The sequence below is a fragment of the Neoarius graeffei genome, chromosome 8 (assembly GCF_027579695.1).
Source record: "Neoarius graeffei isolate fNeoGra1 chromosome 8, fNeoGra1.pri, whole genome shotgun sequence".
Lineage (NCBI taxonomy): Eukaryota > Metazoa > Chordata > Actinopteri > Siluriformes > Ariidae > Neoarius > Neoarius graeffei.
In genome coordinates, this window is record NC_083576.1 from 11113015 (window position 1) to 11257193 (window position 144179).

Consider the following 144179-nt stretch of genomic DNA (forward strand, 5'->3'; position numbering starts at 1 on the left):
AAGGTTTTAACAGTCATCCAAATGACTGAACGTAAACATTGCTACAGTAACATACTAGCTACTATGTTGTTGACATTAGCTAGCTTGACCTTCAAAATGGCGGACACCGGGGTGTCACGTGACCCTGTGACGTCAGGTGAAATACCTCAATAGTTCAAAAACTTGACGTGACAGAGAAAAATTGAGATCAGTTTTGGATTCCGCACCCAAAAATTAGTTAAAAACAGCTGTCAGACCTAACTCAACAAAAATTGTGTTCCCCAGTGTTATCATTCAACACTGTGTAGTTATTTTCCTGTCCGAAAGGGGGCAGCAGAGAGCATCTCTCTCTTCAGCGCTCCATGATAGCATTACAGAGGACTAAGAAGAAGAAGACATATTTTGGTTCAAGGGCTGAAATAACTGTTTAAACTGCCCAGCTAAACCTTATATATTTATTTCACACTACAAGAGACGTTTTTATATCGAAAACGAGGATTTATATCAGTCAGTAATCTGTTAAGTTTCTCCATGTTTCCTTCCAGCAGGTGTTCACTTCAAGGTAATGTCACTTCGACTTTCCTGCTGGCTGTGGATTGTTGTATCCCAAATGCCGCTTTATTCCTTATTTAAGTGCACTGCACAAGGGGATGAAGCAACGCTGAGTAGGCACTATGTACCTAGTGCACTATGGACTACTGAGGCGGTTTGGGATGCAGCCGCTGTAAATAGACGCTGAGGAGAAATTTGCGTTGTGTAATGTTTTCATGAGTGTTCTATTATTCTCCTGACGTTTTTATTCACAATATATGTATAAATATGAAATTACAATAAAAATGAAACTTTTTTTTTAAATATGGCTGTAATATCCCTTACCTAGCAGGAGTCTTTAGCTTAGCTTAGGTTAGCTTAGCAGGATGCTAGCTAAAAGTGGGACAAAGGTCAGATAAATATAATTTCTCTCTCAGGAATCATGTGAAGGAACAAAAGTTGTTTTAAACTTTGTGTTATGCAGAATATCATATTATAAAGCCTTAACGCATGCATATTTATCAGCGTTTTGTTTTTAGATTGATATTTTGGACAAAAGTAGAGTTTATCCCGCACTCCTTTTTTTTTCTATTGCAGAACAAGTTAAACAATAAAGTTTTTTGCAGAAATGCAAACTAAAGGTCATTTCGTTTTTATTGCATGACTGGGGATTTCTACTTCTATTTATTATTATTTAGAACCAAAAAACCTTGATTTTTACCACTGTCTGTGAATTTAGAGTGTGCAGTGTTTGGACACCAATATGACATTATCTTTATATTTTTTTAAATTAAATTTTCAAGATATTCTTTTTTTTTTTTAAACAGATCGCCACGTCTGGGAAAACGATTAAAATTTTTTAGTGACTCATCTTGTACTTGTGTTCTGTTCATCCAATAAAAACTCACTCAAAAACTGAGACCGTGTATGCCCCGCCCACAGGGGGTGTGTTTTACTCTGACGTGGCAGCATGTATGGTCAAAGGCTTTTGGCTGTGCACGTTCCCTTTTCCAATCGTCACTCGTACCTGCCAACCTGTACGCATCTTGCGTAGCCGCTACGAATTTTTACCTCATTGTACGACTGTACGTTTTCACATTAAAAAGTACGCATATCGTCCGAACTCGCATTTCAGCCAAGTTCTCGCTGAAGTTGATACCGCTGATCTGTGAGAAAACTCAAAGCCAGAATGGAACGCTTTGCCCAATCCCCCCGCCCCTCTTCAGCCCCTCCCCTTCTTCCTTCGCGTCTCTGACTTGAGTGCAGCGGTGCAGCCAGGTGGCTAGAGCGAGTCGGGGATTGAAACGTCGGTTAGAGACGTCGTTTTTATATTTGTAACAGAAACGGTTGTGTTTCACGTGTACTCGAGCTTCCTAGCCGTTATTTTGTGCATTTACAACACCAGCAGTACAGGCTAGTTCTTCATTTAACTTCGAAGCTGTCACTCGAGGTCGCATATTCGATGCGGTAACCAACGAAACCTGATTACAATTCCTCTCGCGCTCTCATTGAATCACTATGATAAGTACCACTTTATTGATGCGCTCAACAAAACGTAGCGTGTTGTATATCTTAAGGACAGTCGGTAACTTCTGTCAATGGTAGCCTAGAATGTTTGCAGATGATGTGAAGTCGAAAATTGGTCATCCGTCTTATGAAAAAACCTGCGTGGTACTGCAGTATCAAATGCTTTTTTATACAGTATTACTGCAGTAAATGCAATATTTCGAATGCAAATGCAATAGTTTGCACATGAAAAAGGCATACTACAAAATACTGCAGTGTACTGTATAATGCAATATACTTCCAACATGTTAAAAAATGCAAAAGTCTAAACCTATTGCATGGGAAATTTGTGCATACCATGTTTTGTGTTGAAAGTGCCTTTTTTACATACTGTATTAATTTAAAGGTCCCATGACATGAAAATTTCACTTTCTGAGGTTTTTTAACGTTAAAATGAGTTCCTCTGACCTTCTTAAGTCACCCCAGTGGCTAGAAATTTCATAATGTGTAAACCAAACTATGCCCAACATTTGAGAATGGCGCGTCAAAACGGTGCGTTGATAAACTCTTCCCTTGCCTACGTCAGCAAGGGAGATGATCCCCACGCCCCCCCCTCTGGATTCCCACCCACTGTATGGATTGCCCACCCAGCTCAAAAGTTGCCACCAAACATGGAAGTTGCGCTGTACATGGATGTGACAACACAGAAAGGAGTCTGTTTTTACTGCCGACGGGAGAGCCCCTGAAGACGCAGTGGCTTAATTTTATTTACTCCAATAATACGCCGTCGAGTCTACCTAAGACGGTGTATGTTTGTCGGAAGCATTTTCCTGATGAATGTTTCCACAACTTGGGACAGTACAGGGCAGGTTTTGCACATCAACTGTCACTGAAGCCTGGGTCCGTACCAAGCATCCCTGCCACATCAACCACAAACAGCGAACAAGTAAGTGTATAACTGTTAAGTCGTTTTGCCGTGTTTTAAAATCGGTGCCACGTTAGCCTTGCAATGGCTACATTAGCTGTGCAGCTAACCGCTTCCTGCAGTTAGCCAGGTACTCTGCGCTACAAAACCAAAAAGCATGCAGCATGCTCTGTTATAATAGCCAATCAAAACAGTTTTTACAAAGACACCCACATTCTTTTTTTTTTTAAGTCACTCGTTCATTTTATTTGTTTGTTTGTTCAGTAAAAACCCAAACATTTGTTGAATTTATTTTATTTCCTCGCGTCGCACCTTAATGACGTCAGCGTGCGGTATTTTTCCCTTCGCGGTTTGTTCCTTCTCTCTCGCCATAGTAAGACACCCACATCCGCTTGTTCTGACCCACTGGAGGTAGCGTCACAGTGCTGTTAGCCAATCAGAGGTAACACGTTTACATGTCATGAATATTAATGATAAGACCCGCCCCCACCCTCTACCCTTCCCCGTCTCCTGCTTCTCATTAGCAAAACGACGCACCGGGAAAAGCGCTGAAATGGGGCTTTCTCCCAGGAGGCTATATCTACGTGCCGAGGGTTCATTTCGAGAAAGGCTGCGGATATAACATCCGGAAACCTCCACGAGCCCGTTTAAAGCATCAACAAACCACCATGCCATGGGACCTTTAATGTGCTATTTATTTAGAAAGAGTGGCTCTGGTTTCATTTCATTTCATTTGCACATGTATTTTTAATGTTTGTTGTGCTTTTCAAAACGGAAGGAAGTTCCCAAGAGCCATCAATAACAGTTTCCCAAAGTCTATCAATAGGAATGTTTTACAAAACTGGACTATGTTCCCAAGGTCAATCAATAAAACTGGATTGAAAGTGTGTTTTTGGTCTGCTGGTTGTGGTCTGTGGGGGCGCATGCGCGCCGGGTTGGGGTGAGGTTGACGCGGGGGGGTACTCATGAAATTGTAAAATTGTACTCATAAAATTTTTTCAAGGTTGGCAGGTATGGTCACTTGGTTGAGAAATAAATGGTTGGAATTGATTCATTTTGAAGACGGAGGAATAGAGGCTTTACATCATCACGTGATGTTTTTTGGATGTGTAAATCGTTCTGAACGAAACAAATAGGGCTGGGAATCGATCCAGATGTCCTGGATCGATTCGATTCATAAGGTCACGATCCGATATCGATCTACTTGGATATTGCTGGATTGTCACTTTAAAGTAAAAACTGTCCCTATTGACAGGAACAGCCCCATATGTGTTTGTGCATGTAATTTAACACCGAATGCCTTCTCCGGTGCAGTTTGATTCTCCGCAGGTTTAGCTGAAACTGTGTCGGCGTGGTGGCTGGATAAGTGGTTGCGGAGATTGGTTGTATTGCCACTATATTTTACCTCTATGTGGCACAGTTTGCACACTGCTTTTGTTCTGTCGACTTCGTCTCTGTCCTTGTAACGTTTGAATCCAAAGTAATGCCGTACATCAGCTTTCAGGCCAGGCAGTGATTTTAGCTGCGCAGCTTCAGCCATCTCGCGTTCTTAAGTTTCGGTTTCGTTTGCCGGCACCCGCTTTTTATAGCAGTCCTTGCGCAGTCGAGAAAATAGTGCCTATAGCCACCTGGAAGAGATCAATCCACACATTTTTGAATCGATCTCGTATTTTTTGAACGTGAATCGATATCGGATCGTGGATCGATCTTTTGAACCCAGCCCTGGAAACAGACATCAGATTTTTTTTTTTTTTTTTAATTTGCCAAAAGTAATCACCGGAAAGAACAAACTCGAGAGATTTCTAAACATAGAAGGGAAAAAACATTCGACTCTGTTGAACAGAGAGGTCAAAAACCCTATCGTATGCTCCCTGCAGTTCCATGAAGCTAAGAATAAAAGAAATATATATTCAGAACTGCAGCAAGGTGCTCATTCTTATCCAGTGAATTGAACATGAGCGTTAGAGACAAAGTGCAGCGAAGTGCTCAAGCTCATGTTCACGTCTCTGTATAAGAATGAGCACCTCAATGCACTTTGTATGTTTGCGAGCCATTTTTTTTTCCTTTTCGAAATCTCTCTAGTTCGTTTTTCCCCTCGATGATTGATTAATTATTTTTGGTAACTTAAAAACCGATGTCTTTATTTTGTTCAGAACGATCTGCGCGTTCAAAAACACAGCAAAACCTTCCCGTACTGATCAATAACAACTAAAGGCCTCTGCATGCTCGTGCGACAAGGCTTTCGCAGATAGCTTTTCGCAGACAGTTGTAATTTATTGTTGAGCGGGGATAATAGGCGTGCGCGATGTTATTCACCGGCACAACGCAAGGGGGCGCGAAGTCGCTAGGAGTAGTTGGTGGGTGTGGTTAGTGGAGTGTTTATCCTCCGGTTACTTATAATGACTAGAACTGGAGTCGTATAGATGTCCGTACTTCCTCAATCAACCGCTCTTCATGCTGCTCCATCTTCGCTCGTGTTTTTAAAAATGCCGGTCGTGAAAACAAAACAAACCGGGAAAGTAGGGAAGCGGAAGTGCGTATACAGCGGATGTAGAGTGGACCAATCAGAGCCCTCTTGTCTGCGGCGCTGTCTGCGAGGCTTCTGCGGTGGTCACAATTTTTGGGAGGTGCGCGCAGAGCGTCTGCGAAGGTGGGGGGGCTACGCAGACACTGTCTGCGACACCGTCTGCGAGGACTGGGTTGTCAGCCTAAATTGGCCTTAAAGGCCTCTGCATGCTCTTGCGACAAGGCTTTCGCAGATAGCTTTTCGCAGACAGTTGTAATTTATCGTTGAGCGGGGAGTACTAGGCGTGCGCGATGTTATTCACTGGCACAACGCAAGGGGGCGCGAAGTCGCTAGGAGTAGTTGGTGGGTGTGGTTAGTGGAGTGTTTATCCTCCGGTTACTTATAATGACTAGAACTTTTTTTTATAACGACTAGAACTGGAGTCGTATAGATGTACGTACTTCCTCGATCAACCGCTCTTCGTGCTGCTCCATCTTCGCTCGTGTTTTTAAAAATGCCGGTCGTGAAAACAAACCAAACCGGGAAAGTCGTGAAGCGGAAGTGCGTGTACAGCGGATGTAGAGTGGACCAATCAGAGCCCTCTTGTCTGCGGCGCTGTCTGCGAGGCTTCTGCGGTGGTCACAATTTTTGGGAGGTGCGCGCAGAGCGTCTGCGAAGGTGGGGGGGGCTACGCAGACACTGTCTGCGAGGACTGGGTTGTCAGCATAAATTGGCCTTAACTCGGCTGAATGAAGCACTACAAGCGTGCTCCTTATCATGGCGGCGTAGTTACCGTTGCTATGGGGGTCACATGACAATGCAAAGCCTCTATTTGCGCAAATTGGAGGTGATGTGACCTTTCTCTGAGGAGTCTTTTTACAAATGTGGGGCTGTTTTAATGCTGTAATGTATCACTGTGACGATAAACGAGAGCGTACATGACTAGCTAAGCGCCATTTAAAAATAGAAAGCCAGGTTTTTTTTTTTGAGACAAGTAAATGTGTACTTTGTGCTTGGGACAGGATTTGCATTTTAGTGCTAGTATTTCTTGTTTTTTCCAGAGTTAACAGATCTGAATGTGATGAATGATATACTATTAATAAATAGCAGCATTCAGGATGTGTTGAATACCTGCGATTTATTTTCTTTTACTAATATCTGCATGTTTTTTTTTTTTTAACTTGTTTTTTGTTCTCCAGCCCGGAGGTGTATACGGGCACTGAAGGCCGTTCAGACGGAGCGAGTGGCTCCGCAGGTCTACACAAGGCAATTCGCTTCTGCTCCCGTGCCACGAATTACATCCCATTATACCATTTATCCTCGAGACAAGGACTCACGATGGGAAGGTCGGTAGTAACCAGTCAAAATGTCCTTCACTGATTTCAATGGTTGAACAATATTAACGACAACTATAAATGGATACAATTTGTCTTTTTTTTTTCTAATAATTAAAGGTAGTTGGAACATTGCTGTTGCGCAGGCTTGTAGTACTCGAGTCCGACTCGTGCCTTAATTTTAAAGGGATAGTTCGGGATTTTTGACATGAATCTGTATGGCATCCCCATCAATAGTGTCGTGCAAACACACTGACTTACCCCTGACAGCATCCTGTGAGTCTAGTTTTGGTCCAGACGAAAGTAGTCCGGCAAGTTTGTTGGGGTCACGAAAGTAAAACGTTTTTCGTCTCAAAACAGTATGTGTTCAAAAGAGTGATATATTTGCATCACAAAACCGTTGCCAAATAAAAAGTCAGACCTCGAAATCGCTTGGCACTATTTTCTCTCCCTTCTCATCACTGCGCGCTGCCGCCATGTGACAGCGAAACGCAGACCCACTAAGCTGGTGGGAGACCAAGGCTGCACTCGATCCACGGCTTACACACGTGATGGCACGGAGGATGTGTATAGTGGCAGCATCTGTCCCCCCAGAGAGGATCTTTTCAAAAGCAGGACAGATTATAACTGAGAGGAGAAATAGAATCAGAATTAACTAGTTAATTGCAGCAATTAAAGGAATAGGTAGGAAAAGGAAGGCGCAAAGACACTGCGCAGCGCCTGAAAATGGGTTTTCAGGCGCTGAGCACCCATTTTCAGGCGCTGCGCACCCGTTTTCAGGCACTGCGCGGTGTCTTTGCGCCTGCAGCGGTGCTTTGCCTGTGCTGTGGCTGAAAATAGTTCCAGATATAAATTGGTCTAGTAAATCCCTTCGTGTTAATTTGCATTGATATGTGTACTCAATGTGACTGTACAAGTCATGAGAAATAATTATAAAAAATCTTAATTCACTTTTGCAACGACAATGCTAGCTGGACACGCCTGATTACAGCGACTACGCTAAGCTAACCGGGGCGTTTGTAGATCAGGACAATGGCTGGGTCGGCTACAAAACGCTTTGGCTCACTCATCCAACTCTAGGGACTGCAGGGACTGACTCAATTTCATCTGGGGGTGGCGTATTCCTTTAAATCAAAAATAAAATCTCAGGAGCCGTTTGGGAGCCGAAAGAGCCGGCTCCTTATAGTAAGAAGAGCCAAAAGAGCCGGCTCCCGAAAAAGAGCCGAAATTCCCATCACTAAAACAATGAATGAAACAGCCGTGGCTGTCACCTGGCGGCAGCGCGCAGTGATACCGAGGGAGAGAAAATAGTGCCAAGCGTTTTCGAGGTCTGACTTTTTATTTGGCAACGGTTTTGTGATGCAAATATATCACTCTTTTGAACACGTACTGTTTTGAGACGAAAAACATTTTACTTTCGTGACCCCAACAAACTTGCCGGACTACTTTCGTCTGGACCAAAACTGGACAAGAACTGGACTCACAGGATGCTGTTGGGGGTAAGTCAGTGTGTTTGCACCACACTATTGATGGGATGCCATACAGATTCATGTCAAAAATCCCGAACTATCCCTTTAAGGACTCGTGACTTGACTTGGACTTAAGCATTGATGACTCGGACTCGTGCATTAACTGCATTCGGACCCGTAAATTGGAGACGAGGACTTGGATGTTTTTCTTTATTTTTTTGTAACACGCCATAATAATTTGGCATGAGATATTTATATTAGTGCTGTCAAGCGATTAAAATATTTAATCGCGATTAATGTCGCGACTGTCATAGTTAACTCGCGATTAATCGCAATTTAATCGCACATTTTTGTCACATGAAAAAACATTGTCATTCTCTTATCAGCATAAAAAAGTGAATGGGCTTGCTTTGTACCAATTTTTTTTTTTTTATTGCAGAGCATAATACGTCTCGTCACAGCCACTGACATCCATAACTTCCATATTAGATGAGAAAACCAAGGGATGAAAAATAAAGTGCATATCACTGAAAATAAAAAATGTTTTATTTTACTCTTCATTAGTTTCTTTTGAAGAGAAGTATTTGCCATAAAAGAAGAAAAAAACAGATAACAAAAATAAAAACATTCATCATACGTTCAAAAACGTTCATCATAGTGTGGCGCTGTATTCTCTAATTCTCACTGCTTATAACTCTACACCCCCCCGGTGGAGATGAGCTGGGAGACTGAAGACTGAAGGAACAGTATTGAAAAGTATTTTTCCAGTCTCACCTGTGAAAGGTAATCCCATGTGATCTCGTTTGGACGGTAAACCTGTTGGTACAGTTAAACGCAGCACATGAATGAGGCATCTTTATTCTCGGCTACTGTCTAGACGCTATACCAGAGACGGTTGAAGAATCTCCACTTTGCCCCATCCAATATGGCGGCGAGGATGTTTACATGTCTTTGCCTTTCTCCATCACTCACATGTACTCTTATTGAAGCAGCGCACGACAAGCCTCAACAGGAACTACGGGTGACTCGCAGGGCCAAATTAGAATTTGCGTTAACGGCACTATTTTTTAAATCGCGTTAAATTGAGATCGCGTTAACTCGTTATTATCGCATTAACTTTGACAGCACTAATTTATGTCTACATTAATTTTGTACTAATGTCGTGCGACAGTGTCAGACTCTCGGGCGCACCAAGCGGACTCTCTCGCGCACCATAAACGACTCGCACCTGCACAGCCTATGGGAAAACACACTTACTTTGCAAAGTATTGAGTTGCATTGCTGACACATTCCCGAGCCTTATTTCCTTGTCTGGTTTCCTGATCCCTGATTTCCTGTTTCTCGTCTTTTGGTTCTACCGAGTCTACGATAGCCTGTTTGTGCCTCGCTGGACCTGTTGCCTGTTTCACTGTTTTATGATTTTGCCTGCCGTTCTGGAGTGTTTGTCTTCACTTGGATGAACAAACACACCTTCTGCACTTGGATCCGTCTCCCAACCATCTCTGACAGAATACTTCACACTCCCTGACAAAGAGAAGCACATTCACTTGTTCATACGTCACGTTAATGGCGCTGAAACAGCGACCGTCAAATGGTGCGGTTGGAGTTCTCGGGCTCGACTCGAATTTTTCTTTCATGACTTGGGCTTGGGGACTCGAGACTGGACTCGGACTCGAGGTTTAGTGACTCGACTACAACACTGCTGTTGCGTAATCGGGACAAAATACTTCAGTATGTGCTGTTACAGGAAAATGAACAAGACAAACTATACGAGATTTTTGTACAAGAGCATTTCGTCATCGTGTATAATTCTTACTTAACCAGCAGAGATGGACGTATTTGGTAAGTGTGCATTATTTATAGTGAAATTAATAAGATATATATATAATTTTTTATTCCCTCTAGTTGTACAACCCCGATTCCAAAAAAGTTGGGACAAAGTACAAATTGTGAATAAAAACGGAATGCAATGATGTGGAAGTTTCAAAATTCCATATTTTATTCAAAATAGAGCATAGATGACATATCAAATGTTTAAACTGAGAAAATGTATCATTTAAAGAGAAAAATTAGGTGATTTTAAATTTCATGACAACAACACATCTCAAAAAAGTTGGGACAAGGCCATGTTTCCCACTGTGAGACATCCCCTTTTCTCTTTACAACAGTCTGTAAACGTCTGGGGACTGAGGAGACAAGTTGCTCAAGTTTAGGGATAGGAATGTTAACCCATTCTTGTCTAATGCAGGATTCTAGTTGCTCAACTGTCTTAGGTCTTTTTTTGTCGTATCTTCCGTTTTATGATGCGCCAAATGTTTTCTATGGGTGAAAGATCTGGACTGCAGGCTGGCCAGTTCAGTACCCGGACCCTTCTTCTACGCAGCCATGATGCTGTAATTGATGCAGTATGTGGTTTGGCATTGTCATGTTGGAAAATGCAAGGTCTTCCCTGAAAGAGATGTCGTCTGGATGGGAGCATATGTTGCTCTAGAACCTGGATATACCTTTCAGCATTGATGGTGTCTTTCCAGATGTGTAAGCTGCCCATGCCACACGCACTAATGCAACCCCATACCATCAGAGATGCAGGCTTCTGAACTGAGCGCTGATAACAACTTGGGTCGTCCTTCTCCTCTTTAGTCCGAATGACACGGCGTCCCTGATTTCCATAAAGAACTTCAAATTTTGATTCGTCTGGCCACAGAACAGTTTTCCACTTTGCCACAGTCCATTTTAAATGAGCCTTGGCCCAGAGAAGACGTCTGCGCTTCTGGATCACGTTTAGATACGGCTTCTTCTTTGAACTATAGAGTTTTAGCTGGCAACAGCGGATGGCACGGTGAATTGTGCTCACAGATAATGTTCTCTGGAAATATTCCTGAGCCCATTTTGTGATTTCCAATACAGAAGCATGCCTGTATGTGATGCAGTGCCGTCTAAGGGCCCGAAGATCACGGGCACCCAATATGGTTTTCCGGCCTTGACCCTTACGCACAGAGATTCTTCCAGATTCTCTGAATCTTTTGATGATATTATGCACTGTAGATGATGATATGTTCAAACTCTTTGCAATTTTACACTGTCGAACTCCTTTCTGATATTGCTCCACTATTTGTCGGCGCAGAATTAGGGGGATTGGTGATCCTCTTCCCATCTTTACTTCTGAGAGCCGCTGCCACTCCAAGATGCTCTTTTTATACCCAGTCATGTTAATGACCTATTGCCAATTGACCTAATGAGTTGCAATTTGGTCCTCCAGCTGTTCCTTTTTTGTACCTTTAACTTTTCCAGCCTCTTATTGCCCCTGTCCCAACTTTTTTGAGATGTGTTGCTGTCATGAAATTTCAAATGAGCCAACATTTGGCATGAAATTTCAAAATGTCTCACTTTTGACATTTGATATGTTGTCTATGTTCTATTGTGAATACAATATCAGTTTTTGAGATTTGTAAATTATTGCATTCCGTTTTTATTTACAATTTGTACTTTGTCCCAACTTTTTTGGAATCGGGGTTGTACGTTAAAGACTTATGAGTCAGAGAAATCCTTTGTTATTCATCGTCTTCATTCTCCAGAGCCAGTTGTCATTTCCAGCTTCTGATGAATGCGATCAGCTCTAATTTATCGCTTGTTAAATCATTCTTACTGCACCTTTTTAGATGAAATGTACTCGTAGGTTTAATTCGATAAGCCGCGCTGTGTTGCTCCTTACAGAGTCACTGAAGGTTTCAGGTTTCCCGTTCGCCGAAACACATTTTCGCCCCCTCTTTTTTTTAAACTTGATGTATAATTAAGTTTTGTAGAAACGGCCAGGTCTGATTCAGTGTCAGTCAGAGGTTCTTCTGTATTTGCACACCGTCAGTATTCCTCCTGCACACTCATTGCGTGTAGTCAGTTGCAGAATAATTGGCACTGATGAATTGCGTCGGTCTGAAAAGTAAACTCCAAAAGCAAATTGTGCTGACACTATCAAAAGAGAAGAAAATTAGAAAAGCGCTTCAGAACCCTTGATAAAAATGGGTTTTGAAAAACTATCTGGGGATTATTATCTCCCACAGCCAAAAGATGAGAGGTGTCTCATCTTCAGTTGAAGATTTTCAATCTAAGATTTTTATTTTTTTTTTTTGCTAGTAATTGCTAGCCCTGCTTTTAGTACTTTGTTCAGCCTCCTTTTGCGAAGATAACGGTGAGTCTTTGACGAGATTTGAGACCAGGGTTGACGGTTCTTTGCTTGTCAAGTCAACCGTTAATTCCGCTATCTGTACAGGGCATAGATGGGATTAAAATATCGTTTCTTGCACACCCTTGGTATAAACAAAGCAAGCATTTATTTAAAAAAAAAAGTGCGCACACGCATCCCAGTATTTCCCTCAAGTTAACTTTTTTTTGGGGGGGAGGGAAATGTCAGTTATGCCAAGTGGACACCTGATCATCACGTCCATATATGGTTCTTCCTCAAATTGTTGCCACAAAGTTGGACGCGTGTCACTGTAGAGGATATCTTTGTATGCTATAGCATTAGTTTCCCTTCACTGGAACTAATACCCCTTTTCCACCAAATCAGTTCCAGGGCTGGTTTGGGGCCAGTGCTGGTTCACAACTCGTTCAACTTGCGAGCCAGCTGAGAACCAGTTTGCTTTTCCATAGCTCGGGGTGCTAAGCGGAGCGACATCATTACGTCGCTGTATACGTCAGTTACGGCGCTACGTTTACATAAACATTGGCGCGAATATCAAAGCAAAAACAACATGGAAGAAGCAGCAGCGGCAACAACAATAATAATAATAATAATAATAATGGATGACTTCGCGTTTGTACAGCTGCTGCTTCTCGTCGCTTAAAAATGGCGATCTTTCACGGTCTTGTTATTGTTGTTGGTCTTAACAACTCCGCCGCCCCCCCCCCCCCGCGATGTAAGCGGTTCTTTCCTCTGGCCCAGCAAAGAGCTGGTGCTAGCCTGGAGTCGGTTTTTCTGGCCCCAGAGCCAGTTCTTTGTCAGTGGAAACAGAAAACCCGGTTCCAAACTAAGCACTGGCCCCGAACCAGCCCTGGAACTGCTTTGGTGGAAAAGGGGCATAAGAGGCCCAAACCTGTTCCAGCACAACAATGCTCCTGTGCACAAAGCGAGCTCCATGGCTTGCCAAGTTTAGAGTGGAAGAACTCAAGCGTCCTGCACAAATCCCTAACCTCAACCTCACTAAACAGCTGGAACTCTGACCGCACACCGGACCTCCTCACCTGACCTCACTAATGCTCTTGTGGCCGAATGAACAAATCCCCACAGCCACACTCCAAAATCTAGTGGAAATCCTTCCCAGAAGAGTGGAGGTTCTTATTATAATAACAAGGGGAGGAAAATCTGGAATGGGATGTTCACTAAGGACATGGTGTCATTTTAAAGCCTTATGAAAAGAGAAGGCGAAGTGTGTTATGGTCATTTTGACAGCGTGAGTACTCGATAGAACAAGATGCGATGAAAGTTTGGCTCACTTCTTCAATTTTGTCCAGAAGTATGTGTAAAAGTAATAGGAGGACAAAATAATAATCACTGCAGTTAAAATGTTGTTAAGGTTCTACGATATTTATCACTGCACTTGCGTCTGGTGTAGCTCTGTTCTATATTAAATAGCTGTTCCTTCATCCATTTGTGTTTATCATTTGGTCCTTTATCACTTTGGAGTACTTGAGTATCTGTGCTCGTCCCTACACCCAAACACAGACCGCCAAATTTACGTGCTCTAATTTATTATAAGCTGTAAGAAAAAAAGTATTACATGGCATTGACGTACAGCGCTCTCCACAATTATTGGCACTCCTCGTTAAGATGTTCTTAGGCTTCTAATAATTTTTTTTTTTTAATAATTATAATGCTCTCACGGAAGGCGGTCGCATTTCTCTGCCTCTCCCTTCCCTTATCTTCCTTGCTTCTGCTGTTTCGTCTGTCTGTGGTCCATACTTTTGAGAGACACTCTCCGCACTGCTCTCCAAACTAAAAATCATGGAATTGATAAACTGGTCTCTTCACGCAATTGACACAATCTTCTCGACGAGAAGCCTGGGTTCGGGGGAACCAGCCTGTCCTGCCGGAACGTTCGCACGCGTGGGAGAGGTGGCGGGTCGTGTGCCTGGTGGTTCTTTCTGTGGAGGACATTGAAGACATCTACCTATTCGGAACCATGATTACAGGACTTTTGCTGATTGGATTTGGCATTGCCCTGGTTTATCGAGGAAATCAGAAAACGGTGACAGCTGTCCAAAGCCCCATAAAGCTGCCTGACATGATGAAGTGGTGGGCAGAGCTGTTGGCACTCAGACTGTGGCTATTCAGAACTTGAACCGCAACATGGATAACATCATGGAGAAGCTTTCAGCTTTGCAAAGGAAAATGGATCGATTCGGAGACCAGAATGGACAAACAGAGTAGTTGTGTAAAGGAATGTGTCTACTCGCCCCAAGACCAAACAATCCCAATCTTATCTGCTTTCGGCTCCCTCAGACAGCACTGGCCTCGGTCAAGGCCGTTGCTGGGACAACAACTCCCCCTGAAGATCACTGCAGTGAGACTCTCTCGTATTCCTTCCCCCACTTCCCACGGTCGCGGCTTTTACCCCCAGTGTGACAAGTGGGTAAGCGCCGTCGTGGCTGCAGGACTGGACTGCTTGTTTGCGCTGGGTTACCTATTGACCCTTCCCACTCACGTGACCTTCGTAAACACGATCGCCATTTTGGACATGAAGTGGACTTCGGTTCGAATCGGTTTGAATGCGAGGAAGACGACAAACGAAAAACTTAAAAGAAAAAGGAGCGAGATGCAGAAAACACCTTCACTATCCAGCGACGTAGGGCACTTACAGGGCGAGCAGAGGGAGAGGTATTTGCAAAAATTGAGGTTAGCAGGCTTAGAGAACGACGTTTACCTGCTTCCACCAGGATTGTTCACTGACGTTCGGAAGTACACGAAGCCCTCGTCTTTACCTGACTTCGGCCCACATGATCTGTATACCTATGTCGTTAAAAACCCATCGCCATACACAGGTATTGATCTGAAAGCGTATAAGAGTTTGGATGCCTACAAATATTTTGTGTCAGGCTGGGTAACATGCCTACATCAGTGGATCGTCCCTGGAGCCGGTGGTCGCCATCTTATTACAGCTAAGGTTTGTTCACATTTTCATTTACTTTCGGTCCTCAGGATAAACAAAATGTTATTAAATGTCATTGAAATAACTTCTTAGTCTGTTGAGACATGGCCCGTTATAAATTTGCTGTTACCAGGCAATGACCAAGAACTGTATTATTAGGGTCGATGTCTGTGTTGTAGCAGTGTACTAGCAGCTAGCTGTTAGCACTAGCTAATGTCATCAACATAGTAGCTAGTATGTTACTGTAGCAATCTTACGTTCAGTCATTTGGATGACTGTTCTCGCTCATCTAGCTGCTACAATGACTGCTTAGACTGCAACAATAATACCTAACACGCATTTAAGTATCTGTCGTAAAGACGTGAAACTCATCGAGTGAGTTCATTGATAAGCTAACACGATCTAAAAGTAGACATACCATCACACTGCCCTGGTGCTGTGTACAGTTTACCTTCTATGGTTTGTGCACTCACTATTTGCCATTACTTTCTCCAACCGTTGTTACAGATTACAGGGAACGGCCTGGATTTAAGAGACAAATACATGTTCCTCTTGTTTTGAACACTTTATTTGTAGGACATTACCTCTGATCTGTCCTACAGTCTACCAACAGCAAAGGAACACAACGTTAGCTAATGTCGTTAGCTAATAGCTACTACAGAAGAACAAAGAGGTTACAATGGGTTATTTTAACCTATTTGGTTACACAGTCACCACCACAAAATGTTAACAGCAATGTAATGCCTTTTTTGGCTAATTTTATTCGTCTTCCCTCCAACAAAGTGGTCACTACACAAGCGTTGGTATGCCGAGGGCTGCCAGTCTTTCCTGTTAATGGCCGCTATCCATCTTCTCCGTCGGTCAGCATCTGTCGGGATCCGATAAAATGATAAATCTTGCCTTGTGTGTTGATGGTTACTACATCCAGGTGCACAACAATATAATGGCATGATGAAAGTCTTGCTGAAAGTAAAAACTTTCTTTGATGGCTATATTCCTTTCGATGCTTCGCCGTCGTACCTCGTTGTTGGCTGTGGTAGACTACTGGTAGTTCATGTCCAAAACGGCAGCCGCATTTGTCGTGACGTCACGTGGGATAGGTCAATACCTCTGCCCTTACCCACCCTCCCTCACCCTCTTCCCCCTCGAGTCCCGAGTTTTCATGTTGTAAAGCAGGGGTGCCAGGGTGAAATTGGTAAGTGGGCCAGATTTTTTTCAAGTGGGACCTTGGGGGCCGAATTACACTTTTGGCCTGAAAAGACCAGACACTAACTCAACAAAAGGACATTATTTTATATGATTTTTGAAGGCCTATATGCCCAAAAGGAATTGTAAAGCTATAGCCTCAAAATGAGGGGTACAATAACATGGCAGACAAAAGCAATTTACCCTCTGAAAATGTAACAGTCTAAGCATGCAAGTAGCCTACATTTATAAAAAAAAATGCTACAGAAATGGACTAAGACACAAATAACACAAGTGTAAACTGTAAATGACTTAGATCAGATTTATTGATCTTGCACATCAAAAACATGTCAATGCATAGGCCTAATTAGGCCAATTAAAACGATTGGCAAGTAGGCCTAAACGAGTCAAAAGAAAGAAGTGCCAGGGTAAATAATTCCACCAATAGGTCAAGTGACTAAATATCCAGTAGCATTAGTTTAAAAGAGCCAAATATGACTGAACATACCAATAAAAACAAACTACAGATGGCACATTAACTTTGCTGGTCAAGTCCCACATATATTTCCACACACCCATCCTGTTTATTCCCCCTCAAGCACACAGCACAAGGTTACATGGGGGAGAAATACCAGCTACATTTTACATGTGGAAGCCAGAAGTCTTTTACTTTTTACCAGCTTGTCGACATTGGGGGACAGACTCTGGGCAGTTGCTATTTTCATGACATCGTTGAGATGTCCATGGGTCAGACGACTACGCAGTTTCGATTTATTAATATTCATTACTGAAAATGCCTGTTCACATAAATATGTTGTCCCGAACATACAGAGTATTTTACCGGCAAAGGCCGTGATAACTGGGTACTCTGGTGGCAATGACTGATAGAAAGATTGGATTCCAACAGATGCGTATTTATCCTTGACGAATGCACCCTCCGAAAATGGCTTGGACACTTTTTTGCGATCTCCCACGCGATGATGTAGCTCGCCTTCACTGCCCCCAACATGAAATAAAATGTACAACAAAGATATTGAGACACCCCTCTTTGAAAACAGCCGCATTTAACATTAAAGGAGAACTGAAGATGATGTATGATATTAAAACGAACCTTCATGTGTCTCTCGAGACTTTGAGAAAGCTGCTTGCTGTTTTTGAAGGTTTGAGGCAAGCTCATTTAGCTTTCCAGTCCTGCGTTGCCCGGTGAATTGGCTGTATTTGTCGGCGTGGGTCTCGTAATGTCTTTTGACATTGTATTCCTTCGGTACAGCCACTTGTTGCGAACAAATCAGACAAACAGGTTTTCCCCCTACTTCCCAGAAAAAGTATTTCTCTCTCCATTTTTCCTGAAAGATGCGACCCTCAGAATCAACTTTTCTCTTTTTAGACAACATCTTGTGAACGAGCAACAACTAGCCGACTCTACATTAAATCCGGGTCATTGCACCTGCGCGTGCTGCAGCAAGCAGAGAGCAGCTAAAAACGAACCGATGGATTACACGAAAATGGAATCAAATTGAAACATTAAATTTAAAATCATTACGAAAAAAAACAAAACATTCGATTTGTATTAATTTATTATTTAAAAAAAAAAAAGTCTCATGAACCACCGGGCCGGATGTGATGACCAATCGGGCCGTATCCGGCCCACGGGCCGTTACCATGGCACCCCAGTTGTAAAGTGTACTGTGTTATTTTGTGCTTATGTGCTGAGGTGTTTTTTTATGTTCCCACACTGTCCTCCCCACAGGAGCATAGTGTGGGGGTTGCTTTTTTCTCCTCCCCTCCCCTCATGTTACTCTGTATTTTTCATCCCTGTCCTGTCTATTCCCCCTGTGTCAGTTGTATACATGTGTATATGTACGGACGGGTTGACGGCTAATTTCGCTGGTACTTGTGACTAAGTGACAATAAAGGGTTCATTAATTCATTCATAATATCGGACAACAATGCAAAAAAAAAAAAAAGAGAAAAATCCAACCTTTGATTCAAGTGCATTTATTCAGTGGGGGGAAAAAAAATCCCACATTAAGAAATAATTATTTTACATGAAATCATGTGTGCCACAATTATTGGCACCCCTGATGTTAATACTTTGTACAACTCCCTTTTGCCAGCACTTAATCTTCTCCTATAACATTTCACAAGATGGGAGAATACAGAGAGAGGGATCTTCGACCATTCCTCTTTGCACAATCTCTTTAAATCATCCAGAGTCCTGGGTCCTCTCCTATGCACACTCCTTCAGCTCACCCCACAGGTTTTCAATTGGGTTGGGGACTGGGATGGCCATGGGAGGAGCTGGATTTTGTGTCTGGTGAACCATTTTTGTGTTTAGGGTCATTATCTTGCCGAAAGACCCAGTGACGACCCATTTTCAGCTTTCGGGCAGAGGCCACCAGATTTTGATTTAAAACGTCCTGGTATTTCAAAGAGTTCATGATGCCATGCACTCTAACAAGGTTCGCGGGGCCTTTGGAAGAGAAACAGGCCCACAGCATCACCGATCCTCCCCCATACTTCACAGTGGGCATGAGGTGCTTTTCCGCATACTCATCTTTTGTGATGTATTAGAGTGTTTGTTGCCAAAAAGCTCTATCTTGGTCTCATCTGACCAAAGCACACGGTCCCAGTTGAAGTCCCAGTACCGCTTAGCGACCTCCAGACGTTTACGCTTGTAAGTGAGAAAAGGCTTTTTCCGTGCATGCCTCCCAAACAGCTTGTTGGCATGTAGATAGCGCCTGATGGTTGTTACAGAGACTTTGTGACCCCAAGATGCTACTCTTTGATGCAATTCTCTAACAGTGAGCTTTGGAGAACTTTTTACTTCTCTTCCCATCCTCCTCACTGTGCGTGGTGGCAAGATAAACTTGCATCCTCGTCCAGGCTTGTTCACCACTGTTCCAGTTGTTTTAAACTTCTTGATGATTCCTCTGACTGTAGATACGGGCCGGTGTAGGCGAGCGGCTATTTTCTTGTAGCCACTGCCTGACTTATGAAGGTCGACACACATCTGCCTTACTTGAATGGTGTGTTCTCTTGTCTTTCCCACATTGAAGAGTGGATAAGAGAAATAGGCCTCTGTGTCACATCATATTTATACCCCAGGGAAACAGGATGTGATGAATTACTAATTAAAGGTCCCTGGATACTCTGATCAACTTTAGAAACTACAGTAGAAATGCTTCGATTACATTTTTCTCGGAATTATGGGTGCCAATAATTGTGGAACAGGTGATTTTTATGAATATTTCTTAGTCAGGGATTTTATTTTATTTTTTTTCATTCACTTGAGTTAAGGGTTACATTTTTCTACAATTTTCAGTGCGAGATTATGCTTCTGCAATAAAAATTGAATTTATTTTAAGGCTTTTAACACATCTTAACCGGGGTGCCAATAATTGTGGAGGGCGCTGTAAACACTCGATTGGACTGTAAATCTGCTTTGACGATTATCATATATGGGCGTGTCCCGCTTTGTAACGTTGAAGTGACTTGTGGCTCCTCCTGCAGGTGTGGATATGGAGCGCTTTGCAGACGAGGCCGATGTTGTAATCGTGGGCGGCGGCCCTGCCGGTCTGTCAGCAGCCATCCGACTGAAGCAGCTGGCCAATGAGCACGAGAAGGAGCTGCGCGTGTGTGTGGTGGAGAAGGCGTCTCAGATCGGAGCTCACACACTCTCCGGGGCCTGTTTAGAACCCAGTGCTCTAAATGAGCTCTTTCCAGACTGGAAGGAGAGAGGGGTATACACAGACACACACACACACACACACAAATGAAATGTTTACCTGCAGCACACTAATAACCTTTATCATTCTGACACACCTGTCAGTAACCGGACATAAAGCCTACTGTGGACTTGATCACACTCACTAACGGCCTCATAATTGCAGTAACGAGTGTAGACTTCATTAAGTTGGACATTAGAGTTAACAATGATGGTCCAGAAGGTCTGCACCATTAACCGAGGGTTATTTTAAATCATCTTTTATAGACCCACATGCTAAGGCTGAGTGTTGAATCATAATGTAATCATTTCCATTTTTATCATCAGTAATATCAACAAAATTTATTGATGTAGTCAATATTTGTGAAGGTAGCTGATGTAAAGTCTTTTTTGGTGCGTTCTTGGTGCATATTTAAATCGTACTATATTCAGGGTTTTACAGTAATCAAAAAGAAATCCAGGAAAGATTTTTAGTGCCAGGGCTCGAAATTAACTTTTTTTCTTTGTGTCCCCCAGTGGTCCCGAATTCTGTGTTGTATTGTCCCGAATGGAAGCAATAGTGTCCCCATTTTTTTCCTCTCTGAAATAACCAGTGGTTAATATTATCATATGAAGTTACTATTATATTTGTAACTATGCGATTTTGAACCCTTTATATCATTTTCACAATAAGTCACAAGACACAAGTGACACATGTCCTATACATCATCTACTTCAAAATTACAGTTATTGCATTTTCAGTTTATTAAACTTTGGCGATCTCACTGTATGAATAGATACCCGTTTATTTAAAGGGGCCAACTAGCTCATTCAGAAAATGTTTCAACTCCCTACATCTGCAGTACACTTTAGTTGAAAATAAGACCCTTTTTATGTTAATTTCATCTACTTATACCTTGAATATCTGTTGGCACTTATAAGGCCAACTTAAAATTTTCACCATTACCGTTATCCATTTTTATGAACTTTCCGTTATCCATTACCGTTATCCATTTTTATGAACTTTCCGTTATCCATTTTTATGAACTTTCCGTTATCCATTTTATGAACTTTCGCTGCCGGGTGCAAATGTTAGCAACATCAACATAGTGCAGGTCCGAGCCTAGTTGTGCTGCTGACTGACTAAACTTTCTGAACTAGAAAGACACCAAGAAAACTCACTTATTCTGTTGAACGGTATCTTCCGTCAATATCATCCACATCATTCCTGTTGTATTTTATAACGTGTCTAACAGTGTTCATTCAGTTCATTCAGTTGCTAGCGTTGCCTGCAGACCAGGCGATGACACTTTGGATCCTGAAGGTCCCGGAGACGTTATGTCTGGGCTTTCAGTTTCTTCCCCGCGGTCGGTCCGCTTCAACCACTTAAGCATTTTGTTCTGGCAAGAGTCGGCGCAGCGTGTGCGGTAGCAATTCCATTCCAAGTCCATATAATGCGGACTCCGGCCGAAGATTCTAGAACAGAATGCGCTGCTCTGTAGCCTACGGATGCAGGTGCATCGAAAGTGTAGCTACTATGTATTTTTCGCTGTTAACATTTTAAAATTAAAATTGACAAATTAGGTGAATGTCTACGTATGTGTTACGGCTTTGTAAATAATATTAATGTAGAACTTTTTTTCTAGATCTATTTTTTTCCATTGTCCCGGGATTGTCCCAGATATGATGATTTTGTGTCCCAATGACATTTTTTATGGTCCCCGGGACGTCGGGACACCGTTAGTTTCGAGCGCTGTTTAGTGCCAATTAAAAATCCTAACTTTGAGTCTCTGAGCAGGAAAAACCCAAAGAAAACGCCCTCTCGGCACGGAATTCCTTCTCGGAAAGTCAGGAAGTATTTCTCAAGCCCCGAGTTCAGCATGCGACATCATATCGACATGGCTGCTCACAGGATTAACAGGAAAAAAAATCACGTTGTGCTGTGTGCTAGTACAGTGGTACCTCGGGTTACGAACTTAATGCGTTCTTTGACTCCGGTCACGAACCGAATGAATGTAAATCCAATTAATCCGTTCACCGGCCCCAGAAACATAGGTTTTTTTTTTTGTAACTTTTTTAAATAGGTTTATGTCTGGAAAAAATACAAAAAAAAACCTTTAATTATAGAAAAATACAGTAATTATTAAAATAAAACATGATTGTACAGTACACTTTACCTTTGTGGTTGATAGTTGCTGGCACACGTGGATGGAGGAGCACTAACGCTTTTCACTTTCTTGGGAGCCATAATGAGGGTTAATTTAATGCAAAAATGAAATCATAGCACAACGCAATGACAGTTTTCACAGCGTGCCACCTTGAGGACAGTTGATGCTGTCGCACACCTCACCTCACGTGGTGCGGAAGCCCGCCAGTTCGTGCATCGAAGCAAAATTTGTTCGGAAATGGCGTTCGTAGCCCGATTTGTTCGTGAACAGGGACGTTCGTGACCCGAGGTTTGACTGTGTTTGCTTTAGATCAATCAATAAAGAGATAAATATTAGCTTGTAATATTTATACAGAAACTCCTTGCTGTATTGAAGAGGGAAATAGACTTCACTCATTAGTTTTGCTGCATTTGACTTGCGGTCATAATTTGTAATTCCCAACCTCCAGTTAGGAAAAGTTTTCTCAGTTATGAGGCATCTACAGCTATTTTTTTTCTCCCATTTAATGTATCGAATTTATCGCAGTTGAAAATTCTGAGTTCGGTCAAAAACAGTAGGACATGCAGACACGAGAAAACCGTTTCAGCAGTTGCGCGACAGTAGCTCTTCTGTGAAATTGGACCGGATGGACTAGCCTTCGTGCCCCATGCAAATCAATGACCCTTCGACACCCGTGACTCTGTTGGCGGTTCACCGTTTGTCCTTCCTTGGACCACTTTTGGTCGGAACTAACCACTGCGTGCAGGGAACACCCCACAAGATGTGCCATTTTGGAGATGATGTTCAGACCCAGTCATCTCTCCATCATAATTTGACCTTTGTCAAAGTCGCTCAGATCCTTACACTCGCCCATTTTTCCTGCTTCCAACACCTCAGTTTCAATGTTCCTTTGCTGCCTAATATATCCCACCCCTTGACAGTAGAGCCCTGCACTCCCGCGGGAGTCCCGCGGGACCCGACGCAAAGCAGTGCGGCGCGGGACAAATTTTGAAAGCTCATTGCGGGCGCGGGCGGGAGGGGGAGTGCACAATGCGGGTGGGAGAGGTGATAAGCTGCAGTCGCGCTAACTAAAAACGTGTTTAAAATAAAATTTATAAATTATTAATTTATGTCTATCATATATAATTTGTGCTGGATATTTTATTTGGCATTAATAAAAACATATTAAGATGCCTAAATTTGCGGATGTGGTCTAATCTCGCGTACGTTTCCGATTCCTTTCCGCTCTTCCGTGTTTGAGATCTCCGATCATGGCAGAAGAGCAGAGCTCCTCTAATGAAGCTCACAGTGCTTCAGAAGTAAGTGCTGCTTTAAAAAGAGGGACATTTACCGTTAAAAAGTCAAGAGTATTAGTCCTAAGTATTAAAAAGTATTAACTAGTATTAAAAAGGACTGTGTATCGCACAGATTGTTCAATTTAAAGCTAGAAATAGACAGTGTATAATCTGAGGAGCTGGTTGTGGTTGCGCAGCATTTCATATGAGAGGAGAATGAAATCACGGTTGGAATCATAACGCCACAGACTCGGAAGTGGGAGTGCGAGAGCTGTCAATCAAAGCGAGAGCTGTCAATCAAAGCGAGAGCTGTCAATCATGAGCGCATGCAGCGCTCACTTGGAATGTGTCAGCAGAATGTCAGAGTCTAAACAATAAACTTACAATAAATGAAGGATCGGTCAGTGGAGAGCTCAGCTAAGCTCAGCATGTTTAATTCCCCAAGCCAATGACAAGAACTTTCGTGAGAAATAACGCGAACGTCTGCATCATGCGGGATTTGCGGGCGGGAGCGGGACAAAATATGGCGGGCGGGAGCGGGACTCATCTCATCTCATTATCTCTAGCCGCTTTATCCTTCTACAGGGTCGCAGGCAAGCTGGAGCCTATCCCAGCTGACTACGGGCGAAAGGCGGGGTACACCCTGGACAAGTCGCCAGGTCATCACAGGGCTGACACATAGACACAGACAACCATTCACACTCACATTCACACCTACGCTCAATTTAGAGTCACCAGTTAACCTAACCTGCATGTCTTTGGACTGTGGGGGAAACCGGAGCACCCGGAGGAAACCCACGCGGACACGGGGAGAACATGCAAACTCCACACAGAAAGGCCCCCGCCGGCCCCGGGGCTCGAACCCAGGACCTTCTTGCTGTGAGGCGACAGCGCTAACCACTACACCACCGTGCCGCCCGGGAGCGGGACTGAAAATCATAATTCTTTGCGGGAGCGGGACTGCACAATGTGGGAGCGGGCGGGAGCGGGACTGAAAATTCTGTCCCGCGCAGACCTCTACTTGACAGGTGCCATTGTCACAACATGGTGGGGTGGGGGATCGAGATTGCATTTGAGTATTTTTGAGAGTGTTAATATTCACTGAGGCGGCACGGTGGTGTAGTGGTTAGCGCTGTCGCCTCACAGCAAGAAGGTCCGGGTTTAAGCCCCGTGGCCGGCGAGGGCCTTTCTGTGTGGAGTTTGCATGTTCTCCCCGTGTCCGCGTGGGTTTCCTCCGGGTGCTCCGGTTTCCCCCACAGTCCAAAGACATGCAGGTTAGGTTAACTGGTGACTCTAAATTGACCGTAGGTGTGAATGTGAGTGTGAATGGTTGTCTGTGTCTATGTGTCGGCCCTGTGATGACCTGGCGACTTGTCCAGGGTGTGCCCCGCCTTTCGCCCGTAGTCAGCTGGGATAGGCTCCAGCTTGCCTGCGACCCTGTAGAACAGGATCAAGCGGCTAGAATATTCACTGATGCGTCCCCGTACCTTAATAAAGGTACAGTAATGTTTAACGACCCTTACTTAATACCAGTGTTGTAGTCGAGTCACTAAACCTCGAGTCCCCAGTGTTCAAGGCCAAGTCATTAAAAAAATTTCGAGTTGAGTCTGAGAACAAGACTCCAGCCGCACCATTTGACGGTCGCTGTTTCAGCACCGTTAACATTAGTTTGTTCCTGAACAGGTGAATGTGCTTCTCTTTATCAGGGAGTGTGAAGTATTCTGTCAGAGATGGTTGGGAGACGGATGTAAGTGCAGAAGGTGCGTTTATTAATACAAGTGAAGACGGTAAACAATCCAGAACAGCAGGCAAAATCGTAAAGCAGTGAAGCAATGGGTCGAGCGAGGCACAAACAGGCTATCAAAGACGAGAAATCAGGGACCAGGAAACCAAACAAGGAAATAAAGCTCGGTAATGCGTCCGCAACGCAACTCGATACTTCGCAAAGTAAGTGTGTTTTCACAGTTTTTATATAGGCGCGCTGATTGCACCTTAATCCTGTGCAGGTGCGAGTCGTTTACAGCACGCATGAGCGCAAGAGTGTGTCCACTTGGCGAGCGCACCCGAGAGTCTATCTGATGCACGAGTGTGACACTCTTGCACGAAATTAGTGCAAAAATTGATGTAGATATGAATATCGTCTGCCATTATTGGCATGTTAAAAAAAAAATTAAGAAAAAATCCAAGTCCTCGTCTCCAGTTTGCGAGTCTGAGTCATTAGTGCTGAAGTCCAAGTCGAGTCACGGGTCCTTAAAGCTCACAGGCAACGGTTTTAATTTTATGCACATTTGAAACTTTATATGTTAAAAAACCCTCTGTAATTTTCTTCTGGTCCCAAGAAGTATTGTTAATAAGTATAATTCAAATAAGTTAGCACGGATCGCGGCAAATTTCTGTTCGGCGATTTTTGTGACCACTCGGCGCAAGACGTCATTTAAGCCAAACAAACCGCTTGAGTTGAGTCCACGTCCGTTTACTTACGTTGCCGTTCGGCTTGAGTGCAGACGTGCGTTCAGGAATTTCCAAAAAAAAAAAATCATGCCTTATAGACCCTTTTCAGTCACGTGACCTTCGTAACAGCGACCGGCATTTTGGACATGTAGTGGACTAAGGCTCGAATCGGTTTGAATGCGAGGAAGGCGACAAACATAAAAGAAAAAGGAGCGAGATTCAGAAAACTGTATTTACTAGTTTACTGTAATTATGATCTGGCAGCTATTTACACCGGATCCAGTGTAAATAGCTGCCGGAGCCAACGTCCGAGCTAGCGAGCCAGCGCTGGCTCCGAGCCGCCGCGAGCCAGCGCTAGTGAGCTAGCTCGGACGTTCTAGTTTACTGTAATTATGATCTGGCAGCTATTTACACCGGATCCAGTGTAAATAGCTGCCGGAGCCAACGTCCGAGGTTCCCGAGCCAGCGCTAGCTCGGACGTTGGCTCCGGCAGCTATTTACACTGAATCCGGTGTAAATAGCTGCCAGATCATAATTACAGTAAACTAGAATGGAATGTTAGCAGCAATGTAATGCCTTTTCTGGCTAATTTTATTCGTCTTGCCTCCAACAAAGTGGTCACTACACAAGCGTTGGTATGCCGCTATCCATCTTCTCTGTCAGTCAGCATCTACCGGGATCCGATAAAACGATAACCCTTGCCTTGTTTGTTGATGGTTACTACATCCAGGTGCACAACAATATAGTGGCATGATGGAAGTCTTGCTGAAAGTAAAAACTTTCTTTGCTGCCGTTCCTCAATGTTGGCTGTGGTAAACTACTGGTAGTACATGTCCAAAATGGTGGCCGCGTTTGTCGTGACGTCACGTGAAAAGGGTCCATTGATGTATAGTGAACTGTAACGACGGGACCGGTTCAGGAAGAAGTTTTTACCTTTTTCCGAGAGAGGAGACGAGGCGGAGAGAGTGGATTGTGCGCGTGAAACAAAATCAAGCAGTCAAAGAAGAAACGGCACAGCAACGCTCAAGCAAAAAGGAGAAGATTGGAGGGAAACATTTTTACTTTTGCTTGCAATTGACAAGTCAAGAATCCTGAGGGATCCTGTACAATCATTGTGGAAATGAGACAAAGGGATATTTCCTCGCTTAGAGTCGGCTATAAATAGTATAATACCGCGGATGGCAGGCTAATGTGGCCCACCGGCGCGCTGTCCAGTAATCGTTCCCTATATCCACTAGGGAGGCGGTTTAATTATTCTTCAAAAGGGTCTTATTTAGTATTACGACGAAAGTAGGAATTTATCATAACTACCAGGATAAATTGTTTGGGCGCGAGTCTTGTTGAGGTCCGGGGTCGCCGCGATCAGAGTCGGCCGAGTCGCTGTCCGATTCCGAGGCCGCACGGTCAAACCAGTGAGCCACATTCACCGACTGCTTCGCAACGGCCATAGGGTCATACATATAGACCCCTTCGCATGTTTGTAAACAAACCGACCGTTGCCAGGATGCGCGCGCAGCCTGGACTCAGAACCAGACCGGCATTATGAGCTGTCAGATTATGCCAAACAATTGTCGTTACAAGATCGAGAATGCTACATAAATAAGTTAACTCTAACAAGTGGACATCGCCTACCGGATCCGCATTTAATTAAAGAGTGGATGGACGATGTTAGTAAGTTCCCTGGTATACAATGGCCAGATATATACTCGTACCTTATTGACCAGACTTCAGTGTACACCCACGAAAAACTTCGTGCCTACAAGTCTTTAGACGCATATGATTGTTATATGCGGGCATGTACAACTTGATTAACAATGGGACATTCATATTCATTTTGTTTTAATCAAATTATGCCAGTGATGTGATGGCAATGTGGCTTTAGCTACAACAGCAAATACCAACACTAACCAGCAATTTGCAGGAGGTAATGGCATGAAAGGAATGATAGCGTAAAGAGTGCAGCTAAGAGAAATCAGAGCTGCGTAAAAAGCGAGAGGCAGAGAGCAGAAATGAAACTGAACGGGGCGGGAGCTAGGTTAGAGCAGTCAACGCAAGTTGGCATTTAGAGTGAGGGCACACAATTTTACCTTTCCATCCTTGCTTTAAAATTGTGATTTTCGGCAGACACAAATAATGATGGCACAAAATCTGGACTGCTTGAGTCAAGCGAGACCTCTCCTACAAACAAAATTGCATGCAAAGCTAAGTTAACATGCTAACAATATTCATTACATTGTGTAACTATGACCCAGCTAATCAGACAAACGTTACCAAAGTATTTTGCTACATCAATAAACGAAGACTAGAAAGAATAAAAAAGATTTAATAAATAGCCTGATCTTACCTGTGATGAAGTGGGTGCTGCAAACCCGCGCATTTTTGATGGCGCTTTCATCCCAGTCTACACGTTTGATGGCTTGTAGCCATAGATGTCGGCGAATATTTTTTATTTTTTTTGGAATGGGTGAGATCCTGCTGGAATTCTGTACATTTTAACCCCATCACTGCTACGATTCTGACACCCGACAACACAACAACTAGGCATTTCTGAGTCTTTTTTGGGTCCAGGCTGCGTGCGCAATTTTCACTTGCGTATGAATGACGTTTACTGCGAAGGGGTCTATACGATTTCACCTCTCGATATTTAATTTGGAGAGTTCCGACTTCAAAATCGCTGTCGCTTTCAGACATTTTACACAACCTTTCACGACCAAAGTCCGTACACGTGTGCTCGGTTCGCAGGTAAACGCAGAGCTGCTCCCGGTCCGTTTGGCTTAAATGACGTCACGACGACGGGCCCCTGGCGGTGAAAGTGCGCATAAGTGAGATGTAATCAAACCTTTGGAAATTGGGAAAAACAGTATATTTTAACCGTTTTATTCAGTTTTATGGTGCAAATTAGCCACCAGGAAGATTGAATTCATTTTTTGGGTCGTTCTTCTAGACAATAAAGTCGATATTCTACGTTTCACCTTTAAAATTAGGGCGCGAGTCGGACTCGAGTACTATAAGCCTGCTTAATACAGTATTCAAGGCGTAGCTACTTAAATAGTGAACTAATGTGCCTATTATTTATGAACCAATGTTCTACCTCATGCTGTTGAAATCTTGGCGTGTCGATCAGCAGCTCTGACCGTTGTTCTTCAAGCAAATCGCGGAACTCTATTCACTCACTCGTTTTAATACATTATCGATTCTATAGTAACTACATGTGCATGGAGGTCACACTCACTCACGATCTGTTTTGAGTCAGTTGACACGTCAGACGTGTGTGTGTGTGTGTGTGTGTGTGTGTGTGTGTGAGAGAGAGACTAGCAGTCTTCAGCAGAACTCTCCATTCAGCACGGTCTTGAGTTGCCTCCTCTGTGATATTCCATAGCTTCAAGTCAGCACGGACAGATTCTTTCCAGCTTTTTCAAGGTCGGCCACGGTTGTTCGCTCCTTCAACTTCCATCTGTTGATCCAAGAATTACTGCGTTGGACGTGTCCAAACCAACGGAGACGATTGCATCTGAGGACCGTGTCAAGGCAGCGGAGGTCGTGCAACATAAAAAGCCAGTGTTTCTCAAAGTGGGTCGGGCGCCCCCCTAGTGGGGCGCGGAGGTACTGCGCGTGAAATCGGAAGGTTTTTTTTTTTTCTTTTTTGCATATTTAATACTTTTCTGTTTTGCCATTAAGTTAACACATTCACTCACAATGTATTCACTGATTGTCCTAAACATGTCTAAAGAACATTATACAGGAAACGAACCCATCTGCACTCGACTGCATTCTTTACACTGGCCACCTTTCCTTAGAGTTCACAATGAAGGACTGGCTCATTGCTATCAGGATCTCTTTAAATGTTGTGAAGACGTGGTTTGCGTTTCATTTGGGCTTTTTTTTAGGGGTGGGCTTGAAGTTGGCTTCTGCTGTGCCGATGATTGGGATGTTTGAAAAGTGATTCTGATGGCAAATCTCTCTTTATCTCGCTCGCTACTCTTACAGCAGTTACAACAAAATACATGCCGTGTCTCTCGCTCCCCGTGTTTTTCTCTCTCCGCCATGGTCGCTTGTGGATTTTAGCTGGCACACACACACACACACACACTCGCAATACTGTTTGGATGCTTGAAACATCATGATTCTGACTGTCATTCTCTCGCCCGCTCTTAATTTACAACAAAATTAAGCATGCCATATCGTCTCTCTCTCACTCCCCTACCAATGCTAATCGACGTCTATCAGCTGTCAATGTCAACGCGGTGCGAGGGGGGAAAATTCAAACACGACTTGTCGCTCTGCTTTGAAGTGTGTTCAGTTTCGACAGTCCAACAGGAAAGTTCTGGGTGCCGCCTTTGGCCACCTGACAGCCAGTAAAACTCAAGTGCAGAAAGCTGCATGTTTGTCGTCAACAAGCCATAATCTGCACAAGAGTGGTGCCTGTCAGGTAAAGACGCACGAGGGAGCAAAGAGAGGAAGAGGATCTCTGTGCTGACTAGCTCTGTGCTCCATTATGAAGAGTGCTCTTGGAAATAATAGGCCTACTATGAAATGTGAATACTGTGGAAAAACAAAAGCCTCAGCTTTTTCCAACGAATTATAAACAGCATTTTGAAATGAATAAGTTTTGTATGTGAAACAAAATTTGGGCTTAAAAAAACTTTTTTTTTAACACCATTTTGCTGGACAAGTGGGGCGCGGACAAATACCCTTCCTCTGAAGTGGGGAATGGCAGAAAAAGTTTGAGTACCGCTGTAATAAGCCTAAGGCTACATGACACCATGCTGTCATTGATTGATTGATTTTTGATTTTTTTCAGCGTGTTTTAATTCTGTGACGTAGCTAATAGTAATGTTTGTTCGTTCATTTACAACCCCGATTCCAAAAAAGTTGGGACAAAGTACAAATTGTAAATAAAAACGGAATGCAATAATTTGCAAATGTCAAAAACTGATATTGTATTCACAATAGAACATAGACAACATATCAAATGTCGAAAGTGAGACATTTTGAAATTTCATGACCAACACATCTCAAAAAAGTTGGGACAGGGGCAATAAGAGGCTGGAAAAGTTAAAGGTACAAAAAAGGAACAGCTGGAGGACCAAATTGCAACTCATTAGGTCAATTGGCAATAGGTCATTAACATGACTGGGTATAAAAAGAGCATCTTGGAGTGGCAGCGGCTCTCAGAAGTAAAGATGGGAAGAGGATCACCAATCCCCCTAATTCTGCGCCGACAAATAGTGGAGCAATATCAGAAAGGAGTTCGACAGTGTAAAATTGCAAAGAGTTTGAACATATCATCATCTACAGTGCATAATATCATCAAAAGATTCAGAGAATCTGGAAGAATCTCTGTGCGTAAGGGTCAAGGCCGGAAAACCATACTGGGTGCCCGTGATCTTCGGGCCCTTAGACGGCACTGCATCACATACAGGCATGCTTCTGTATTGGAAATCACAAAATGGGCTCAGGAATATTTCCAGAGAACATTATCTGTGAACACAATTCACCGTGCCATCCACCATTGCCAGCTAAAACTCTATAGTTCAAAGAAGAAGTCGTATCTAAACATGATCCAGAAGCGCAGACGTCTTCTCTGGGCCAAGGCTCATTTAAAATGCACTGTGGCAAAGTGGAAAACTGTTCTGTGGTCAGACGAATCAAAATTTGAAGTTCTTTATGGAAATCAGGGACGCTGTGTCTTTCAGACTAAAGAGGAGAAGAACGACCCAAGTTGTCATCAGCGCTCAGTTCAGAAGCCTGCATCTCTGATGGTATGGGGTTGCATTAGTGCGTGTGGCATGGGCAGCTTACACATCTGGAAAGACACCATCAATGCTGAAAGGTATATCCAGGTTCTAGAGCAACATATGCTCCCATCCAGACGACGTCTCTTTCAGGGAAGACCTTGCATTTTCCAACATGACAATGCCAAACCACATACTGCATCAATTACAGCATCATGGCTGCGTAGAAGAAGGGTCCGGGTACTGAACTGGCCAGCCTGCAGTCCAGATCTTTCACCCATAGAAAACATTTGGCACATCATAAAATGGAAGATACAACAAAAAAGACCTAAGACAGTTGAGCAACTAGAATCCTACATTAGACAAGAATGGGTTAACATTCCTATCCCTAAACTTGAGCAACTTGTCTCCTCAGTCCCCAGACGTTTACAGACTGTTGTAAAGAGAAAAGGGGATGTCTCACAGTGGGAAACATGGCCTTGTCCCAACTTTTTTGAGATGTGTTGTTGTCATGAAATTTAAAATCACCTAATTTTTCTCTTTAAATGATGCATTTTCTCAGTTTAAACATTTGATATGTCATCTATGTTCTATTCTGAATAAAATATGGAATTTTGAAGCTTCCACATCATTGCATTCCGTTTTTATTTACAATTTGTACTTTGTCCCAACTTTTTTGGAATCGGGGTTGTATGAATGTCATATTGGAATAGAAATAGAAATTCAAATAAGACTTGTGTGCTATGGGAGTGACAGGACTTCCTGCTGGGTGGAAAAGCCAGCCGAGTCACACAGTTCTTTCCTTGTCTTGGGAGTTAAAAACAGCCCTTTGTTCAGTTTTCTGACCGCTTACTTTCACCTGAAAGAAATAAGCAACATGTCTCGCATGCCTCCCCCCCCGTTCTTTGGGGAAGCGTCACACGATGTACGGAAGGTGTTATTCTGGCACTGTTGTTGACACCTTAATTAAAATGCTTTATAAACCCAGCGACCTGGTTTCTCGCCAGCGCACAACTCATTGTGTGTGTGTGTGTGATTGCTGTCTTTCAGGCACCACTCAACACACAGGTTACAGAAGACAGATTTGCTATTCTGACAGAAAAATACAGAATCCCTGTACCAATATTTCCAGGTAAATTTAATACGACTTCTATAACGGTTGCACAAGCATACACAATGAATGAACACGTGCACACACGCTTTTAAATCCCATTTTTCAGTCGGAGATATCTGAATTATAGTGTAAAGTGTATTGGTCCTGTTGAAATTGCTTTCCTGAGTTAATTGTCATCAGTTAATCTTGAGCTCAGGGTTTTATTTACCCCTCCCTTTTCATTCTTGTCCTCAGGTCTCCCGATGAATAATCACGGGAACTACATCGTGCGTCTGGGTCACTTTGTGCGCTGGTTGGGTGAGCAGGCTGAAGAACTCGGGGTCGAGCTGTATCCAGGCTACGCTGCAGCCGAGGTCAGGACATCATGACCCACATTCTCTCTCTCTCTCTCTCTCTCTCTCTCTCTCTCTCTCTCTCTCACACACGCATCCGAATGGGCTCTCGCTGACTCACAAAGGGACACATGTTCACTCTTTCATAGCTAAGAGCGTCTACATCTGTGATCTTTAGATAAATCATGTTGGAAGTTGAACATTTCTTTTATCCTTGAAGAACAGTGTGTTCTTCAATGCGTGATGCTTGTCTCACAGACGTGCTGTAACGTTAAATGTAACTGTAAACCGATTTAAAAAGTACGATGAGCTATTCGTTCATAAATTCCAAGCACTTAAGGTAGACTGCCTTTCAGATTTTTCAGGTGTAGGTCATAAAAAGAATTTCCCCGACACACAATTATTTTCGTTGAGTGGACCGAAAGCTACTGAATTTGAATCACAGACTTCCAATTTTATTAGTGTTTTTTTTTTTTTTTTAAGGGCCACATGGCCCTTAAAAAGGGCGCAATGGAGGACGCAAATGAAACATGAAAGACCGACTACAGTAACAGAAAGAAAGCGAGAAGAAAAGACGTTATGTTATATACGAAGGAAAGGAAACGCAGGACCAAACTAATAAGTATCGGCGCTCAGCGAGCACCTCGGTGTGATCAGCTGTTCGTTTAGCGACAGAATGATGGAACTGTCAGTGCACGCTCAAAGGTAAACCTGTAGATGGCAGTAATGCAACGCTGTGGATGCCAGCTGCCATAAAACCCAAAAGAAGGAGGAGGTAAACCTGCGCATACACACATGGACTTCCTCCGTCTGCTTGACTGCACAAAGAAGCGAGCGATTTCATGCACATGATTTGCTCAGGAATCCCCTCAAATTAAATAACTTCCCAGCCACAGAATGGCCTGATGTTTTGTGAGATATTACAGAAATAAACGTGACTAAATTTCACTGGTTTTATGAAACCTACGATACGGACCCCGGTTACGGGCCTCTGGCGACTCGCTCGTTCGCAACAAACATAGCATTTTTTGTCAACATTTTTTTAATAAGATTTTATTTATGAGATGATCAAAAATCTTATAAATTTTTGCCAGCATTTCTCAGGAGAATAGCATTAATTTTACAGCATGGATAGCGATTAGGGCTGTAACGATACACCCAACTCACGATTCAATTCGTATCGCGATTTTTGACCCACGATTCGATACGCCCACGATTTTTAAAAAAATGTTTTTTTAAAGTAGTAAATTTGACTTATTAACATTTACTTACTTACATTAACTATTTAATAACAAATAATTCAGACCACTGCAGAGAATGAGTAATATGTATGCAAAAATGAACAAATGTATATCCAAAGATTGTTTTATTTCTCAAAATAATACTGTTGAGCCGGAAGCTCTGTTTTTTCGGTTTTGAAAGTCATTTTTCCAAATCGTGTAAATCCGTTAAGATTTTTTTTGGGGGGGTGGCTCTCTCACTGTCTCACTCTCATAGTGCCAATGATTTTCTGTGATCGCGGAAAACAGATGGAAATTACGGAATTTTTATGGTGAAACATTGCTTGCGTGTCAAAATGTAACTGCCGCAGAAGGCTTCCGCCCAAGCAGACATGCCTTCAGTGTTGCCAGATATTGCTAACGTTTTCCACCCCAAAATATGTTCAAAACCAGCCAAAAAGCACCTAAACCTGCCCAATCTGGCAACACTGCATGCCTTTCCGGTCAAGTGATTGTGATTGGCTTGTGGCACACCTAGCCAGCCAATGAGCTGCTTGTTTACAGATTCGCTCCCCGCGTCGCAACCAGAATGGCGACCGCTTAAAAGAAATGAATGCTCTGCCAGTGGTGAGTGTGGACGTTGCGTGACTCGCAGAAGACTGTCGCAGGTCAGCGAAAAAACGACTTACTAATAGATATAAAAAATAAAAGTAATTTAAGTAAGTTTAAAATGTAATTTAAATAAAAAGTAAAGTATTCATAAATTGAAGTTTGGAAGCGCCTCTGTTTTTGGGCTGAGGAGAAGTTTGAAAGGGTGTACCGCGATTCTGCCTTCTTGTATCGCGATACGGATCGTGGCTCTGCGTATCGCGATTTCGATTTTGATACGCATATCGTTACAGCCCTAATAGCGATAACGACAGTGTTCACAGCGAAAGCGAGTTTTACTACCCTGAGGAAGAAGAAATAAAAGAAAACATTTCAGGAGAAAGCTAAAAACCTGTAACTGTTGCTAACGCCGAGCAAAAACATGGCTGAATCCTGAATGACTCAATTTTGTATAAATAGGGGACTACATAGGTGGCAAAATGTAGTTTTTTTTTTTTTCCCTGCCATGGAAGTGCACTTGTATACCGAGGAGGAAGCCATTTGCATTACAGCCGTGAATGAGGATTCAAAATGGCAGCTCGGCTCGGTTTTCCCTTTCAGGCGCTCTCGTTTTCTGTTAGAATTTGGTAAAGAAAAAATAAATATATTATTTACCAGCTTAAGGTGGGCGGCACGGTGGTGTAGTGGTTAGCGCTGTCGCCTCACAGCAAGAAGGTCTGGGTTTGAGCCCCGTGGCCGACGAGGCTCTTTCTGTGCGGAGTTTGCATGTTCTCCCCGTGTCCGCGTGGGTTTCCTCCGGGTGCTCCGGTTTCCCCCACAGTCCAAAGACATGCAGGTTAGGTTAACTGGTGACTCTAAATTGAGCGTAGGTGTGAATGTGAGTGTGAATGGTTGTCTGTGTCTATGTGTCAGCCCTGTGATGACCTGGCGACTTGTCCAGGGTGTACCCCGCCTTTCGCCCGTAGTCAGCTGGGATAGGCTCCAGCTTGCCTGCGACCCTGTAGAACAGGATAAAGCGGCTAGAGATAATGAGATGAGATGAGACCAGCTTAAGGTCAGTCCGTATGGTGAAATACCATGACCTCGGCCTTGAATACTGACCTCAGTCACGGTATTGCATGATACGGACCTCCCAGCTGGTAAATAACATGTATGCATTCTAGAAAATGCAACTGACTTGAAGAACAACTTTATTCACCACATGTAGACTTGTGAAATTTCTCTCTGCATTTAACCCATCTGAAGCAGTGCACACACATGAGCACACACACCCAGAGCAGTGGGCAGCCATGCTAACAGCGCCCGGGGAGCAGTTTGGGGTTAGGTTCCTCGCTCAAGAGCACCTCAGCCCAAGGCAGCTCCTTGTTAACCTAACCACATGTCTTTGGACTGTGGGGAAAAAACCGGAGGAACCCCACGCAGACACGTGGAGAACATGCATACTCCACACAGAAAGGCCCTCGCCGACCGCTGGGCTCGAACCCAGAACCTTCTTGCTGTCAGACGACAGTGCTAACCGCTACACCACCGTGCCGTGTTCTCTCGAAATGAAAACGATTTTAAGAGAACATCGTTGGTAAAAGTCAGTTCAAACTCAGGTCAGCTCATGGACACATCAGTACACGCCTGTTAAGTCTACACAAAAGAACTTTGATTTGAAAACAAAATGGAGTCGAGTCAGCAATCGGGTCACTTCAGTCTCTTCGTCTGACGGTGACTCGATAACAAAAGGTCTTTTTTTTCAGGATGGATGCGTCCTTGTGTAAACAAGCTAATTTCTTCGCTCGAAAGTACCCCCCCACCCCACCTCCTTTTTTTTTTTTTTCCTCCTCCATTTTCTTTGACAATTTTCAGCTTGTTCAATTAGGTCTGTGTCTGATAAATCGTCTGGATAAGAAGATTCACTTTCACCGTGCTCAGTTGTGTCGCTCATTTGTTTTTCAGAGCAAAATGAAAATGGCAGAAGCGAGGAAATGGGAACGGGGCTGCATACGGCTTTTTCCGGACTGGGTTCAAAATCCATATCTGCTCAGTCGTGTGACCTCCCCCCCCCCCAACGATTTTATTATGAGTGTGTGCATGGGTCATATGATAAATGGGTCAGTCCATGAAATGGGGTTACCAAAATGTGACACAGAGGGAGTCACTTAAAAGAATTTACAACTGAAAACCACTTTTATTTCCATGAAGCATTGACCATATAAGAAAATATAACATAGTTGTTAAGATAACTCCTGCTCTACAATGTATGATAAAATCCATAAATATTTACCCGGTTGGGCGGCACGGTGGTGTAGTGGTTAGCGCTGTCGCCTCACAGCAAGAAGGTCCTGGGTTCGAGCCCCGTGGCCGGCGAGGGCCTTTCTGTGTGGAGTTTGCATGTTCTCCCAGTGTCCGCGTGGGTTTCCTCCGGGTGCTCCGGTTTCCCCCACAGTCCAAAGACATGCAGGTTAGGTTAACTGGTGACTCTAAATTGAGCGTAGGTGTGAATGTGAGTGTGAATGGTTGTCTGTGTCTATGTGTCAGCCCTGTGATGACCTGGCGACTTGTCCAGGGTGTACCCCGCCTTTCGCCCGTAGTCAGCTGGGATAGGCTCCAGCTTGCCTGCGACCCTGTAGAAGGATAAAGCGGCTAGAGATAATGAGATGAGATGAGATTTACCCGGTTGCTAATGTAACAAGGACACGAACAAGCTTTTAAAAATAAAGGAAAAATATTGATAAAATCAATTTTTTGCTTTTATTTACTTAATACACTGAATAAGAATTCATTAGAAATATTAGTTCAACATCATAAACACTGAAAATATGAAATACCAGTATTTCACAAACTTCATAAAATCTCTAAGATATGAACAATAACAGTCATTAACAGGAAACAGTTTCATCCTATATGGGGTAAATGAGATTATTGAATTCATTACTTTACTTAGTCACACTTATATCTGCACTTCTCGAGAGCACGTGTTGTGGTGCGTGAGATCCCGCGAGAAGTTATCTCGCGTCAGTTCAGCTGACCTAGATTGAGTAAATAGGTCTCGCAGGTTGTGAACGAACCAGGAAGTGAGTGGACGCTAAGTTAGGACGTGAGAAACATCGATAATTTCTTTTATTGCCGTTTGTTTAAATTTTTCTACCTACATCGTTTTATAGTATATTCTTCTTTATACACTGACAGTCAATGAAAATGTCCAGGTGACATTTATGAAAATAATTTTATTCATAAGCTATGAAATCATGTACTAGAAGCTTACAGATCAATATACTGACATTTAACTCGAGATGAATAAGCAAAAAATCACAATTGTTGTGAGCTTTGATAATGTACAGTCCGAACAAAATGGATACCCTGTAATTGGAAAGTTGCAGCTTCAGTACCGAGTATTGTCCCCACCAACAGCAATACAAGCCGTCAGTCTGCGACGCATACTGCGTATCAAACGGCGAATCCTGTCTTGTGGAATGGCCTGCCACTCCTCTTGAAGAGCCTGGATCAGTTGACCTCTGTTCATGGGACGAGGAACACGGTTCTGGATCTGAACACCAAGGTGATCCCATAAATGCTCAATAGGATTGAGATCAGGTGAATACGGAGGCCATGGCAGGGTTTGGACATTCAATCGACGCCCAACTTCTGAAAAACTTAGGCCGGCTTGCACCATGCCGAGGGCCCGCCATCTGTCATCTGGATTTAACCGTGGCATAGACCCCGAAGCCGTTTGTTTTCAGGATAATGGCTGGCTGATGAAATTATTGGCTGGCTAGCTGACTCAGCCAAAACCTTAATGGCTGCTGCAGCCACCAAAATGTTTATGGCTACAAATGGCTGATACTGGACGTCACTGTGTGGCATATATCCGGGCGAACGGATCAAACAAATAGGGGGAATAAATAGCAAATTACCACAGGTCCCCTGGTCTCTTACTTCATTGTACAACCCCGATTCCAAAAAAGTTGGGACAAAGTACAAATTGTAAATAAAAACGGAATGCAATAATTTACAAATCTCAAAAACTGATATTGTATTCACAACAGAACATGGACAACATATCAAATGTCGAAAGTGAGACATTTTGAAATTTCATGCCAAATATTGGCTCATTTGAAATTTCATGACAGCAACACATCTCAAAAAAGTTGGGACAGGGGCAATAAGAGGCTGGAAAAGTTAAAGGTACAAAAAAGGAACAGCTGGAGGACCAAATTGCAACTCATTAGGTCAATTGGCAATAGGTCATTAACATGACTGGGTATAAAAAGAGCATCTTGGAGTGGCAGCGGCTCTCAGAAGTAAAGATGGGAAGAGGATCACCAATCCCCCTAATTCTGCGCTGATAAATAGTGGAGCAATATCAGAAAGGAGTTCGACAGTGTAAAATTGCAAAGAGTTTGAACATATCATCATCTACAGTGCATAATATCATCAAACGATTCAGAGAATCTGGAAGAATCTCTGTGCGTAAGGGTCAAGGCCGGAAAACCATACTGGGTGCCCGTGATCTTCGGGCCCTTAGACGGTACTGCATCACATACAGGCATGCTTCTGTATTGGAAATCACAAAATGGGCTCAGGAATATTTCCAGAGAACATTATCTGTGAACACAATTCACCGTGCCATCCGCCGTTGCCAGCTAAAACTCTATAGTTCAAAGAAGAAGCCGTATCTAAACATGATAAACAAGCGCAGACGTCTTCTCTGGGCCAAGGCTCATTTAAAATGGACTGTGGCAAAGTGGAAAACTGTTCTGTGGTCAGACGAATCAAAATTTGAAGTTCTTTATGGAAATCAGGGACGCTGTGTCTTTCAGACTAAAGAGGAGAAGAACGACCCAAGTTGTCATCAGCGCTCAGTTCAGAAGCCTGCATCTCTGATGGTATGGGGTTGCATTAGTGCGTGTGGCATGGGCAGCTTACACATCTGGAAAGACACCATCAATGCTGAAAGGTATATCCAGGTTCTAGAGCAACATATGCTCCCATCCAGACGACGTCTCTTTCAGGGAAGACCTTGCATTTTCCAACATGACAATGCCAAACCACATACTGCATCAATTACAGCATCATGGCTGCGTAGAAGGAGGGTCCGGGTACTGAACTGGCCAGCCTGCAGTCCAGATCTTTCACCCATAGAAAACATTTGGCGCATCATAAAACGGAAGATACGACAAAAAAGACCTAAGACAGTTGAGCAACTAGAATCTTACATTAGACAAGAATGGGTTAACATTCCTCTCCCTAAACTTGAGCAACTTGTCTCCTCAGTCCCCAGACGTTTACAGACTGTTGTAAAGAGAAAAGGGGATGTCTCACAGTGGTAAACATGGCCTTGTCCCAACTTTTTTGAGATGTGTTGTTGTCATGAAATTTAAAATCACCTAATTTTTCTCTTTAAATGATACATTTTCTCAGTTTAAACATTTGATATGTCATCTATGTTCTATTCTGAATAAAATATGGAATTTTGAAACTTCCACATCATTGCATTCCGTTTTTATTTACAATTTGTACTTTGTCCCAACTTTTTTGGAATCGGGGTTGTAAATATAAATCTAGCAAGATTGTAGTTCAATGCTAATAATAAGCTAATCTGGATTGTTCAAGGAAGGCATCTAGCTATCTACTCTCACTAGCAATGACCAGTGAAGGACTGGCAGCTATCTTACTATGATGAAAGTAGAGTGGTGGAGTACTTTTTTTTTTTTATCAATCTTGAAGTATGTGAAACAAACAAAAAATACCTTTACACTTTCCCTCAGCAGCGGCAAAGAATGCAGCCATCTCGTCGATATCGGAGTCGATTGATGCTCTGGGTGGGTTCCCGGGTTCCCCAGTGTATCGTGGTAACGGTGTGAGGGGCGGGAAGCCAGACAGGTAGTCACAACGGCAAGCTTGTGGTGGCTCTCTGTGCTGTGATATCAGTTCTAAATCTCTACAGTGTATGCCTATACGTCTCTATTGTGTTACTACTAGTGTGTACAGTTGATCATGTTTGTGTCACTTTTCTTGTAGCTCATGATGTGGATAAACCCATTATTTGATGTACACAATTCTTAGTGGCTCAGCCAAATTTTATTAGATAGCGGCTCAAATTGGCTTACAAAATTATTGGCTGGCGGCGGCTCAAATTCTAAATGGCGGTTTTAGCGGCGCCTGGCGGCGGCTTCGGGGTCTACCGTGGCATCTTGGACATAAGGAATACAAAAGTCGGCTTTTTCATGGCCTTAATAAAGGCTATCCAACCCATCCTTTCAACCGTGTACAAATTTTTGTTTTTCTCCAAAACAGCACTTTGAGCCGATTCCTAAAGACCACTCCCTGAAGACACTTGAAAAATGTTTGGATTGAGGAGAACTCATTAATGACTTCTGTGCACGCTATTCAATAGAAACATCTCAAAACAAACATTTCCCCAACTCCGTATTGCGTAATATGTTGAATTATTGACCTGGACTTTTTCATTGACTGCCAGTGTATTAAAAACATCAATCATGATTTCAACTCGTTTTATCATTTTTTTATAAGCCTGGTTTCTAACGTAACACGGTAGGACACCACAATGTTACGTTCACAACCTATTTTTAGTGGATGAATTCGAAGCTAAATAGTTTATAGAACTTTCTTAACTTTATTATGTGAGTGTAAAACTAAATTGCAAGTACCATGAAACTAATTTTATTGAAATTCTCAAAGTAATGAAGGTTTATTTAAGCTCAAAGTCAGCAAATATTCCATGTCACAAAAAAACGTGTCATCCGTGTCCAGTCACAGGGGAAGAAAATGTTTCACATTTCTTTATTTCAAAAGAAAACTTCATTTTTTTATTTATTTTATTTCTTCAAACAATATTTATGGATAATCTGCTAAATATTTCTTTAAATCATGGAAATTAAAGATGAAATGATTATGTAAACCCGGACCAATGAAAACAGGGTCTCCGCGGATCCTTAAAAAGTCTTAAAAAGTCTTATTTTTAATATGTGTTTTTAAGGTCTTAAAAAGCATTATATTTCGCTATGTTTTGAGCTATGGTATTAAATTTCACATGGGCGGTATTAAATTTCATCCGGGTAGCCTACGGTAAATGAAAAAAAAAAAACATATGTCTGGATTTTTTTTTCCGCGCTAACGTTATTTATTCAACCAGTGTCGTTTGTTATCAAGATGCTGAACAAGTAGCACAAGAGCCGTTGTGTGTCTAGCACTAGTTCTAATAGCGCAGGAACCACGCCACAGGGGGCAGTGTGTTCTTTTATCCATGTAGTAGAACCATTGAGAGTAGAGCAGACGAGGAAGAAGTGGTTGAACTTGAACGGAGATGGGGAAGTGTAAGTTTAGTAACAAGTGGCTTGAGGAGCCAAAATACAAAAGTTGGCTAACAACAGCAACTTCAGAATATGAAGCGAGATGTAAGGTATGTCGGAAAGACATCAAGTTAACAACAATGGGCTGTAAAGCCCTTGACGCTCACTCGAAAGGGGAAAAGCATATGCGCTATGCTGCTAGTCGGGCAACAACAGTCCCCATGCCAATGTTCGCCTCTACGGTCACAAAAAGTGCAACGCCAGCTTTAGCGTCTCCGGGTCCCAGCACAAGTGCTTTCGCGGCATTCGCCCCAACCGCTACGCTGAAGGCAGAAATACTGTGGGTTCTGCAGACGATTACCCGACACCACTCATACACTTCAAATGAAGGTGTGGGCGCAGTCTTCCAGGCAATGTTCCCCGATTCCGAGTATGCCAAATCGTTTACTTGTGGGAAAGACAAGACATCATATCTAGCGCTATTTGGTCTGGCTCCATTTATCAAACGTGAACTTCTGGCTACTGTCAATCAAGGCAGCTTCATTGTCATGTTTGATGAGTCTATGAATCGAACCACCAAGCGCAAGCAGCTCGACATTCACGTGAGGTATTGGGTGACGGATGAGACTGGTTCTCGAGTGCAGTCCCGGTATCTGGGATCACAGTATATGGGCCACTCAACTGCTGAGGACTTGCTGGAAAACTTCAAGGTAGGCTTCCACCAACCTAACAAATTAAGATAAGGAGGTGGAACAAAAATGGCAACTCTAATAACAAAATCCAACACACTCAGACGTCGAGCCAAAGAAAAAAGGGAGGAGTTGGTTGGCCTGAAGGCTGACATTAAGGAGAAATCCGATGCACTGAGGCAGTTCGATCAGTAGTCAAACTTCCTTGTTTCCTCACTGTTTATGTTCATGGCGGTACCCTACTATTAAAATATCGAGAAGGCAGTTAATGTTCTGTTTTGTTAACTGAAGATCAATTTGTTTCCTCACTGTTTGTTTACAGCAGTACCCTACTATTAAAATATCGAGAAGACAGCTAATGTTCTGTTTTGTAAACTGAAGATGCACTTATTTATTAAAAAAAATGCTTTGAACTTAACCTAGAGTGTGCTTTTTTTTTTTACTGTACGTATTTGTTCCGCGGTAGTGGTCTTATTTTTTATACTCAGTGGTCTTAAAATGGTCTTAAAAAGTATTATTTTTGCTGGTCAGAAATGTGCAGAGACCCTGTGAAAAGTAACATCATTTCATGGACTGACCCAAATATACTTCTCTGACTGTTGTATGCATAAAAATATTTGGGGCCCAGGACCCCAATTGAGGTATTTCACCTGACGTCACAGGGTCACGTGACGCCCCGGTGTCCACCATTTTGGACGGCAAGCTACATACTAACGCTGCAGACAGAGAGGGAGAAGCAGCTTGAAAAAAAAAGTGTTACAGACACCTAGAATCGATTAATTTGTCAGTAAGCGGTCTATAAATAACTATGGTCTTTGCTTGTTGTGCTGTGGGCTGCCACAACAGACAGGGACAGCGTGCAGGACGCTCCTTTTACCGGTTTCCTACTGACCCAGACAAGAGGGCCAAATGGATTGCAGCTATGAAGAGACAGGATTGGGAGCCAACTTGCGCTTGTCTCAGAGTGCGGATCTTTTTTTTAAATTTTTTTTTATTGAAAGTATCAAGGGGGCGGCACGGTGGTGTAGTGGTTAGCGCTGTCGCCTCACAGCAAGAAGGTCCTGGGTTTGAGCCCCGGGGCCGGCGAGGGCCTTTCTGTGTGGAGTTTGCATGTTCTCCCCGTGTCCGCGTGGGTTTCCTCCGGGTGCTCCGGTTTCCCCCACAGTCCAAAGACATGCAGGTTAGGTTAACTGGTGACTCTAAATTGACCGTGAATGTGAGTGTGAATGGTTGTCTGTGTCTATGTGCAGCCCTGTGATGACCTGGCGACTTGTCCAGGGTGTACCCCGCCTTTCGCCCGTAGTCAGCTGGGATAGGCTCCAGCTTGCCTGCGACCCTGTAGAACAGGATAAAGCGGCTAGAGATGATGAGATGAGATGAGAAAGTATCAAGTCATTACAAAACAAGTAGATAAAGTGACATCAGACATAAAACACAATAACAGAGGCTAGAAAGAAACGGGACAGAAATAAACAGGGAAATTGCGTAAAAAGAAAGAGAAAGAAAGAGGGGAAAAAAAGAAAATAAAAAGAGCGCGGATCTCCAAACACATGAGAAGCCTATCTTACGCACATATCACGCGGACTCCACACACGCATCGCGTCTGAAGTCATAACTCATCAGGGGAAATCGTGTCCGCATTGGCATGTTAAAAAAAACAACCTCGCGTCAACAATGATACCACTCGCAAGAAAAAAAACAGTCAGGCTACTCAACAACCAACCTGGCAGCAGCAGTCGTTGTCAAGTAAACACAACACTTCAGATATGCAAATGCTTCCCGTTACACACGATTGCTATGTCAATAAACATCATTTTGCCAATATTTTAGAGACCCCCCAACATTTCCCAAATCATGTTTTCAAGGGATCTCATGTCTGTTTCAGGGGATCTCGGATCCCCCGAGTAACAAGAAAGTGTTGTGAACATAGCCTACCTTGTACCGTTTCAAACTGCTGGGGTCATCCTTCATCAAATTGTTGACTTCTGTCGACAACCTTGGCTCCATACCAAGGCTGGGTACAGCGTTTGTGATAAAAGACAGATCCAATTTAACACGAATCACAGCTTACTTTCTTGTTAAAACGCGCAAAGGTCTCCACCATCTCATACCACCTTGCACTGAAGGACTTAAGCGTGCCGTCCAAAATGGCGGCATCACGTGACTTGGTCACGTGAGTGAAATACCTCAATTTGGCCAGTCACGGGTGTCTCTGGACCCAGAACAAAAACTCCTCGTGCCATCCTCGCTTAATGACGTGCTGTTATAGGAAAATAATCAACTGCTGAGTGGTAACCGTGATTTAGCTTCTTGTCTGACTGCATCATCACACGACCTCTCATCTCATTATCTCTAGCCGCTTTATCCTTCTACAGGGTCGCAGGCAAGCTGGAGCCTATCCCAGCTGACTACGGGCGAAAGGCAGGGTACACCCTGGACCAGGGCTTTGAACCGGTTCAAGGAACGAAAACCGGGAACTTTTTCTATTTCACATGGAACAGAAACGAAACCAGAAACTTTATTATTTTTTATGTTCCGGAACAGAAACGCTTATTAAAAATAATGGTAACGGTTAATACCGGTTTTTATTTCATTCCTCAAAGTTTCCGTAGCCTACAAATAAAAAAGTCATTCTTCTCCTGCGCAAGTTTCTATGACCCGCTGGGGTTCACTTCCTGTGTGACGTTCGCTGACTGAATGGAGAGAGCGGGAGGGTGGACTACTATCACGTCTCCACGTCTTAAATAAGAGGTAAATATTGCAGTCTGTCGTTATTCAAAAACGTCAATTTCAAACACGATATCGATATATTTGTCCACGTTAATGAGAGGCTCGCGAGCATTAAATGACGTTAACCTCTGTTGGCCTATCAATGCATAGGGCCTGACTAGCCTTTGGTAACACACTCAACAAATTATCTTTCATTTTTGGCACTTTTTCTGTTTGTGTAGATGGGAAGACATACTGAGAATCCAAATCGCCAACATTTGAAATAATAATTGTTTTGAATTATTTCTTGTCTTATTTAATGAAGGTTGTAATAGAATTAGCCTACATTTGGCTTAAGCTGGATGAGACAGAGACATAATTTTATAGCCATTTGTTAAACAGCTGACAGGGAACGTAATTAACCGTTCCGGGAACGAAATTTTTTTTGTTCTAACCGGTTCGGGAACGTCTATTTAATGGTGGAACCCAAAACCGGAAACGTTAAAATTCCGTTTCTGTTCGGAACGAACCAATAGGAAAAAAATTCTGGTTCAAAGCCCTGCCCTGGACAAGTCGCCAGGTCATCACAGGGCTGACACATAGACACAGACAACCATTCACACTCACATTCACACCTACGCTCAATTTAGAGTCACCAGTTAACCTAACCTGCATGTCTTTGGACTGTGGGGGAAACCGGAGCACCCGGAGGAAACCCACGCGGACACGGGGAGAACATGCAAACTCCACACAGAAAGGCCCTCACCGGCCACGGGGCTCGAACCCAGGACCTTCTTGCTGTGAGGCGACAGCGCTAACCACTACACCACCGTGCCGCCCTCACACGACCTCATTGTTGATTATTTTCCTATAAGAGCATGTTTTATCAGAATGTTTGTTTTAATGGGCTCTATTTATTATTGTATTTTCAGAGACTTCAAATTATACATCCAGGAATACTGCATAGAAGCACAGAAACCCCACCTGTAAAAAGACCTTTCTCTGTTCGACCTCAAAGATTGATGAATGAGTTCTTATTTCTTGCGTGACCTGCAGATTTAACACACCTTTTGATTAAAAACCTTGACGAGCCTATTGACTGGATTCATTAGTTATAACCATTATAATGAGGTGCCGTGAAATGTGCTGCTTGAAGGACGAGTGTCTGAGCCCACGTCTTTTACAGGTGCTGTTTCACGAGGACGGGAGCGTGAAAGGAATCGCCACCAACGATGTCGGGATCGCCAAAGACGGCTCGCCTAAGGTTCGTCACGCCTTTCGAGATCAAGACCGTGCTATAATTTCCTGCATTACGTCATTTTGGTCCATCTTGAAATATCGTAGATTACTTTATACGTATGGAGAGAGTGAGACCGCAGACGGTATATAAACGCACCGAGTGGATCTGTGTGTCTTTTGCAGGACACTTTTGAACGAGGCATGGAGCTCCACGCTAAGGTCACTCTGTTTGGAGAAGGATGTCACGGTCACCTCTCCAAGCAGCTCTACAGACACTTCAGCCTGAGGGAGAACTGCCAGCCGCAGACCTACGCCATCGGCCTCAAAGAGGTGACGGAGCCGCCGCTTGACGCTAAACCTAAAACGAGACCATCAGTGACAGCGTGGCTCACTCCGTCGAGTCCAGCAGGCACGATCTAAAGTTGTGCAATAAATATTGCAAGTTTTATATTTATATATCCTATATACAAGCTATAGACTAGTGCTGTCAAGCGATTAAAATATTTAATCGCGATTAATGTCGCGACTGTCATAGTTAACTCGCGATTAATCGCAATTTAATCGCACATTTTTGTCACATGAAAAACCATTGTAATTCTCTTATCAGCATAAAGTGAATGGGCTTGCTCACCGTTCTAACTACGGGGGTACTCGGGGGATCCGAGATCCCCTGAAACAGACATGAGATCCCTTGAAAACATGATTTGGGAAATGTTGGGGGGTCTCTAAAATATTGGCAAAATGATGTTTATTGACATAGCAATCGTGTGTAACGGGAAGCATTTGCATATCCGAAGTGAGCGCGCGATGGAGAGCCGCGCTCTGAGACAAGCGCAAGCACACACACCCCCCAAGGGAAAAAAGGGACCCCCCGAAAATATCGGCATAGTTCGAACACTGGTTGTACCAATGTTTTTTTTTTTTTTTATATTGCAGAGCATAACACGTCTTGTCACAGCCACTGCAAAGTGGGGCTGGAGCCGCCGATGGGAAAACGAAACCTAAGCCGAGCACCGTGGCTCTTCGGGGGAGGGCAGAGGACTCTGGCTGTGTGGGGCGTGGCATCATGTCACAGAGCGTTAATCTCGCGATAAAAAAATTATCGCCGTTAAAATTGAGTCAAGTTAACGCGTTAATAACGCGACATTTTTGACAGCACTACTATAGACCCTTTTCAGTCACATGACCTTCGTAAACACGACCACCATTTTGGACATGTAGCGGACTTCGGCTTGAATCGGTTTGAATGCGAGGAAGGCGACAAACGGAGAACATACAAGAAAAAGGAGCGAGATGCAGAAAACACCTTCGCTATCCAGCGACGCAGGGCATTTACAGGGCGAGCAGAGGGAGAGGTATTTTCAAAAATTGAGGTTAGCAGGCTTAGAGAGCGACGTTTATCTGCTTCCGCCTGGATTGTTTACAGACGTACAGAAATAACGGTTTATGGCACAGACCCTTTTGGTTCTCGCTCATCTAGCTGCTACAGTGACTGCTTAGACTGCAACAGTAATCCCTAACACACATTTAAGTATCCGTCGTAAAGACGTGAAACTCGTCGAGTGACGAGTGTGCTCACTGATAAGCTAACACAGTCTAAAAGTAGACATACCATCACACTGCCCTGGCGCTGTGTACAGTTTACCTTCTATGGTTTGTGCACTCACTATTTGCCATTACTTTCTCCAACCCAGTGTTACAGATTACAGGGAACGGCCTGGATTTAAGAGACAAATACATGTTCCTCTTGTTTTGAACACTTATTTGTAGGCAGTGCTTAATTTGTAAAATAGGAGGTCCCGGAGCGCAGAGGATGAGCGGCTCCGGTGCGGAAAAAAAGAGGAGGGGAGGGGGGCGCGGCGCTGCGCTGCGCTTCTGGGCATGTTTTGTAATAACACTGCAAATTAAGTTCATCTGCAGATATTTTGTGGATGTCGTTTCATGAGAGAAATCACCAACAAGGCAGATATCAAAATCAGACATTAACACTAAATAAACTTGCATTTTTTTTATTTAATTATTTGGGTTTTTTTTTTTGTTGTTGTTACATAGTCAAAAGAGGTGTCGGATCAACGGATCCAGTGTAAATAGCTGCCGGAGCCAACGCCCGAGGTTCCGGAGCGCGCTCCGGCTTGCTCCCCCTCAAATTAAGCGCTGTTTGTAGGACACTGCCTCTGATCTGTCCTACAGTCTACCAACAGCAAAGGAACACAACGCTAGCTAATGTCGTTAGCTTATAGCTACTACAGAAGAACAAAGAGGTTACAATGGGTTATTTTAGCCTATTTGGTTACACACTCGCCGCCACAGAATGTTAACAGCAATGTAATGCCTTTTCTGGCTAATTTTATTCGTCTTACCTCCAACAAAGTGGTCACTACACAAGCGTTGGTATGCCGAGGGCTGCCAATCTTTCCTGTTTATGGCCGCTATCCATCTTCTCCGTCGGTCAGCATCTACCGGGATCCGATAAAATGATAACCCTTGCCTTGTTTGTTGATGGTTACTACATCCAGGTGCACAACAATATAGTGGCATGATGGAAGTCTTGCTGAAAATAAACACTTTCTTTGCTGCCGTTCCTCAATGCTGGCTGTGGTAAACTACTGGTAGTACTGTACATGTCCAAAATGGCGGCCGCATTTGTCGTGACGTCACGTGAAAAGGGTCCATATCCAGTCTAGGAATACCGACCTATTTGCCAGAAAGAATCCAAAACGGTGAGGAATTGACCGAGAAGAAGCGATTTTGCTCATTAAGGCTTAATTAGTCCATAACTTCATTAATAATTGTAATTAAGCAAATCCGGGTAGGAGTTGTATGCACCCTAGGTACCCCTACCTTCATACCAGAAAGAATCAAAATCGGTGAAGAATTGAGGGAGAAGAAGCGATTTGTGTGGAAACTGCTCGTTAGAGCTGAATTACTCCATATCGTCATTTATTAATTGCAATTATGCAAATTTGTGTAGAAGCTACACTACCGTTCAAAAGTTTGGGGTCACCCAGACAATTTTGTGTTTTCCATGAAAAGTCACACTTTTATTTACCACCATAAGTTGTAAAATGAATAGAAAATATAGTCAAGACATTTTTCTGGCCATTTTGAGCATTTAATCGACCCCACAAATGTGATGCTCCAGAAACTCAATCTGCTCAAAGGAAGGTCAGTTTTATAGCTTCTCTAAAGAGCTCAACTGTTTTCAGCTGTGCTAACATGATTGTACAAGGGTTTTCTAATCATCCATTAGCCTTCTGAGGCAATGAGCAAACACATTGTACCATTAGAACACTGGAGTGAGAGTTGCTGGAAATGGGCCTCTATACACCTATGGAGATATTGCACCAAAAACCAGACATTTGCAGCTAGAATAGTCATTTACCACATTAGCAATGGATATAATGTATTTCTGATTAGTTTAAAGTGAGCTTCATTGAAAAGAACAGTGCTTTTCTTTCAAAAATAAGGACATTTCAAAGTGACCCCAAACTTTTGAATGGTAGTGTATATGCAGCCCAGGCAGACCAATGTTCCTGCTAAAAGAAAAATTGACAAGAAGAAGCGATTTTCATGAAATGTGGACGATGCCAAACACCACACGATGGCATAAACTCCTCACCTGTCGGCCGGATGAGCTAATATTAATAATCGGAAAATTGACTGCCATGTTTTGGATGAGGAGACGTGATTATTATGCCATACACAGTATATTACATTTGCAGGCGAGAACATAAGAATCACATATGGGTGCAGACCAAAACAACCAGGACTGGGTTTCCCAAAAGCCTCTTAACGCTAAGAACATCTTCACTAGGAGAGTGAGTGTTCATTGTGCTGCTCGCGCTACCATTTAACGATTACTTTTGTGCTGCGATGCTTTTGGGAAACTCGGGCCAGTCCGAGAGCATCGGAGTCAGGCGATTCCGGTCCGCTTCCAAGCGAACTCCAGCACAATTTGATTGCGGTCAGAAATCGTACTGATTTTTGAATCGACTCGATTTGACTCCAGGAAGTGAATCAAAGATTCTGTGGGGTGGTTTGTTTGTTTGTTTGTTTGTTTGTTTGTTTATTACAGATGGGAAAAACGTGAATTGTGGATACATAAAAAAAAAAGTAGTTCTATGTAATTGTCTAACAATTTATTGAGCACCATATCCATCTGCTCAAGTGTGTTGTGTATATGGGTCTGTCTTAGAAACTGGGTACTGTGGGGGAACCCCACTAAATGTACTCAATCAATAAACTATACGGTTTTGAATGGTGATGGTTTTAATTTGAAATAAAATGATGAAAGAAATAATACAGATAAAACTAAATCTTTGATGTGAATATTCAGAATTTGGCAAAAATTCTGCAAATTTGTGGAAAAATGGCGGCTTGATCTGGGACATGATAAATGGTTGACTACATCGCATTCCCTTAAAAAGGTTGTAGTCGACTGAAAAGTCTACAGTTGTCACTAATCGTAGTTTTTTATCCACCTAAGGATTGGTGCGCTCACAGAATAATCATAACCGTAATAAAACATCATGCAAAACATTTGATCACCGTCGTAACTCCATTTTCCGCAAACCCAAAACCAATACGATCGTGTGTTTTGATCTAAATGGAAAGCCTCAGGGTCGAGGTCATGACCTCACCAAAAGCAGTAACTTAAAATCACTACGCCATATAAACATTTAGTTATAAATCTGCGATTTTGTTTTTTAAAACGAAAGCTGAAAGTTCGGTATAGAATATGTTTCTTACAGGATATGTTACGATGGTAGCTGGTCTTGTATGAATTTCTGAGCTATAAAATGAGTTGTGGTCTATTTTTTACCGTAGCGTGTTATTTGTGTGCGGGGAAGGACACGCATTAACAATTTGCATGTGTAGAATGGAATTTTCCACTCCAACAGTTAGAAGTTGATCGCGCTTCCATTTGCGGTCTTTGTTACGCGGGTGATCTGTTCGGACGTTATCACTGAAAAGGTGAGTTTTGAGAGTTTTATTTTGTTTTAGTCTTGCAGTATAAGGCAATAGAATTTTTTTTTCATCTTACTTTCATATTTCGTCGTGTTTGCGTATTTTTGGCCAATATTTTGCAACCATGGTCAATTTAGAGCGAACTTTTGATAGAATCTACGGCCAGTCATTTCGCCTCGCGCTCCGTCCGGTGCGGTAGTGATGTCCCGTTGCTCGCGCACTGCAGCAGAGACCCGCGCGACCTTCAGCCGGTACAGTCGCTGTTCTTTTACCACCGCCGTTATTCTCATCTTTCCGGTGTGTTCTCGATTTTTCCATTGTGTCCTATTTCGCCATATCAAATACCCAAAATGTATCATATTATTCATATTTAAGTGAATAATCAAATCAATTCAGTCATCATAACTTGGCGTTTTTAACCCAAACGATCAAAAAGAGGAAATTTATTCAATATTTTCACTCATCTGTGAAGGAGCGGCTTTAATTCTTCATGATGGAGTTATTTTATATGGAAATCAATTTTACAAAAACATTTGAATTAGAATAAAAAAAAATGTTCCACAGTGGAGGCTAGATACAGCAAGATGCTATCTTTATTCTTATTAAACATGACAAAAGAAACATTGAGTGTTAGGTAAATGCAAAAAAAAAAAGTAAAATTAGAAAATTTTATTTTTTGACCATAATGTCCCAAATGAGAGAGCAGTTTCTGAGACGGACCCATATATTTATTTATTAAATCCTCTGCTGGTCGAAAGTATGGAATCAATTTTGTGCCAAAATGTTCATACAATACTTTTGAAATATCAAACAAAAACGACAAATCAAAATACAAAAAAAGAAAAAAGTCAATTTTTTTAGACTGGCAAACAAATTATTCGTGTAATCGTGCAAAATATCAGTCTATTACTCTTCAGAAACCTTTTATTTTTGTTCCGCGTCTTTCTCAGTTTTGTTTGACGTAATTTATTTTGGTTGCGATTCCAGCTTTCTCGTTTGCGCTCCCTGACTTTTTGCTTGCAGTTTTGGCACAAACTTGACCCGTGGGTGGGCTGTCCAGGAATGCATTCCCATTGGCTAACTTGTGTTTGACTGACAGCTACGCTCAGCCATTCCCTACTCGGATTCTGGCGGACTGTTTGACGAGTGGCCGATCCATTGACGGTAAACAAGGATGGAGTGGACTTCAGTGGCGACTATGATACTGAATTTACACTTTGTTGAATTAATTCAGTATCATAGTCGCCACTGAAGTCCACTCGATCCTTGTTTACCGTCAATGGATCGGTCACTCGTCAAACAGTCCGCCAGAACCCGAGTAGGGAATGGCTGAGCGTAGCTGTCAGTCAAACACAAGTTAGCCAATGGGAATGCATTCCTGGACAGCCCACCCACGGGTCAAGTTTGTGCCAAAACTGCAAGCAAAAAGTCAGGGAGCGCAAACGAGAAAGCTGGAATCGCAACCAAAATAAATTACGTCAAACAAAACTGAGAAAGACGCGGAACAAAAATAAAAGGTTTCTGAAGAGTAATAGACTGATATTTTGCACGATTACACGAATAATTTGTTTGCCAGTCTAAAAAAATTGACTTTTTTTTTTTCTTTTTTTGTATTTTGATTTGTCGTTTTTGTTTGATATTTCAAAAGTATTGTATGAACATTTTGGCACAAAATTGATTCCATACGAAAGGGGATTATGTCGTGGCGATGTTCGTCTGTCTATCCCGGGAAAGGTACTCACTCGCCTTCTGAAATCAACTCCTCTCACAGTTTTTGAAGGAATGTCATGATTTCTTTATTACATGTCGGTAATACACATATTGCGATTTCATTCAAGTCAGTCACATTTTTACCAGAGTTATGGCATAGTTCCCAGCGGGGGATATTGTGCTCTCGGAGCACTTTTTTCTTTGGTCATCATGTGGTTTCCCTTCCCTTCCTTTTCGGGATCCCATGGCTGTATTTAAAAAAAAAAATAATAATAATAATTTTCACTGGTACATTTTCAGCTCCTCAATTCTTTTATTTTCTTTTGGCTCATTTAATTATGAGCAGTGTGAAACAAACCAAAAGTCTCAAACTGTGTAAACCAACTAATAAGTGTGGAAGCACACTCTCACTCTCCTTTTCCCCTCAGCTGTGGATTATTGATGAGAAGAAATGGCGCCCGGGTCGAGTGGAGCACACTGTGGGCTGGCCTCTGAACAGAAACACGTACGGAGGCTCCTTCCTCTACCACCTGAACGAAGGAGAGCCACTGGTGGCCCTGGGCTTCGTGGTAAGAAAAGCCAATGAAAAGGAAATTGAATGACCTCGGTCTTGTTGTTCTTTTGAACCACTGAGCTCTGCAGTCAATGGATGGTCTTGACCTGAAGAGAGATTTCTCAGAATCGTGTTTCAGTTCTTTTTGTTAATAACTACATTGGGGAGTATAACAAAGTGTGTGGTGTGTATACAGACAACTCGAGAATTATTGTCCCCCGTTTATGACGTGAAAGAATATTATTTTAAGCTTGAACATGAGACTATATCTCTTTTCCTGTAATCAGGATCCTGGACCGTTTGGACATTTCCAGGCCCCTTATATTCTTCTGTTTAGTTCACATTCATGTTAAAATCCAAACGATTAAAGTAGTCGTTGATTTTGTGTCCCACGATTTCCATGCATGTATGTCCAGGTCATTATGTTGAAAAGATTTAATCTATAGTAACGTGTTAATCTGCTGGCAGAAGCAACCAGGTTTTCTACTTCAAAATTCATTACACTGTTAATTTTTCCACAAAACAACCTCGCAGTACCAGATTTCACAGTGGATCTGATCCCTTTTTGATCTCTTCTGGTCAGTTCTAGCTCCAACGAAGGGAAGAAGTGCAGAAGATACTTTTGTGGTTGTTCCTGAAGCAGAATTTTAATTGACGTTCAGCTCAACAAAACCTCATGGTTTTGAAACAAGAGACACTTTCTTTTGTACTGAGAAGTCTATTGTGACATATGAAAGGTTTTGTGCTTCTGAAACCTCATTTTGGCAACAATGGATTGATTGATGTATGAGGCCATCCTTAAAAAAAAATCCGTTTCCTGTCCACCGAGTGAGCAAAAAAATTTTCAGTCAGGAGGGAGGGATTTTTTTAATATATAAGAAATCGCAATGCTGTGTTTGCTTTTTCTTTCAGTACTTTTTTTATTACAAAAGCAGACACATTTAATAAAATGACAGTTTAATCAACTGAAACTTGTGCAAAAACTTAGTTAAATGCTGACTGCAACATTTGCAAAACTTTTACAAAAGGTACTTAAAATGTAGTCTGGCTAACACGACAAAGCTCTCCGAGCTATTGGTCTGGCCAAGATATTAAGCCCAACCGTTTCCCAGAGCCCGTGGTTGACCCGCCTCCCTGAAATGCCTCAGTTTGCTACTGGTCGAAGCCAGAAAAGGCTGTGACGAAGCTTAAACCAATCACATCACTCTTTCCTCTGACGTATGTGACGCGACGGGGCTAACTGGTAGATTAAACTCTTACCGAAGCCGGTCGGGAGCAAGGCGAAAACGTCCTTCCTTTCAATAAATACCTCCAGGGCTGCTCTTTGCTCCGTTTTCAATGAGAACTTCCCGTTGAATGCTTTCAATACAGCATCTATGCGTAATAGATGCGGAAGCGTGAATGAAGCGCTTCCGGTCGCAGTTCTACTACGTCAGTGCCTTGAACACGCCTCTACCCAGGGCCGTTGGAGATGCTCAAAGTTGATTGGTTCCCGATTTTTTCGGGAGCTTGGAAGAGCTGTAGATACCATAAATCCTCTAATACTGGCCTGTATTCCATTACTGGCCGGGACTCTAATATTGGCCGGTCTCGCTGTCGGAGGAGGTAAATAATGGCCGGACTCTAATACAGGCCGGGGCTATAACCAACGATGTTTCTGAGATCATAGTGGCCTTACACAATCGTTCCGATCTGAAAGACAATTGTGATCAGTGGCACCGCCAGGCGTATGGCCGTACGCACTAGGCGTACCTTGGGGAGAGAGATATTTTTTTTTAATTATAATTGTTACCTGAATGCTTTGGCAATGCAACATAATTTGAGAAAGAGAGAGAGACACGTGTGTGTGCCGGCGCATGTGTGTGCTTCAGGAGTGGGCGGGGTGTGCGTGACCAAGAAAGCTCATTGGTCAATGCAGATATACTTTTCTTGCACCACTGAGATTCTCTCCAGTTTTGAGAAACGGAGACAGACAATCGTCAGTAGTCAGAGCTTGTGCGAGAATTTATTGAGAAGCGAGTCAAAAATGAGTAAACGAACCCTGAAACAAACGAGCTTGTTTCAGACTTTTACGAAAAAGTCCAAAAGCAGTGATCCAGGGGTGTCATCTGCTTGCCAGTCCTCTCCAGTATCAGCTAGTAACACGGCACCGGCAGCTTCCACTCCTCCGCAACCGAGCAGCAGTACGCTGCAGCTGGATGCGAGCTCAGTTCCTTTGAGGGAATTTTGCCTTCATCTACCTCTGAGTTTGAAACTAGCCATACATCCAGTGAATTTCATATAAGAACACCTACATCTCCCCATGTCCCTTACGATCAGAAGTAGATGGTTGCTCCACCTTGCTGACAAATGAGCCATCAGATAGCTTTACTAATGAGCCACGAGTCAGCCCGCTATCACTGACATCAGATTTATCAGACATAGGGAAACTTCAACCAGATGCCTTAAAATGTGCACCGGACTCTGTAAAGCTCAATGTCCTACAGAACCGCTTCAAACCAGACAGAGGGTGGGTGGCTCCTTCTTTGGTAAACTCAGAAAAATACCTGAGGAGTTTTTCAGCGAGTCTGTGTACCCCACGTTGCGCTACAGTGTGTGTCAGAGTCGTGCGTGCGGTAGTGCTGAGCAAGTTCACTAGATTCTAATCGAGGCTATAAAGAGTTTATTGTTTATTGTCGTGTGTAGTTCACATATGTTGTTCAAATATCAGCCTGTGTTCATGGAAGGCTATTGTTCAATTTCACGTTAAAGTTCTATCGTTGTTTTATGTATAAGCCTATAGATCGACTCTTCATAGAAACTGCAGCACGCAAGCGGTTTTTTTTGGGGGGGGGATTACACCGCTAGTGCGTACCTTACAGTTCAACCCTGCAGGCGCCCCTGATTGTGATTACCGGTAGGTCTGGTGGTAACCAGGCAACCAAGCATCAACCTATTTTATAGGTTCAAATAGACACAAAATCTCGTTTTTATTCATTCCACTGGTAGTCTGTTTTGCTCAAATAGAAATCGAGGCCTGCCTCTAATTCTGGCCTCCTTCCAATAATGGCCTGGACCAAGATGCACTTGAGTGAAATAAAGGCCCCGGCCTATATTAGAGGATTTACGGTAGCCTGCCTGGCCAGACTAAGCTCGCAACAGGCCCTCGTGTTGCGTCACGCTTAGGATGGGCGGGCCCAGGCTACTTAAAATGTCCGACACACAGACTTTTTGTAGTTCTAAATCGAGCGTTAGGCCTAGTTCGGATGAAATTACACTATTAAAATGATCACTGAATGATTTGTTTTTCTGAATCTTTACTATTTTGTTGTTCGCTAGAATACCATTTTGCGATTTCACACTTAAGCAAATGTTTGAAAACTCCGGATCTGCTTCCTTCATGGTGGCTGCCATTTTGTTGTGCTGCTCGGCGGAGGCAGTAGTGTGTCGGAGGGAACAGAAGCAGAGATAACGCTTATTTTGTCTCCGGTAAACCAGTCTTCTCTCGTTCAATTACGTGCTGGCATCAAAAGACACCGTTGGTTGTAAATGAAACCAAACTGAGTGGTTGGAGTGTATTTTCATACACAAATGGAGAAATGTTCGCTGAGTGTGTAATTGTGTAGCCCCACTGCAGACCGTTGTCGTTGTTAATTCATAGCATGCTCAGCTGCGTGAATGTGTCATGCACCGAAAATAAGAGATTTACAAGCCAGGAACGCCTCATGATGCAATACGCAAGAAAAGAAAGAAGATTTACTGCCATTTTACTTTGTATTTGAGTAAAGTGAATAAATAAATGGTCTGTGGAAAATGCATTTAATCCTGGGAACTGTGTGCACAGGAGTTTATTGTGTTTACTCCACCCCGGTTGGCTACTTATTTGTCATGGCTGGCTAGTATGAGCCTTAGTGGAAAGCCCTGGGAACGCGGAAATGTCAAGTTCGATTTTAGATTTACGAACCCGAAAAAAATTAACCGCACAAACGGCACTCACCCGGCCGGTGGACCGGAAACAGAACGCTTTTTAATAATGGCCTGATTTAGAATATCGTGAATCCTTGAAATTGCTCCGTGAAACTTCTTCCTGCTGAAACACCAGGGCTCGAAATTAACTTTTTTTCTTTGTGTCCCCCAGTGGTCCCGAATTCTGTGTTGTATTGTCCCGAATGGAAGCAATAGTGTCCCCATTTTTTTCCTCTCTGAAATAACCAGTGGTTAATATTATCATATGACGTTACTATTATATTTGTAACTATGCGATTTTGAACCTTTTACATCATTTTTACAATAAGTCACAAGACACAAGCGACACATGTCCTATACATCATCTACTTCAAAATTACAGTTATTGCATTTTCAGTTTATTAAACTTTGGCGATCGTACTGTATGAATAAATACCCGTTTATTTAAAGGGGCCAACTAGCTCATTCAGAAAATGTTTCAACTCCCTACATCTGCAGTACACTTTAGTTGAAAATAAGACCCCTTTTATGTTCATTTCATCTACTTATACCTTGAATATCTGTTGGTACTTATAAGGCCAACTTATCATTTTCACCATTACCGTTATCCATTTTTATGAACTTTCCGTTATCCATTACCGTTATCCATTTTATGAACTTTCGCTGCCGAAACGTGGGTGCAAATGTTAGCAACATCAACATAGTGGCAGGTCCGAGCCTAGTTGTGCTGCTGACTGACTAAACTTTCTGAACTAGAAAGACACCAAGAAAACTCACTTATTCTGTTGAACGGTATCTTCCGTCAATATCATCCACATCATTCCTGTTGTATTTTATAACGTGTCTAACAGTGTTCATTAAGTTCATTCAGTTGCTAGCGTTGCCTGCAGACCAGGCGAGGACACTTTGGATCCTGAAGGTCCCGGAGACGTTATGTCTGGGCTTTCAGTTTCTTCCCCGCGGTCGGTCCGCTTCAACCACTTCAGCATTTTTGTTCTGGCAAGAGTCGGCGCAGCGTGTGCGGTAGCAATTCCATTCCAAATCCATATAATGCGGACTCCGGCCGAAGATTCTAGAACAGAATGCGCTGCTCTGTAGCCTACGGATGCAGGTGCATCGAAAGTGTAGCTACTATGTATTTTTCGCTGTTAACGTTTTAAAATTAAAATTGACAAATTAGGTGAATGTCTACGTATGTGTTACGGCTTTGTAAATAATATTAATGTAGAACTTTTTTTCTAGATCTATTTTTTTCCATTGTCCCGGGATTGTCCCAGATATGATGATTTTGTGTCCCGATGACATTTTTTATGGTCCCCGGGACACCGTTAGTTTCGAGCGCTGTGAAACACTGTTAATGATTTCTGTGCAGGTGGGTTTGGACTACACTAACCCTTACCTGAGTCCGTTCAGAGAGTTCCAGCGCTGGAAGCATCACCCATCCGTTTCCGCCACTCTGGAGGGAGGAAACAGGATCGCGTACGGCGCCAGAGCTCTAAATGAAGGAGGCTTCCAGGTACGGCGTCTCCTGACTTGAATCACTTTATTTAATGCCTGGTTAACAAAAGTTTTATGCCTTTCTTCAGTGTTTACCCAAGCTGACGTTCCCTGGCGGTGCTCTGATTGGCTGCAGCCCGGGCTTCATGAACGTCCCGAAGATCAAAGGAACGCACACGGCCATGAAGAGCGGCATGCTGGCAGCAGAGGCCATCTTTAATAAGCTAACAGACGAGAACCTGGAGTCCACGACGGCAGGCACGTGACATGCAGCTACTCAGGTTTACAGAATGTGAAACTAAAGAAATCAAATCGGATTTTTTTTTTTTAAAGGTATCCATGCTCCCGAGTATGAGGAAAATTTGAAGAATTCCTGGGTCTGGAAAGAACTGTATGGCGTGAGGAACATTCGGCCATCATTCCACAATTACTTCGGGCTGTATGGAGGGATGCTGTACACTGGAATCTTCTACTGGATGCTGAGAGGAAAGGAGCCATGGACACTTAAACACTGTGGTGAGGAAATGATGCGTGTTCATTACTAAAGATAAATATATATATATATTTTTTAATACATCAGTGCCACTTTCTTCCTTCCAGGTGTGGACTCCGCCCAGTTGAAGCCAGCAAAAGACTGCACACCCATTGAGTACCCGAAGCCTGATGGGAAAATCAGCTTCGATCTCCTGTCATCAGTAGCCCTCAGCGGGACCAATCACGAGCACGACCAGCCTCCTCACCTCACGCTGAAGGACGATAGCGTTCCTGTAGCGCAAAATCTCGCCCTCTACGACGGTCCGGAACAGAGGTTTTGTCCTGCAGGTGCGTCTTTTTAAAGGAAAATTCTGGGATTCTTTAACCCGGGCTCAATTTCCTTTGGGAACATATATTTACTAGGTTGAGTATTGAATTCAAACGTGATAACCAGCAACCGCAAAACGACGTAATAACGTGGGGCAATCATTCATTCACGTCAAACTAAACCACTACTTTTTATCGTGTAACATGACTCCACTCATGTTTGGTCTTGTGGCAAAAAGAAGTGGTTTAGGCCAAGTTTACATTAGACCGTATCTGTCTCGTTTTCTTCGCGGATGCACTGTCCGTTTACATTAAAATGCCTGGAAACAGGAATCCGCCAGGGTCCACGTATTCAATCCAGATCGTGTCTGGTCCGGTGCTGTGTAAACATTGAGAATACGTGGATACGCTGTGCTGAGCTCTAGCTGGCGTCGTCATTGGACAACGTCACTGTGACATCCACCTTCCTGATTCGCTGGCGTTGGTCATGTGACGCGACTGCTGAAAAACGGCGCGGACTTCCGCCTTGTTTCATTAAAGAGTATAAAAGTATGAAAATACTGCAAATACTGATGCAAATACTGCCCATTGTGTAGTTATGATTGTCTTTAGGCTTGCCATCCTTCCACTTGCAAGTGGTAAGTGATATGCGCTGGGATCACACACACAGCGGCTCAGTCCCGAATCACTGCTCGTGCGCTTCACTCGCGCGCTCTGGGAGCTGCGTAGGGCCGGAGTGCGCACCCTCCAGAGGGCACTCACTGTTCAGGGCGGAGTGATTTGGAGCGCAGGATGCCTGCGGAGCCGAGCGTATCCGTGTATTGGCGTTGCTACGTGCACACTAATCGTTTTAAAAACGTTAATCTGATGATCCGCTGATACGGTCTAATATAAACCCCACCTTAGTTTAATGCAGATGATTGCCCTGTAAATTACATTCTGTAGCTGTTTTGCAGGCGCTAGTTAGCGTTCTCATTCAGGACTGGACCCTAGTGTTGTCCCTAGTGAATATTTGGACCTGAAGAGAGAGGAAAAATGGGGTCCAGGTTAAAAAAAAAAAAAAAGGTTCCCCTCTCAAATTGCTTGAGTGGAGGATGTTTCTGCATGGTCCTCATGCCTGCACACTCCCCTCAACCAAAAATCACATATGCAAGATGATGAACAGGTTGAGACTGTCTTGGAAATCGTGTTCAACACCCAAAAACCAGCGAGCATCAGTGCCTTTTTTTTTTTTATAAAACACGAATTTGGTCCAGGATATGCACTTATTTAAAGTGCATATCCTGGACCAAATTCGTTTGTTTTTATATATATATATATATATATATATATATATATATATATGAAAAGTATATGTCCCTTTACACAAAACCATCTGTCTACAGCAGAAAAAAAATAATAAAACGCGTCTGGAAAAATCCCAAGGGAGTCCGGAGCCAGATTCGTGACGTCACAAAAATCAACATTTCCCGGGAAATCCAAATGCCAAGTTTTTTCAGAGACGGACCAATTTGCTTCAAACGGCTTGATTTCAACTGAATTTTTCTGGTATTGCGCAAGGTAAAAAAAAAAATGCAGAATGTTAGATATTTGACCAAAGTTTAATATAAAATAGGAGAATTACATTGATCTTGCTCCTGAATTGACCCGTGATATGCACTTTAAGCTGTGGCTTTGGCAAAAGTCAGTACAAAAATACTTTTTGAATACTGACTTCCTGTCTGGATGACTTGTTTGCCTCCTGTCAATCATTTTTATTGATTAAGATACAGGGGGTGGAGCTTTAACAATAATCGCACCTACTGCATCAGAGCCTAATCTAGGGCGCATAATACGCGTTTTTTTTATCTGTCTGTCGCACATCCACTTTTTGGGCACGAGTGTGATATCGCGTATCTATAAGTAGAGAGCGTGTAGTCGTGTTTTACTGAATCTTGTGCGCATCAATTTGTCACTGCGGTAAATATAGCGTTGTTTACACACCTATCGGAAAGGACCGAAGTATTCCGAATGGTTTATTTAGCGGGTAAAACAGTTTTGTGAACTATTATATCATTGGTCACTGAACCGGAAGACGGTGTCTCTCAACCAATCGTGTGAAGTGTTTTAAAAATACCCAAAAGCACATGGCATATCGTTCTGTCTCATCCAAACATAATGTCAAAACGTGTGGTCACGTTGAAAGACCTTTGGACGAAAAAAGGAAACAAAACGAAGAGACAGAAGTGAGTATTATGTTATTCAAGTAGTAAAGGTGCCTAGTTGATATCTCAGACGTATATAAGTTTGTGTACAAATATGATCTTAGAGTAATTATATGACCGTGTGAAGACATACTAAGTCATTTGATATTTTCCTAATGCCAATATACAATTAGTTTGATAATGTTTGGTATTATGTAAGTTTTATTTAAAAATATTATGAAATATATTTAATGTTCTTGTGTAATTGTAGGTACTGTAAGATTGTAAATGATAGAGATTATATACTTTTTAGAAAGTCTGAATTTTGAGATTATCTCCAGTCATTTATGTCAAAATCTAGTTTAAACATAGGTAGATTGTTTAATGTTTTTCACTTTCATGAAAGGTGGTCTGAACAAAACAAATATGATAGCATTTTTAAATATTTGAGAGTGATTTTATTTTATTCAGAAAGTCAGATTTTTCATCTTAATAGTGGCAAGACTACATGGATTTTAGACTTAACTATATCAAATGATGCAATATTAACCTAGTCATATTTGAAATGCAACATTATACTACTGGTGGTCAAATTGGTAAAAATAGGCTAGTCACATGATTTATAGTAAAACAGTAACCTAGACTACGTTCAGACTGCACCCTGAAACGACCCATATCTGATTTTTTTGCCCATATGCGACCTGTATCCGATTTGTTATTGACAATCTGAACGACACAGATCCGATTTTTTTTCACATGCGACTGCAGTCTGACCGGACAGGTCGCATTCATGCGACCTACACGTCATCAACAAGAGACAAACATCACTATTCTGCGTTGGCTAATCCTGCCTCTTTGGTGGAAAACAACATTTGGACAGTTTTCAGAATTTAAATAGACTTTTATAGAATTGATCAAGCTAATGGTGGATTTGGTAGGGACCTGGATGTTAAATCATCCTGTATTACAAGATTCATCTCATCTCATTATCTCTAGCCGCTTTATCCTTCTACAGGGTCGCAGGCAAGCTACACCCTGGCCAAGTCGCCAGGTCATCACAGGGCTGACACATAGACACAGACAACCATTCACATTCACACCTACGCTCAATTTAGAGTCACCAGTTAACCTAACCTGCATGTCTTTGGACTGTGGGGGAAACCGGAGCACCCGGAGGAAACCCACGCGGACACGGGGAGAACATGCAAACTCCGCACAGAAAGGCCCTCGCCGGCCATGGGGCTCGAACCCAGGACCTTCTTGCTGTGAGGCGACAGCGCTAACCACTACACCACCGTGCCGCACCTATTACAAGATTGTTCTGGAAATTTCCAGTAATTTGACACCTTCAGTCTCATTAGTCTGCTGCCCACATCAATCAGATTATTGTGCGAGTTCCGCCGCCGCCACAAAAACCACATCGCCAGGTCTCGCCTCATCTCCATGCTTTACATGCAAACTTGAAGAGTGCGCTTTTTTTTGGTTTATGTAGATGTGCTTATTACGTGTCAATTTGCGCATGCGGGACACTTTTGGGTCGTTTTCCGTTCATATTGGAGCTCGCATACAAGTCTCATATAATTGGTAATGTGAACGGCCTAACAAAAAAAATCGTATATGGGTCGTTTCAGGTTGCAGTCTGAACGTAGTGCTAGTCATATTTGTAAGGTTTTGCAGTATATAGTTCTTCATATAGTTTTTGATCTAAAATCTTTAAAAATGTAAAGTTCAGATCTGATCATAATGTTTGTGCAATACTATAAACTGTGGATAAGTGTTTGCTGATATGGTTTTCATATCACTGTATTAAAGGATATGTATAGTGCCATAATTATTATATAGATTAACATCTGATATGAATGTTTATTACATGTATTTAGTTTTATTAATAAAACTGTTGTTTATAGATGTACTCTTGAAAATATCTACCAATGTATTACTTATTTTTCTGTCCCCACTAACTGGAACAAATGAGGGATATTTTTCCCCATGTTAAAATTTTCTGTCCGCTATTTTCAAATCCCTAGATTAGTCTCTGTGCATGTTTTAAGATAAGCCGCTGTCGAATCAGATTTGAGGATTGGTTAGAATGTTTTTGTATAACAGCAGCTGAGAAATTCATTTTAATTTAACCTAAAGAAAGCTGATGTGTGTAGGATGTTGGACTTTATCATTTTTTCGAAAAAATACGCTTTTGTTAAATTAAAACATTATACCTTTCCCTCTCAGGTGTGTATGAGTTTGTTCCCCTGGAGTCAGGTGATGGTATGAGGCTACAGATCAACGCACAGAACTGTGTCCACTGTAAGACATGCGACATTAAAGATCCCAGCCAGAACATCAACTGGGTCGTTCCTGAAGGCAGCGGTGGACCAGCCTACAACGGCATGTGATCAGGTGTTATGAAAACTTCCATTCAGGCATCTCTCGCACACTTCTTAAAAAAAATTTGAGGCTACTTAAGGCATTATGTTTCTATGTTCAACTTGTACAGTGTTGAAGTCTTACTGAAACACATTTCAATAAGACTTTTAAGGTTGATGTTTGACCATGTGAAGTCAAACGGAGAGTTGTGTCTGTAAATACCTCTATGGGCTCGAGGATTACACTGTATACAAAGTCAAACTGAATGAATAAATGTTTCACTAAACCTGAAGCATCTATTTATTTCTTAAAACAAATCAAACATATATCTACTTTTCACAGTGAATTAAAATAAATAAACAACTAAGGTCGGCCTGCTTTCTAGTTAAACAAACAGTCCAGTCTATATGACACCAATTGTCAGACTTACATGGTCATAGATTAAGTACTGTATACGATCTATAATGGATCCAATTCTCTACATTATTTTCTTCGGTCATCTTTTCCATGGTTGAGATCCCTGACTAATTATTCTGCATTTACTTATACAACAACTACACTAGTGACTGCTGGCCAGGGAAATGTGAGCTCCTGTAGTTCTACCCAACACTCATTTACGCAAACATTTTGGAGTAAATCTTCTTTTCTCTCTCCTTCTCTTCCTTCACTTTCTGCTTGACCCTCAGCATCTCGTTTGCAATAGCTGTAGAAGGGAAACAAAAGGCGGAATGTTAGTTTCAGACAGGCCCCAAGCACTACATAGTTCAGGGGCTGCATTTTGTACCGTAGTGGAGAATACCAAACCATGTACCTACTTAAATCACAAATCCTGTTCTCTATATACTTGAGTATGGACCCTTTTCACGTGACGTCACAACAAACGCGGCTGCCATTTTGGACATGTACTACCAGTAGTTTACCACAGCCAGCATTGAGGAACGGCAGCAAAGAAAGTTTTTACTTTCAGCAAGACTTCCATCATGCCACTATATTGTTGTGCACCTGGATGTAGTAACCATCAACAAACAAGGCAAGGGTTATCGTTTTATCGGATCCCGACGGAGAAGATGGATAGCGGCCATTAACAGGAAAGATTGGCAGCCCTCGGCATACCAGCGCTTGTGTAGTGACCACTTTGTTGGAGGTAAGACGAACAAAATTAGCCAGAAAAGGCATTACATTGCTGTTAACATTCTGTGGCGGCGAGTGTGTAGCCAAATAGGTTAAAATAACCCATTGTAACCTCTTTGTTCTTCTGTAGTAGCTATTGTTGACTAGCTAATGTCAACAACATATGTTACTGTAGCAATGTTTACGTTCAGTCATTTGGATGACTGTTAAAACCTTTCAGTCTCAAGTTTTTCCTTTACTGTATTTACTAGTTTACTGTAATTATGATCCGGCAGCTATTTACACCGGATCCAGTGTAAATAGCTGCCGGAGCCAACATCTGAGGTTCCGGAGCGCGCTGCTTAATTTGAGGGGGAGCAAGCCGGAGCATACGTCAGTGAACAATCCTGGTGGAAGCAGGTAAACGTCGTTCTCCAAGCCTGCTAACCTCAATTTTTGCAAATACCTCTCCCTCTGCTCGCCCTGTAAATGCCCGACGTCGCTGGATAGTGAAGGTGTTTTCTGCATCTCGCTCCTTTTTCTTTTATGTTTTTCGTTTGTCGCCTTCCTCGCATTCAAACTGATTCGAGCCGAAGTCCGCTACATGTCCAAAATGGCGGTCGCGTTTACGAAGGTCACATGACTGAAAAGGGTCTATATGGGTGATTCTCATGAAGACCTTCACATTAACAAAGTTTTTCACCTCATTTCAGTATTTTTTCAAGTTGAGAGCCTAAAATAGTGTGAACTTTACTATGTTGATCTTTTTTTAATGGAAAAATATTTTAATGGAATTTTATTCTTATTTGAGGCTTACATGATCCAGAATAATTCTCATCACCGTTACAGTAAATGATGAAGCTAGATCATGAGTTAAACATTTGACAATTAAATATTTCCACAAAATATCCCATTAAATGAACAGCACAGTCCATGACAGTTACTTTTTTTTTTTAATTTATTTATTGCCCTCACAGTGCATGTTAATGAGAGACTCTTGGCTAATTCCACAAATAACCTGAAATGCTAGCAACCTATAACTTTGCCACATGTTAAAGCCTTATATTGTGATAAATCATAAAATATATTTTTTATTTTTACAAGTAATGAGTATTAAACCATAACGGTAATGATAGACAGTGTAACTGAGGACAGATTTAGCAACATGAACATAAATATCACAAAGTAAGAAGAGTGAGCAACTGACCTTGTCTCCATTTTGAATCTTGTATCTGAAGTGATGCATCATGGGATAGCTGATCAATTTAAAGGCACGGTGTACTTTTTATAGGGGGGGTGAAATCTCATCTCATTATCTCTAGCTGCTTTATCCTGTTCTACAGGGTCGCAGGCAAGCTGGAGCCTATCCCAGCTGACTACGGGCGAAAGGCGGGGTACACCCTGGACAAGTCGCCAGGTCATCACAGGGCTGACACAGACACAGACAACCATTCACACTCACATTCACACCTACGGTCAATTTAGAGTCACCAGTTAACCTAACCTGCATGTCTTTGGACTGTGGGGGAAACCGGAGCACCCGGAGGAAACCCACGCGGACACGGGGAGAACATGCAAACTCCGCACAGAAAGGCCCTCGCCGGCCACGGGGCTCGAACCCAGGACCTTCTTGCTGTGAGGCGACAGCGCTAACCACTACACCACCGTGCCGCCCGGGGGTGAAATCATGAAACGGTAATGAGAAACATTTGGTGCAGACACAGTTATTTTGTTTAAAATCCAGTACCTTTTTTGTTCAACACAAAAAATATTAATATTGTGCATAAATATAGATGTTTTAAAATAACTTTACACTATTTTTTATATAATTAGGAATTTTTATATGATTTAAAGTAAACATTAAAAAAAGGGATGCAGACATAACGATAATGAGAATTTCCATAGATTTTTTGTTTGATATAAAAATTAGTTTATATGATAAACCATTTGTCCATACAGTGCTCCCTATTTTCTTTACACAAAATAGAGTTTGTGAATTAAGTACCGTATTGGCTCGAATATAAGACGGTGTTTTTGTTGTAAAAATAGCTCTTAAAAAGGGGGGTCGTCTTAAATTCGCGGACTAGACAAAATGCCGCCAAAAACGAAAGTGAGGACAGTGAGAGTGAGCAAAGTGAGGCTGAGGATCTGTAATTTAGCAAACTACCCTTTCCATTGTTTCAGTTGTTTATTATTGTAAACCTTAATGTATTGTTTAAAACATTTGCACTGTTCTGCAAATTTATTCCATATACCCGTAGGCTATGGGAAGTTAATGCATTGACATTCTGAAGTTTATGAACTTTCAATCTAAACCTGACAAATTTGTTGAATTAATGCAATTAAAATGTTTTAATTTGGCTTGTCTAGTAGCCTGCAGTTTAGCCTCTTTTTTTACTTCTATGAAAAGTGTTCACGGAAATGAGACTGAAATGACCTCTATTTAAATGTGAAAAACAAAAGCCTCTAATTTTAAACAGAATTTTGAAATAAATACGCGTTATAGGAATGAACATTTGGTCTTCAGAAAACTTTTTCCCCAAAGATGAACTTGGAAAAGGGGGGGGGGGGGGTCGTCTTACATTCAGGGTCGTCTTATATTCGGGCCAATACGGTATTGATTTTGGAAAATGCGTCCTGGACATGTTCACTGCAGCTTCATGAGAATCACCCATATAACCTGTAAGTGCTCTTGATTTTCCAAATGTAGGGGCTGAACGCACACCGATCATGACTGACAAGCTTCTGTTTACTTCCATTGCGGGGTGGAACAATACACTTGGGTCACGATTTGATTCTCACAAAACTTGTAAACGGAGTAAAATAACCTATTAACTAAAATACTCATTAAAAATCAAATGTTAACAGGCCTTTTCTGAAGTTATGAATTTGTCCTACCTTCATTTTCTTTTGCTTTCAGCAGCCTGAGAACTCCATTTCTTAAATCTATTTGTAGTCAACAGCTCAAATCTTGTGCTATTATACAGTGTTGTACCCCTTGCTGTCTACACAATGCAATTACAGCTAGAAAATAAATACACAGCCTGATAGAATTTGAATTTCTATCGCGATTTATTGCCACACACTATCGTTGCATGCCTTCAATAAACATGTGATTTTAATAGAATGATGATATTGCACATTTCCAAGACGCGGTCACATTTTAGCATTACGCTACAGCGTATCGTTACACCCCAACACCCTAAGAAAGTGACAAAACACTACTAGATGTTTAACATTTAAATGAAAATGCATAATTTCAGATTGAACTAAGTTTTTTGTTTTGTTTTTTTTAATAATAGGGAACGGAAATTAAACTGTAGACACAGTGTGAGACTTATGAGCAAGCTGAATCAAAATCAATCTATGACTTGACCCAGAGATCCCCAGCCTTATACATTTCTAACACGGAGTTGTAAATAATGAAAGAAGGTTGAGGATTATAACGGAGACTTGGAACGACCCACGTTGCTGAACCGGAGAGGAGACTGAATGCTAAAGGAAACGCTGGGGATGAGAGCAAGCTGGAATTGTTCTTTAACAAACACTGTCTGCTGCACCTTACCTTTGTCATCTGGTGCAATCTCCTGTGCTTTCTTCAGGTCGATCTGTAAATCGATTAGAGGGGAGGGAAAAAAAAGAGGAAAAAAAATCATTCCAGCAAATACTACAGGTCAGACAGCAGTGCCAGACTTGAACACAGGAGAAGCACAGCTCTACAGAGATGAGTCTGATGTTTTAAACAATGAAGTTGGATAGAGATTGGATCGGCAATAACTTTTGAAGCAAAACGACGCAGTACACACAAGCATCATTTAAGACTTCAAAAAACACTTAGCTAAGAGTGCTTTCACATATTCCGGTGTTTTATGGGCAGATGTGGCCCTGGACAACTGACCTGAGAGGTGAACTCACGCATGCTTTCATTTCAGTGAGAAAGAGGTCTGACTCTTATATTGGTGGGTTTTTTTTTTGGGGGGGGGGGATAAAAGGACAGAGTTGAGGTACTCCAGAAATGCCTTGTGTTCTAAATATTTGGACTGATGAACAAAAAAAGAAAATAAAATGCTGTTATTTATAGAACTACAACCATTCATTTATTCAGAGCCAAATTCATGATGGATGATTGATTTATACGCACACTTGGCAACGTTTTGAGTACATTTTCAGCCCTACATGTCCCTTAGCCAATTTTTTTTGGGGGGTTGTTTTATACCCTGTCCACACTAGGGATTTTGTACCGATACGATACTACTTTCGTACTGCAACACCTGTCCACACTAGCAACTATACCGGTACTGTAGCAATATAACTGTATCGGTACAAAACCCACATGTATGGGTTTCGTACCGGTACAGTATCACTACTGTAAGGCAGATTCTACCGTAACTGGATCCATTAACCACTTGCCCACAAAATAAGAAATTTTTCTTGTCCTTTTTTCAGTGAGGTAATATTTTCAAGATTGAAAATATGGTATTTGGTCTTCTAAAACAGCACGTCATTTAAAAATACACTGAGTATATCAATAAAAGATTTTTAAAGAATAAAGTTCTATTTCTTTGACATATCTGACAGACGTAACTCCCATTTTAAAAATCCCTTTCATTATCCCTGTTGCTGTCGTCAGTGAATTTCTGTCAGATGACCTGACGATAGACTCGGCCATTATGGATCTTTGGTAGTTATCGTGTGGAAGCAGGCTTTATCATTTTTGGGTGTCAACAGATAGAGTTGAAATAGTTTTTTCGCTGTTGATCTATTTCGTTCACGAGAGAAGCCCACAGTTATTTTTAAAAAAAATGCTATCGTCAGTCTGTCAGTCAAACGCACCTGACGATAGCAAAATTCAAGCCCTCGCCACGCACATGTTGACTGACGCAGAGAGGAAATTCTACTGCGCGTGATTTTTGTGACAGCAGACATTTACTTCCGGGCAAGACTTGGAGTTCTGACAGCTAGATTTCATCAAATAAATCAAGGTAAGATTTTCAGTCAGCTATCCTGACGATAGAAGTTTTTGACGATAGAAACATTGAGAATATATTTGTGCATTCATATTTAAATTTTTCTGGAGGAAAACTATCGTAAGTTGAGATAAATCAGAGCCGCTTGCGACCCTTTCAGCCGACAGGCCGTTTCAATGTGTTATTTCCCCGCGAAAGTGACACAGTCGTGTCTATCGTCACTGTTCTGACAGTTATTGTTTATTTCAATTTTGAAAATAAATTCTCTTTATTTCAATATTTTATTTTATTATTTGGTTCTAGTGATGAGGTATTTAATATTACTAAATTTGTCAGATTAATAATGTAAGAAACAGTTTTCGTTGCTATGAGTGTCTGTCAGAATATGATGGTAGACGTTAGTTTGTCGGTCAGATTTTGATGATAGAAACCGATGTGTTTCTATTGTCATTTAGCATGTCTGTCATGTCAGACTTTTATTAATTAGTTACCAGGACTACTGTCCTAAAATTGACTGTGAATGTCCAAGACCCCAAATGCTACTAGAAAAACTTAATAGAATGATCAAAATAATCAATTCAGCAATTTAAGGAGATGGGACTTAACTGGCCTCTGTTATGGTAGAATCTGCCGTAGCGCTTCGCTGTAGTGTGGACAGATGAAGCGGCTCTGTATCGATACAAATATAATGTGCATGCGCAATGAACCATTCCTACTTCTTCTGGGTATAGAAGAAGAAATAGTGAAGGGAGATTTGTTTTCTTTGTTTCTTTCTCAACTGCCTCGCGCGTTTTATACGATTCGACTGAATAAATGACCACCAGAAATACAGACTGTACATTGACAACAAAAAGCACATACGTTGTTTCATCCGCCATATTCTCGGAAGGAAGTTACTCGGTAACCACGGAAACATTTCACGCACGCGCATTTCAACTACCGTGAAAGAAAACCACAAAGATTTCTCGCTAGTGTGGACAGATGCACTAAACTGTACCGGTATACTTTGTATCGATACAGTTATACCACTTTCGTACCGGTATACGTGTGAACACAGCTTAAATTATGTGCAGTTTGAAACCAAATCAGAAGTCTCAATTTCACTCTGATTTAGGCTCAGCAAATGGACCAATAAGAGAGAAAAGCTGTGCTAATGTGCTACACCAAAAAGTCCTAGTAAAGTGTGTCCACTTGGCGGCCATCTTGGTGACGCTCACAAGCTGTTATTTCCATTGATACCAAAAGGTCATGACAACAATCATGATAGTGATGGAAAGTTTGAAGAGAAACCGAGCTCTTTTGCGTGTTTGATTTTGACTCTGACGTGCAGCCAATGAATGTCGCTTTTAAAATCTTCTGGATGTACGGAAGAGACGCAGCAAACGAGCAAACACTGTGCAAAACCTCTGGTTTTTAGTCACTTACCCTTACACACCTATATTACTGACATAAAACATTCACCCATCAAAATAGTCTTATTATAAATCTGGACTTAAGAAAAAAAAATAATTATATCTTGGCGTCACAAAAATTCCAGAGTATCCATTTGGACTCCTTTGCCCAAAAAGTTTAGGAACCCCTGCGTTATACTCTAATTGTTGGTCTTAGCCTCAGATGATTTTTCCCACCATGCAATACAGCAGATAATATATTTTGCCCCCTTTTCTGGCCACAAGCTTCAGCATCTTTAAGGTTGCAAACTGATCAGCTCGAAAACATATCAGAAACGTAGAGAGCCAAACATTTCCAATTTCGGTCTTTTAAAACTGTCTCTATTGCCGCTTTTCCACTAACAACGCGGCTGAGCCGTGCCGTGCTGAGTCGAGCTGAGCGGGGCTGTTGGAGTTGCATTTCGACTACAACCGCGCTGAACCGTGCTGGCTGGAAGTGGGTGGACACATTGGGTGGAGTTAGCGAAAGTGGGTGGATGTCACGTGATGTCGTTAGGCGGCGCAAACAGTGACATCAGTGATCTTTTAAGCGGTAGTCTCACGACCCAGATAGTAAACAATAAACATGGAGGACATGGAGTCGTTAGTGTTGCTGGTCTTGGTGCTGTGGCTTGTTGTCACCGACAACGCCAACAGATACTGGCAAGAGCGTATAGATGAGGCGAGGCGCATAAGGCTTCAGAAATTCTCGTAATTCTTCCGGGTTTACGGTATTTACAGATCCCAGCGTGCTCGCGGGGCGTGTGAGGACACTCCTCCTCACCAATCAGTGCACAGGGGAGTGTCTCCTCACGCCCCTAGCCCCACTCAGCTCGGTTTGGCTCGCTTCAGCCTCACTCCAAAACTGTGCGAGTTTTGGGAGCTAAGCAGGGCTGAAGTGAGCTGAAAAAGGGTAGTGGAAAAGGGCCATATGGAGCACTTGCATGTGACGTCACAGCCGATCCAGATTGTGACAGACGCCATCTTGTCGGTCAAACGCCATTTCCGCCTTCTACCTTTTCTTCTGGAAAACCCTACTATATACAATTCTACTACAACGGCTGCGGCTACAAGCTCTCCCTACCTGTGCACGTTTGTTTTTTGTGTGTATTTTTGCGTGTTGTTCGTCTGTACCGGACTTCAATATCCACTACAACCGTATGGACTTACTGGACATTGATTTCCATCGCATGCACAACATTCCGGACGAGATAGCGAGACCAGCGGGGTCTCCGTGGATTGTTATCGGAAGCAAAGCGAAGGAGGCAGCGTCGGGAGCGGAAGCAAAAGCGAGGCTGCAGAGCCGGCCTGTTGACTAAGCTCAGAAAACAGCTACTCAAACCTCCACTGCCAAGCCTCTACCTCTCCAACGCCAGATCCATGTAAACAAGACGGATGATTTGGAATTACAGCTGGAATTACCTTATTCTATTCTATAATCGGCTGGTCAGTGCTATACTCAATACTTAAGTGACTTACTCGTCCAATAGGGTTGGGCGGTATCCAAGTTTTGATACCTTTAAACTGTCTCTGTGTTTTCCCAGGGTATACGGTATTACCGAGAAAAAAATATTTTGTTTCGGCCTACTGTGTAACGTGCGCCTATGCCTCAAATGTACTATTTAAAAGCAGCATAGCGAATTGTGTGCATTGTGGTATGGATTAAGCAGCAAAGCGAATTTTGTGCATTGATGAATGGATTAAGAGATATTTCAAAGCCTCACGCAACTCTTCCTTCATCTTGAAAATAGCATTCAACTGTCGTTTACACATGTCTGCGTTGAAACGCCATTTGCAGCACTATTTCACCTGCTCCATCAAAAAAAAGTACATGATGAGCAGGATCATACCCTTTCAAGCATGGGAAATAAAAAAAAGAAAAAGAATCAACCAACACCCAAGTCCGTTTAGACTGCGCGATAAACCATATTCTTCAGCGCAAATGAGGCGAACCTAATTCAAATGCGTGATAGCTGCACAAGGCAAAATCATATGGGCCCACGTCATGCCATGGCGGGGAAATTAATAATCAAATGGCCTTACCTTGCTTAAAACGTTGTCTTGATCACATAACTCCTTACAATTATTCCACTTAAATCCATACGGTTTAACACACCCAACAAAGATAGCAAGCGCATTGCTAATTCCCACCAGAAACCGAACAGTTTACGCTACGATGTTTTCTTCCGTTTCTTCAGTAGATGACATTTCAAACGTTTATTACCCACATCCCAAATGTCATACGTTATATTATTTTACCTTGTTGTTACTCATGTAACCTACTCAAAACACAACTCATTGGAGAGATCTCGTGGAAGTGGAGTACCCCAGGCTATGGTGTGCCTTAGGGGACATATTAGATTTTTCGTTTGGTTTGAAACCAAAATACTGCCACACTGCCGATGTTGTATTTTTTTTTGCCACTAACTCGTTATCTTGACTTGCCATCTTTCAACTGCGGTCTCAGTCTTTTTTTTTTAGATAGGACAGTATAGAGAGACAGGAAATGAGCGGGGGAAAGAGAGAGACGGGATCGGGAAATAACCTCGGGTCGGAATCGAACCCGGGTCCCCGGATTTATGGTACGGTGCCTTAGCCATCTGAGCCATGACACCCCCGGTCTCAGTCTCTTGCGAAGCTTTCTGTCAGACTCCAAATGTCAAGCAGGGTTGCCATGGTAACGACATAAACAACCCTGCACGCGATGAGAACTTCTTTAGGAAATTGATAGAATTAGTGAAAATACGATCACACAGTTATTCGGGATGATCTTCAATTTATTATTTTATATTATGACCTCATGTACTCCATATTTATTTAGATATTATATATTTTTTTAAAATGACGGTAATGAGACCGATACCGTTGGTACTTTTGGATACCTCGGGATACCTTCTTACCGTAATACCGCCCAACCCTACCGTCCAATGAGGATTGTTATTTTCTTGTTTACAAGATGCCACATCTGAGTCGCTGACAAATCCTGAATTTCTGTAAAGATAACTGTCCAGAGATTTATAAGCACGCAGTGCTTCACCACTGAACAGCGAGGGAAAGTTAATGAGGTAATTATACACGTCTGGGTATTCCGCTGGCAGTTCAAAATCCACTGACACGGTCGTGAAAACTCCGTCCGGTAAGCCATAAGGGTCACTAATCTGTAGATCGTTTATTTTAGACATGTATCTAGTTATCTGTTCATTAGAAAAATGAGCCGTGTAGTCCGTCGGTTGAAATTGATCCATTCTGTACACGAGTGCAGCAGTATTCAGCTGTGTTTTTTACCGACAAGATGGCGGCTGTGTACTTTCTGGTCACGTGACTGCAAGATCTCTATATTTTCATTTGAAACAATCAGCAGCAATGAGAGATGTTTGTTTTCATCAACTGGCAAATCAAAGAAATATTTGGTTGTCTGCTATAAAAAAAAAAAAAAAAGAAGTTGTGATGCTGCGCTCGGTTCAGAGAAAATAACACCTGGATGTCAAAATAAAACCTACTGATAACTTTATCTCTGAGAAGCAGAGGGGCTTAGCCCTGCGAGCCCATTAATATAAGACACTCCGGCATATAATCAGAGTTTACTGAATAATAATAATAAACTATCCAATTTAAAATGAATCCCAGACTCTGTGTGAGAGAGAGAGAGCGCGCGAGAGAGTGTGTGTGTGAGGGGTTTGGTGTCAACACGTTTGAAGTGAAGTGCACTGAACAATTTAATGAGCAGCACAGGTTTTGGGGCGTGTTCATGTGAACAACCAAGATATAAAGAACACACCGTGTGTGCGATCATCTTTCCTACCATGGCCTTATTGAACTCCTTGAGGCCTTGCCAGGCCTGTGCTCTCCTGAACAATGCCTTCGCGTGTGTTTGATTCAGCTCCAGAACCTGCGAGGAACATGGTGAGCAAACAAAATATACATCTCAGAATACATTATTTAATATTTCCATTCAACAGCATATACAGTAACAAAAGTCTTCAATTGCAGTTTCATTAACATCTAGAGCTGGCTAAGAAATCCTGAGGTAAAAAATAAACCCAGACTTGCCAACCCTCCCAATTTCGGCGGGAGGCTCCCGATTTTAGCCTCCGTCTCCTGCCTCCCGTTCGTGTTTGTTAAATACGATCACTGCTGACGTCAACTGATTTTTAACCAATCAACGAACAGAACGACAGTCACCTCCGTAATGTAGGATTCACCCAGGCTGTCCGACATTTTTTACAAGCAGTTATTCATCATGGCCAGTAAACCCAATACCAAACATGAATGCAAATACCAGGTTGCACGGGAGAATGAATTTCCACGGATAAGCAAATGTTTGACCAGCCAGCCAGACCAACGCATTTTGCAAGGCAAGACTACAAAGCGATTCATTTATCCCAATTATTCAATTGCGATTCAATTATCCCACTCTTATGGTGGGGTAAAAGCAGGTAAATTACATATTCTTCAAAACTACAATAGGTCATTCACACCCTTTGATGTAAATTCTTAATATCTTATTTTTTAAATTAAAAAAAAAAAAATAGTTGATCGTTTGTACAAGTACTTATGAGACATTGAAATTGTAGTAAGTATAATTAAATTGCATATACAGTAGGATCTGCACCGCTGTATCAATGAAATATAATTATCAAATTGAAATGTTTTTAACTCTTGAATTTCTTTTTGCAGTTGTGTTGCAGAAATTTTAGCATCAGCCATGGTGGAAAAAAATTATACCATTTCAGAAAAACTGTACAACTTCTAAAAGTGTTGAGTGAAATTTTGCATGACAGAATTTGTTTGAGTGTATTTGAATAGTGTGGTCGTGTCTTAGTGCTATTTTGAATTTAATGTTTGAAAGTTTTAAGTGAAAGTTTACAAGTGAAATGAAAAACATTCTTCTGATAAAGCATCACTTGTGTGGGTCTCTTCTGTATGTATACAATATTCAGGCAGGAGATTTTTCAGCTCAAACTCTGATTTAAAGACTTCCCTTTCATTGTTATTATATTAAAATTCAAGACCAGAGTATTATTTCAGATTTCCCACTCTGAGCTCTCTCAGGCCTGATACATGAATCCCATAACCCGGAGTAACTGATAGAACAATATCAACCATTCAAAAACTCTTTAATTGTATAAATTTCAAATGGTTTGCAATTAATCGGGATCCACTGTTTATCACTTCAACCGTGCATCATACCCTCGTCCAATGGAGCACTTGCATGTGACGTCACAGCCGATCCAGATTGTGACAGACGCCATCTTGTCGGTCAAACGCCATATTTCCGCCTTCTACTTCTGGTTCTGGTTCTACTTTTATTTCTACCTTTTCTTCTGGAAAATCCTACTATATACAATTCTACGACAACGGCTGCGGCTACAAGCTCTCCCTACCTGTGCACATTTATGTTTTTTTGTGTGTATTTTTGCGTTGTTCGTCTGTACCGGACTTCAATATCCACTACAACCGTATGGACTTACTGGACATTGGTTTCCAGCAGAAAATGACGGTTTGTAGCGATTTCCATCGCATGCACAACATTCCGGACGAGATAGCGAGACCAGCGGGGTCTCCGTGGATTGTTATCGGAAGCAAAGCGAAGGAGGCGGCGTCGGGAGCGGAAGCAAAAGCGAGGCTGCAGAGCCGGCCTGTTGACTAAGCTCAGAAAACAGCTACTCAAACCTCCACTGCTAAGCCTCTACCTCTCCAACGCCAGATCCATGGTAAACAAGACAGACGATTTGGAATTACAGCTGGAATTACCTTATTCTATTATCGGCTGGTCAGTGCTATACTCAATACTTAAGTGACTTACCCGTCCAATGAGGATTGTTATTTTCTTGTTTACAAGATGCCACATCTGAGTCGCTGACAAATCCTGAATTTCTATAAAGATAACTGTCCAGAGATTTATAAGCACGCAGCGCTTCACCACTGAACAGCGAGGGAAAGTTAATGAGGTAATTATACACGTCTGGGTATTCCGCTGGCAGTTCAACATCCACTGACACGGTCGTGAAAACTCCGTCCGGTAAGCCATAAGGGTCACTAATCTGTAGATCGTTTATTTTAGACATATATCTAGTTATCTGTTCATTAGAAAAATGAGCCGTGTAGTCCGTCGGTTGAAATTGATCCATTTCTGTACACGAGTGCAGCAGTATTCAGCGGTGTTTTTTACCGACAACATGGCGGCTGTGTACATTCCGGTCACGTGACTGCAAGATCTCTATTGAAAATGTCGTTCACGCACTTTTCTCCCCATGAGAATTTTGAAAAAGTTGGCAAGTATGTAAATCTACATTCAAAAATATGCAATATAATTAGCAAATATGCAAAATCTATAGAAATTCTTAAAAGCAAAGAGAACTTGGATTCAATAATTAACATTTTAAGAAAGCTATGACCAAGAAACCTTTTTTCTCCTGCTAGTCAGAGATTCCCAAGTTGTCAAAGTTTAAAACATTTTGCTAGCTAGCCTAGTTTTAACTATTAACCAAGTATGTGGAGGCTCCTAACAAACCAAATAATGGAATAAAAAATTATTAACTTCCTAGCTAGATAAGTAGAATTTTAAATATTCTGTCCAGTTAGCTAAAGGTTCCTAAGAAATCCTGAAGTTTATTTAAAACAAACAAACAAACACTACGTTTGCTAGCTAGATAAGTAGCCAGCTAGCTGGAAGTTTCTGAAAATTCCTCAGGTAAAAGTAAATTTTAAAAAAACAAAAAAAAAAAAAAAAACACTAATTAGCTTTTCTTCGTCCAATTTGAACCATTCTTGCAAACTGGCTGGAACCTACTGACAATTTATTTATTTATTTATTTATTTATTTATTTTTTTTTGGGGGGGGGGGGGGGGGGGGTGTTTTGCAAGTCAAGTCAAATTTTTTTGGTAAAGCTCATTTAAGAACAGCAAATTCTGAACCAAAATGTTCAGTACAAATTTAAACCATTTTAGCCAGCTAGCTGGATATTCTGAACAAATCTAACGTTAAAAAATTAGATTTACTCATTAGCTAGATAAATTTTAATCAGTTTTAGCCAGTTAAATGAAAGTTCCTAAAAAAAAAAAAAGATCCTGGCATAAAATATCTGTTACTTAGCAAAGTCAAATTGTTACCATTTTTAGCCAGCTAGCTGGAGGTTCCGAAGAAATCATGAGGTAAATAAATAAGTTTTGGTAGCTGGCCAAGTACAATCTGAACCCATTTTAGCCAGCGAGATGAAGACCCTTCAGTTAAAAAGAATCCTGAAATTGGAAATAAATAAATAAAAAAGATCTTTGCTATTTAGCAAAGTATAACTGAGCGATTTAGCCAGCTATCTGGAGAATGCGAAGAAATCCTGAGGTAAAAATACTAGCTTTGGTAGCAAGCCAAGTAGAATTTTAACCACTGGAGCTGTGAGCCAGAAATTCTGAGGTAAAAAACATGGATTGACTTACTTACACACACTTAAGAATTCTAAAACGCAAAGGTGATTTCGGTTAAATACAATTAAAGTCGTCGTCTACGCCCACTACGCTGCCCTTCATCTTCAACTTAACATGCTCGCTCATCCTAAGCAGTCCGATGCAGTATGTATATAATTTTTAAAGTTATAAACACTACAATATTTTTCCCCAGCTGTCTCAGATGATGTGCAACACCCCTGTCATGTCCTGAAGCTTAACTCCCTAATTACATATGCAAACTGGACTGTTCGCAAAACCTTTTTTTTATGAATTAGCCGGCTAGATTAGTCATTAAAAGCATGAACGGTGACGCTGTTTAGGAGCTCGAGGGCAGCCAAAAGTGTTTCCTGTGTACCTCATCGCAGCTCTCGACAGCCTCCTGCCACTGCTGCAGTTTGAGTTTACAGGCTGCCGTGTTGAGGATGCAGCTCAGAGCCGTGGGCTCCAGCTTCTTCTGCGCACTCTCATCATCCACAACATTACCACAGAACTCTAAATATCTGCAATGCAGTACAGGGGGGGAACCAAAAAAAAAAAAAAAAAGTCTTTTTTAGGACTATAATAATGGTGGAAAATAGAGATTTAAATACAAGAATAATAAGAAGGAGAATTTTTTTTTTTACACACAGGTATGTCGCAAATTGATGCCCTCACCTAAGAGCTTTGGAGTATTTCTTCATCGCGGCCTGCCAGTTCTGAGCTTTAAAAAAGTTGTTGCCGATATTCTTGATGTCCTCCGCCACGGCCAAGACTTTATCAACCTGAAAGATGAAATTCTCATCGTTACATGCATAGTGTAAAATAGTGAATGGCAAGTTCTACATTTACCACTTCTGAGGGTTTTTTTGTTTTAAATGAACTGCAGCTTTACCTGAAAGACTTTGCAATCTTTTTTTCAACATATTTTAAGAGGCATTTGCCCAAAGAACACAAAGTGCTCATCTAGCAGACTCATCTCATTATCTCTAGCTGCTTTATCCTGTTCTACAGGGTCGCAGGCAAGCCGGAGCCTATCCCAGCTGACTACGGGCGAAAGGCGGGGTACACCCTGGACAAGTCGCCAGGTCATCACAGGGCTGACACATAGACACAGACAACCATTCACACTCACATTCACACCTACGCTCAATTTAGAGTCACCAGTTAACCTAACCTGCATGTCTTTGGACTGTGGAGGAAACCCACACGGACACAGGGAGAACATGCAAACTCCACACAGAAAGGCCCTCGCCGGCCATGGGGCTCGAACCCGGACCTTCTTGCTGTGAGGCGACAGCGCTAACCACTACACCACCGTGCCGCCCTCTACCAGACTCATGCCAAGATATTTACATCAGTTATGGAGTGCAAGTGACTGAGTGTAAGATGCTGGTGCTTTTCAAATGACAAATTTGGACTGTTAATCAGTTAAAAACCTACGACTATTCTTTATAAAAGTATTGAGTTGCTTGAAATAAAATAGGTGTTTTGTTCATATTTCAGAGAATTCAAACCAAAAAGAAAACACATCAAGTTTCTGATTATGAGATAAACAAATCATTTTCCAAGAAATGTGCAGTACCATGGGTTTTTTAATGAGGTTTCTTTAATTAAATACCTACCGGTACATCAGAATCTCTCATGAACATCCCTTTTGGGACAATCCATGGATTCCAATGCGCATCTCTTAGGAATTTCCAATGGGGGGACAAACACAACAAATCTTAAATGTGACAGATTAATTAATCCAAAATTATGGATTAATTAATCTGTCACAAAAAAAAAAAAATCTGAAACATGGCCCCGTCCAAGACCCGTACTGCATTTCCTACATGTACAGAGATATCAGAAGACTTGCATCGTTAAAGTCAACATCCGAGTCCTCAGGGAAGTCTGGGTGCACGTCTCCGGAGCCATCACTAGGAGCCACGCCCCAGTCATCACCTTCTTTATGCTCTCCACAATCAGCAATGATACATGACTGTGGGAGAGAGAATGTTAAAATTAGTCTGTGTCACAGTCAGCTATTATCAAATTGAACCCACTCGCATTAAACGCCCACCCACTGTCAAAGCGCTCACACGTGATTCAATTCTTCTCACACTCTCGCTTTCACGGTGATTGCGTTTCATGCTTGGACAATTAAACTAACCATTTCTGGCTTCAAATCTAATTAAAACGTCTCAGGCGTCCCATCTAAAATATTCAGCAGCTTCTTTTGTGACCGCCCTCAATACATCTTAAATCATGAGGAAGGACGAAGACGTACCTTCACAAATTTGAAGCCAATTTCCACAAAAGAAAAACCTGCACATGTACAAAAATAGGTACCCTCTGGGTCCATGTGGCTACTGCTTATTCATAAAATTGTTTTCTGATCCCATGTCCATACATTAAATATAGCATACAGTGGTGCTTGAAAGTTTGTGAACCCTTTAGAATTGTCTATATTTCTGCATAAATATGACCTAAAACAACATCAGATTTTCACACAAGTCCTAAAAGTAGATAAAGAGAACCCAATTAAACAAATGAGACAAAAATATTATACTTGGTCATTTATTTATTGAGGAAAATGATCCAATATTACGTATCTGTGAGTGGCAAAAGTATGTGAACCTCTAGGATTAGCAGTTAATTTGAAGGTGAAATTAGAGTCAGGTGTTTTCAATCAATGGGATGACAATCAGGTGTGAGTGGGCACCCTGTTTTATTTAAAGAACAGGGATCTATCAAAGTCTGATCTTCACAACACGTTTGTGGAAGTGTATCATGGCACGAACAAAGGAGATTTCTGAGGACCTCAGAAAAAGCATTGTTGATGCTCATCAGGCTGGAAAAGGTTACAAAACCATCTCTAAAGAGTTTGGACTCCACCAATCCACAGTCAGACAGATTGTGTACAAATGGAGGAAATTCAAGACCATTGTTACCCTCCCCAGGAGTGGTTGACCAACAAAGATAACTCCAAGAGCAAGGTGTGTAATAGTCGGCGAGGTCACAAAGGACCCCAGGGTAACTTCTAAGCAACTGAAGGCCTCTCTCACATTGGCTAATGTTAATGTTCATGAGTCCACCATCAGGAGAACACTGAACAACAATGGTGTGCATGGCAGGGTTGCAAGGAGAAAGCCACTGCTCTCCAAAAAGAACATTGCTACTCATCTGCAGTTTGCTAAAGATCACGTGGACAAGCCAGAAGGCTATTGCAAAAATGTTTTGTGGACGGATGAGACCAAAATAGAACTTTTTGGTTTAAATGAGAAGCATTATGTTTGGAGAAAGGAAAACACTGCATTCCAGCATAAGAACCTTATCTCATCTGTGAAACATGGTGGTGGTAGTATCATGGTTTGGGCCTGTTTTGCTGCATCTGGGCCAGGACGGCTTGCCATCATTAATGGAACAATGAATTCTGAATTATACCAGCGAATTCTAAAGGAAAATGTCAGGACATCTGTCCATGAACTGAATCTCAAGAGAAGGTGGGTCATGCAGCAAGACAACGACCCTAAGCACACAAGTCGTTCTACCAAAAAACAGTTAAAGAAGAATAAAGTTAATGTTTTGGAATGACCAAGTCAAAGTCCTGACCTTAATCCAATTGAAATATTGTGGAAGGACCTGAAGTGAGCAGTTCATGTGAGGAAACCCACCAACATCCCAGAGTTGAAGCTGTTCTGTACGGAGGAATGGGCTAAAATTCCTCCAAGCCAGTGTGCAGGACTGATCAACAGTTAGCGGAAAGCAGTTATTGCTGCACAAGGGGGTCACACCAGATACTGAAAGCAAAGGTTCACATACTTTTGCCACTCACAGATATGTAATATTGGATCATTTTCCTCAATAAATAAATGACCAAGTATAATATTTTTGTCTCATTTGTTTAACTGGGTTCTCTTTATCTACTTTTAGGACTTGTGTGAAAATCTGATCATGTTCTTGGTCATATTTATGGAGAAATGTAGAAAATTCTAAAGGGTTCACAAACTTTCAAGCACCACTGTATACACACACACACACATGTGTTATCAGTTATACTCGCATCATCTCTTTCAAGCATCACCAAGCTGTGAGCAGCATCAGGGCTCAGAGGATTTTGGTTACCAATTTTGTTCAAAATAAAGTGCTGGGAATAATATCTATTTTCAAAATCGTAAGAAAGCACTTGTTCGTGAATTGTCTTAAAAGCATTATTTAGTACTAATGAGCACATTTTGTTTCACAAGTGTAGTGTAAAGACTCCAAGATTTAAAAAAAAAAAAAAATTAAAGCGAATAGCAGAAGTTTAACCAATTATACATTTTGTCTTCGCTGCCTTCTCGAGTTTTTGTTGAATGGGTGGAACTCTTGGCGTAAATATCGGCAAAAAAGCTAAAAAAAAAAAGCAAAAAAAACCCAAACCCTTTCATTTGACCTTTCAGAAGGACCAGACAAAAGCTGTGATAATCAAAAGGTAAATTTTCTTAAAATACACACCACTTGATATCGAATCAGTAGCCTTGGCGAACCATGAGGTGAATTTCGTTTTTCTTTTTATCTGCTGATTATCTTCCGATACTACGAAGTTATAACGACGTTTCTTTTATTTAGTTTCTGGTTGGTTCCGAAGTTTATCAAGCAGTAGAACGGGTAATCGAACTTGATCAGGGTAAGCGCTGACTGGTTACGAAGTTTCGTTATTGTTACACTCATTCTTATAACACGATGACACAGTGGCTTCGTTCTTGTGTACCTTTTGGCCCTTTTCCACTACCCTTTTTCAGCTCACTTCAGCCCGACACGGCTCGCGTTTCGACTACCCCAGAGCAGCACGACTCAGCTCGCTTCAGCCCTGCTTAGCACCCAAAACTCGCACGGTTTTGGAGTAGGGCTGAAGCGAGCCAAACCGAGCCGAGTGGGGGTAGGGGCGTGAGCAGACACTCCCCTGTGCACTGATTGGTGAGGAGGAGTGTCCTCACACACGCCCCGCGAGCACGCTGGGATCTGTAAACACCGTAAACCCGGGAGAAGAAGAATTACGAATTACGAGAATTTCTGAAGCCTTATGCGCCTCGCCTCATCTATACGCTCTTGCCAGTATCTGTTGGCGTTGTCGGTGACAACAAGCCACAGCACCAAGACCAGCAACACTAACGACTCCATGTTTATTGTTTACTATCCAGGTCGTGAGACTACCGCTTAAAAGGTCACTGATGTCACTGTTTGCGCCGCCTAACGACATTACGTGACGTCCACCCACTTTCGCTAACTCCACCCAATGTGTCCACCCACTTCCAGCCAGCACGGTTCAGCGCGGTTGTAGTCGAAATGCAACTCCAACAGCCCCACTCAGCCCGACTCAGCCCAACTCAGCACGGCACGGCTCAGCCCAACTCAGCCACGTTGGTAGTGGAAAAGTGGCATTTGATAAGACGAGATCAAGTGTTCGTATTGCGAGATCACGATTCGCCGTTCTAGTGATTGTAATGCTTATGCACACTCATTCTTACAACACGATGACCGTGACTCCGCCTCTACGAGGCAGTTGCCATAACAAAAATGAGGCAATTAAAAGTAGTAAGTCTGTCCGAATAATGCACTACTTCACGAATTTAATGGCCACAATGAAGCTTCCCTGCCTTGAAAAGATTAAATAGTTATAATACGTAGAAGGGTATCTTTTGAGGAAAGTCGTCCCACCTTCAGATCATTTTCCTTTTTTTTCTTTGACGGACATTTCACCAAATTTAGGCTGATTTTTCAACACTTAAAGTGGCATAAACGTCTATATTTGTCTATAAACAGTTTTAAAGCCCTGTATTATAAATGATAGACAAAATTCATACCTACTTTTCACCTTAAATTACCTCAATCTAAATTGTGTTAAAAGACTTGCCTGGAACTGTATTCTTTCAAGTCATTAATATGAAAAACACCCATATTTCTCAAAATTCATTTTTTATTTTAAAGTTGATGTGTAATCTGTCCGAGGTCTTGAAAGTACTGAGCGAGGCCCTCTGGGCCGAGGTCACGGTATTTCACCATACGGACCGACCGTAAGCTGGTAAATAATATATTTATTTTTTTCTTTACCAAATTCTAACAGAAAACGAGAGCGCTTGAACGGGAAAACCGAGCCGAGCCACCAGTTTGAACCCTCATTCACGGCTGTAATGTAAATTGCTTCCTCCTCGGTATACAAGTGCACTTCCATGGCAGGAAAAAAACTACATTTTGCCACCCATGTAGTCCCCTATTTATACAAAATTGAGTCATTCAGGATTCAGCCATGTTTTTGCTCGGCGTTAGCAATAGTTACAGGTTTTTAGCTTTCTCCTGAAATGTTTTCTTTTATTTCTTCTTCCTCAGGGTAGTAAAACTCGCTTTCGCTGTGAACGCTGTCATTATCGCTATCCATGCTGTAAAATTAATGCTATTCTCCTGAGAAATGCGAAAATAAATGTTGACAAAAATTGCTACTATGTTTTTGTTGTGAACAAACGAGCTGCCAGAGGTCCGTAACTGGGGTCTGTATCGTAGGATACGGACCCGCTCGCCAGCCAGAGTGCAGGATTTGATGAAAACCAGATGTACTATTTTGACATATTACGCAGGTTGGATTGCGTCTCACCTTGACCGGATGATCTTCCTTGGTGTCGATGGCTTCCAGCATCTTGACCACGCCCATGCCCTTCAGCACCTGCCCGAACACCACGTGCTTGCTGTCCAGGTGAGGCGTGGGCACAGTGGTGATGAAAAACTGCGAGCCATTGGTGTTGGGCCCGGCGTTGGCCATGCTCAGCAGGCCTTCTTTATCGTGCTAACAAAATAAGAGAAGAGAAAATTCATTGCTTTATTTTATCCTATTATTCATAGAGCAAAAATCTGTGTGTAGTCAGTCTGCTTAGACAGGAAAAGTGTACAGTCGTGCAAATGTAAATGCATTCTGTAAAGCAAAATGTGCCAATAAAAAAAAATTAAATATAAACAGAAGTGTAATAAACTCAACTGAATCAATAATCAGTGCCTTAAAAACAATTTTTTAAAAAAATGGACATTTCTATTAACAGCAATGCAGACAATATTAAATAAAAAAAAAAGTCAATTATGTGTAAGGTAATTCCATTTATTTATTTTAATTCTATGTATTTACCGTTTGTGTAATAAAGATACAAAAGACAAGGTGACTAAAATAAATAAACCACATGACTGAAATGTGTGTCTTTCCTTTGGTCTGTCAGCAGAACACAATAAACAATGTAAAAATCATCTGCAGCTTAAAATACATACACACCATAAACTTCACTTCACCTTATAGTAGAAGTTTTCGTCCTCAAATTTGTCCCCGTAGATGCTCTCGCCTCCTGTGCCATCCTGATTTGAGAAATCTCCTCCCTGCACCATGAACTTCTTGATAACTGGAAGAACAAGAAGCCACAGAACAGAAAGGAGTCGAAAAACTCAGCCGTCACTTTGGAGCAGTGTTGTAGTCGAGTCACTAAACCTCGAGTCCGAGAACAAGACTCCAGCCGCACCATTTTACGGTGTCTGTTTTAGCGACATTAACATTAGTTTGTTCCTGAACATGACGTTCTAACAGGTGAATGTGCTTCTCTTTATCAGCAAGTGTGAAGTATTCTGTCAGAGATGGTTGGGAGACGGATGTAAGTGCAGAATGTGTGTTTATTAATACAAGTAAAGACGGTAAACAATCCAGAACGGCAGGCAAAATCATAAAACAGTGAAACAGACAACAGGTCGAACGAGACACAAACAGTCTATCGTAGACTTGGCAGAACCAAAGACAAGAAACAGGAAACCAAATAAGGAATTAATGTCAGCAACGCAACTCAATTAGTGCTGTCAAAAATGTCGCGTTATTAACGCGTTGACTCAATTTTAATGGCGATAATTTTTTTATCACGAGATTAACGCTCTGACATGATGTAGGTTTTTCATAAGCTTTTGAAACTGCCAGGAACTTGGAACAGAGACTTTGCTTAGAAAAACGATAGCAGCTCGACTGTAATGCCACGCCCCGCACAGCCAGAGTCCTCTGCCCTCCCCCGAAGAGCCACGGTGCTCGGCTTAGGTTTCGTTTTCCCATCGGCGGCTCCAGCCCCACTTTGCAGTGGCTGTGACAAGACGTGTTATGCTCTGCAATAAAAAAAAAAAACAAACAAACATTGGTACAACCAGCGTTCGAACTATGCCGATATTTTCGGGGGGGGGGTCCCTTTTTTTCCCCCTTCGGGGGGGGGGGGGGCTTGCGCTTGTCTCAGAGCGCGGATCTCCATCGCGTGCTCACTTCAGATATGCAAATGCTTCCCGTTACACACGATTGCTATGTCAATAAACATCATTTTGCCAATATTTTAGAGACCCCCCAACATTTCCCAAATCATGTTTTCAAGGGATCTCATGTCTGTTTCAGGGGATCTCGAATCCCCCGAGTACCCCCGTAGTTCGAACGGTGAGCAAGCCCAATCACTTTTTTATGCTGATAAGAGAATTACAATGGTTTTTCATGTGACAAATATGTGCGATTAAATTGCGATTAATCGCAAGTTAACTATGACAGTCGCGACATTAATCGCGATTAAATATTTTAATCGCTTGACAGCACTAAACTCAATACTTCGCAAAGTAAGTGCGATTTTATATCGCCGTGCCGATTGCGCCTTAATCCTTTGCAGGTGCGAGTTGTTTACGGCGCGTGCGCAAGAGTCCGCTGTGCTGTCCGGAGCAGACTCTTTTGCTAGCTTTTCAGCCTTTTATCACTTGCCAGCCCCGCGCGCGTGTGCACGCACGCACGTGTTCTGGTTGGGGAGAGAGAGAGCTCCCTTTCTCTGCTCTCCTCTCCTTTTAAAGGGCGCGGTCACTGGGGAAGACACACAAACACAGCTTAATCCCCATCAGGTGCAATGATTCCACCACTTACCTTCCCTGACTCCGCCCTCCATTCACAGACCGACGCCACATCACGTTATCAAATTCAATAGATGTGGCCACATTCTCGCCCATTTAAACACGTGCGTTTTTTTGTTGTTTACATCTGCATCTGCCAAAGCTACGTTGCGATGTGGAATTTTCTGAAAGGTGTACAGAAACCGCCAGAGACGGGGACAAAGCGACCTCGGTCTGAAGAGGAGAAAAAGGCCGCCGATAAAGCGTAGGAGAAGGAGAAACGACAAAGGACTTATAAGCAAACGTGGGAGCAGGGTAGGCCTTGACTGCGATATGATTTTTATGGAATAATTAATTTTTTTCAAGTTGATTCCTAGTCAATATGAAGCTCCTAATGCTTTCTCTCTCATAAATGGTTAAATACAGAAAGCATGTTGGACATATTTTGGGTGCTATAGTCATGATAGTAAGTATATTTGTTTTCAATACTCATACACCAAGTTGCCAAGTTTTCCAATATATTATTATTTGTTGATATTATATTATGGTGCTCTGTGTTGTTCTCATTTATGTATTTAACAACAGTATCAAAATACTCGGGTCTTGAAATAAATGCACATTAGTCATGAACAATGGTCACTACTCTCTTTTGCGTTATTTTTGACGGAAGTAAAATTCATACATGAACAAATTTTGGCTGGCTAGTTACTTTGGAAGGTAACTAGTCTGGCTGGCTGGTGAAAAAGATATATGAATTTCTAGGCCTGTATATATTATGGCATGTTACCAAAAAAAAAGAAGAAAAAATCCAAGTCCTCGTCTCCATTTTCCGAGTCCTAATGCAGTTAATGCATAAGTCCGAGTCAAGTCACAAGTCCTGGACTCGAGTACTACAAGCCTGCTTTGGAGAAGAAAGATGAAGGGATGCCGAGAGAGAGCGCACGCACTCTAACATCTGTTCATCATAAGACTGCAAACATTTCCTGAACCTGAAGCCCACACTTACTGCGATGAAAAGGGCATCCCTTGAAGTGCAGGGGTTTCCCAGTACTTTTGCCAATTCCCTTCTCGCCGGTGCACAGGGCGCGGAAATTCTCTGCCGTTTTAGGGACAACATCAGCAAAGAGCTCGAACACGATGCGGCCCGCTAGAAAGGACAAAACAGAGGACAAATAACGACTGGTGAACTACAGGGACAAATAAAAGTGCGCTAGCATTTTCAAGTCACAAAATGCACAAGTATATCAATACAAATGTAATGTTTGTTCCTTTGTGCTATGATAACGGATCATGAGCTCAAATCCACACGATGACACTGGACATGGCAGATGTTCCAAATGTCAATATATGATTTATTAAAAAAAAAAAAAAAAAAGTGTCAATGCAGAAAAGTCTTCAAAACCAGATGACTTCACGGTTCCTGGATTTTCTCTCTTTTTTTTAATATAAAATATAGAGGGGGGAAAAATAGGGGCTGGTGTGGGAATGTTTGTTTACAGCTGCTATAACATAAGTGAAAACAGGAACTAACTTGCTTCACGGATGTTCCACAACATTAAAAGCAATTATAAACAGATAAATAGTATGGAGGTGTACTTCTTTAATAATAATAATAATCCTTCACAATACGCATGTACTGAGTCCTGTGCTGGCCACAACAAGTAGTCTCAAGCAGTCCAGGGCCCTACGGAGGACCCTCGCTGATCCAAGCAGGACAGACTTCTGCATAGCAGGGTTTCTGCAGGCTTGAACAAGTTCAATTTAAGACTTTAAAGGAACAGTCCACCGTACTTCCATAATGAAATATGCTCTTATCTGAATTGAGACGAGCTGCTCCGTACCTATCCGAGCTTTGTGGACCTCCCAGTCAGTCAGACGCGCGGTCACTCCTGTTAGCAATGTAGCTAGGCTCAGTATGGCCAATGGTATTTTTTGGGGCTGTAGTTAGATGCGACCAAACTCTTCCGCGTTTTTCCTGTTTACATAGGTTTATATGACCAGTGATATGAAACAAGTTCAGTTACACAAATTGAAACGTGGCGATTTTCTATGCTATGGAAAGTGCGCACTATAATGACAGGCGTACTAACACCTTCTGCGTGCTTCGACAGCGCATTGATATCTGAGCTCCGTATCAATGCGCTGCCGAAGCGCGCAGAAGGTGTTAGTACGCCTGTCATTATAGTGCGCACTTTCCATAGCATAGAAAATCGCCACGTTTCAATTTGTGTAACTGAACTTGTTTCATATCACTGGTCATATAAACCTATGCAAACAGGAAAAACGCGGAAGAGTTTGGTCGCATCTAACTACAGCCCCAAAAAATACCATTGGCCATACTGAGCCTAGCTACATTGCTAACAGGAGTGACAGCGCGTCTGACTGCGTCTGACTGACTGGGAGGTCGCGCAAAGCTCGGAGAGGTACGGAGCAGCTCGTCTCAATTCAGATAAGAGCATATTTCATTATGGAAGTACAGTGGACTGTTACTTTAAGACCATAACAGGTTAAATTTAAGACTTATGCCGCACAAAAAAATAAAGAAAATTGGGAGAGCCTGAATTACTTTCAAAATAATTTATCATCCACCAATGAACTCATTACATCCCCAGGGTGCGCTCTTGCATTAATGAGGAACTAAGTTGCAGTGGAGCCAAAGACATCCCGCAAATCACTTGAGGATGAGGCGTTCGATCCCGTACGTTTTGCGTGTTGTAACGTTACAGTTCGCACTAGGGTATTAGGCAGAAAAAGAAATTTACCAGTCAAAAATAATATTTTATATAATCCTGATAAGCGCCGCAGGTGCGAAGACGAGCGCCGCAGGCGCGAAGTCCCTCTAGGGGGGTCTGGGGGCATGCCCCCCCAGAAAATTTTTGAAATTTAGACTTCATTTCCTGCATTCTAGGACATTTTCAGGGTGAAATGGCGTGTAATTTTTGATCAGAAATATTGCATATTTTTACTTTGTATTTTTTTCAGTTTCACTCCTGAATGTATCAGATGTATGTATGGTGTTTGATTTGGTAACAAAAGTGAAAAGAAAATAAACAACAATGAATTGTATATAATCTTTTGATCTAGTTACAGTATTTAATAAAAAAAAAAAAAAAACAACAGTATTCTATTTTACCATACCCCAATGAACCCCCCTTGTTAATCAATGTATCACACATACCTTTTCTGTCTTTTTGTGGAAAAACGAATCAGTTTTTGTCACATTCAATTTGGGGCGTTTGTTGGGATTCATCTTGATCCAGAAGAGTGAGTCAGCAAAAAAAAAATGCGGTTCTCCCGCCAAGAAAGAGGAAACTACAACGCAGGGTGTTTGGCAATTTTCGACCAATCAGAATTCGCGATTTATTCAGTCCGCATGTTACAAGATTCAGTGCGGGCCAAAATGGCGGAAACGATGAAATATTCTGATTTTTCATTTCAAGTTTTCAGTATTTTTCGTATTAAACTGTGTTTCTTACGATTTGTAAATGATGGCGGAACCACACACGGACTGGCCATCGGGAGTAGCGGGAGTTTTCCCAGTGGGCCGGTGGTTCAGTGTGGGCCAGCGGAGAAAAAAAAAAACAGTTGCGCGCTGGCCTTTAATATGATAAGCAATGTTAACAGTTTCTTTAACAAACTGTTAACATTGCTTATCATATTAAAGGCCAGCGCGCAACTGTAATAAGCAATGTTAACAGTTTGTTAAAGAAACTGTTAACATTGCTTATCATATTAAAGGCCAGCGCGCAACTGTTTTTTTTTTTTTTTTCTCCGCCGGCCCACACTGAACCACCAGCCCACCGGGAAAACTCCCGCTACTCCCGATGGCCAGTCCGTGTGTGGGCGGAACATAACTGGATTTATCGGATGACATGTGGGAGTATTCATGTGCGAAAATTTTCGGCATTATCGTCCGTTTCAGTATCCGTCTGTGTGTATACTTGCCCGTTGAAATCGGCAATTGCCCGTCAAATTTACGGGTGGACGGGTCTCTGCCTAATACCTTAGTTCGCACGGAGTTAGCTGATACACCGTCTCGAGATGTGCTTGGACCTGACAACGGTGAACAAAATTGAGTGATGGCATGCGATTGTTGCAGACTTTTATGGGCAGCCTGGTGCTTCTCCACTTTCGCGTGCGATTCCAGTGCCTTTACAGCCAGGGTGCCGAGTTTGAGTGTTCTTTTGCACAATGTGCAGTACGCCTCAAACGGATTGTTTGGTACATGTTTTAGCCAGTCTACGAAATCATTGCGTTCAAGCCAGCAGTCGTTAAACTTGCATTTGCCCATTTTGCTACAAACCGTGACAATCTCCCTCGCTTCTTTTAGGCTCTACTGTCTAAATGCGCGCGTGCCATGCCCTGTGCATCACCATGCCAACCGGGCTAGACGCCGGATTCCACTGTGGCCGAATCCCATTTCACCCCTTGGACCAACCCCTTGGCCCTTCCCCTCCATTTTGCGCGTTCACGTGAAGGGGTAGGGGTATCCCAATCCCAGTTAACGCGGAGGGGTAGGGGAAGGGGTAGGGCTTCTGTACCCCTCCAAACGGAGATTTTCCTGGAGCTGACTCCGAACGAAGGGGTTTGAGTGATTTCCCACAATGCCATGCGGATTTCAGCGAGATTTCATGCGGATTTCAGAAAGATGGCGGTTCCCGCGGCGAAAGATTGTCATAAATGTATTTTCTCCATTATTTACGTGTTTTAAGTTGTTATCCAGAGGAAACACGCCGCTTGATTCGCTTTCGAGCTGAGAATGAGCAGCGATTTCTGAAATCCAAGCTGCTGCTAAAAAGCTTTGGGAGTGAGTATTGTTTTTGGTTGCTTGACTGCGTACGTTTTGTTCTGTTATTCTCGCTTTTATTGTTTACATGAGTGTTCTGACACCTCATTCTGTCGGATGTGGTGCACGAAGTGCCAAAAATATCCCATTCAGTGGTGTTAGTTAACAAATCACACCCTGCCAGCAGAGATTTCTGGTTCTGCCTCTGGCTCTGACTGTAGCGGCTGGTCGCAGCCAATGACGCATTTGGTCGCGTTTTGCTAACGTAAACGCTGACGGAGGTACGCGATGACGTATGCGATCGTTGAAGGGCTATCCCAATACGTAAGGGTTGAATTTCAAGCCCTATTCCTTGTAGCTCAGTTTCAAGGGGAAGGGCCAAGGGGAAGGGGTAGAAATTAGAATTGGGATTGGGCCTGTGTCTCATTTGTAGTTTGCAGCGTAGCCTACTGATACTAAGTAGGCCTAGCCTATATGACTAATTATGAATATCACCAACGCATTAAACAAAAAAAAAAAAAAAAAGCGAATGGGGTAAATGGACGTAACGATTTAAGACTTCACAAAATTACATTTTAAGACCTACAATGCAAAATATGCTCGTATTTTAGACTTTTTAAGGCCTTAAATTAGGATTATCAAATTTTAGACTTTTTAAGACTCCGTGGAAACCCTGGCATAGTAAAGGGTTTCAACCCTACATGGATGTTGCTCAAATATCCTTCTAGTCTGTCGGTGAAGCTACCCAACGCTCCTATAACAATTGGGCTGATGACAACTTTCTTCATCTTCCACCAGGTCTTGATCTCTATAGGCAGATCACGATACTTCTCGTCCTCCTTCAACACGATCCTACTATCACCTGGGTAAGCAACATCACTGATGTGACACGCTTTCTCGTCCTTGTCTACCGCCATGATATCGGTTTCTGATGTGCGGGAGCCGCTTATCTGTCTGGATCGTGAAATCCCACAATACCTTCGCACAACTATTCTCTATAACTGGCTCGGGATTGTGTTCGTACCATTTCTCCTCGCATTTCATATCATATTGCTTACAGAGATCCCAGTGGATGGCCTTGGCTACATCATCATGTCGACGTTTGTACTCCGATGGTGCTAGCTTGGGGCATTCACTTAGAAGGTGGTTCACTGTCTCATCCTTAAGGCCAATTTATACTGACAACCCAGTCCTCGCAGATGGCCTCGCAGATAGCGTCTGCGAAGCCTTCCCCCCCTTCGCAGACGCTCTGCGCGCACCCTACACGCACCTCCCAAAAATTGTGACCACCGCAGACAGCGTCGCAGACAAGAGGGCTCCGATTGGTCCACTCTACATCCGCTGTACACGCACTTCCGCTTCCTTACTTTCCCGGTTTGGTTTGTTTTCACGACCGCCATTTTTAAAAACACGAGCGAAGACGGAGCAGCACGAAGAGCGGTTGATCAAGGAAGTACGTACATCTATACGACTCCAGTTCTAGTCATTATAAGCATAATTATAAGTAACCGGAGGATAAACACTCCACTAACCACACCCACCAACTACTCCTAGCGATTTCGCACCCCCTTGCGTTGTTGTGGTGAATAACATCGCGTACGCCTATTACTCCCGGCTCAACGATAAATTACAACTGTCTGCGAAAAGCTATCTGCGAAAGCCTTGTCGCAAGAGCATGCAGAGGCCTTTACTCCTGCACAGCCGACATAGGGATTCTTCCTGAGACTTGTCAATTTTGGACTTGATCGCATTAGTCCTGAGTGACGGACTCTGTGCGGCCATGATCAGTCCTCCGGTGCGGTTTTTCAGAGGACCCTTCTCGAACCACACACCCAGATTTTCTCGCTTGCGGTCCCATCCATCTCCCTCATAAACTGGCCATGAAGTTGCTTCTCGTGGACTTCCTTCAACCGTTCCTCGCACTTTTTCTTCTGATACTCTTGGCAGTTCTCTCGACAGCCAGGCATACCTTCCCGTGCTACTGTCAGCAGTCTCTCACTGCTCTCCGCTACACAGGTCAAAAGTCCAATTTCTGCCTGGTCTACGCAGTCCTCGATGGCAATCAGGCCCCTGCCATTGCTTTTTCTTGGCAAGTAAAGCCGTGTAACGCTATCCCTCGGATGGAAAGCATTGTACATGATGAGGTATTTCCTAGTCTTCCAATCTATTACCCCAAGCTCTTCTCGGGTCCAGTCGATAAAGCTGGCTGAATATCTCAAGCTGTTGACACCACTGATGACATTTGCCCCGTCTATTCTGGACTGTAGCAGTTTACGGACTCTCCTGAGGTATTCTTTCATCACGATCCTCTTCATTTCATCTCATATTATTATTAGCTGTGCCATAAGAGGTGATGTCATTGAAAAATAACCCACTTCAGGAAGCCAACAGTGAATCTACTTCATCGCTGATTATTTTTCTTCTTTCACATCACTCCCTGAAGTGTTTTATGCCTTATAGAACACCCTTACAGTGGTATGCAAAAGTTTGTGCACCCCTGGTCAAAATTGCTGTTACTGTGAACAGTTAAGCAAGTTGAGGATGAAATGATCTCCAAAAGGCAGAAAGTTAAAGATGACTCATTCCCTTTATATTTTATTTTAAGCTAAAACTTTTTTTTTTTAATCTTCATCTTTTACATTTTCAAAATGATAAAAAAGGAAAAGGGCCTGAAGCCAGGGCTCGAAATTAACTTTTTTTCTTTGTGTCCCCCAGTGGTCCCGAATTCTGTGTTGTATTGTCCCGAATGGAAGCAATAGTGTCCCCATTTTTTTCCTCTCTGAAATAACCAGTGGTTAATATTATCATATGAAGTTACTATTATATTTGTAACTATGCGATTTTGAACCCTTTATATCATTTTTACAATAAGTCACAAGACACAAGCGACACATGTCCTATACATCATCTACTTCAAAATTACAGTTATTGCATTTTCAGTTTATTAAACTTTGGCGATCTCACTGTATGAATAGATACCCGTTTATTTAAAGGGGCCAACTAGCTCATTCAGAAAATGTTTCAACTCCCTACATCTGCAGTACACTTTAGTTGAAAATAAGACCCCTTTTATGTTCATTTCATCTACTTATACCTTGAATATCTGTTGGCACTTATAAGGCCAACTTATAATTTTCACCATTACCGTTATCCATTTTATGAACTTTCCGTTATCCATTTTATCCATTTTTTCCGTTATCCAGCCACATCATTCCTGTTGTATTTTATAACGTGTCTAACAGTGTTCATTAAGTTCATTCAGTTGCTAGCGTTGCCTGCAGACCAGGCGAGGACACTTTGGATCCTGAAGGTCCCGGAGAAGTTATGTCTGGGCTTTCAGTTTCTTCCCCGCGGTCGGTCCGCTTCAACCACTTAAGCATTTTTGTTCTGGCAAGAGTCGGCGCAGCGTGTGCGGTAGCAATTCCATTCCAAGTCCATATAATGCGGACTCCGGCCGAAGATTCTAGAACAGAATGCGCTGCTCTGTAGCCTACGGATGCAGGTGCATCGAAAGTGTAGCTACTATGTATTTTTCGCTGTTAACGTTTTAAAATTAAAATTGACAAATTAGGTGAATGTCTACGTATGTGTTACGGCTTTGTAAATAATATTAATGTAGAACTTTTTTTCTAAATCTATTTTTTTCCATTGTCCCGGGATTGTCCCAGATATAATAATTTTGTGTCCCGATGACATTTTTTATGGTCCCCGGGACGTCGGGACACCGTTAGTTTCGAGCGCTGCCTGAAGCAAAAAAAAGTTTGGGCACCCTGCATGGTTAGTACCTAGTAACACCCTCTTTGGCAAGTATCACAGCTTGTAAACACTTTTTGTAGCCAGCTAATAATCTTTCAGTTCTTACCTGGGGGATTTTCACACATTCGTCCTTGCAAAAGGCTTCCAGTTCTACAAGTTTCCTGGGCTGTCTTGCATGCACTGCTCTTCTGAGATCTATCCACAGATTTTCAATGATGTTTAGGTCAGGGGACTGTGAGGGCCAGGGCAAAACCTTCAGCTTGGGCCTCTTGAGGTATTCCATTGTAGATGTTGAGGTGTGTGTTGGATCATCGTCTTATTGTCGGACCCGTCCTCTTTTTAACTTCAACTTTTTTACAGATGGTGTGATGTTTGCTTCCAGAGTTTGATGGTATTTATTCGAATCCATGCTTCCCTCGACCAATGAAATGTGCCCTGTGCCACTGGCTGCAACACAACCCCAAAGCATGATCGATCCACACTCATGCTTCAGAGTCGGAGAGGTGTTCTTTTCCTGGAATTCGGCACCCTTTTCTCTCCAAACATACCATTGCACATTGTGGCCAAAAAGTTCTATTTTGATTTCATCAGTCCACAGGACTTGTTTCCAAAATGCATCAGGCTTATTTAGATGTTCATTTGCAAACTTCAGACGCTGAGTTTTGTGGCTAGGACGCAGGAACGGTTTTCTTCTGATGACTCTTCCATGAAGGTCATATTTGTTCAGGTGTCACTGCATAGTAGAACAGTGCACCACCACTCCAGGGTCTGCTAAATCTTTCTCAAGGTCTTTTGCAGTCAAACAGGGAGTTTTATTTGCCTTTCTAGCAATCCAACGAGCAGTTCTTTCAGAAGGTTTTCTTCATCTTCCAGACCTCACCTTGATCTCCACTGTTTGTTAACTGCCATTTCTTAATGACGTTACGATCTGAGGAAACAGCTACCTGAAAACACTTTGCTGCATTCTTGTAGCGTTCTCCTGCTTTCTGAGCGTCAATTATTTTATTATTCAGAATGTGACGGCGGCCGGCATGGTGGTGTAGTGGTTAGCGCTGTCGCCTCACAGCAAGAAGGTCCGGGTTCGAGCCCCGGGGCCGGCGAGGGCCTTTCTGTGTGGAGTTTGCATGTTCTCCCCGTGTCCGCGTGGGTTTCCTCCGGGTGCTCCGGTTTCCCCCACAGTCCAAAGACATGCAGGTTAGGTTAACTGGTGACTCTAAATTGACCGTAGGTGTGAATGTGAATGGTTGTCTGTGTCTATGGCTACGTTTACATTACGTCGATTCAGCGGATCATCAGATTAACGTTCTTAAAACGATTCGCGTTTACACTAAAACCGTTAGCCGTGCACACAGCAACGCCAATACACGGATACGCTCGGCTCCGCAGGCATCCTGCGCTCCAAATATCACTCCACCCTGAACAGCGAGTGCCCTCTGGAGGGTGCGCACTCCGGCCCTGCGCAGCTCACAGAGCGCACAAGCCATGATTCGGGACTGAGCCGCTGTGTGTGTGATCCCAGCGCATATCACTTACTACTTGCAAGTGGAAGGATGGCAAGCCTAAAGACAATCATAACTACACAATGGGCAGTATTTGCATCAGTATTTGCAGTATTTTCATACTTTTATACTCTTTAATGAAAGGTGATACAAGGCGGAAGTCCGCGCCGTTTTTCAGCAGTCGCGTCATATGACCAACGCCAGCGAATCAGGAAGGTGGATGTCACAGTGACGTTGTCCAATGAGACGCCAGCTAGAGCTCAGCACGGCGTATCCGCGTATTTTGAATGTTTACACAGCACCGGAGCTGACACGATCTGGATTGAATACGTGGACGCTGGCGGATTCCCGTTTCCAGGCGTTTTAATGTAAACGGACAGTGCATCCACGAAGAAAACGAGACAGATACGGTCTAATGTAAACGTAGCCTATGTGTCAGCCCTGTGATGACCTGGCGACTTGTCCAGGGTGTACCCCGCCTTTCGCCCGTAGTCAGCTGGGATAGGCTCCAGCTTGCCTGCGACCCTGTAGAACAGGATAAAGCGGCTAGAGATAATGAGATGAGATGAGAATGCGACGGCGTTGTTTAGAGGATCCTGTTGATTTTAGGGACAAGTTTGAGGAGTCAGAGAATTTATACAGCTTTGAAATCTGCATCATCTGACCTTTCCTAACGAAGAATTTGAACAAGCCACAGCTCAATAAGCTAATTAAGGTCTGGAACGTTGATAAACGTTACCCAAGAACTCAAATGTACTGGGGTGCCCAAACTTTCACGTGGTGTTCCTTTTCTTTTTTCACTCTCCAAGTGTACAAAACAAAAATAAATACGCAAATCTTGCATAAAATGCTGAAAAGAAATATCTTGTCTTTGCCTTTATGCCTTTTGGTGATCAGTTCATCTTCTGCTCACAGGAACAGACATTTTCAGTAAGGGTGCCCAAACTTTTGCATGCCACCGTAAATGTCTTCAGACAGACTGGAATTTGTTGGTTTAATTTATCAGCAATCACATTTTATTTTCAGCAGGCCTAGTAAATGAATAAAATATTAATTTCCATTATCTAGCTAATAATAGGTGGTCCGTGTCCTAAATAGTGCCTTATTCCCTACTCCCTACAAAAAGGCAATATACATTATGACCTTTCTCTACTTAATAGGGTACAACTTTTGTACCCTACCCTACTGCAATGCATTGTGGGATTTTATGAGTGCACCTAGATGTTCTCTGTTATGTTTTGGGACATGAAGGCAGGTTGATAAGCCTCCCTCAGTAGGTCACTCTCTAGGGGACATGATGTGATTTGGGACGTGCACTTGGTTAAATGGCAGAGTTGCATGTGTGCAGTGGAGTGAGATTTAAAGCTAAAGGGCTAGTTACTACAAATAAAAAGAAAGAAAGAAAGTCAGTCAGTGGAATCTAGATTATCTGTGGAGTCTGAAAAGAAGATGTTTAAAAATAAAATCAGAAAATGATGTGTCTGTAGCCTATGTGCCGCATGCTAACCAAACAATGGTCTGTTAAATTTTAAAAAATTAAGTCAAAGAGGAATCTCTTCACCTTTTTCACCGCCGATTTCTACATCGAAGAAAGCCCTCGGGTTCTCTGCATTGCCTGGTTTGGAAACTGGAGCCGGGTTGGACATTTTTTATCTCCTTTTCTTGAAGTTCTTCAGCTCCTGAATGAACTAGAAGGTTCTTTTTCCACGAGGAACTTTTGATTAAAATGTGTCTATGGCGCCCTCTGGTGTGGCGGAGCGGTTGTGTACTGCATCTGGACTCAATTTAATTTTTCATTCACCAAATACAAAAATAAATAATAGATTTAAAAAAATAATAATAATAACAATTTGCTGTTTGTGCATTTTTTTCTCCTGAACTCATTAACCTCCCTCTACACTTCCTCAAACTCGGCTAAATCACCCATTAACTTCAACCAAATAACCTGGGGAACTTTCCGGAACGCTTCCTAGCTAATCTGACTGACTAAGCTAAGCTAACTTTCAAAACAGTGTCACTTTTCCAATTTACTCATGAGATCTACATATATAATACTATTTTATCAGATATCAGATATACTTTAGATTTTTTTGTATTTATTTAATTTTTTTGGGGGGGTGGGTCTTTACATTCCAGAAAGATCAGAAAAGTTCATCAGAGTCTTCTGGTGCTGCTGCTCGTCAAAATGGCGTACTTTAAAGGAAAAATCAACCCTCGGGAACTATTTATGAACAAGATGTGATATCAGTTGAATTTTCCGAAGTGAAACCATGTCTTTGATCAGTCAGAGTATGTATTTAATAATTAAATTCATGTAACGTTTCTGGGCGTCACGGTGGTGTAGTGGTTAGCGCTGTCGCCTCACAGAAAGAAGGTCCGGGTTCGAGCCCCGTGGCCAGCGAGAGCCTTTCTGTGCAGAGTTTGCATGTTGTTCGCATGGGTTTCCTCCGGGTGCTCCGGTTTCCCCCACAGTCCAAAAACATGCAGGTTAGGTTAACTGGTGACTCTAAATTGACCGTAGGTGTGAATGTGAGTGTGAATGGTTGTCTGTGTCTATGTGTCAGCCCTGTGATGACCTGGCGACTTGTCCAGGGTGTACCCCGCCTTTCGCCCGTAGTCAGCTGGGATAGGCTCCAGCTCGCCTGCGACCCTGTAGAACAGGATAAAGCGGCTAGAGATGATGAGATGAGATGTAACATTTTGGATTGAAATTGCAGGACAGTAACAATGAACAATAGTGAGTAGCTTAGCAATACGTTAACTGCTTAACTTATTAAGCAGCGCCCTCGGTTCATGACGCATCCTTGATTACAATCGGTCGTTTCAAAAGTCGCTAACTGGCATCAAGGTTCAAAGAATCCTGAACAAAACTGGTTCAAGAACCTATTCCCTATTGGTTGAAAAAGGGTATCATTCACACCTAGGGGCAAGTTAGCACAGCAAATTCCAAATTCATCGACCAGCATGTTTTTGAAGGTGGAAGGAAACCGGAGAACCCAAAGTGAACCCACAGAGAACTGATGCTGCATTTGAGATGACGTTGTAACTTGTAACGCCCTGCCTACAACTGTCAAAAACCACTAAAAACAACCCCTCAACTGGAAATTTCAACTCGTCAACTTGGGGTAGTCTTCTTAACAACCAGTTCCTTCCCTGTTTACACAGTGACGTCAAATCAATATAGGGAAAAGGTCAATCAACCTATTCCCTATTGGTTGAAAAGGGGTATCATGTACACCTTGGGGCAAGTTAGCAAAGCAAATTCCAAATTCATCGACCAGCATGTTTTTGGAAGGTGGAAGGAAACCGGAGAACCCAAAGTGAACCCACAGAGAACTGATGCTGCATTTGAGGTGACGTTGTAACTTGTAACGCCCTGCCTACAACTGTCAAAAACCACTAAAAACAACCCCTCAACTTGAAATTTCAACTCGTCAACTTGGGGTAGTCTTCTTAACAACCAGTTCCTTCCCTGTTTACACAGTGACGTCAAATCAATATAGGGAAAAGGTCAATCAACCTATTCCCTATTGGTTGAAAAGGGGTATCATTTACACCTTGGGGCAAGTTAGCCACAGCAAATTCCAAATTCATCGACCAGCATGTTTTTGGAAGGTGGAAGGAAACCGGAGAACCCAAAGTGAACCCACAGAGAACTGATGCTGCATTTGAGGTGACGTTGTAACTTGTAACGCCCTGCCTACAACTGTCAAAAACTACTAAAAACAAACCCTCAACTTGAAATTTCAACTCGTCAACTTGGGGTAGTCTTCTTAACAACCAGTTCCTTCCCTGTTTACACAGTGACGTCAAATCAATATAGGGAAAAGGTCAATCAACCTATTCCCTATTGGTTGAAAAGGGGTATCATTTACACCTTGGGGCAAGTTAGCACAGCAAATTCCAAATTCATCGACCAGTATGTTTTTGGAAGGTGGAAGGAAACCGGAGAACCCAAAGTGAACCCACAGAGAACTGAAGCTGCATTTGAGGTGAAGTGGTAATTTGTAATGCCCTGCCTAACTGTCAAAAACCGCTAAAAACAACCCCTCAACTTGAAATTTCAACTCGTCAACTTGGGGTAGTCTTCTTAACAACCAGTTCCTTCCCCGTTTACACAGTGACGTCAAATCAACATGGCCGCACACTGTATAACCAGTATAAAGTGGCCTTTCTCTACTTTTAAATTAGTTCATTAGTTAAGCTGGTACACTTACTGTAAAGCTAACCTTAACATCAGTAACGAAACAAGAAATCTTTTGGCTCTTTCAGTTTTTTAAACAAATGTTTTTCTCATGGGGACAAGCCAGATGTCCTCACAAAGTCAAAATTTTTAGATCATTTCCAATCATTTTCTTAGTAGGAATATTTGGTCCTCTCCAAGATATAAAAATCCTCAAGTGTTTTATTCCTTGCGTATATAATCTTAACTTCGGTATCATTCCATACAAATTGAATTGTGCAATCTGTTACAAAATTCCAAACATGAGATCATGTTGGATATGGAATCAGAAAGCTGCAGGTCTTTAAGCTAAAGTAACGAGCTGTCAGTACACTTGACTATTTTATTTTTACTTTATTTTCCACATCATACAAGATCGTTGAGCATAATGAAACAAGCACAGTGTGCATTAAAGCACTCCAGATATTAAATGCACATCATTATGGATATTTTATTAAGTGTTGCCTCCTGCTATGGCTAGCAAAGTGAAGTCAGTCTGGTGTGTCTGCTGTTTTCCTCCAAGTTGAGCGTCTCTACCATGAAGAGTAAACACCATACAGCCAGTGTTGTCTATCTAAACTGATAGTCAAATATTTAAAATATTTATACCACAGAGCTATTGAATTCTCAATTCTTTTGATTGGTCAAAAGGTGTTGATTAATTTAATCACTTTAAGATTGTAGGACTTACTTAGGAACAACTAAAATAGGATTTCAGAGGAAACTACAAAGAAACGAGGATAAGGGAACAGTTTAACTTTGTCTCAGAGTCTTGGATCTCTTCATCTATAGTACTGTCTATAATTTTATTAAGGATATTATATACAACCTGGTGACTTGTCCAGGGTGTACCCCGCCTTTCGCCCGTAGTCAGCTGGGATAGGCTCCAGCTTGCCTGCGACCCTGTAGAACAGGATAAAGTGGCTAGAGATAATGAGCTGAGATATTATATACAGTGGTGCTTGAAAGTTTGTGAACCCTTTAGAACTTTCTGTATTTCTGCATATGACCTAAAACATCATCATATTTTCACACAAGTCCTAAAAGTAAAGAGAACCCAGTTAAACAAATAAGACAAAAATATTATACTTGGTCATTTATTTATTGAGGAAAATGATCCAATATTACATATCTGTGAGTGGCAAAAATATGTGAACCTCTAGGATTAGCAGTTAATTTGAAGGTGAAATTAGGGTCAGGTGTTTTCAATCATCTCATCTCATCTCATTATCTCTAGCCGCTTTATCCTTCTACAGGGTCGCAGGCAAGCTGGAGCCTATCCCAGCTGACTACGGGCGAAAGACACAGACAACCATTCACACTCACATTCACACCTACGGTCAATTTAGAGTCACCAGTTAACCTAACCTGCATGTCTTTGGACTGTGGGGGAAACCGGAGCACCCGGAGGAAACCCACGCGGACACGGGGAGAACATGCAAACTCCACACAGAAAGGCCCTCGCCGGCCCTGGGGCTCGAACCCAGGACCTTCTTGCTGTGAGGCGATAGCGCTAACCACTACACCACCGTGCCGCCCTGTTTTCAATCAATGGGATGACAATCAGGTGTGAGTGGGCACCCTGTTTTATTTAAAGAACAGGGATCTATCAAAGTCTGATCTTCACAACACGTTTGTGGAAGTGTATCATGGCACGAACAAAGGAGATTTCTGAGGACCTCAGAAAAAGTGTTGTTGATGCGCATCAGGCTGGAAAAGGTTACAAAACCATCTCTAAAGAGTTTGGACTCCACCAATCCACAGTCAGATAGATTGTGTACAAATGGAGGAAATTCAAGACCATTGTTACCCTCCCCAGGAGTGGTCGACCAACAAAGATCACTCCAAGAGCAAGGCGTGTAATAGTCGGCGAGGTCACAAAGGACCCCAGGGTAACTTCTAAGCAACTGAAGGCCTCTCTCACATTGGCTAATGTTAATGTTCATGAGTCCACCATCAGGAGAACACTGAACAACAATGGTGTGCATGGCAGGGTTGCAAGGAGAAAGCCACTGCTCTCCAAAAAGAACATTGCTGCTCATCTGCAGTTTGCTAAAGATCACGTAGACAAGCCAGAAGGCTATTGGAAAAATGTTTTGTGGACGGATGAGACCAAAATAGAACTTTTTGGTTTAAATGAGAAGCATTATGTTGGGAGAAAGGAAAACACTGCATTCCAGCAAAAGAACCTTATCCCATCTGTGAAACATGGTGGCGGTAGTGTCATGGTTTGGGCCTGTTTTGCTGCATCTGGGCCAGGACGGCTTGCCATCATTGATGGAACAATGAATTCTGAATTATACCAGCGAATTCTAAAGGAAAATGTCAGGACATCTGTCCATGAGCTGAATCTCAAGAGAAGGTGGGTCATGCAGCAAGACAACGACCCTAAGCACACAAGTCGTTCTACCAAAGAATGGTTAAAGAAGAATAAAGTTAATGTTTTGGAATGGCCAAGTCAAAGTCCTGACCTTAATCCAATCGAAATGTTGTGGAAGGACCTGAAGTGAGCAGTTCATGTGAGGAAACCCACCAACATCCCAGAGTTGAAGCCGTTCTGTACGGAGGAACGGGCTAAAATTCCTCCAAGCCGGTGTGCAGGACTGATCAACAGTTACCGCAAACGTTTAGTTGCAGTTATTGCTGCACAAGGGGGTCACACCAGATACTGAAAGCAAAGGTTCACATACTTTTGCCACTCACAGATATGTAATATTGGATCATTTTCCTCAATAAATAAATGACCAAGTATAATATATTTGTCTCATTTGTTTAACTGGGTTCTCTTTATCTACTTTTAGGACTTGTGTGAAAATCTGTTAATGTTTTTGGTCATATTTATGCAGAACTATAGAAAATTCTAAATGGTTCACAAACTTTCAAGCACCACTGTACATAGACTTACTATTCAAGTTTCCAGTCTATATGAAGAAAGTGTTTTTCTCTTTGTTAAATATCTGACTTTCTTCCGTAGGATCTTCTTGTTGCTGTCCTGGCTGTGGTTCTCATTGGCACGCTGGTCCCTTTACCGTAGGTGCTCAGCTCCTGGCTGCCCAATGAGCATGTTCCATTTTTCAAGGATATGGGGGGGGGTGTCTTCTGGTGATACTTTCACTGCTGGCATTTTAAGTTTGGATATCTTCAAGGTCTTTCCTGTCCGAAAAAGGAAACAGTCCCAGGCCTGGGGGCCACAGATGCCATCTTCTTTGTCAAAAAATATATTTGACTAACAGCTGGTGTTTGTGGTAGGATGTGTCCTTCTCCTGGCTGATACTCTTTGGTAGCCTTTATGTCGAACTGAACTTTTTTCTTCTTGTCATTGTCCTGGCTGTGATTCTTATCATCACTCTGGTGCCTTTGGGTGCTCGGCTTCTTCCTGTCCAAAGAGCTTGGTGGCATTTGCCTGTATGGACATGTGAGAGTTAATTATTAATGCAGAGAAGAAAATGGACATCATCAACAGTCAGAAAAAATATATATATCTAATGCTATCTATGAGAAGATCCAAACTGTGAAGCTTGTAGGAGAAAAATGGAGCTGTTTCTGGATCAGTCAGGATATTACACATATCAGTATGGACAGGACATCATACATTAGCACTAATGTTCTGGGATTCTGTCTGTGTTTGAGTCCTGTTAATCTACTTCCAAGCTCTCTGGGAGGTCTGTGTGTCTGAGGCTTACCATGGGCTTTGATATAGCTGAGAGTGAAAGCTTTTTCTCTCCAAGTCCATGCGTACCTCAGAACGCTGATATGGAAAAACAAAAGATGGATAGACAAATTAAAAGACTGATAGGATTTCGAACAATATCAGCTCATCTCATCTCATTATCTCTAGCCACTTTATCTTGTTCTACAGGGTCGCAGGCAAGCTGGAGCCTATCCCAGCTGACTACGGGCGAAAGGCGGGGTACACCCTGGACAAGTCGCCAGGTCATCACAGGGCTGACACATAGACAACCATTCACACTCACATTCACACCTACGGTCAATTTAGAGTCACCAGTTAACCTAACCTGCATGTCTTTGGACTGTGGGGGAAACCGGAGCACCCGGAGGAAACCCACGCGGAGAACATGCAAACTCCACACAGAAAGGCCCTCGCCGGCCACGGGGCTCGAACCCGGACCTTCTTGTCGTGAGGCGACAGCGCTAACCACTACACCACCGTGCCGCCTACAATATCAGCTGTTTTGAGAAATCAACAATACTTAGCTTATTGTAATATTACATAATTTACTGACTTTGTAACAGTCAGTAAATTTTATTCCTTACATATTTCACAAATGACTAACCTTAATCTGATGGTTGCTGATTAAATCTGGTTCATTGAGTCTGAAGCCATGCTCATTTCTCCAACCCACTCCTCCAACATCGCAGTCCCTGGGCAGCAATGGCGGTGCACCTGGGGCAGGCCGGAAGAGGTAATCTAATTCCCCTGGGGCCTTCCGAGGCAAGGCCCTGGTGACGGTCTTTTGGGGGAGATCACACGGTTTGATTTGCAGCTTGTATTTCTCATCGGCATCAGATCCTACAGAGCAGCAGAAGAAAGATGGAACTTCCAAAGCTGTATACAGAGGACTAATGAAAGTTATTTATGTGTTCAGAGTTTGATGGATCATGGATTGCACACGATCAACTGATGAGTTTATTCTTACTATGTTGCATTTCCCTGCATTTTTCCAGCAACATGAAAGTACTAGAGATGAGACGTTAGCACAGATGAGTACTACTACTAATATCACATGTTGGTTGTTAAGAGGCAATAATTAAACCTCTTTTAAGAGAAAAAACATTGACATAAGGAACCTTTAAAGATTTTGATTCGAAGGTGATAGATAAATATACTAATACTCACAATTTAATGGCTTATTACAGACAGACAGATGGACAGACAGACAGAGAGACAGACAGACAGAGGGATAGACAGAGGGATGGACAGACAGACAGATGGATGGACAGACAGATGGAGAGACCGGAGGGACAGACAGACAGACAGACAGACAGACAGACAGACGGGCGTACCAGGTAGACAGTCAGACGGAGGGACATAGAGACAGAGGGACAGACAGAGGGATGGACAGATAGAAAGAGAGACAGACAGACAGAGGGATAGACAGAGGGATGGACAGGCAGACAGAGAGACAGACAGATGGACGGACAGACAGAGGGACAGACAGACAGACAAAGGGATAGACAGAGGGATGGACAGGCAGACAGAGAGACAGACAGATGGACGGACAGACCAGAGGGATGGACAGATAGAAAGAGAGACGGACAGACAGACAGAGGGATGGACACACAGACAGAGGGACAGACAGAGGAATGCACAGGCAGACAGAGAGACAGACAGATGGACGGACGGACAGACAGATGGACGGATGGGCAGACAGACGATCGGACAGACAGAGGGACAGACAGACAAAACTCAAAAACATCTACATAGAACATCTAAAGCCTGAGGGAGGCAGATAGAAAAACTACTGCTCCAAACCTAAAAGTTTATTTCGTCTGTTACTCTAGGGGAACCCTAAAAGGTTCTAAAGAGAACCCTACAACAGAGCGATTTCAAGCAGAGCCTCATTAGGAAGTTAACTCTGACCCCGGAACTCTCCAAAGAACCAACAAGGAAAGTTTTTTCCACAGAGTATAGATAGTTGGGTAAATATTTTCATTTGACAGACAGACAGACAGACAGACAGACAGACTAACCTGCACAATAACCTTGTGGTAATGGTTTCATCAATCGCAATTTAAGTTTGGTTCTTGTCATACACTGTTCCCTACCAATCGGAGAATCATCCCAGTCCGGTTTGTGTTGGACACAGATGATATCTCTTTTGGGAAAGCATATGTTTGATAAAAAGCTGGACCTTTTGATAGGATATGTTCTTCTCCTGATAGATACTCTTTGGTAGCCTGTACCTTGAAGAAAAGAAAGAACAGTGTGATTGTTAATGGACGGCTCATACTTTGCTAAGATTTAGTTTGTACTTCAGAATAGGTTTAATATAAAAGTAACTGATGCAAAGTTATATCTTTAAAAGGTTCCTTTAAAAGGTAAAAATTGTAAAAACGTACGTAACGTAAGAAAATCCTCTTACCTGGCTTCTGAGTAGAGGGTGGTGGTAAAGGGAAATGTTCATCTGATTCATCCGCGAGTGTGAACAGCATTGGATCATGGAACAGACCCTGGCTGTCATCTGAATCACTTCTGTAAAGCTTATGTTCACTCGCTTCACTGAGGTCATGACCACTTTTAGTTGCTTCATTGTTTATCAAATCAGTGATGCCTTCAAGGACACTGTCCATTATTTCTGTGACACTGTTGCGTACTCTTCGAAATATGGGGGACATGTTTCTCAATATTTCTTTCATACTGTCTCTAGATTCCATCAGCGCAATGTTAATCAGAAACGCTAAACAGGAATTAAATCCAAGCTTGCTGGGATATTCTTTCTGGGAGCTTCTTGCTGGAGTGTCAACTCTCGACTCAGAACCAGACTTGTCGCTCGACTGTAGATCCTGGGACATGTCCTGTAACTTACCCACTGCATATTGTTGCGCTTGAGCCTGGCATAAGACTTTTGTGATTATAGCATTGATCTCCCTCATTGTGCGCCATTCCAACTTCCTCCAGAACGATTCAGAAGTTAAGTATTTCAGGATAGTATTGGTAATGTAGGCTCTGAACATATCCTCAGACATGCTGCTGAGTTGAGGTTCTGCCTCACAGTCCTGTACTTCTACATTTCTCACATGTTGATCCAAGGCCTTCTTTGTTGCAGATTTATCAACCTTATGGTTTGGTGAATAGCTCACGTCCTGATCAAACCTCTTCTTCTTCATCAGGTTCAGATCCTTAGGGGCCGGCTTTTGAAACTCGTACTTTTCAGGCAGCTTTATCCAAAATCACAAAGCAAAGAAATATATTAGGATAATTAGAATAACTCACAAAACCTCAGCCAGTAGAGAATATACAAATCGATTATGTTTTGTAGAATTCATAAAATAACTCCAGTGTTTTTGTTACTTTGATGCTCTCTCCTGGAAAGAAAAAAAGCATAAGGCTGTAGGTAGGTCTGATGTCTAAATACTGACAAATCCTTAACAGTTATTCCAAGAAATCGAGTCGTACATGAGCTGATTGCCGACGAGGCGCGTAGCACCGAGTTGGCTATAAGCCATGTATGACAATAATGAGTGGAATAACTGTTTTATTCTTTCCACATTCACTGGATTTTGAGAAATAGAGCATTTTTATTTTTTGCAAATTCAATAAATAAAAACTTTATCGAAAACGTCCGACAAAATAATTTCCGCTTAGAATGTAAACAAACCGGCGAAATGACAGGAGCAATTTGTGAAAAATGCTATAGTAATAATAATTATAATTCTTGAAAAATAAAAAAAGGTACGGTCTTACCATCAAATATGTTTATTCCATATTTTGTTGCTTTTTTTGTATTTTGGGGGGGGGTGTCGTCTTCTTTCGGGTTTTTTTGGCAGTTGGCAAACCAACTTAAAGGTGCATTACCGCCACCAACTGGGCTGGAGTGTGGAACAGGAGATATTGGAGGGGGCACTAAATTCTTTTAGCTATTTCTGTTTCTTTTCAAGGTTTGTTTTCAAGGAGGGGCGGCATGGTGGTGTAGTGGTTAGCACTGTCGCCTCACAGTAAGAAGGTCCTGGGTTCGAGCCCAGCAGCCGACAGGAGTTTGCATGTTCTCCCCGTGTCTGCGTGGGTTTCCTCCGGGTGCTCCGGTTTCCCCCACAGTTCAAAGGCATGCAGGTTAGGTTAACTGGTGACTCTAAATTGACCGTAGGTGTGAATGTGAATGGTTGTGTGTCTCTGTGTGATGACCTGGCGACTTGTCCAGGGTGTACCCCGCCCCTCGCCCATAGTCAGCTGGGATAGGCTCCAGTTTGCCTGTGACCCTGTAGAACAGGATAAGTGGCTGCGGATAATGGACGGATGGATCTTCCATCCTAATTATCGTTTGTGTCACAATAAAAAAACAATTTGTACCTTTAAAGTGGTCGGCATGTTGTGTAAATCAAATGGTGCTAACCCCCCCAAAATCCATTTCAATTCCAGCTTGTAATGCGACAAAACAGAACAAACACAAAGGGGGATGAATACTTTTGCAAGACACTGTATACACTCTACCGAGTGCTCTTCTAGTTAATGGTTGTTATGTTTCTGTCAAATCACATCCTGTCTCACTTTACTTCATCCAACATGGTCTGACACAAAACATATAAAACTATTACCTAATCTACTTCTATGTGATACATGATAAAAAAAGATTAAAAAAAAGAAAGAAAGAAATTTTAACACTGATTATGACACAGTCATGCATTTCAAATGCTAAAAGTGTACGGAGAGTGTAAAAAAGAAGTTTCCTTACAAATGGATACAGGGGATTCACTCTGTTAATGCTGTTTCTCTTCATGTTTACCAATCGTTCCTTTGGGTAGAGAGAAAAATCTGTGAAAAGAAGAACACCACATCAACGTAAAACCAAAAAAGAAGGCGATTGTTTTGCGGTTTCATTGGCATTTTATAGACGTAAGACTTTTGTTTGCGTTTCAGTTAATGATATGAGTATATACGAGCATCATTACTTTACATTATAGGCACTTAATGGACGTTCTTATCCAGAGCGACGTACAACAGGACCCTGACAAACCCACAGCAGTGGGCAGTCCAGGGAGCAGTTGGAGGTTAGGTGCCTTGCTCAAGGGCACTTCAAGCATTCCTGCTTGTTCAGGAAATCAAACCAGCGACCTTTTGGTCCCAAAGCTGCTTCTCTAACCTTTAGAGAAGAGATGGCTTCCCCATCGTTACTAAAACCAGTGTTTCTCAATCCTACACCTGTCCTGCATATCTTCTATTGATCCTTGTTTCAAACATATCCGGATTGAAACTAGTATGAATAACAGATACAGTTAGGTCCATAAATATTTGGACAGAGACAACATTTTTCTAATTTTGGTTCTGTACATTACCACAATGAATTTTGAACAAAACAATTCAGATGCAGTTGAAGTTCAGACTTTCAGCTTTAATTCGGTGGGTTGAGCAAAATGACTGCATAAAAATGTGAGGAACTAAAGCATTTTTTAAACACAATCCCTTCATTTCAGGGGCTCAAAAGTAATTGGACAAATTAAATAATTGTAAATAAAATGTTCATTTCTAATACTTGGTTGAAAACCCTTTGTTGGCAATGACTGCCTGAAGTCTTGAACTCATGGACATCACCAGACGCTGTGTTTCCTCCTTTTTAATGCTCTGCCAGGCCTTTACTGCAGCGGTTTTCAGTTGCTGTTTGTTTGTGGGCCTTTCTGTCTGAAGTTTAGTCTTTAACAAGTGAAATGCATGCTCAATTGGGTTGAGATCAGGTGACTGACTTGGCCATTCAAGAATATTCCACTTCTTTGCTTTAATAAACTCCTGGGTTGCTTTGGCTTTATGTTTTGGGTCATTGTCCATCTGTATTATGAAACGCCGACCAATCAGTTTGGCTGCATTTGGCTGGATTTGAGCACACAGTATGTCTCTGAATACCTCAGAATTCATCCGGCTGCTTCTGTCCTGTGTCACATCATCAATAAACACTAGTGGCCCAGTGCCACTGGCAGCCATGCATACCCAAGCCATCACACTGCCTCCGCCGTGTTTTACAGATGATGTGGTATGCTTTGGATCATGAGCTGTACCACGCCTTCGCCATACTTTTTTCTTTCCATCATTCTGGTAGAGGATGATCTTGGTTTCATCTGTCCAAAGAATGTTCTTCCAGAACTGTGCTGGCTTTTTTAGATGTTTTTTTAGCAAAGTCCAATCTAGCCTTTTTATTCTTGAGGCTTATGAGTGGCTCGCACTGTGCAGTGAACCCTCTGTATTTACTTTCATGCAGTCTTCTCTTTATGGTAGATTTGGATATTGGTACGCCTACCTCCTGGAGAGTGTTGTTCACTTGGTTGGCTGTTGTGAAGGGGTTTCTCTTCACCATGGAAATTATTCTGCGATCATCCACCACTGTTGTCTTCTGTGGGCGTCCAGGTCTTTTTGCATTGATGAGCTCACCAGTGCTTTCTTTCTTTCTCAGGATGTACCAAACTGTAGATTTTGCCATTCCTAATATTGTAGCAATTTCTCGGATGGGTTTTTTTCTGTTTTCGCAGCTTAAGGATGGCTTGTTTCACCTGCATGGAGAGCTCCTTTGACCGCATGTTTTCTTCACAGCAAAATCTTCCAAATATAAGCACCACACCTCAAATCAACTCCAGGCCTTTTATCTGCTTAATTGAGAATGACATAACGAAGGAATTGCCCACACCTGCCCATGAAATAGCCTTTGAGTCAATTGTCCAATTACTTTTGGTCCCTTTAAAAACAGGGTTGCACATGTTAAGGAGCTGAAACTCCTAAACCCTTCATCCAATTTTAATGTGGATACCCTCAAATGAAAGCTGAAAGTCTGGACTTTATGTCCATGTCCATTATATAACTATAACTTGAATATGTTTCAGTAAACAGGTAAAAAAATCTAAATTTGCGTCAGTGTCCAAATATATATGGACCTAAGTGTATATTCTTGGTTAAATTCGGTGTGTTCAAGTAATCAAAAGTGCCCCTGATGAGTTCAGTGATGTAGGTAGAGCAGGGAAGGATGGCCCCAGGAGAAGGACGGCGAATCAACCAAATAGTTTCAATGTAATGTTGTTTTTTTGCCACAAATATCTTTACAGGTTTGGCTTGATCACACTAACTTTGTGTCTCTTCTTCTGGCTGCTCCCATTAGGGGTCGCCACAGTGAATGTCGATTTGGCATACAGTAAAAACCTGCATATAAGAACCTGAATTTTTCCAAGTTAGCCTAAACAGCTTCTTATATAAATGGTATTTACTTTGAAATTTGGCTATTTAGGTTCTTAAATGGGTTCTTATTTTCTTAAGAAAAGAGCTTCTCATTGCTCTTAGGTGTGGTCTATCGTTTATGTAAATCATGCATACATTTTCTCCAAATGACTGCAATCTATGCAAATACAAATAAAGCAAGAAGACAGAGTCATCTATATCCCCCACCCTATATACCACTATATACCAAGTTTCAAGATATTATTTGTCACACTTTTCAAGTTCTGCTGCAGGAAACCAACCCTACCTCTTTACACTGACCCCAGCAGCCCATGGCGTAAACCCACCGGACCTTTGGTCCAGCTGAGCTAAAAATTAAAATTTATCACATTTCTTAGTATCAAAAGGCACATATACATTACTTAATCAACACCAACTTTCAAGACCATACCACTCATACAGTAGTTTTCAAGTTCTGCTCCGGAAACAAAACCTAGCCCTGAGAGACTAAGTCTGAAATTGTTTCCATGGAAACATGAAAAATTTAATTTTCTCAAATTTCTTAGTATGAAAAGGCATATCTGCATCACTTTGTTAACATGTATACCAAGTTTCAAATCCGTATCATGAATAGTTTTGGATATATGCTCCGGAAACAAACAGTGCTCTTAGAAACTAAGTCAAAATCTATTTTTTATGTAAAAATTTGAAAAATACTTTTTAATAAAAAAAAAAAAATCCAAAATAGCAAAAGGCACCAGTCCACATGTTGCTTGATATGTATACAAAGTTTCATGAAGATATCTTCAGTAGTTTTAAAGATATGGCCTGGAAACGAAAACGTGACCAGACGGACGGAACCCATTTCTATAGTCAAGTCAAGTCAAGTTTATTTGTATAGCGCTTTTAACAATAAACATTGTCGCAAAGCAGCTTTACAGAATTTGAACGACTTAAAACATGAGCTAATTTTGTCCCTAATCTATCCCCAATGAGCAAGCCTGTGGCGACGGTGGCACGGAAAAACTCCCTCAGACGACATGAGGAAGAAACCTCGAGAGGAACCAGACTCAAAAGGGAACCCATCCTCATTTGGGCAACAACACACAGCATGACTATAACATTAACAGTTTTAACATGAAGATATATCCCCCACCCGGGATAATAATACCTATATAATAATATATTACAATAATAATATAGATAATAATATCTATATCCCCCACCCGGGATAATAATACAGATAAGCACATACTGTATATAAACTCAAGTTAGCACAACAACATATACAACTGTAGAATGTATAGCCAAGTTCCCTTTTCAGACTCTTCAGTTGTATGGTATGGTAGTAAACTTGTTTGTAAAAGGTCATAAAAACATGCAAACAATGCCTTTGGGTTTATTTCTTAAACGCAGAAGTCTAAAAAGAGTTCATTCGAGTATTGTATGCTATAATGGAACGTCGTACAGTGAAAGCCAAACCGTAAAAACAATCCATGTGCATGGTTGTGCAAAACTTTATGATTGTCAATGATCTGGTATTTTTACCAAGCACAGCTACTGTATATGTTGTCCTGCTCTACATGAATATACAGGGTGTTTAAAAAATGTTTTATATAATTTCACAATTTAATAATTTTGCCAATTCTCATTCAATTGACCTCAAATTTTAACAGCATGTGTGGAAACAGGTCAAAATTTTATGTTTAATGTTTTTTGTTTTGCAGCGTGTTTGGCAGGAGCTGGACTACCGACTTGACGTGTGCCGTGTCTCAGGCGATACGCATTTTGAAAATTTGTGAAATCGTTCTTGGAATCCACGTATCTTTGAATTTCTCATTCAGATTTTGAGGAATAAATCTTATATTGCTCAAGATTATGCTTGTTCAGTTTCATTTGCCAGGCGGCACGGTGGTGTAGTGGTTAGCGCTGTCGCCTCACAGCAAGAAGGTCCGGGCTCGAGCCCCGTGGCCGGCGAGGGCCTTTCTGTGCGGAGTTTGCATGTTCTCCCCGTGTCCGCATGGGTTTCCTCCGGGTGCTCCGGTTTCCCCCACAGTCCAAAGACATGCAGGTTAGGTTAACTGGTGACTCTAAATTGAGCGTAGGTGTGAATGTGAGTGTGAATGGTTGTCTGTGTCTATGTGTCAGCCCTGTGATGACCTGGCGACTTGTCCAGGGTGTACCCCGCCTTTCGCCCGTAGTCAGCTGGGATAGGCTCCAGCTTGCCTGCGACCCTGTAGAACAGGATAAAGCGGCTAGAGATAATGAGATGAGATGAGTTTCATTTGCCTAGACTATGTCGTTTCTGAGATATTTACATCTCAAATAATATCAAATTTTTGAAACACCCTGTAGCCTATGTTGTGTATACAGTACATATGAATGACATTGCCAGGGTTCTAGCTCATTTTCATCACTCTGTAGAGCTTGGTTTGTTTGTTTTTTTAGGTTTGGCTCTATTCGAAAATAAGAACCTGCTTTAAAATTTTAGCCGAAGACAGGTTCTTATGTAAAAGGGGGGGTCTAAATAGAAAATCTTAGCCTAACAGATTCTTCCTGTATTTGATGCCCTTCCTGATGCAACCCTCCCTAATCTATCCAGACTTGGGACTGGGACTAAGTATGCACAGGCTTGCACTTTGAAATGTACGGGAAACACACACAGACATGGGATGAACGTGCATACTCCATGCACAAAGGCCCCCATCAGCCATTGGGCTTGAACCCAGAACCTTCTTGCTGTGAGGCGACTGTACTGACCACTGCGCCACCCCAATTTACAACTAAATACTCTGGAGCCATAAGGTGTTTACGCCTTCATGTTACATTCATACAGCAAAGATAACTAGGCAGGCACTCGGTAGAGTGCGTACCTCTGCCAAGCCACTTATTATCAACATCACAATCAAATCACTTGAACTTACAATAATACTAAGGCTGTACACCAAATTTCATCGCAATCCGTTCACTAGTTTTTGACTTATGTTGGGAACAGACAAACAAACAAAACATACCCTCCTTCAACAAAATTACCAGACGTAACTATCATTGTGCTTGAAAGTTTGTGAACCCTTTAGAATTTTCTATATTTCTGCAAAAATATGACCTAAAACATCATCAGATTTTCACACAAGTCCTAAAAGTAGATAAAGCGAACCCAGTTAAACAAATGAGACACAAATATTATACTTGGTCATTTATTTATTGAGGAAAATGATCCAATATTACGTCTGTGAGTGGCAAAAGTATGTGAACCTTTGCTTTCAGTATCTGGTGTGACCCCCTTGTGCAGCAATAACTGCAACTAAACGTTTCCGCTAACTGTTGATCAGTCCTGCACACCGGCTTGGAGGAATTTTAGCCCATTCCTCCATACAGAACAGCTTCAACTCTGGGATGTTGGTGGGTTTCCTCACATGAACTGCTCGCTTCAGGTCCTTCCACAACATTTCCATTGGATTAAGGTCAGGACTTTGACTTGGCCATTCCAAAACATTAACTTTATTCTTCTTTAACCATTCTTTGGTAGAACGACTTGTGTGCTTAGGGTCGTTGTCTTGCTGCATGACCCACCTTCTCTTGAGATTCAGCTCATGGACAGATGTCCTGACATTTTCCTTTAGAATTCGCTGGTATAATCCAGAATTCATTGTTCCATCAATGATGGCAAGCCGTCCTGGCCCAGATGCAGCAAAACAGGCCCAAACCATGATACTACCACCACCATGTTTCACAGATGGGATAAGGTTCTTATGCTGGAATGCAGTGTTTTCTTTTCTCCAAATATAACGCTTCTCATTTAAACCAAAAAGTTCTATTTTGGTCTCATCCGTCCACAAAACATTTTTCCAATAGCCTTCTGGCTTGTCCACGTGATCTTTAGCAAACTGCAGACGAGCAGCAATGTTCTTTTTGGAGAGCAGTGGCTTTCTCCTTGCAACCCTGCCATGCACACCATTGTTGTTCAGTGTTCTCCTGATGGTGGACTCATGAACATTAACATTAGCCAATGTGAGAGAGGCCTTCAATTAGTTAGAAGTTACCCTGGGGTCCTTTGTGACCTCGCCGACTATTACATGCCTTACTCTTGGAGTGATCTTTGTTGGTCGGCCACTCCTGGGGAGGGTAACACTGGTCTTGAATTTCCTCCATTTGTACACAATCTGTCTGACTGTGGATTGGTGGAGTCCAAACTCTTTAGAGATGGTTTTGTAACCTTTTCCAGCCTGATGAGCATCAACAACGCTTTTTCTGAGGTCCTCAGAAATCTCCTTTGTTCGTGCCATGATACACTTCCACAAACATGTGCTGTGAAGATCAGACTTTGATAGATCCCTGTTCTTTAAATAAAACAGGGTGCCCACTCACACCTGATTGTCATCCCATTGATTGAAAACACCTGACTCTAATTTCACCTTCAAATTAACTGTTAATCCTAGAGGTTCACATACTCTTGCCACTCACAGATACGTAATATTGGATCATTTTCCTCAATAAATAAATGACCAAGTATAATATTTTTGTTTCATTTGTTTAACTGGGTTCTCTTTACTTTTAGGACTTGTGTGAAAATCTGATGATGTTTTAGGTCAGAAATATAGACAATTCTAAAGGGTTCACAAACTTTCAAGCACCACTGTATATACAAAATATAACTGGACAAAATCAGTGCATATGTATGACACAGTATATAACCAAAGTCAAGCAAAAAGGCAGCCATGCTGACATCAGAACAATTTGCTGATCAAATCCACTTGACTTGGTGCCATGGCTCAGCACATTGCTAAAACAAGACCAAAAATACAACAATTATGCTATTTAATTCATGACTGCTTAATTAGCTAATTAGTTAGACGCTTACCTCACGTGGCTTGCTCTCTCTATTCACGAGAACTGGTTATTTTTAAACCCGAACGCTTATGACGACACACCTGTGACGTCATAAACGCTGGGCGTCAGGTCGCGTTGGCAACGACTGAATCAGTTCTTCTAGGCGAGTCGATTCAAAGGTCACTGAATCGTTTTCTCATTTTAGTTGACTTGCAGTTCAGTTCATGTGGGCGAGTGCGTGTAAATGGAGCCGTCGTGTGCAGGCAGGTGTGTTGTTCTCCTGAAACTGAACCCAGCAATCACACTCAGGCCTGGGAGCATGAGTAAAGTGGTCTCACGAGTAATAAAGGGTATTGAATCGACTCACCTGCAGGAAATGAATCAAATATGTCGTCAAAGGTTGTTTTGGATGGCTATGTTTTTTAGACTGCAGAACTGACGACACACACCAATGAACTCTGTATATATATCTCATCTCATTATCTGTAGCCGCTTTATCCTGTTCTACAGGGTCGCAGGCAAGCTGGAGCCTATCCCAGCTGACTACAGGCGAAAGGCGGGGTACACCCTGGACAAGTCGCCAGGTCATCACAGGGCTGACACATAGACACAGACAACCATTCACACTCACATTCACACCTACGCTCAATTTAGAGTCACCAGTTAACCTAACCTGCATGTCTTTGGACTGTGGGGGAAACCGGAGCACCCGGAGGAAACCCACGCGGACACGGGGAGAACATGCAAACTCCACACCGAAAGGCCCTCGCCGGCCCTGGGGCTCGAACCCGGACCTTCTTGCTATGAAGCGACAGCGCTAACCACTACACCACCGCACTAGTTTAAAACATGTTTTATCTATCTATCTATCTATCTATCTATCTATCTATCTATCTATCTATCTATCTATCTATCTATCTATCTATCTATCTATCTATCAACAGCTTTTAGAGGAAGAACTCAACCTTTTTGTTATGTTATAATCTAACTAGTGGGCGGCACGGTGGTGTAGTGGTTAGCGCTGTCGCCTCACAGCAAGAAGGTCCGGGTTCGAGCCCCGTGGCCGGCGAGGGCCTTTCTGTGTGGAGTTTGCATGTTCTCCCCGTGTCCGCGTGGGTTTCCTCCGGGTGCTCCGGTTTCCCCCACAGTCCAAAGACATGCAGGTTAGGTTAACTGGTGACTCTAAATTGACCGTAGGTGTGAATGTGAGTGTGAATGGTTGTCTGTGTCTATGTGTCAGCCCTGTGATGACCTGGCGACTTGTCCAGGGTGTACCCCGCCTTTCGCCCGTAGTCAGCTGGGATAGGCTCCAGCTTGCCTGCGACCCTGTAGAACAGGATAAAGCGGCTAGAGATAATGAGATGAGATAATCTAACTAGTCTTATGTTATTATATTGTCTTTGTCCTGTTAATTTTGATACAGGTATTTGTTTACTCGTATTTTGCACGAAGTACTTTTGTACAGTATAATCTTTTTATATTTATATTATTATCATATTTATGGATATATATTTATTTATACTACTCATGTTATTTGTTATTAACATATACCATATTTTGCTTTATTTTAATTTTACATTCTATATTTTCCCTTCATTTTGTCACTTGATTTTAGGGACCACAATGGAAATGTGTTTTCACTTTCTTGTGTCATCCATGTATTTTTAATGTATTTATACTGAATTTAGCGGCACGGTGGTGTAGTGGTGAGCGCTGTCGCCTCACAGCAAGAAGGTCCGGGTTCGAGCCCAGCAGCCGGCGAGGGCCTTTCTGTGTGGAGTTTGCATGTTCTCCCCATGTCCGCGTGGGTTTCCTCCGGGTGCTCCGGTTTCCCCCACAGTCCAAAGACATGCAGGTTAGGTTAACTGGTGACTCTAAATTGAGCGTAGGTGTGAATGTGAGTGTGAATGGTTGTCTGTGTCTATGTGTCAGCCCTGTGATGACCTGGCGACTTGTCCAGGGTGTACCCCGCCTTTCGCCCGTAGTCAGCTGGGATAGGCTCCAGCTTGCCTGCGACCCTGTAGAACAGGATAAAGCGGCTAGAGATAATGAGATGAGATAATCTAACTAGTCTTATGTTATTATATTGTCTTTGTCCTGTTAATTTTGATACAGGTATTTGTTTACTCGTATTTTGCACGAAGTACTTTTGTACAGTATAATCTTTTTATATTTATATTATTATCATATTTATGGATATATATTTATTTATACTACTCATGTTATTTGTTATTAACATATACCATATTTTGCTTTATTTTAATTTTACATTCTATATTTTCCCTTCATTTTGTCACTTGATTTTAGGGACCACAATGGAAATGTGTTTTCACTTTCTTGTGTCATCCATGTATTTTTAATGTATTTATACTGAATTTAGCGGCACGGTGGTGTAGTGGTGAGCGCTGTCGCCTCACAGCAAGAAGGTCCGGGTTCGAGCCCAGCAGCCGGCGAGGGCCTTTCTGTGTGGAGTTTGCATGTTCTCCCCATGTCCGCGTGGGTTTCCTCCGGGTGCTCCGGTTTCCCCCACAGTCCAAAGACATGCAGGTTAGGTTAACTGGTGACTCTAAATTGAGCGTAGGTGTGAATGTGAGTGTGAATGGTTGTCTGTGTCTATGTGTCAGCCCTGTGATGACCTGGCGACTTGTCCAGGGTGTACCCCGCCTTTCGCCCGTAGTCAGCTGGGATAAGCTCCAGCTTGCCTGCGACCCTGTAGAACAGGATAAGCGGCTACAGATAATGGATGGATGGATGTTTTAAACTACTTGTTTGCATAATTATGTGTCGGAATTAACTCAGCTAAGGTATTAGCTAGCTAACGTAGCCTACTCAGGATAGGGCAGCTAGTTTGCTAACTGACCTGCACCAGTAAAGTTAGTTTGGAGTTAGTTATTTGGAATCCCGCAAGCTGTAAATGCATTGTCCAATGACAGAAAACACAAATAATTGTGAGAATTTTCACAAATTACTGCATGTCTGGTTTTTTTTGCTTTCAAGTCTATGAAACTGAAACTAGGCATATTAGGTGAAAATTTAAATTCAATCCAAAATGACTGAAACTGGTCTCGTTGTATCCAGAATTGAATGATGAACAAAATACTTTTTACAGAATTAAAATATGTGTATCCGTTCTTGAAATATTACAAATTCAAAGATTGAAGAAACGGCTTAATTTTTAGAAAATTGCTGTAATATTCTGTATGAGGATCACATGGTCCTAAATGGGCCTCATTAACAAATGAGAGCAAATTATTTTTCTTAATAACTTTTTTTTTTCAAGATATTTACATGGAAATTGCCAGGCACATTGATGGTTGTATACTGAATACAAAATTTGAAAAATTAGTAAAAAACAATTATGCAAAGTAGTATTTAATTAGCATTAATTATGCTAATTAAGTTTTAAAAAACATTAAATTGGTAGACTCAATAAAAAAGTAATAAAAGATTATTTCTAATACCCTCTTTGTGCTTTGTAGGCCTTTGTATTTCTCAGAAGTAGGGCCTACTAGTGTTTATATTAAAGAATATAAATGGTTCTTATTTCAATTAATATTCATAGCTTTCAAGGCGAACCTCGAAAAAACTGTGTGAGCCACATCCAATAAACAATTCCATTTAATTGAACTGAAACTGACACTTGCGTTTCTGACTCCTGATTTTTTTTAAATATCATTCCGACCACTAAGATCTCAATATTTTTTAATCAAAACAACTACAGTTATATTCTAAAAAAGTTATTTATCTACATAAATCAGTTTATTTGAAAAAAAAAAATAAGTAGGTAAAGCTATGAAAACTCACCTCAAAGTCTCCCATGAATCGTAACGTCAAAACTAGCAGACGAAAAATTTTGCTGAATACTTCATCAGAAACAATGAGAGTGAGAGAACATCGCTATAAGGGTTATCTGATTAATATCGGTGAGTAATCCAGTCAGAAAACCATTAGAAGAGAGAGACAACCTGAGCGCTTTCCTGTGACTCAAAAAGCACCAGCAGTTTCTCAACGTCACACGAGCAGAGAGTGTACGCTGTTGTCCCAACTTCAACCTGCTGTTACTCCCAAACTACTGAACAGATCTTAATGAGATAAATTTCTTTGGAAAGCAGAAATTATAAGCTTTTTAATGACAGTATTCATGATAGAAAATATTCAAGAGTGAAGCAATGACAGATTTTGAAACTTAGATGATCGTCTGCATGCACAATTTTCATAGCATGGCCAGCGAGCGTCTGATACTGAAAGTGGAAAAGACACGTCAAGAAATTACCTCAAAATGTTAGACCTCAAAATAATTTCTGAAAAAGTCAAAATAAGCAGATTCATGCCTAAATTTACTTTTTATTGACGCATACTGATATGGAAAACTTTCACAAATCACCTTTTGACTCTCTAACGTGCTGTGGTTCCCCCACTAGCATCAACTGTACAGGTGTTACAGTGACCTTAAATGACCCCACCTGATTTGTCCAAGTACATTATAAATTTACCTGTTTCAGGCCGCACTGGTTTGTGACTGTCCAAATACGTTGTCAAATGTCTAAATTTCTCATACCCATCATCTGTGGCCTCAAATTTACCAATGAGAGTTTTGATAGATGGAAGGACATGTTACCGTTTTGGGTTTGAGCCCAGTGGCCATAGGTGTGTGTGTGTGTGTGTGTGTGTGTGTGTTTCCCAAGCCCAGAAATGGGAGGGTTGTAGTAGGAAGGGCATCTGGCATAAAAACTATGCTCTAATTACTGACATTTGGACCAGTCGGGTCCACATGGACCCTGACCTGGCAGTAGTGCTGGACAAGGAAGAAGAAGAAGAAGAAGAAGAAGAAGAAGAAGACATGTTACTCAGCGAAATTAACTTTATTTTGACCTATATTACTAGTGGGGTGGCATGGCGGTACAGTGGTCACAACAAGAAGGTTCTGGGTTTAAATCTCATGGCAGATGAGGGGCCTTTTTAAGTGGAGTTTGCATGTTCTTCCCATGTCTGTGTGGGCTTCCTCCGGGTGCTCCAGTTTCCCCCACAGTCCAAAGACATGCAGTTAGGCTAACTAGCTACTCTAAATTGTCCATCGATCAAGATTGGAGAGGGATTGGCTCGCTTGTGTAATATGCTGCTTTAGTTCCTGACATGCAACCATTTTTCTGTGATGTTTCATATCATATCATCTCATCTCATTATCTCTAGCTGCTTTATCCTGTTCTACAGGGTCGCAGGCAAGCTGGAGCCTATCCCAGCTGACTACAGGCGAAAGGCGGGGTACACCCTGGACAAGTCGCCAGGTCATCACAGGGCTGACACATAGACACAGACAACCATTCACACTCACATTCACACCTACGGTCAATTTAGAGTCACCAGTTAACCTAACCTGCATGTCTTTGGACTGTGGGGGAAACCGGAGCACCCGGAGGAAACCCACGCGGACACGGGGAGAACATGCAAACTCTGCACAGAAAGGCCCTCGCCGGCCACGGGGCTCGAACCCAGGACCTTCTTGCTGTGAGGCGACAGCGCTAACCACTACACCACCGTGCCGCCCTGTGATGTTTCATTTTGTGCCGGAAAAAATTGGACATGTTTGGAAATCTACAATGTTTTTGGATCGACTGGATAATGTAGAAGTCATCAAATAAAATAACGTATAACAAAGTTTGTACTAAAAATTTAAACAAAACAAAACAATAGGGTGTCAAAGACTTTTGCACAGTACTGTATAGAAGAAAATACAGGATACTTTGGCAGGCGTTCTATGAATATGAAGCTCTCTGGTAATCTGGACTACTTCTGAAATCTGAAAGGTGTGTTTCAGTGTGGGTCCAGAAGGCTCTCTGTGGTTGTGTGCACACAGTGCTGGAAGAAAGAGCCACCTGATGATCTTTTGTGGGCAGTGGTGATGCAATGGTTATTACTGTTGCCTTAACCCTTTGATGCAAAACATATACACGCCCCTTCTAATGCACAACATGGGTCAAAAATGACCCGCATTCATTTTCCAGGTTATTTCATGCTGACTGAGTTTTTCTTTGCTCTATCTTTTGAAATCAATTTATTTTATGATTGAATATACCAAGTATTCTTTAAATATCTTGTTTTTAATTCCCACAAATCATTCATTTAATTTTTTCTTTCCTACTTTATGAACAAAAATACTTTTTATATTACTACACATGGGTCATCCAAGTGTGATTTAAAATTAAATGTCTTAATACTATAATAATAATTTGTTTCAAGTAATTACTTTAGCAGTGAATGGGGCCAGTTATTTATTTATTTATTAACTATGTAGTTAGCTAAGCCAACTACAATAAAATTAGCTAACTGAAGTAGAATATGTCAACAGCTCGGTAGCTAATAGTAATTACTTGTAACTTTCTGACAAGTAATCTACTCACTCTCAAGGTAACCTAAACATAATCAATTTTTTTCTAAGGTAATGTTAGAACAATTGAAAAACATTCCTTCCATGTATTAGATGGGCAAAGGGCGCTGTGCTGAGCTGTGAAATGTCTGACACAAGCACAATTCACAGTTCCCACCAAACGCTGGAGTAAATGCATGCGGGTCGGTTCTGACCCATGTGTGTAAACTTGATGTAGAATTACAAAAGCTGTGCTTGTTCATCACTTAAGAAAGGACAAATAAAAATGATGATTTGTGCTAAACAAAAACAAGATATTTGGAAAAGTAAATGACAAAATGAATTTATTTCAAAAGTATATCATAGAAACACTCAGCCATACATGAAATAACCTGGAAAATGAATGCAGGTCGTTTTTGACCCATGTTGTGCATTAGAAGGGTAGTGATACAAAAAGGGTTTTTATTCAAAAAGTAAGAAAGGAAAAAATAAAATAAGGATGTATGATGATCAAAAACAAGTTAATTGAGGAATACCTTGAATACTGAATGATGGAATTAATTTATTGCAAAGATATAGAAGATAAAAACTCAGCCGGGTCACTTTTGACCCATGTTTTGCATCAAAGGGTTAAAGCAAGAAGGTTGTGGGTTCAAACCTTACTGTGGATGAAGGGCCTTTCTGTCTGGAGTTTGCATGTTGGTTTGGTTGCAGTGGGTTTCCTCTGGGCACCCCTACAGTTCAAAGACATGATCTAAATTGCTCATTGATCACGCTTGGAGAGGGATGGGTTCCGCCAAGTTTAAATGCCCTAGACACACAAATGATGAGCTGTTATGATGTCATCATTGATGCACTTGTTGGCTATGAGAAGAAGAAGAAGAAGAAGAGATCTTTTGTGAGGACTTGAATCACCCTGGGGCGGTACGGTGGTGTAGTGGTTAGCGCTGTCACCTGACAGCAAGAAGGTCCTGGGTTTGAGCCCAGCGGCTGATGAGGGCCTTTCTGTGTGGAGTTTGCATGTTCTCCTCCGGGTGCTCCACCACAGTCCGAAGGCTAATTGGTGGCTCTAAATTGGCCGTGAGTGTGAATGGTTGCGTGTCTCAGCCCTGCGATGATCTGGCGACTTGTCCAGGGTGCCTCAGCTGGGATAGGATCCAGCTGATGGATGGATGGATGGATGGATAGATGAATCACCCTGTGCTGGGACTGTAGTTGCATGCAGTGCTCGGTGGATGGAGGCAGAGCTCAGCGCGTCACACCGCATTGTTCTGAGTTCCACTCCCGTTTTTGTGTACCTCGGGTCTCGCCCATTATGCGCGCTCCCGGGTGATCGTGCACGCTCACTATGGTGATGGGGGGGGAAACACACAACAGTCTGTCACTTTTTAACAAGCTGAATTAAGCATGCACAGACGCGCAGCTTGACGTGCTCACGGAATCGGACCGGAACTTGACCGACGGGTGGATTTGTTTTATTTATTTATATATTTATTAATTTATTTATTTCCCCCCCTTTCTTTCTTTCTTTCTTTCTTTCGTTTTAACGCGTCGTGAGAGCCGGAGATCCTGAACAGGGTGTCAGAAGGAGGGAAACGCATTTCATGCATGCTTTGTGCAGAAGAAAATAAGCGCACCGGGACGGTTTTTACGCGCGTCAGGGCCGAGTAGAGGTGCGCCGCGGCTGCAGGGTTTGTCTGTTTTTCTTTCCCTTTTTTCTTTCTGTGAGATCGGATCGGGCCGGGGAGAGAGCAGTGAGGCCCCGGGGACGCAGCAGGCCGTGTCCCGGGGAAAGAGCCTTCACGCGGGGCCCGGCTGAGACGCACACACTGCGCCGATTTCCCGGATTTTCACGCGCTTTTCGGTTTTTCCATCTGAGACAATGGCGTCATACGTGGACAACAGCTTTCGGCAGGCGGTGATGCTCAACCCAGCCGAGAGGACGCAACAGGTCAGGGGCATTAATCATAATCATAATCATATCCAAATACACACACACACAGAGCAAATGCATGTCGGGTGAATTGCCATAATATAGAACACCTAATAATTTATTATTTCATAGGGTGGATTAATCTAAAATTGTGCATAAGATGTCCTATGTTTACCCTGTGTGTGTTGACACTATACAAACACATAGGCTATGCACTATATTCCACGAGTGAGCGAAGTGAATGAGCCCCCCCCCCCCCCCCCCCCCCAACATGATCAGATTTCGCACCACCGTGTAATCATCTTCTTTATATTACATAAACACATCCAAAGCAAGTTAATCAAAAGAAATTTAATTTTGAGCCGGTTCACCATTTTGACATGCCTCCAGTTTGAGGAAAACACTGGGAGTGACATCACTGGAGTGAAATATTCTAGATTGGTACACAGTCATGGGTCAGCAGGGTGAAGACCAGCGGGCTGAGCACACAGCCTTGTGGGGCCCCTGTGCTCAGCATGATGGTTCTGGAGGTGTTACTGCCGACCCGGATATTCCGTGGCCTCCTTGTAAGAAAGTCCAGCACCCGGTTACAAATGCCCCTTTTCCACCAAATCAGTTCCAGGGCTGGTTCGGGGCTGGTGCTGGCTCACAACTCGTTCAACTTGCGAGCCAGCTGAGAACCAGTTTGCTTTTCCATAGCTCGCGGTGCTAAGGGGAGCCACGTCATTACGTCGCTGTATACGTCAGTTACGTCACTGCGTTTGCATAAACCTTGGCGCGAACATCGAAGCAACAACAACAGGGAGAAGAAGAAGCAGCAACAACAACAACAACAATAATGGATGACTTCGCGTTTGTATAGCTGCTGCTTCTCGTCGCTTAAAAATGGCGACCTTTCATGGCCTTGCTATTGTTGTCGGTCTTAACAACTTCGCCCCCCCGCTGACGTAAGCGGTTCTTTCCTCTGGTCCAGCAAAGAGTTGGTGCTAGCCTGGAACCGGTTTTTCTGGCCCCAGAGCCAGTTCTTTGTCAGTGGAAACAGAAAACCCGGTTCCAAACTAAGCACTGGCCCCGAACCAGCCCTGGAACTGATTTGGTGGAAAAGGGGCAAAAGAGAGGTGTTGAGGCCCAAATGTCCGAGTTTTTGTATTAGCTGCTGGGGAATGATTGTGTTGAACGCTGAACTGTAACCCAATATTTTATATATATACTTTTTCGATGGAATAAAAGCATGTTCTATGCATTTCTAGCGGGTTCCGGTCAGCTACAGTATTGTTAGCATGTCGCTTATCCTGTGTGCACTCTACCCAATGGAGAATTAGTGTTCAATATGGTTTACGATATTGCATGGGGGGCGGCACGGTGGTGTAGTGGTTAGTACTGTCGCCTCACAGCAAGCGGTTCGAGCCCAGCAGCCGACGACAGCCTTTCTGTGTGGAGTTTACATGTTCTCCCCATGTCCACGTGGGTTTCCTCCGGGTGCTTTGGTTTCCCCACAGTCCAAAGACATGCAGGTTAGGTTAACTGGTGGCTCCAAATTGACCGTAGGTGTGAATGTGAGTGTGAATGGTTGTTTGTCTTTATGTGTCAGCCCTGTGATGACCTGGCGACTTGTCCAGGGTGTACCCCGCCTTTCGCCCATAGTCAGATGGGATAGGCTCCAGCTTGCCTGCGACCCTGTAGAACAGGATAAGCAGCTAGAGATAATGGATGGATGGGTGGATATTGCATGGTTATCAAGACAGCATGACGTCACACGTCAGAGATGTAAAACTTCCGCGCTAGCGAGCGACCAGCCCTGTCTCCAAAATCGCTCCCTACTCACTATATAGGGAACTATATATAGCGAGGACGCCATTTTGTAGCGCTGTCCGAAACCTTAGTGAGGATTATTTACACCCTATATAGTGCACTCAAAGTATCCCACAATGCATCAAGAAAAGTAGTGTACAACGATGGTCACTAACCAAAGCAATATATCCCATCATGCATTACGGTCGCACTGAAAGAAATCAAACTAAAAGTCTCAAATTTGATTTAATAAAATGCAGCGGCAAAGAAGAAAGTATTCAGCCTTGATTTTAAAAAAAAAACCTTAAAGATGCAACTACTTTGTATTTATTAATGTGGGAAATACGCTCAGATTTAAATACATGCATGTATTTATTATTTTGAAACCCACCAGCCGACTGATCTGGCACGTTTTAATTGTGCGACAGTAATGATGTAAATACAGTACCAGCACGACGGACTAGTGTCCGAAAGCGTTTTTTCATTTTACCTATGAGCTCGCTATATAGTCCTCTATATAGTAATGTAGGGAGTAGTGAACGAGTGAGCGAGTTCAGACACAGAGTGGGACAATTTGTGAACAAATATGGCCACCAGGTTTGTTTCGTTAAATACCGAAGATTTTGAAAGAGAACGATGCGTTGAACACCCGAAAGGAACGTGTATGGGTAATAATACTGTATTGGCTGGCTTTTTTTTCATGGTATATCAGATATATTCTATTCAGCTAGCATATAGCACTCAACACCAGTTAATATTATTTAATTACGTCAATCAATGTCCTGGATGTAGTTTGTATGAAAAATGCGAGTGGTGTATATGCCAGTCAAACATTCGTGTCTATATAATAAATGAATGTGTATGTGTGCACGCAGTGTTAGTTTTAAAGTCCAGGTGCATGACAAAGGAAATACACAATGCAATATACATATAGATTTCAGAGATACCTGCACACATTTGTATTTCTTTTCTTTTCTTTAATATACTGGCAGTGTTGGGCACGTTACTTTCAAAAAGTAATTAGTTATAGTTACTAGTTACTTTTCCCAAAAAGTAACTGAGTTAGTAACGGAGTTACTTTGTCATTAAAGTAACTAATTACCAGGGAAAGTAATTATTCCGTTACATTTTGTTACCCCCCCCCCCCCCCCCCAAAAAAAAAAAAAAAAATTCAATTAGTGTAATCATAATAAAAGTGAATGTTAAATGTGTTTAATGACTGAAATGGACACTTAACAGAATCAATCAGTAACGTTATCTACACTATACTAATATTTTTGTGGGACAATGTGAGAAGACATCTATCAAATTTAATATATTTTTGTAGTTCTTAAAATTGTTACTAATTACTGGCCACTGATGAGGACAAACGCTTTGTTCCTCGACATAATGTGCATTGCACGTACACATTTTTGCCTTTTATTTCAAGTAATGAAAAGTAATGGCTGTATTTCCAGTTTGAAAGCGCAGTGTTGGGCTGACCGCTCGCCATCGCTGTCTTCTGATTGAAAGAGTGCGCAGTAGTGCAGTAGGCGTGGCCTACCTACTAGGGCTGTAACGATACACCCAACTCACGATTCGATTCGTATCGCGATTTTTGACCCACGATTCGATACGCCCACGATTTTTTAAAAATGTTTTTTTAAAGTAGTAAATTTGACTTATTAACATTTACTTACTTACATTAACTATTTAATAACAAATAATTCAGACCACTGCAGAGAATGAGTAATATGTATGCAAAAATGAACAAATGTATATCCAAAGATTGTTTTATTTCTCAAAATAATACTGTTGAGCCGGAAGCTCTGGTTTTTTCGGTTCTGAAAAAGTCATTTTTCCAAATGGTGTAAATCCGTTATGATTTTTTTTGGGGGGGGGTGGCTCTCTCACTGTCTCACTCTCATAGGGCCAATGATTTTCTGTGATCGCGGAAAACGGATGGAAATTCCGGAATTTTTATGGTGAAACATTGCTCGCGTGTCAAAATGTAACTGCCGCAGAAGGCTTCCGCCCAAGCAGACATGCCTTCAGTGTTGCCAAATATTGCTAACGTTTTCCACCCCAAAATATGTTCAAAACCAGCCAAAAAGCACCTAAACCTGCCCAATCTGGCAACACTGCATGCCTTTCCGGTCAAGTGATTGTGATTGGCTTGTGGCACACCTAGCCAGCCAATGAGCTGCTTGTTTACAGATTCGCTCCCCGCGTCGCAACCAGAATGGCGACCGCTTAAAAGAAATGAATGCTCTGCCAGTGGCGAGTGTGGACGTTGCGTGACTCGCCGAAGATTGTCGCAGGTCGGCGAAAAAACGACTTACTAATAGATATAAAAAAATAAAAGTAATTTAAGTAAGTTTAAAATGTAATTTAAATAAAAAGTAAAGTATTCATAAATTGAAGTTTGGAAGCGCCTCTGTTTTTGGGCTGAGGAGAAGTTTGAAAGGGTGTACCGCGATTCTGCCTTCTTGTATCGCGATACGGATCGTGGCTCTGCGTATCGCGATTTCGATTTCGATACGCATATCGTTACAGCCCTACTACCTACGTATGTTGTCCAAATCTACTCTGATTGGCTTACTGTGCCGTTGTCTCGCGTCTCCCCGCCCCACACTAAAGCAGAGGAAAGAAAGGCTGAACGAGCAGCGTGCCAGATGAGAACAGCTTTAATAAAGTAACGCATAGTATTTTATTGTAAGTAACGGGAACGGCGTTATAACGATGTAAAAAGTAATTAGTTAGATTACTCGTTACTAAAAAAAGTAACGCCGTTTATTTCTAACGCTGTTATTCCCATCGCTGTATACTGGTCACACTTTCTACGCTTCCTATACACTTTACATCCTGCAATTCAACAACATAGACATCGCTGTCTGTTCTACTGAGGCGGCTGCAGGATGTGATGTAGCAGCCTGTACGAGGCTATAGCCCATTTCAAACTGCCACACAATTTCATTCCAATCCTGAGTCTGTATACACTGCAACACTGGGCGACTGTGCTGCAACCAGTTAAGGACAAAATACAGAAATATTGAAGTGTGAAATCAGAGTGCGAATTACCCCACCATAATTGGGGGGGTACCATCATGGTCCACTATCATATCAATCGGTGTCAGTAACTCAACACAATAACTCTGAACAATAATTTTTAATGTCATTAAGAAGCATGACAAACCATACAGTACTACCACAGAAGAAAAACAGCAGTACAACCTGATAACCTTCTTTGTCAGAACAAACTGGGTATCAACACTACAAATGAGTCACATACAGTATATACACACATGCAGAACAGTCCTGCTGAATGTCTTGCTCTCTTTCGTCCTGCTGTGCCTCTCCTGTCTGCTGGGAACCCATTTTCTTTATTCACATGAACAGTGTATAAAACCTAACTGCACCTACACTTGTACTGTAATTGTCTGTAGATCTTCGGGCCCGTTTACACGAGGACGCTGTCGGGTAAAAACGACTAAATATTTTATCGGAAGTGCCTTTCGTCTACACGGGGACGGCGTTTCCGAGGCTGAAAAACGGAAAAAATTGAAAACGCCTTCCAGAGTGGATAAGTTAAAAACAGCCCCCGTTGCATATCCGTCTAAACTACCCAATACGCGAAACTCTGCTCGGATCTGCTCACGTCGGGTACGCGTTTACGTCATACATATGTCATATACTGTACATGCCAGCCCGGGAAGTAAGAAAGTAAGTAAAAAAGTAAGAGCATGTCTGATTACATCGATCCAACGGACCTTCAAGCTGCTCTGGCAGCTTTAATAAACGTCCAGGAGTCCTTCGAACATCTATACCGAATCTGCACATATACCGTTAATGAACAGAGGCGGGTATAGTATGCTCTTACTTTTTTACTTACTTTCTTACTTACCATAGCCAGAGTAGTCAAAGTTTTCGCGGCGCAGATGTGCAGGAAGACGTTGCGCATGCGTGCAGACATAGCGGAGGTCTTTCACAGCACCACCTAGCCGCCTGGCATGCACATCCAATTGAATTCCACACATTTATGCGTCACCGTCATGCGACAGAAAGAACAAGATCGCGGATACAAGCGGCTGAAATGAGTTTCCTTCGCAGGGTGGCTGGGCGCTCCCTTAGAGATAGGGTGAGAAGCACAGTCACTCGGGAGGAGCTCGGAGTAGAGCCGCTGCTCCTCCACATCGAGAGGAACCAGCTGAGGTGGCTCGGGCATCTTTTTCGGATGCCTCCTGGACGCCTCCCTGGGGAGGTGTTCCAGGCATGTCCCCCCGGGAGGAGGCCCCGGGGAAGACCCAGGACACGCTGGAGGGACTATGTCTCTCGGCTGGCCTGGGAACGCCTCGGTGTTCTTCCCGAGGAGCTGGCCGAGGTGTCTGGGGAAAGGGAAGTTTGGGCTTCCATGCTTAGACTGCTGCCTCCGCGACCCGGTCCTGGATAAGCGGAAGAAGACGAGACGAGACATTTATGCGTCACCGTATAGACTAGGGTTGGGCGGTATTACGGTAAGAAGGTATCCCGAGGTATCCAAAAGTACCAATGGTATCGGTCTCATTACCGTCATTTTAAAAAAATATATAATATCTAAATAAATATGGAGTACATGAGGTCATAATATAAAATAATAAATTGAAGATCATCCTGAATAACTGTGTGATCGTATTTTCACTAATTCTATCAATTTCCTAAAGAAGTTCTCATCGCGTGCAGGGTTGTTTATGTCGTTACCATGGCAACCCTGCGTGACATTTGGAGTCTGACAGAAAGCTTCGCAAGAGACTGAGACCGGGGGTGTCATGGCTAAGGCACCGTACCATAAATCCGGGGACCCGGGTTTGATTCCGACCCGAGGTTATTTCCCGATCCCGTCTCTCTCTCCCCCGCTCATTTCCTGTCTCTCTATACTGTCCTATCTAAAAAAAAAAAAGAGACTGAGACCGCGGTTGAAAGATGGCAAGTCAAGATAACGAGTTAGTGGCAAAAAAAAATACAACATTTTGGTTTCAAACGAAAAATCTAATATGTCCCCTAAGGCACACCATAGCCTGGGGTACTCCACTTCCACGAGATCTCTCCAATGAGTTGTGTTTTGAGTAGGTTACATGAGTAACAACAAGGTAAAATAATATAACGTATGACATTTGGGATGTGGGTAATAAACGTTTAAAATGTCATCTACTGAAGAAACGGAAGAAAACATCGTAGCGTAAACTGTTAGGTTTCTGGTGGGAATTAGCAATGCGCTTGCTATCTTTGTTGGGTGTGTTAAACCGTATGGATTTAAGTGGAATAATTGTAAGGAGTTATGTGATCAAGACAACGTTTTAAGCAAGGTAAGGCCATTTGATTATTAATTTCCCCGCCATGGCATGACGTGGGCCCATATGATTTTGCCTTGTGCAGCTATCACGCATTTGAATTAGGTTCGCCTCATTTGCGCTGAAGAATATGGTTTATCGCGCAGTCTAAACGGACTTGGGTGTTGGTTGATTCTTTTTCTTTTTTTTATTTCCCATGCTTGAAAGGGTATGATCCTGCTCATCGTGTACTTTTTTTTGATGGAGTAGGTGAAATAGTGCTGCAAATGGCGTTTCAACGCAGACATGTGTAAACGACAGTTGAATGCTATTTTCAAGATGAAGGAAGAGTTGCGTGATGCTTTGAAATATCTCTTAATCCATTCATCAATGCACAAAATTCGCTTTGCTGCTTAATCCATACCACAATGCACACAATTCGCTATGCTGCTTTTAAATAGTACATTTGAGGTATAGGCGCACGTTACACAGTAGGCCGAAACAAAATATTATTTTTTTCTCGGTAATACCGTATACCCCGGGAAAACACAGAGACAGTTTAAAGGTATCAAAATTTGGATACCGCCCAACCCTAGTATAGACGCAGATTTCCTCCTTGAAAACGGTCGTGTAGACGCGGAAAAAAGTGAGAACGAAAACGGACTTTGGCGTTTTTGTTTCAGACCGTCCCCGTGTAAAGTGGGCCTTAGTGCTAATCTCTTTTAGCACCAAAAAAATGCCTGATGTTTGGCCCTTTTCTTTGCCTCATGTTTGGCCTACTGTCTCTGTGAATAAAATCAAACAGGGTACTCAGATGAAACTATTAATATCTTAAAAATAATAAAAAAAGGAATGTAAGTAAAAACAATAGAAAATAAATACTAGCATATGTACTAGGCTATTTTGCCTAGGCTAGCCTACTACCTGGCTCTTTTTATGTTGCCCCCAGAGGTTCTGATTGTAATTTTAGCTAGGCCTACATCAGAACTTCTTGTGCCTAATCACACACACAGGATGGGCCTATGTCTCTCATCTCATCTCATTATCTCTAGCCGCTTTATCCTGTTCTACAGGGTTGCAGGCAAGCTGGAGCCTATCCCAGCTGACTACGGGCGAAAGGCGGGGTACACCCTGGACAAGTTGCCAGGTCATCACAGGGCTGACACATAGACACAGACAACCATTCACACTCACATTCACACCTACGGTCAATTTAGAGTCACCAGTTAACCTAACCTGCATGTCTTTGGACTGTGGGGGAAACCGGAGCACCCGGAGGAAACCCACGCGGACACGAGGAGAACATGCAAACTCCACACAGAAAGGCCCTCGCCGGCCACGGGGCTCGAACCCGGACCTTCTTGCTGTGAGGCGACAGCGCTAACCACTACACCACCGTGCCGCCAGGATGGGCCTATGTGCCAAATGAATTTCAGAAGGGCACAATTTATTCATGATAAAATGAGAATGGAAACATATGGAGTTCTTCTCCTTTGAAATGAGAATCGTTTCTATACCACACTGTAATAAGCTTGATTTAAATAGAGACTTGGCTTATCTTGCTAACTAGCGTTAACGTCCGTCCACTGTAGCCTTCTGGCCTCAGTGGGTAAGTAATTCAACGTATAAAGACGTGACATGAGCTGAAAGAAGAACAGATCACTTTAATAAATGAAGGTTGTAAAATAACATTTTCAACAGGCTAAAAATTGGTTAGCAACTAACATTACCAATGCACATCTTCTGCTGCAAACGATAGACTGTATAAATTGCTGCAAACCCATGGACTGTATCTGATGAATCAACTGAATACGGTGTGGACTAGAAGCTGTTGCTTCTAGCGCGTTCTAGCGCTGCGGTGACTAAAAATGGTACGGTCCACAATAGGGGTGTCTGTCTGAAATCGATTTACATTAAAATGTTCCGACAATAACGCTACGTTCACACTGCAAGGCTTAATGCTCAATTCCGATTTTTTTGTGAAATCCGATTTTTTTGTGAGGTCGTTCATATTAACAAATATATGCGACTTGTATGTGATCCTCAGTATGAATGAAAAGCGACCTAAAAGTGTTCCGCATGCGCATTGCAGGATACGACGACGTCACACGCAGTGAGCATGGCCAGTGTTTACGGAAGTAAAACCGCCCGGTTGCGGTATGACCCATCCAATCTAGCTTGAATAGCTGCATCCCCCCAAATGGAAATCAGCTCCCTAACCTCTGCGTCCTTCCATTGAGAAGATTCAGAACCTTCACAGCCCGAAGCGTCCCTCGCACTGATGTCATGTGCAGGGGCGCAGATACGTTTTTTGAACTGGGGGGGACAAAAAACTGGGGGGGACAAAGCTGCCAGCAAACCAACCCCAACCCCGATATGCCTGTCAAACTTGTTGTTAGTAACCATAGCAACCAAGCTCGAGCTCACAACCTGTGCAGTCTGCGCAGCTCAACCAACCGAATATCAGTCTTTGTTTTGTTTTATGTGAGTTGTTGCAGCTATGTATACACTGCTGTGCACCTCAATAAACCGAATGGTAATTAGTCTTTTGATTTTTCCGTGAGGTTTGCCTTATGCAAAGAAAGACAGCATAGACGTTTTTTCCTCCCTATAAGTGGGGGGGACCGAACGAGGTGAATTTAAATATGACTCGTCCCACCCTCTATCTGCACCCGTGATTATGCGCCATGTTGTTGTAACTTTTTTTGAGAGACCCGCCGCCTACTTCAGCGCAGAATAGTGACGTTTGTGGCTTGTTGATGACGTGTAAGTCGGATGAATGCGACCTGGCGGTTCAGACTGAAGTCGCATATGAAAAGAGCGGATAGGAATCGGAATTAGCACCACATATCCAACCGGCCTGGGTCGGATTTGAAAAAATCGGATCTGTGTCGTTCATATTGTCAATAAAAGATCGGATACAGGTCACATATGGGCGAAAAGATCGGATTTGAGTCACTTCAGCCTGCAGTGTGAACGTAGCCTTAGAATGCCGAATGGGAGTTGGTTTTAATTATATATTCCTTTTCACAATATCAGAAAAAATATCGGACCCCCCCAAAACTTATATTTTTGTCTCTTTGGGGGGTACTGGGTCTTCATTGGGGGGTATAGTACCCCCCCAGTACCCCCTGTAATTCGAACTATGTGTGAAATGGCAACATGTTCGCGGTTTGAGTGACGACATTGCATGGCATGCCACAGGACGTGCAGTGTTGTCGAACCCATTTGGGTTCTTGTGTTCGCCAGATATAGCCTTTTAATAGGCTGCCTGAAGGATGGTTTCTCCGACATCATTATGCGGAATGTTTTCACACTGCATGAGATGATTAAAGTACATTTCATGTCACACATTCAACAGCCTCTTTTCCTCTTCCAGACCAAATACTAGAACTGTGTTAATGGATTTTTTTTAACCTCATTAACATTTTAATTGGTTTATTTTTAAGTGTGTCTAGTTGCATCGACTGTCATGGTGAGGTGGCTCACCGATATGGACAACAATAGATAGGCTTGATCAATACCAATTAAAGGACAGTTGTGGGGATGGGGGAGGCAGCATGTGAGCTGCTTTGTCAGGAGCTATACACCACAGACTTGTATAAAATGGGTATTTATTGGATGTACAGTAGCATGCAAAAGTTTGGGCACCCTTACTGAAAATGTCTGTTCCTGTGAATAGTTAAATGAGCAGAAGATGAACTGATCACCAAAAGGCGTAAAGGTAAAGACGACACATTTCTTTTCAGCGTTTTCTGCAAGATTTGTGTATTATTTTTGCTTTGTACAATTGGAGAATGAAAAAAGAAAAGGAACACCATGCACCCCAATACATTTGAGTTCTCAGGTAACTTTTTACCAAAGTTCCAGACCTTAATTAGCTTATTGAGCTGTGGCTTGTTGAAATTCTTCGTTAGGAAAGGTCAGATGATGCAGATTTCAAAGCTGTATAAATTCTCTGACTCCTCAAACTTGTCCCTAAAATCAACAGGCTCCTCTAAGCAACTCCGTCGCATTCTGAATAATAAAATAATTGATGCTGTCAAAGCAGGAGAAGGCTACAAGAACGTAGCAAAGTGTTTTTAGGTAGCCGTTTCCTCAGATCATAATGTTATTAAGAAATGGCAGTTAACAGAAACAGTGGAAATCAAGGTGAGGTCTGGAAGATGAAGAAAACTTTCTGAAAGAACTGCTCGTTGGATTGCTAGAAAGGCAGATAAAAACCCCTGTTTGACTGCAAAAGACCTTCAGAAAGATTTAGCAGACCCTGGAGTGGTGGTGCACTGTTCTACTATGCAGCGACACCTGAACAAATATGACCTTCATGGGAGAGTCATCAGAAGAAAACCGTTCCTGCGTCCTAGCCACAAAATTCAGTGTCTGAAGTTTGTAAATGAACATCTAAATAAGCCTGATGCATTTTGGAAACAAGTCCTGTGGACTGATGAAATCAAAATAGAACTTTTTGGCCACAATGTGCAAAGGTATGTTTGGAGAAAAAAGGGTGCCGAGTTCCAGGAAAAGAACACCTCTCCAACTCTGAAGCAAGGGTGTGGACCGATCATGCTTTGGGGTTGTGTTGCAGCCAGTGGCACAGGGCACATTTCATTGGTCAAGGGAAGCATGGATTCGAATAAATACCATCAAACTCTGGAAGCAAACATCACACCATCTGTAAAAAAGTTGAAGTTAAAAAGAGGATGGGTCCTACAATAAGACGATGATCCAAAACACACCTCAAAATCTACAATGGAATACCTCAAGAGGCACAAGCTGAAGGTTTTGCCCTGGCCCTCACAGTCCCCTGACCTAAACATCATTGAAAATCTGTGGATAGATCTCAGAAGAGCAGTGCATGCAAGACAGCCCAAGAAACTTGTAGAACTGGAAGCCTTTTGCAAGGACGAATGTGTGAAAATCCCCCAGGTAAGAACTGAGATTATTATCTGGCTACAAAAAGTGTTTACAAGCTGTGATGCTTGCCAAAGGGGGAGTTACTAGGTACTAACCATGCAGGGTGCCCAAACTTTTGCTTCGGGCCCTTTTCCTTTTTTGTCTATTTGAAAATGTAAAAGGTGAAAATAAAAAAAATTGTTTTAGCTTAAAATATAAAGGGAATGAGTCATCTTTAACTTTATGCCTTTTGGAGATCATTTCATCTTCAACTTGCTTAATTGTTCACAGTAACAGCAGTTTTGACCAGGGGTGCCCAAACTTTCGGATACCACTATAAGCATTGCATATAAATGCTCTTGTGTATATCCGTCTAGTCAAATATCGGTACTGACAATACAGAGATTATGATTGGCGTTTTAATGCAGAAGATCAGGCTCAAGCTGTAAACTTTTATTGAGTAGATCTTATCAGCTGCAAAATAATTTGTAAAGATGGGTAAAAAAAAAAGTTGGAAAGCCACATTACAATTATTGGCATCCTGGCATTATATTACAGCACTGAATCTTCTCATGATGAGAAGCGAGAGTACTCTTCAATTCTGATTCTCTCCAGATCAACCAAGGTCTTGGAATCATTCCAGAACTCTCTCACGCCACAAGTTTTCACACAATTTAGGTTCGAGAACTGAGATGGCCATGATCCTGATTCCATGGTCATTTAAGCATTTTGGTGTGGATGTTTGGGGTTGTCATGCTGGAACGTCGAATCACGAGCTTCTCAGCAGACGCACCCATGATGTCCAATGCCTTGGTCTTTGGATGCACCAACACTTAAGAGTGGGGTTTTAGTGCTTTTTTTTTTTTAGAGCCGTTCTCCTTTTTGGTCTCCTCTGACAGTAGAGCCTGATTCTAGTAAACTTGATCTGCTTGTGTTTGTGGTTGGATAACAGAAAAGGCATTCTTCTGGCACACCTTCTAAATAGTTTGTTAGCACGGAGGTGATGCCTGTTTGGAGATAAGGAGGCTTGGTGACCTCAAAATGTTCTTCTAATTTGATTAATTGTATGAAAAATGTCCAACCTTTCTAAAAAAGGTAACGTGTAGCCAATTGCACAGGGGAATTGAGTACCATTCTTCTTCCATCCATTATCCTTAGCAGCTTATCCTGTGCAGGATCGCAGGCAAGCTGGAGCCTATCCCAGCTGACTATGGGCGAGATACACCCTGGACAAGTTGCCAGATCATCGCAGGGCTGATACATAGAGACAAACAACCATTCACATTCACACCTACGGTCAATTTAGAGTCACCAGTTAACCTAACCTGCATGTCTTTGGACTGTGGGGGAAACCGGAGCACCCGGAGGAAACCCACGTGGACACGGGGAGAACATGTAAACTCCACACAGAAAGGCCCCCCATCAGCCCTGGGCTCGAACCCAGGACCTTCTTGCTGTGAGGCGACAGTGCTAACCACTACACCACTGTGCTGCCCCATTCTTCTTGGTTGTCTATATCCTTATAATAGAACATCACGACATGATGGCGTATTATCTCATCTCATTATCTCTAGCCGCTTTATCCTTCTACAGGGTCGCAGGCAAGCTGGAGCCTATCCCAGCTGACTATGGGCGAGAGGTGGGGTACATCCTGGACAAGTTGCCAGATCATCGCAGGGCCGATACATAGAGACAAACAACCATTCACATTCACACCTACGGTCAATTTAGAGTCACCAGTTAACCTAACCTGCATGTCTTTGGACTGTGGGGGAAACCGGAGCACCCGGAGGAAACCCACGCGGACACGGGGAGAACATGCAAACTCCGCACAGAAAGGGCCTCGCCGGCCACGGGGCTCGAACCCGGACCTTCTTGCTGTGAGGCGACAGCGTTAACCACTACACCACCGTGCCGCCCATTATTATTATTATTATTATTATTATTATTATTATTATTATTATATGGAAATGTAATATGAACACATGGTATGGGTGATGGATAGAAATGGCTGGAAATGTCTCAAGATTTTGATGATGGTCATGGGAAAGCAGGGGTTCACAAGTGATACATTCATTAGCTAGCCCATTGGGAACGTGGATGCTCCAAGTGGAAGCCCTTGCTCCATGTTTTGGTTGTTTTTGGACAGCTAATTAGCTAGTTAAGTACATTATTATACTGCCAGAAATAGGGGTACAGTAGGAGTCCATTTCTGTCCCCTAAGGTACAATCTACACTTGCGTACCCCCTAGGACTCATTATTGGACTTCAAGGTAACTGTGTACCTTTTTAGGGTTTAAAAAGGTACACATGTTCCCAATCAGTATATACATAAATGGTACAAATAAGCACATTAGAAGGTACTGCCTCAGTGACAAGCCATTGTACCCTGATAGCCCCTATATCCTTATCCTCATCTGATAAAGATTTAATGTAGCAGATTTACAAGAATCCACCAAGCAGTTAGTGAACTTTTCGGCTACGAGATGTGGTGTTCTTGTATTGCAAGTAAAAATATTATTTGAGTCTGGATAGCATCTTTATTTTTGGTTGTTATGTTATGAAATGTGCTTTATTCTTTTTTTCCCCCCTTAATCTATGGTCACACCATAACTTGCGATGCTTTGTGATGGGTTATTGATGAAAATGAGGCGTTTGATGGCGATGCTTTCCCGAACTTCGGGAAGTATTCCCAAACCCATCTGCGAGTATTTGCTACTTAGTTTGCCAATGAAAACATCGCCACCAAATTTCAATGCATACGCTGAAAATTTTCGTAACGTTTTTGGCCACTCACGAGGAGGAGACGTACCAAAAAATGACTCGCGAAGCTCAGAGAACATTCGCCATGCAAACTCACAACTGGTGGCGATGCTACCAAGTTTTCATCGCCAAGTATTCACAAACCCATAGCGAGCTGGAGTATGACCAGGGCCTTGGTCAAAACAGACCTTTCTGAAACAGTTGGTCCTCTGGTTAGCTCATGTGGCCATAAGGCTGATGGGCTATTGCCATGGCGTGGCATCTGTCATCCTCAATTCAGTTAAATCGTATCTCATCCTTCAATTCGCCACGGATTTCCATTCTGATTGTTTTGTTTGAAAGAAGTTATCACTCTGCACAAAACCTGGTCGTTGTTTTGTCAACTTTTTTTTTTTGCTAACGAGTTACTAATTAGGCCAAATTAATGAATTTTCCGGGCGGCGCGGTGGTGTAGTGGTTAGCGCTGTCGCCTCACAGCAAGAAGGTCCTGGGTTCGAGCCCCGGGGCTGGCGAGGGCCTTTCTGTGTGGAGTTTGCATGTTCTCCCCGTGTCCGCGTGGGTTTCCTCCGGGTGCTCCGGTTTCCCCCACAGTCCAAAGACATGCAGGTTAGGTTAACTGGTGACTCTAAATTGACCGTAGGTGTGAGTGTGAATGGTTGTCTGTGTCTATGTGTCAGCCCTGTGATGACCTGGCGACTTGTCCAGGGTGTACCCTGCCTTTCGCCCGTAGTCAGCTGGGATAGGCTCCAGCTTGCCCGCGACCCTGTAGAAGGATAAAGCGGCTAGAGATAATGAGATGAGATGAGATAATGAATTTTCCAAGCTTCTCACTAGAATTGTATCTCCTCTCTCATTTCTCATCCCATTCCAGTTCTGATTGATGTTTTGGGTCGAGCTTTCCTTGAGGGACAAAACTTGGTTGCTTTTTTGTTGATTTGCCTGTTGTAAACAATTTGTTTACAACTTTGTTCATTTTCAGTTAAATCGTATCTCCTCCCTCAGTTCTCAATTGATTTCAGTTCTGATTGTTTCGTTTCAAAGAACTAGTCCTTCTGCACAACACTTGGTCGTTGTTTTGTCAAATTTTTGCTAACGAACGGCTAATTAGGTCACCTTAACGAGTTTTCGGACTTCTCGTTAGAATTGTATCTCCTCTCGGAGTTCTCCCCCGATTTCAGTTCTGATCGATGTTTTGGGTCGATCTTCCCTCGTGGAACAAAATTTGGTTGTTTGTTTGTTGATTTTCTTGTTGTAAGCACTTTGTTTGCAACGCTGTTTATTTTCAGTTCAATCGTGTCCCCTCCCTCCTTCAGTTCTCAATGGATTTTGGTTCTGATTGTTTGTTTTATTTGAAAGAACTAGACCTTCTGCACAAAACTTGGTCATTGTATTGTCAATTTTTTGCTAACAAATTCATAATTAGGTCAACTTAACACATTTTCTTCTGACTCGAATTGTATCTCCTCTCTGAGTTATCATGCGAATCCAGTTCTGATCGATGTTTTGGGTCGATCTTCCCTTGGCGAACAAAATGCAGTCCTTTTGTTGATTTTCCTGTCGTAAATTATTTGTCATGGAGGTTGGTCCTCGCTCACATTTCAGTTCTGTTTGATGTTTCGGTTGTCATGGTTGTTTTGATGGCAGGCCTGATGAGCAGCTACGTCCTTGACGTTCTGGTGGCCTTAGCACTTTTCCTGCTGCGTATATAAAAGCTTGTTGCAGAACGAGACCTGATTCAATGCAGGATAGTGATAACTCTATGCAAAGTAGTGCGTTATCTCTACATGGCTTTAACAAGCACGACATTACAGTAGCTCAGTGTGGTTTTCATTAATGAACGCAGTGGCGGTGCTGAAATTTCAGCACAGCTGAGTTTTCCAGAAATTACACGATATCCTGCGTCCGCGCTCTCTGACTGATGGAGTCATGCTGCTGTGCTCAGGCTTGGCCAGAATTCATCAGTCTTGCCATTTCAGCTTAAGGCCTGCTTCTGGACTCGGATCATCAGAAGTCTTTAAACGCCACAGCAAACTCTCTTATTTGCTGTGTGTGTGAGATGCATGATGTAATCAGTTAACGGAGACCTTGCTAAAGTGTAAAGTCTGAAGTATTGGGATTGAATTAATGGAGCTGGCAGCCTCCTTACTGCAGCATACAGTCCTTTCAGCTGGCATTAATGCACCACATGTTGGTGATGGATTGAAACATTTTGAATGTGCTA

At 42.3% G+C, this 144179-nt stretch overlaps 4 protein-coding genes across 9 annotated transcripts in view; 2 read left to right on the forward strand and 2 right to left on the reverse strand.

Annotated features, from left to right (window-relative positions):
- Positions 1-348: 348 nt before the first annotated feature.
- On the forward strand, positions 349-65437 carry etfdh (electron transfer flavoprotein dehydrogenase). Its single transcript, XM_060927283.1, has 13 exons — positions 349-541; positions 6647-6793; positions 20091-20320; positions 32962-33043; positions 33260-33378; positions 47072-47149; positions 47308-47454; positions 54231-54371; positions 59673-59816; positions 59887-60055; positions 60131-60313; positions 60398-60619; positions 65011-65437. Exons 1-13 carry the CDS (start codon positions 511-513, stop codon positions 65172-65174), a joined length of 1857 nt encoding a protein of 618 aa, XP_060783266.1. The 5' UTR covers positions 349-510; the 3' UTR covers positions 65175-65437.
- On the reverse strand, positions 65422-100722 carry ppid (peptidylprolyl isomerase D). The gene is made up of 10 exons (XM_060927284.1): positions 100569-100722; positions 89973-90113; positions 87371-87477; positions 86691-86879; positions 81936-82058; positions 80753-80859; positions 80454-80598; positions 76455-76541; positions 69821-69863; positions 65422-65848 (listed from the first exon to the last, which is right to left on the reverse strand). Exons 1-10 carry the CDS (start codon positions 100651-100653, stop codon positions 65760-65762), a joined length of 1116 nt encoding a protein of 371 aa, XP_060783267.1. The 5' UTR covers positions 100654-100722; the 3' UTR covers positions 65422-65759.
- Positions 100723-106126: 5404 nt separating this feature from the next.
- On the reverse strand, positions 106127-111698 carry LOC132890044 (uncharacterized). Its single transcript, XM_060926837.1, has 6 exons — positions 111641-111698; positions 109334-110129; positions 108942-109154; positions 107525-107760; positions 106913-106977; positions 106127-106632 (listed from the first exon to the last, which is right to left on the reverse strand). Exons 1-6 carry the CDS (start codon positions 111683-111685, stop codon positions 106371-106373), a joined length of 1617 nt encoding a protein of 538 aa, XP_060782820.1. The 5' UTR covers positions 111686-111698; the 3' UTR covers positions 106127-106370.
- A 14937-nt stretch (positions 111699-126635) lies between these two features.
- rapgef2b (Rap guanine nucleotide exchange factor 2b) overlaps positions 126636-144179 on the forward strand; it is a 306645-nt gene continuing 289101 nt past the window's right edge. For all 6 annotated transcript variants that reach the window (XM_060927285.1, XM_060927286.1, XM_060927290.1 and 3 more), the window contains exon 1: positions 126636-127244. In XM_060927285.1, coding sequence (XP_060783268.1) covers positions 127176-127244 — 69 coding nt within the window. In that variant the 5' untranslated portion in view covers positions 126636-127175. The remainder of the gene's footprint in view (positions 127245-144179) is intronic.

What these genes read in the sequence shown, in the direction of transcription:
- etfdh (XM_060927283.1), top strand. Translation starts at nt 511, where the DNA reads ATGTTTCCTTCCAGCAGGTGTTCACTTCAAG. An exon ending in CCCTGTACCAATATTTCCAG is followed by an intron (nt 33,044 to 33,259) that starts GTAAATTTAATA and finishes TCTTGTCCTCAG; the next exon opens with GTCTCCCGATGAATAATCAC. An exon ending in ACAGAGGTTTTGTCCTGCAG is followed by an intron (nt 60,620 to 65,010) that starts GTGCGTCTTTTT and finishes TTTCCCTCTCAG; the next exon opens with GTGTGTATGAGTTTGTTCCC.
- ppid (XM_060927284.1), bottom strand. Translation starts at nt 100,653, where the DNA reads ATGTCCAACCCGGCTCCAGTTTCCAAACCAGGCAATGCAGAGAACCCG. An exon ending in AGAAATCGGCGGTGAAAAAG is followed by an intron (nt 90,114 to 100,568) that starts GTGAAGAGATTC and finishes TGTCCTTTCTAG; the next exon opens with CGGGCCGCATCGTGTTCGAG. An exon ending in CTGTCGAGAGCTGCGATGAG is followed by an intron (nt 76,542 to 80,453) that starts GTACACAGGAAA and finishes TGTTCCTCGCAG; the next exon opens with GTTCTGGAGCTGAATCAAAC.
- LOC132890044 (XM_060926837.1), bottom strand. Translation starts at nt 111,685, where the DNA reads ATGAAGAGAAACAGCATTAACAGAGTGAATCCCCTGTATCCATTT. An exon ending in TGAATCCCCTGTATCCATTT is followed by an intron (nt 110,130 to 111,640) that starts GTAAGGAAACTT and finishes TTTTGGATAAAG; the next exon opens with CTGCCTGAAAAGTACGAGTT. An exon ending in ACCACAAGGTTATTGTGCAG is followed by an intron (nt 107,761 to 108,941) that starts GTTAGTCTGTCT and finishes GCTGCTCTGTAG; the next exon opens with GATCTGATGCCGATGAGAAA.